At 52.8% G+C, this 103486-nt stretch overlaps 7 protein-coding genes and 2 long non-coding RNA genes across 23 annotated transcripts; 2 read left to right on the top strand and 7 right to left on the bottom strand.

Annotated features, from left to right (window-relative positions):
- Window positions 1–7041: 7041 nt before the first annotated feature.
- On the bottom strand, window positions 7042–13056 carry IDO2 (indoleamine 2,3-dioxygenase 2). Its single transcript, XM_015883069.2, has 10 exons — window positions 12715–13056; window positions 11880–11975; window positions 11356–11475; window positions 11154–11272; window positions 10852–10866; window positions 10239–10338; window positions 10028–10145; window positions 9777–9828; window positions 8681–8829; window positions 7042–7680 (listed from the first exon to the last, which is right to left on the bottom strand). Exons 1-10 carry the CDS (start codon window positions 12808–12810, stop codon window positions 7331–7333), a joined length of 1215 nt encoding a protein of 404 aa, XP_015738555.1. The 5' UTR covers window positions 12811–13056; the 3' UTR covers window positions 7042–7330.
- A 412-nt stretch (window positions 13057–13468) lies between these two features.
- On the bottom strand, window positions 13469–18446 carry LOC107323764 (disintegrin and metalloproteinase domain-containing protein 32-like). Of its 4 annotated transcripts, XM_015883150.2 has the most exons (18): window positions 18200–18445; window positions 18030–18108; window positions 17619–17695; window positions 17348–17522; window positions 17130–17195; window positions 16835–16906; window positions 16551–16717; window positions 16374–16455; window positions 16068–16204; window positions 15802–15982; window positions 15577–15666; window positions 15243–15441; window positions 15026–15131; window positions 14576–14759; window positions 14294–14374; window positions 14083–14167; window positions 13858–14002; window positions 13469–13728 (listed from the first exon to the last, which is right to left on the bottom strand). In XM_015883150.2, the coding sequence occupies exons 1-18, from the start codon at window positions 18328–18330 to the stop codon at window positions 13629–13631; spliced, it is 2157 nt and encodes a 718-aa protein (XP_015738636.1). In that variant the 5' UTR covers window positions 18331–18445; the 3' UTR covers window positions 13469–13628. The 4 variants fall into 4 exon arrangements, with proteins under 4 accessions (XP_015738636.1, XP_015738637.1, XP_015738638.1 ...); XM_015883151.1 differs by lacking the exon at window positions 18200–18445 and having other exon boundaries at window positions 17619–17733; XM_015883152.2 differs by lacking the exon at window positions 18200–18445 and having other exon boundaries at window positions 17619–17730; window positions 18030–18103.
- Window positions 18348–30061, bottom strand: LOC107323763 (disintegrin and metalloproteinase domain-containing protein 32-like). 5 transcript variants are annotated; one of them, XR_004309497.1, is made up of 21 exons: window positions 29943–30061; window positions 29792–29856; window positions 29557–29618; window positions 29291–29369; window positions 29134–29210; window positions 28911–29067; window positions 28579–28644; window positions 28285–28356; window positions 28025–28191; window positions 27844–27925; window positions 27583–27719; window positions 27187–27373; window positions 26878–26967; window positions 26514–26712; window positions 26263–26371; window positions 25881–26064; window positions 25658–25738; window positions 25418–25535; window positions 25191–25338; window positions 24869–25111; window positions 24189–24237 (listed from the first exon to the last, which is right to left on the bottom strand). XR_004309497.1 is itself a non-coding variant. In XM_032448868.1 (20 exons), the coding sequence occupies exons 1-20, from the start codon at window positions 29986–29988 to the stop codon at window positions 18363–18365; spliced, it is 2259 nt and encodes a 752-aa protein (XP_032304759.1). In that variant the 5' UTR covers window positions 29989–30061; the 3' UTR covers window positions 18348–18362. The 5 variants fall into 5 exon arrangements, 4 of the variants coding, with proteins under 4 accessions (XP_032304759.1, XP_032304760.1, XP_032304761.1 ...); XM_032448868.1 differs by lacking the exons at window positions 24189–24237; window positions 24869–25111; window positions 25191–25338; ... (3 more) ...; window positions 26263–26371; window positions 26514–26712 and adding exons at window positions 18348–18495; window positions 18968–19112; window positions 19203–19323; ... (2 more) ...; window positions 20145–20253; window positions 20383–20581; XM_032448869.1 differs by lacking the exons at window positions 24189–24237; window positions 24869–25111; window positions 25191–25338; ... (5 more) ...; window positions 26878–26967; window positions 27187–27373 and adding exons at window positions 18348–18495; window positions 18968–19112; window positions 19203–19323; ... (4 more) ...; window positions 20742–20831; window positions 20957–21137.
- Window positions 30062–30116: 55 nt separating this feature from the next.
- ADAM9 (ADAM metallopeptidase domain 9) lies at window positions 30117–49584 on the bottom strand. Its single transcript, XM_015883147.2, has 22 exons — window positions 49400–49584; window positions 44247–44344; window positions 43202–43266; window positions 42383–42461; window positions 41046–41122; window positions 40588–40780; window positions 39817–39882; window positions 39260–39331; window positions 38875–39044; window positions 38293–38374; window positions 37873–38006; window positions 37571–37742; window positions 37359–37451; window positions 36921–37116; window positions 36359–36464; window positions 35701–35884; window positions 35408–35488; window positions 35135–35240; window positions 33685–33823; window positions 33105–33207; window positions 32643–32770; window positions 30117–32222 (listed from the first exon to the last, which is right to left on the bottom strand). The coding sequence occupies exons 1-22, from the start codon at window positions 49479–49481 to the stop codon at window positions 32108–32110; spliced, it is 2541 nt and encodes an 846-aa protein (XP_015738633.1). The 5' UTR covers window positions 49482–49584; the 3' UTR covers window positions 30117–32107.
- LOC107323765 lies at window positions 31990–33685 on the top strand. The gene is made up of 3 exons (XR_004309498.1): window positions 31990–32072; window positions 33188–33232; window positions 33389–33685. It is a non-coding gene; the product is annotated as an uncharacterized LOC107323765 (long non-coding RNA).
- A 1041-nt stretch (window positions 49585–50625) lies between the features above and the next one.
- LOC116654328 lies at window positions 50626–52624 on the bottom strand. The gene is made up of 3 exons (XR_004309499.1): window positions 52585–52624; window positions 51869–51958; window positions 50626–51123 (listed from the first exon to the last, which is right to left on the bottom strand). It is a non-coding gene; the product is annotated as an uncharacterized LOC116654328 (long non-coding RNA).
- Window positions 52625–53073: 449 nt separating this feature from the next.
- Window positions 53074–54336, top strand: TM2D2 (TM2 domain containing 2). Its single transcript, XM_015883171.2, has 4 exons — window positions 53074–53309; window positions 53387–53474; window positions 53566–53681; window positions 53810–54336. Exons 1-4 carry the CDS (start codon window positions 53104–53106, stop codon window positions 54021–54023), a joined length of 624 nt encoding a protein of 207 aa, XP_015738657.1. The 5' UTR covers window positions 53074–53103; the 3' UTR covers window positions 54024–54336.
- Window positions 54337–56540: 2204 nt separating this feature from the next.
- PLEKHA2 (pleckstrin homology domain containing A2) lies at window positions 56541–67300 on the bottom strand. The gene is made up of 12 exons (XM_015883169.2): window positions 67173–67300; window positions 64380–64543; window positions 63726–63782; window positions 62992–63040; window positions 62809–62906; window positions 61492–61638; window positions 60063–60209; window positions 59865–59933; window positions 59686–59756; window positions 58923–58986; window positions 58736–58813; window positions 56541–58575 (listed from the first exon to the last, which is right to left on the bottom strand). The coding sequence occupies exons 2-12, from the start codon at window positions 64518–64520 to the stop codon at window positions 58264–58266; spliced, it is 1233 nt and encodes a 410-aa protein (XP_015738655.1). The 5' UTR covers window positions 64521–64543; window positions 67173–67300; the 3' UTR covers window positions 56541–58263.
- Window positions 67301–72029: 4729 nt separating this feature from the next.
- Window positions 72030–91097, bottom strand: TACC1 (transforming acidic coiled-coil containing protein 1). Of its 8 annotated transcripts, none has more exons than XM_015883140.2 (14): window positions 90845–91097; window positions 84483–84583; window positions 80494–81433; window positions 79306–79341; window positions 77578–77638; window positions 77268–77466; window positions 76388–76443; window positions 75366–75500; window positions 75192–75268; window positions 74811–74854; window positions 74574–74734; window positions 74329–74435; window positions 74014–74134; window positions 72030–73852 (listed from the first exon to the last, which is right to left on the bottom strand). In XM_015883140.2, the coding sequence occupies exons 3-14, from the start codon at window positions 81345–81347 to the stop codon at window positions 73784–73786; spliced, it is 1920 nt and encodes a 639-aa protein (XP_015738626.1). In that variant the 5' UTR covers window positions 81348–81433; window positions 84483–84583; window positions 90845–91097; the 3' UTR covers window positions 72030–73783. The 8 variants fall into 8 exon arrangements, with proteins under 8 accessions (XP_015738626.1, XP_015738623.1, XP_015738625.1 ...); XM_015883137.1 differs by lacking the exon at window positions 90845–91097 and adding an exon at window positions 89416–89642; XM_015883139.1 differs by lacking the exon at window positions 90845–91097 and adding an exon at window positions 85174–85584.
- Between the last annotated feature and the right edge of the window lie 12389 nt (window positions 91098–103486).

Raw genomic sequence — 103486 nt, 5'->3', positions numbered from 1 at the left:
AGTTTCCCAGCAGTCACTTTGCCTAATTACTGTAATCTAAGTGACTGATGCCTTGTTTACAAGGAAGCCTTGTCTTTGTTCTAGAGCTCTGCCCTTGAATCCTTGTCAAATGTCAGATCTGCTTTATGGATATTTTCATCTGTCTGCATTGGTTTATTTATGCACACAGTTCAAACACAAAAGAACAGCTTTAGCGCTGCAAGTTTATTTCAGCTCCGTGTCAGAGGGGAGAAAAAGGGACAAGGATGATGCCGCGTGCGTGGATACGGACATGGCCAAACGGGCTCTGCTCCCACAGCAGGCAGGGAAAGGTGAAAGCATAACATTGCTGGGGGTGTCACATCTGCAGGGCACCCTGAGTGAGCACAGGCACGTGGCAGTGGGAGCAGTCCTGGATGTCCCCATACTGCTCTGTCCCAGGAATGTGGGGGCTGCAGGGATGATCCAGGAGCTCCATGCGCCACTCTGACGCCAATCCCAAATGGAAGCTAAAAAAATCCTTCATCAGTAAACACTGATTGTGTCGCAGGGTTACCAAGACTGGTGAGCCCATCCATAAAAACCCCTTTCGTGCTGCAAGCTGAGTCAGTTCCGGCCGCAATGAGGAGAGTTTACTGAAGCTGTTTAGGGAAAGCTGATGGAGAAAGCAAACAAAATCTGGTGGCTGTCCTTTAGCACAGGGTTTGGTCCCCAATAGCAGAGCTGCTCCTGCATCTGCCAGCACCATCTGCATGCAGCGAGGTGCTGATACCCCCAGGCACTGTACTTTGCTGCATGCAGGCACACACCAAGGCTCTTGTTCAGCAAACTAATTGGGAAAAGAACTGCCATCCTTGCTGCCTGCTGCCGGCCTTGCAAGACTTGTGTCCTGGCTCACCCCCTCCATGCAACCCATTCCCCCTGCTCCTCGTTAGGGAAATAGTTTCCTCTGTGGTTTTCTCCTCGCGGGGCCCTGGGGCTTCTCTCTGTTGAGGAAAATTCTTTGATCAGTAGAAATTACACCAGGAAAATATTTTCCGTTTCTGTTAGGATAAAAATGGCTCAAGCAAAGCATGATTGATTGCTGAAAAACGGAGGAACCCCGGTGCCTTTTCGGAAGGCTTCCTACTGTTCCTGCAGACAGTAAACACAGAACAGATTTAGCAGCAGAGCCCAGCATGAGGCAGCCTCTGAATGCAGTAATAGCAGAGCCATTCGTTTTTTTTTTCCCCCCCCTTTTTTCTTTTTATTTAAGAAATCCATTTGACACTGCTGATGGAAGGCATGCTGCGGCTCACATTGCAGCATTGCTCTGCTGGAGATGTGGCTGTCACTATTTTGCTGCTGTTTATCCCAGTGTAGCAACCAGGGCTGCATGACGAACTGCAAACAGGCACAGAGCATTGGCAGAACGCTGAGGTGGTAAAGCTGGGAGAGGAATTGCATGTGCTCAGAGAACTGCACCCAGCACTGCCCATCCTGCACCCATCATGGGCTGAAATGGCACAGTACAGCCAAGCGTGGGCAGTGCTGGGGCTGCACCATTCCCAGCCATTGCTTGTGGTGGAACGTCCTCCATGAGGACATGCACGAAAAGGGCTTTGCCCAAGCAGCAGCACCCCACCATCCCTAAAATGAAACCTAGTGGAGCCACAGGGGAGCTGAAGGAGAGAGACGTTGGGTTATTGCTAATCGCCATGTCAGGCAGCACTGCAACTAGCAGCAACAGTCCCAGATGCCTCCTTTTAGTATTATATATGCAAATACAGCCATGATTTATTTATCGGAAAAATCTGTATTTCACAGTAATCTACTTTCTTCATAGTATTTACTATTCAAATTACCCCAGCTCCTCATCATAAAGAAGGAACCCGCTGTGCGCTGCTCTGAGTAAATACAGAAGGTGACAGCCCTGATATTGCAATGCTGCAATCAAAGCATATCCCTGCTCAGTGCCTGTGGTGAGGATACAGGTGGCTGTGTGCTCCTGGCTCCATTAAGGGACAGTACACACTGTGTCCCCATCCTGGGGTGTACACTGTCCCTGCACACCCCGGGTGTTCCTATGCTCCGCAGGGCTGTGTGTAGTTACTGCACTCTCAATCCTAGAAGGAGGTCGGAGACCTTTGCCAAGACCTGGCTTTGGCTCCAGCTGCTTTGCAAAGCTATTTTTATTCAAATGCTAATGTTTTAGTTGCTGGTTCTTTCTATTTATGAACGGTTTTAATGGTGCAAAAGTTTTGTAAACGCTGCTCCAATCCTTGGGGCTTGAAACAAGCCCTTTCCCTCAGGGCCCTCTGGGCAGCCTCCAGCTGGCTGCTCACTTTGCACTGCTTCTGGTTCCCAGCACAGAGTCCATGAGAACACAGGAACAACCTCCCACATTGGCTGCTCTGGGGTTTGGTGACAGGGCCAGGAAGACATTGGCAGGGACTCAAGGCAAGGAGTGTATGAGACAGAGCATGGTGTGTCAGGTACTCCAAGGGTGCATAAATGGTGGAAGCAATGCACGAGAGACAATGCGCGCTGGGCATTCCCAGCCCAGCCATTACCCTGGGACAGCCCCTGTTCATCATCTCTGCAGTGATGGCTCTTCAATCTGTTCCTTATTCCTCTCCCTTATTGGCATAATGTGGCAGTTCCTGTCTCCTCCTCCGTCTGAGCTGTAATTAGCACTTTTTGGCTTGAGTCATGTCCTTTCATCATATCTGGACTGCAGTCACTCTTGCCAAGGTGAGCAATCCCTCAGGCAGAGATAAAGCCCTGTGCACACCAACCAAGCCAGGTGCTCTGACGGACACAGTGCCCAGGGCATGCACCAGGCACAGCATCATGTCTAAGGTGAGCAACGGTGCCAAGGAGGTTATGGCAGTTATATCCCATGCCCTCCTGTTCATCCAAGGTGGAAAATTCAAAGCAAACTTGATGGTTACTGGTAAAATGCTATAAAACAAGAAGCTGAACCATGCAGGAGAAAGACCCAAACACTACCATAACCGAAACCCTAACCCTAACCATAACCTTAACTCTAACCCTAACCTAATCCTAAACTTAAACCTAACCCTAACCCTAACGCTAACCCTAACCCTAACCCTAACCCTAACACTAGCCCGAACCCTAACCCTACCCAAACCCAAACCCTAAGCATAAACCCTAACCCTAACCCTAACCCTAACCCGAACCCTAACCCTACCCAAACCCAAACCCTAAGCATAAAACCCTAACCCTAAACCCTAACCCTAACCCTAACCCAACCCTTAAAACCCAACCCTATATCTCTCTATATCTCTCTATATCTCTCTACCCTAACCCTAACCCTAACCCTACCCAAACCCTAACTCTGTCCCGGACCCTAACCCTAGCCCTAACCCTAACCATAAACCTACCCTAACCCTAACCCTAACCCTGACCCTAACCCTACCAAAACCTAATCCTGACCATAACCCTAACTGTAACCCTAAGCCTAACCCTAACTGTAACCCTAACCCTAACCCTAACCATAACCTTAACCCTAACCCTAACCTAACCCTAACCCTAACCATAACCCTAACCCTAACCATAACCTTAACCCTAACCCTAACCCTAGCCCGAACCCTAACCCTACCCAAACCCAAACCCTAAGCATAAACCCTAACCTTAACCCTAACCCTAACCCTAACCCTAACTTGTCTCTCAGTTTGTCCCCTCTGGCACAAATCACAGGGTGACTGTGGTGCAGGGGCAGCAGCAGGAGGTGGATGGACTCACTGCTTTTCCAGCAGGGCAGTTGTACATGGGACCTTCAGAATAATAGCAGCAGCCAAGGGAATCTGCGATGGTGCTACAGACCTCCTGGGCACTTAAGGAAAGTTGACCATGAAATGTTTTATAGCTCATAAGACAGCCAGGACCTGTGTAATGGTGGGTTTTAATTACTTAGATATTGATGGACATAATAACTGTGCAGCAAACCACAAAGGGAAACCTGTGGCTGGAGGGGAGAGCAAGATTGATCTACGTGCAGCATATTAAATAACTCAAAATGTTCGGAGCCTCTTCTGGCCCTGACTCCAGGAGCAGAGCCAAGTATGATAAATAAGGCGAGGGCTGAGAAGTGTCTGGAATCCAAATGTTTATATTCTTGTTCGATTTCAAATGTTCACAGGGACAAAAGCTGCAGCAAGAGACACAACCCTGGGCTCTGTGTGCCATGGAGCTGGGCTGGTTGTGGCTACTAAAGGGTAGGCAGCACAGGGGCTCTTTCACATGTTTTATGAAAGCTGGGAAACACCTGGAGCTGTGCTGTGCTGTGCCATGCTGTTCTGTGCCATATTATACTGTGCCATGCTGTGCTGAACCATGCTATGCTGTGCTGCTATTCTGTGCTGTGCTTTGCCATCCCGTGCTGCACCATGCTGTGCTGTGCCATGCTGCTATGCCATCCTGTGCCATGCCATGCTGTGCTGTGCCAAGCTGTGCTGTGTTACTATGCCATGTTGTGCTGTGTTGTGCTGAACCATGGTGCTGGGTGGCTCCTGTGCTGCAGACTCACAATGGAATTACGTGCAGCACCTCTGTTTGTACTGATAAGGCAGATTGCTGTGTGGGCAGCACTAATTTGGGTGTGAAGCCACTGCAGTGATTGTGGCCAAGCTCTATGGCAAGCTCCTATGCTGGGCTTGCCTCACCTGCCCGGCAGGAACTCCCCCAGCAATGGGGGGATACAGGAGCTGGCATGAAGCTGAGTGCAGCCCAACAAACAGCAACATCCTGTGCCAGTGCACCGTGCTTCTCTCACCCACATTTCCTATGCTCTTGTACAACAGTGTGAAGTGCTGCGCCGCTTTCAAATGCATCGCGACGTCTTTAGGCACAGAGCCCACTGAATTATTGAAATGCAGCCTGTTTCCCGTCGTAATGCACCTGAGGCCTCAGATGTCTGTGCCTTGTGATCAATAGTAGACAGCAACGGTTTGGAAACAGAGAGGAATCAAAGCTTTGGCACGGCAGCCGTCCCAGCTGCCAGGAGCAAGGAGGAAGGGCTGAGCATCGCAGGATCCACACGCACCCACTGTACAGAGCAGATGTGATCAGTGCCAGCGCTGTCACTGTGCTGCTCTCACACATAAACTGCAGGTGAGTGCTAGAGTGGCAATGCTAAGTCAGTGATGGAGCACCTGGTGGGAAGACAAGGCCAACCCAGAGGAGCTCAGGTGTAAGCAATGTACCTGAGTGACCAGAAGGGCTGGAGCCAGGAGCTGCCCCTTCACAGCCCTCATTCAAAGGCTGGCAGTGGAAGTGAGGGTTTCTCACTGGAGATCCTGGCCTGCCTGTAGCCTTCTGATGGTAAGCAGCTCATTTCTTCACCCATGGCTGCTGCATTTGGGGTTGTCCTCATCTACTGCAGCTGAAGGCTTTGTCACTCTGCTGTTACTGCTTTGCTTTCCATTGTGTTATAGTGTTAAATGGGCCCTTCCTCGGTTCACCTGAGAAAGCTGTGAGTTGCCTCTACCTTTTCTCATCCCCAAGCAGTATTGGCAGAGCTGTGGGGTCATGCAGAGGGGGTCCCATGTCCCCTCTGCCCCCCCTGGCCCATTTCACTGTGAGAGCCCTCACTATATTTTGCATTTAGAGTGACTTTTTCCCCCCCTCTAGTTTGCTGTTTGCCTGAAATGGTCTGAAATGTAATAGCCCAAGACAATCATCAGAATGAAATATCTCCTGTATAAAATATGCTGCAGCTATTCAGGAATGAAGATGGAGTGGAATGAGGGCTGCCAGATAAAGATTTAGAGGCGCTGCCATACTCCTATAGGTTGTTTACTGAAGATATTTTCTCCTAAGCCCCAGTTTTAAGACCGCCTTTCAAAAGAGGGCACCAAATAAAATTTAGCAAGGAGCTTTAACAATTCAAGCTACCGTGTGCTGAGCTTTTTGTTGCCCTTATGGGACTGAAACCTCATTTCCAAGGACCTTGACTTTCTTCTGATAGTGCAGGAGAAGTGGCATTGCCAGCGCTATTTTTGCACTGAGACACTGATTGGGTGTGAAATCTGTCTGTGGTGGCTGTGCCAGCAGAACCAGGCAGACAAAACATGGATGTGCATGGCCTGATTTTCCCTGGGATGCTGGGGAATCTGGGGGTACTTAATGAAACCAGGACAGTTGAACAGCAGGCATTGTAGGAAAAGCTTTCCCAGCCATCTTGGCACTGAGGTGGCTGTGTGTCCTCATCCCATAGCCTGGGTTGGGGAAGGGGTGAAGAATGTAGCTAAGAAGCCTTGCAGACATACAGGGCTGCAGCCCCAGGGGGCCCATTCTGCTCTCCCCATCTCAGCTGGCTCTGGGTGGTTGGAGCATTGCAGTGACAAGGCAGTCAGTGCCTGCCAGCAGACACCCTGTGAGTAATTGTGGTCCGGCTGTGGCTGCAATGTCTGTTTAGGATCTCTGCCTATTACTCAGCCTGGAAGCAGGCATTGCAGTAAGCAAAACTGTCTGACACAGAAGTAATAATGAAATGCAAGGCAATCAGAGCTCTATTTGTAGACTGGACAGCTTGCTGTTTCCAGCCCAGGCACTAGAAAGCCATGGAGTATCCTGGATTGGAAAGGGCCATAGGAATCACTGTATCTCACTCCTGGTGACCTGCAGCTGCAGGATGTGGGACCTGTGGGTGCTGGGTTCAGAATGGTGCCTTGTCCCAGTACTGCAATGCTGTGCTCCACTGCTGTGCAGGCAGGAGGGTCTGTGCCCAACAGATGCCAAGTCTGGGTGTCAAAAGCTTTAGGTTACCATGGGAAGTGCTGTCCTGCAATCTGCTCGTGCAGTCAGCACTCCCAAAGTGCAAACTAATGTTTTGTTTTATCTGCTTTCTTCCCACCCCCCACCTTTCCTGGGCTACCGGTGATGCTGTTGGCAGCTCGCACCCAGGCAGCTGCATAGCACAGGGATAAAAAGCAGCTTTCTGCTGCCACCTCGTGATGACAGCGGGCTCTCAGCCGGGGGAGCATGCTTGGATTTCTGGGGAGTTCTAGGGCAGATGAGCACCTTGGAACTGCCCCTGTAAAGAGCCCAGCAGCACGGTTCATTCCTAGGAGCTGCAGCTTTATTAGGCTGTGCTATTCCTGCAGCAGAGCCCCGGTCCCAGTGTCTCAGAGGCCATCGGGTGGCACAAGCCTGCTGGTGCCTTGGGATGGTGCTCCCTGTGTGCTTTGGGGTGATGGATGGCAGTGCTCTCCTCCCTTGGGCAGGCTTGTGTTCAATGCAGCAGGGAATAATGAAACCCTGGAGGGCAGGCAGGGATGCTGTGGGGCCAGAAGGATGAGCTGAGACCTGCACAAGCAGGAAGGTGCAGCAAGCACCATGCCAGGCATCAGGCACTGATCAACCCCTCTCTGGTGCTGTCCCTGACGCTCTTCAGGAAGACAAAGATGTGGGACCCTCCAGTCCCCTTGGCCTCCAACGCAGCTGGTGGCTTGCCAATGGAACCAGCCTCCTCCTGCCCTGCCTTGGACTTTGCCACAGTGATGTACTTGGTGACGATAGCGATGTGGTGGGACCTGAAGTCAGCCAGTGCTGTGATACAGTGGTTAAACGCCTCGTGGAGCCGCAGGTCTGCAGAGCTGAGGATGTGCTGCCGCAGGGAGGGGGCCAGGCTGATGTCTCTGATGAAGGCACGGTGGGGAGGGGGCATGTAGTCCCTCATCCTGTGCAGGAATGCAGCTGCAGAACATCAACAGAGACATTGGGAGAAATGAGAAGGTGGCATTTCTTTAGGTGGAAATATTAGATTGGTTTGCCCTTGGAAGGCCTGCCTGCACTCTTGGAAAGAAAAGTTAATGCTAAACTACTGGAGAACATGAAGGAGTTGGTGTGATGTAAATCCAAGGGAAGAGGAGATGCGGAAGGATAGGTCCTGGTCCACAATCCAATGCAAATGCTCTCCAAGCAGTTCCCAGTTGGCATTTGCTGGCACTGCTCTTGCCCCCTCCTCCCTCTCCTGAGTGCCTTATGGAAAAGCTTTCTCCCTTTGGGTCCCTGAGCACAGGAGCAAGCAGGGGCTGAGCCCCAAATCAATGCCATGCTGCAGGGTCTGTGGGGTACCCTAAAACCCCCAAACCAGTCTCCTGCTGGCTGTTCCCATCCAGCCCTGGCACCGAGTTCTGCTGTTCAGTACCAGCAAGGTCTCCCTGCACAGCCTCCTCTCCTCAGCTCTTCCCAAGTGCATTAAATTAATTGAGAAGCATACCCATATTAGGTCAGTGCTTCATTAGTGTTGGCTTTAACCCTAAAAGGCAGGTTTTAGCCTTTGCTCTCGGCATTTATGTATTATTTGCTATTAGGCTGGCTTTGCTAATTTCTGATAAACATTTTCTGTCTTGGGCAGAGTGATGTGAATGGATGAACTCAGTTACTGGCAGGGTGCTGGCGTGTTCCGCTCCTCAGCTCTGTACCCATATATAACCTCAGCAAAGAGCTGACATGCAAAAAACAAAGTCTGTTCCTCTGGGAATTTATAGCAGCACAGAAGTGTGCCAGAGCCTGGTTTATGGACTTCCTCATGTAATGTACTGCGGACAGCCAGAGGCAACAGAAGGATTTTGGAGGGTGAGGTGGGCTGCTGTACCTGCTGTAGGTGCAATGGGCACAGCGCTGTGGGCAATGCAGTGGGTTGGTTCTGTGCAGGGTCTGATTGGATAAAAGGGAGAAGTGTTGGACTTACTGCTCTCCTGGCTGTGTTGGATCCCCAGGAGCTCATCAAAGGTGTGGAGCACGGAGCTCTGTGCTGCGCTGCCTCCTGAGAACGCCATGGGCTGCTCGGAGATGCCCTCGTAAAGCAGCCCGTGGGGCATGGCTGCGTTGTCCCGCCAGCTGAACAGACAAGGGCAGGTCAGCACGGCTGGTGCTGGGCTGCAGGGAGTGACCTTGGGCTGGTAGATGGAGTGCTGCCCTCCTGCCCCCAGCCATGCATCACTGTGCCCTGAAAGCTGTCCTCAAATGCAAGATAAATTCGGGAATAAACAGCACATCAAGGTGCACTGCAAGGTCATGATGTGGGGAGAGAACCATCATGGTGTGTGTTGCTATGAGCCCTGGGGCTGCATCCTCATCCACTGCCTTTATTTCAACAGAGAACAAGCCCAGAATGTGATTTCCTCCCTCTCATGAAAGATGCTCATCCACAGCAAGGCTGAGAACTGGGCTGTGCCTCCCCCCCACCCCCGTACACCATTAACTCACAGCCATGTCACCCAGCTTGTGCAAAAATGGATAAATGCTCTCCTACAAATAGAAAGAGGAGTTATAATTTCAGAGCCGTAATGTGCCTGGCACAAAAATATCTCCTGACCTTCTGAAGAATGCACCGTTTCATGGAGCTTTCAGTGTTGGCTGCTGGAGCTGTTTGACTGCAGGAGCAGATTTTTGCTCAAATTGCAGAGAAAATAGATTCATTATTGAATGCCTTAATATTTTTAGTTCTCCCGGGGATGTATTTATAGTAACCTTTACTAGTGGGAAGTTCTTATAAGCAGAAGGGAATTCAAAGCCATGTTTTTCCAGGCTGATGACCATCAAGACAAGGTCAGCTCGGATAAAGAAAGAAAAGAAACATCATCAGGATGCATGGAGCCTTTTGACTTAGGAATGCTGAGATATGCCGAGCAGAAATAAAAATAGAAAGCTTCTGAGAAGGCCAAAAGCAAAGCAGATTGTGGTGCTGGCAGCCCTGCAGGGAGCTGAGGGACAGCAGATCCACAGTGCTGAGCTCTGCTGCCCTGACCAGGTAATGTGGGTGAAGGGAAATACTCCCTGCTTACCCTGAGAGGAAGATCCTGATCACGGTGTAAAATACTGCTGGATCCACGTAATCTAGGTGGAAATTAGACCAGTTACTGTGGGGAAATTGCAGGTGATGCTGCCTGCAACAATACTTCCAATGGGACCCCACTCTGCCATCAGAGCAGGGCTTGCTGTGGTACTGTAAGGGCCAGGCACAGTGCATTCACACTATGCATCTCATGAGCCCTGAGTGTGCAGGCTGCTGTTACCGTGCACCCATTCCTAATACCATGCATCTGCTGCAGGGCCTTGTCCATGGCTCCAATGGCTGCTGACAGCCCCTGCAGGGCTCGGTGCAGGAGCTCATCATCATGGTGCTGGAGGGCATGAATGGCCTGAATGGTGGCCTGCAAGGAGTGGAGAAGAGCATGAAGTGATGGGCTGAGATGTGCCCTGGATACTTGTGGGGTCAGGTGGCTGTGGGTCTTGCAGCACCATACCTTGATACCAGGCACAGCTGCCTTCTCCACCAGGAGTGTGACGAGGATGAATCCACGCAGGCTCTCTCCCCCAGGCAATGATATAATAGGCTCCAGGTTCCTGCAGAGTGGCCAGCAGTTGTTTCCCTGTGTCCCTGCCTGTCCCCAGCCCTGACACCACACATGTGGTGTGCTCAGAGGCTGAGCTCTGCTGCAGCAACTTGCACTGCTGCATCCCATAAACAAGCAAGTGGTTTGGAGGATCTGCACACAGGACTCAGCATGCAGCTGCCTGCCCCAGTGCTGGGTCAGAGCATAGCTCAGTCCTTGGGGAAAAACCTTCCAGGTGCAAAATGTCCCACTCCTCAAGCACAGGTAAGCAAGGAGTTGCTCTGCTCTGCCTCTTTAGGGATCTAAACCCTTCCCTGGCAGCACTGCCCTGCAAAGGCTGGAGCAGCAGCTGTTCTGCCATGGTGCTTTGCTGCTATTACAGTGGTATGTCTGTGCACCAAGGACTGAACTGTTTCTGTCGTGTACTGGGAGAGAGAGGTTTAACCCAGCAGTGTGGGAGCACTACGCCAATTCAAACAAAACTAACGCTGTTAGAAAATAAATAAGCATCTTAAATACTTACTCAATTTCCAGAGGCCTGGAGGCATTTTGAACATCAACAGCAAATGCACACGAAAAGGGGGAGAAGCAGAGAGATAAAGTGATGTTATAAACTGTTCTAGCAATGGGCTGTGGTGCACCATAGGGAGGTTGTGCACCATAGGGAGGTTCCTGCCCTTGGCCAATAGCTCCCACATGTGTGCCATGGGGCAGAACCCTTCCCTGGCCCTAAGCCATGGGTCAGCCCCAGGCTGTGGTGGCTTCAAATGGCTCTGGATGGGGTGGGAGCTCTGTGCTGGACAGGAGCCGCGCTCGCCTGGTTACCCGCTGGGATCCTTCCTCCTCCAGTTGGCCAAGACGAAATCTGCATGGGTGAGGATGGGGGGCAACCCCAGGGCCTGTGACACCTCCCAGAAGGGAACGGCCAGGTTATGGGGCAGCATCTGGGGGCACAGAGCACAGCACAGGGCTTTGGCATCAGCCCTGCAGGATGGCTGTGACCCCCCAGAGCAGGAGCTGATGTTACCTTCACGGTGCCTTTCTCGCCCTCCTGCCAGACGTAGCCCATGGTAAGGAAGCTGAGCACCAGGTGGGCCAGGTGCAGCTCCTCACGTCCTTGGAGCTGTTGAGTGTTCAGCTGTGGCATCTGACAGAGAGACCCTCATGAGCACATGTGACCTGCATGCTCCCAGCCCAGCAGGGCCCTCCTGGCACCTTGCCTTTTGCATCCCAGCCCTGTGCTCTCCCTATGGATATTCGTTCTTTCCTTCCCATCCCTTCAGGGTTTGCCATGGATGGAACTGGTTGGGTTGCATGTGATGAGTCCTGGTAACCCTTGGGAGCTCACTGCCCTGCACCACGAGGTGCCTCAGCAGTTGTGCAATGATTTAGCTCTGTGCCAAGTTAAGGCTTTGCTTTTGCAGGCCCAGAAGCGACTGGTGCAAACCTGAGCCAGTCAGAACATTATTGGCTTAGCTTTGCATTGACAGTCCCAGCTGTGTCAGATTGAAGTGTGAGAGCACTACCAAAGCCAGATGCAGTGACGTGTACCTGGTGGATGCGTGCACGGAGCTGGTGGCTGGCGATCAGCTGGGGCAACTCATGGGCAATATCCATCCAAGGGCTGTAGGAAGGTGGCAGCTCTGTCTGGGGAGATGGCAGGAGGGAGGGTGTCAGCACATCACACGCTGGGGACCAGCTAGATATACACAGATCCATTCTGAGGCTGGGTGCTTGATCCTACTCAGGGCTGGGAGATAAGCACAGCCCTGGGCAAAGACTTTGGTTATTGCAAGTCTACACCTGGACACAGCTGCTTCATACTGGCTGCAGTGCAAAGTAGCTGCAGGTCAGGGAAAGGGAGCACAGTGGCAGTGCTGGGTGTGCACAGGGCAGTGCTCTGCTGCATGGGAGAAGGTTCTGTGGCAAGGGACAGGAGCACCCTTCCAGCTCTCAAATTGCAACTAATGGCTCGTGTCTGGTTCCTCCACTTGTAATAGCAGCCTGTGTGATTGTGAACTAATGGCCGATAAACAACTGTCTGCCCGTCCCTGAGAGCTCCCACTGTAAAATGCGCCCGGTGACAAATGGCACCGCTTGTAGGATGGGAGATCTGCCATCTAAATTCCCTCCTTGTCCGCGTGGAGAACACTGTAAATCCACAGCCACTATCTGTATTGCAAAGCTCCTGCTCCTCTCCCCTGTGCCATTTGCTGCAGCCAGCATAATCATTTGTCCTATGAATCTGCCGAAGCCAAAGCCTCGCATGCATTCCTCATTGTTCTATCAACTACTGTAAAACACTGCTAAGAGGCAACCCAACCAGCACAACGCTCACCAACCCCAATATCTGCCACTCTCTTTAGCACGCACGGCCGTGTCCTACCAGAGGGTTGGGCAGAAGGAAGCCGTACTCCTCGGAGAGCTGGAAGCGGCCCATTGCAGTGGGCTGTGGGCTCTCCTCCTCGTCCCCAGCCTCCATCCTGTGCTGCCCTGCTCTGTGCTGAGCCAGCACCGTGCCCCAGCCCCGAACCTTGTCCTGGGGGGTGCCTGTGGCTGGAGGGGCTGAGCAAACATGACTAAAGGTTGCTGATAAGCAAACGCTGAGCTCCAGCCCCTGCAGCGGGTTTGGGGTGGGGGCTGCGAGCTGTGCCCTCAGTATGGGGACATGGGGATAAGCTCAAGCATGGCACCCCAATATTGTCTTCCCCACAGTGCTGTCCCTGTGAGAGTGGTGTGTGCACCGAGTCCTCAGCTCTAGGTTTGCTGATTTAAGTGCTCATAACAGCCTCAGTGCAGCCAAGGTAAATGAAGGGGAGGCACAGCTGAAGCTGCTGCCATGCAGTAAGTGCTGCATGGCAGAGAGCAAAGCTCCCAGAGTCACATTTCATGTCAGTTGAAGATTAATCTTCATTTCCAGCTAACTTGTTAATGGCTGAACACAAGTTGAGCTGTCATTAAATTCCCACTGTCAAAGCACAAGGCTGTAATGATGGATTAAATGTGCATTAGTGAATGGCATGATCTCCCCATGGCAACAGCTCCAGGTGGGGTGGGGGGGATGAGAGCAGAAGTAATACATGGAGGGAGCACCTACACCCTGCCCTGCTCCCAGCCCTGCCCTGCAGGGATGACAGACCTCAGGCACCAGAAATACCTTTTATTGAACAACACAAACAAGGACACAATACAAAGGACATAGCCTTTCAATGTCCCTCCAGCCTCCAGACCAGGGCTCCATGCTGCTGCAAACACCCATGAATTTGGCAATATCCTTTAAAGGCCTTTCCAGCTCTGCTGCTATGCATCCACTGTGATCTTTTCCTCATCAGCGATCTTTTCCTCATCTGTGATCTTTTCCTCATCAGAGATCTTTTCCTCATCAGTGCTTTCCTCAGACCTACAGCATGGGAACAGAAGGGGGTTCCTGTAAGTGCCAAACAGCACTGCCTTCCCCTCCCTATGTGGATGGCAAGGATGAGCTCTGCCTCTCCTGCCACCCACACCCCATGGAGGGTTGCAGGCTCACTCCTCTTCTTGTGGCTTCTCTCTGGACAGACACTGCCTCAGCTCGTTTATGTTTATTACCACGAAGACGAACCCAATGTAGAGGGGCACACTGAGACACCAGATGAGAATCTCCGATGTCTTCAGTGAGCTCTTCTTCCAGATGGCTGCAAGGGATGACTCCTTCAGAGGGGAACAGCAGCACCCTGGAGCAGCCCCCCCTGCACTCACAGCCCTCCCTGCTCACCACCACTCTCTCCCTCTACTTTCTCCTGGCAAAACGGGGCCTTCCAGCCAAGGTCACAATGGCAGCTCCCTCTGTTGTTACACACCTGCATGACAGAGGAAGAGAAATGATTTCTATCAGCTGACCATGAACGCATCCTCACTTTTGCGAGCTGCAACCTGGGAGAGTTGCAGTGATCTCAGAACCAAGGGCATGTAGCACTGTCACTTACACCGTGATTGTGGCATTTTTCCATTACGTCACAACTGTAGTTCAAGACCGAAGCAGGCACACACTTCTGTTTCAAGCAGACCTAAAGCACAGACACACAGTCAGCACACAATGGACACCAACACCTACCTCCTGCTTCACTCCATTCAGTGGCATTCATACTGTCCACGTATCAAGCTCAACTTGTTTGGGATACAACCAATAGAAAAGCCACTGCCCCTGGGGCTCCACTGCTGCAGAAATGCTTCCAGCAGCTCCTCCTTTTCACCCCAGCACTGCTCACCTTATGGTCATCACAAGCGCTGCCATCCCTCACCAGCATGGGGTCCTTCTCCGTGAGAGGCTGCATGTAGTCCAGTGTGACACACACCACGTTCTTCACCCGCACGTAAACCACCGCAGCCCTCTCCTTGGTGAAGGGCACAGTGCCTGGGTACTCACAGACCAGCTTCCCACAGCGGAGATCACTGCAGGCATGGAGAGCACAGTGCTTTGCAAACCACCCTCACCCTTCCACTCCTCTCCATGTCTGACATGGGAGGGCTGAGCACAGCCATAGGAGAGTGGCTACCTACCTACCTATCCTAAATAGGTTAGGGTTAGGGTTAGGGTTAGGGTTAGGGTTAGGGTTAGGGTTAGGGTTAGGGTTAGGGTTAGGGTTAGGGTTAGGGTTAGGGTTAGGGTTTGGGTTTGGGTTTGGGTAGGTAGGTAGCCTACCTTCCACAGCCCTCACCTCCAGGCACAGCTGTGGTAACCACTCTTATCAGAGCCACAGTGCCCCATTCTGTCCCTTTGGCCATTGACTTCCTCATAGCAAGCCCAGGGTGCGTTTTTGGCATCTGCAAACACACACCATCACTTAGGGACTGTCAGAAAGCCTCGCTGCTGTGCATCACCACTGGCTCCACGTGCTTTTGATTCTTGTCTCCCCCAGCATTAAGCTGCCTCACCTTTGCCAAAGATCTCCTGGCACTGAATGTCAGGAGACAGGCACTTCCCCTTATAGCAGTAGGCAGTGTTCTGCTTGCAGGGATGCCCGTCCATGACCCACAGGTTGGGTGTACACTCCCCAGAGGTGCCATTGCAATATTCCTCCAGCTCGCATTCATTATTAGAGCGAGATCTGCACAAGGTGCCTTTTTTCCTAAACTGGTGGAAAAAGACAGAACGAGAGGAGCTTTGCACAGCACACACTCACAAACAGCAGCACAGAGTCCTGTTATGATGCTCTCTGCACATGGGTCTTGCAAACAAGCAATGCAACAGCACTGCAGCACGGCTCACCCTGCACCTGTAGCAGCATGGTCCTGACAGGCACTGCACACCCGTTCTTAATTTGCAGCCCTCAGTGCAGCACGGATCATCCCGGCACTCCTGGAAGCAATGAGCACGGACAGTCAGGAGAGTTCATGCTGCTCCCATAGGGAAACAGGAACACAGCTCCAAGGGTTCCTGGCATGGCTCTTCCTCAGGCACAGCCCTGGGCTCCCACCAGGGCTCACCACCCACCTCTGGTAACCCACAGTCACAGGCCTCTCCCATCTCCACCAGTTTGTTGCCACACACAGGACTTTTGTAGGACACATCCGCAGACGGCCTGTTCAGGAAGCAGTGCCCTTCTCCAGAGGTGAGAAAACGCTCAAAGTCTCTTATGCTGCAGTTGCTGAAGGCTTTGGTGCCAGCTGAGTGCCTGTAAGCAGAGGGTGAGGTCTGTGTGCTGGGGCTCCATGGCTCTTCCCATCAGCAGAAGGACAGGAGCCTTGCACTGCACTTACACTGCATTGCTCTGCATGATGCAGGTGGCTCCTGCACAGCCACAGCTCCCAGGGTCATCATAGTCCATCCCCAGGCTGAGTCCCAGCAGCTGAGCCACAGCCAACGAGAACACCTCCAGCGTTGTGCCATGTGGGTACTGAGAGGGCACTGCAGCTGTGGGGTGCTGCCAGCCCTACCCCCCCACACCACAGCTCAGCACCCAGCAGAGCAATCCCTGCTGCCAGCAGCCCTAGCCCTCCAGGTGGACACAGCCCAATGCTGCACCCAGGCACAGAGCTACCCACATGGACAAGACAGCTCCATACCAAAGCCACTGCTCCAGCATGGTCCTTGGGACACAGCTTCCTTGCAGAGGATGCTCCTATGGGATGGGACTGATCCCTGTAGCTGAGGACAGCACAGAATGAGCCCTACATGTGCTGCTCTGCACCACACTGACACCCCTATTCCTGCCATTCCCACTCCAGCCACCCCCTCCTTACACAAACAGGAATGTTACGTCCTTCGGCTGCCGTGTACGATGTGTGTTTTTCCACTGCAGAAATCTCTGTAGTAATTCTTCTGGACCTCCTGTGGTCGGGATCTTGTTCATTTCTGTCCAGAGCTCCAGAGAACTCAGCACTACGGTCAGGTTGAGGCGAGTGAAGATCTGGGAAGAGGCAGAGAGCATGGCTGGTCGGGACCCCTTTGCTCCCCACTCACTTTTGGTGCAGGGCCTTTTCCATCCCAATGCAGCCCTTTTCCCCACCCAACTGAAAGCACTCACGCTGTTCACGTAGCTGAAAAGCTGCACCATCTTCGTGGTCACCACGTGTTTGTCTGCTCCCAGGTGGTCGTACTGAAAGATGACAGATTGCAGAGCACACGAGTGTCCCATGCAGGGACTGCACCATGCACTGCCCACACCCTGGGCAGCTCTTCTGCTGCAGTCCCTGCTATTGCACGTCACTTTCCACACCCAAGGGAGCTGCTTCCCACCTCATGAGGCCTTCCAAGCCCTGATGTTCCGTGAAGGTTTTTCCTAGGAAAAACAATTTATGATGGAGAAGATGAAGACTTACCAGAGCTTTGTCCAGGATGACGTGCATCTCCAGATGCCAACGGGACCTGGGAACAGCTTCCATCACCTTGAGAGAAACCGAACAAATTAAACAGCAACAAAAATCCCCATAGGCACATGAACAGGGTCAGCATTTGAGGTACTGAACAAACAACATCCAGCTGCAGATCTGGAGATCTTCCAGGTCTGTGGCACCACTGCAGCCCAAGCTGTACTCACTGCTCCATCCCACGGCTGCAGGGACACCTCTGCAGCCCAGGCCAAGGAGCTGCTTCCTTCCAGCAGCTGCGTGTCCACGTTCTCCCCTTCCATCTGATAAACGAGGTGCTGATACCCAGCCGCAGCCTCCAGCGGCCTGATCCCATAGCTGGCGTTGGCGAACTTCAGGACCCCACTGCAGGGTGAAAGCACAGGGCAGGAATGGCTCTGCTGCAGCACCGCCGGATCCCGTGCCTGTTCTCCTGCTGTCACAGCAGGGCGAGCAGCTCACCTGAGCCCGGAGCAGGTGCTGAGTGCCACGAGTGACTCTGGGAAACCCTCCACGTAGCCCACGTAGAAGCAGTCGCGCTGGAAGCAGTGAAGCCGCACCATCAGCGCGGTGCCTGCTGTGTGGAGAGCAGCAGGGAGCAGGGCAGCACCGGGCACCAGAGCTGAGCGCTACCGCCTGTGGCCCCATCCCATCCCCGTAGAATAAACCGAGCACCGAACCGACGGCTTTTGGCGTCCTCCCCCCCCCTCTGTTCCTCACCGCCCCCAGAGCGGCCGCAGCGCATCGGGGGATGGAACAGCATCCCAAGGAGAGCAAGAGCCGCAAGGAGTGTCCTTGCAGAAGAGAAGCTGCACCTCTGCCGCTCCGGGTGTCCCCTCCAGCCCTACCCGGAGCCGTCGGGCGCAGCGTTACCTCCAGACGCGCGAGTTCGTACTGCGTGTCCCCGCCGCTGCCGTCGGTGTAAATCCGGAGCTTCTCAGGCAGAAACACTCTGCGCACAGAACAAACGGACCCTCCGCTGTTCCGCTCCGCTCCGCTCCCCGTCGGAGCCGCCCCCTCTCGCTGCCGCCGCCCCCACTTACTGCTGCCGCAGCCGCACGGTGTGGGGTCGGCCCGCGATGGGGATGGTGACGGTTCGGGCGCGGGGCCGCCCCTGGGCCGCTCCTCCCCGCAGCACCGCAAGCAGCACCGCCAGCCCCAGAGCCGCCCGCATCGCCCCAACGGCCGCCGGTTGCTTCAACGTCTTTATTGCTCGCGCAATTCACCCGCGCTCTGCCTCGAGCGTCGCTCCGGCTCCGGCTCCATCCCCGAACCGCTGCTCTGTCTGCTACAGACGCTCAAGTTGCTCCTGAAGCTGCTGGTATCGTATTCTGTGGAGCTGCGGGGACAAAGCGGGGCTCAGTGCGGGGCTGAGCACAGCCCGGTCCCTGCTCTCACCCCCCCCCCTCCCCAGCCGGACAGGAGCCCGTCACATCTCTATTCCCAAAATGTGGTGTCCCATTGCTTTTGGTTGGGGACACTATCATGGAGCACATGGTAACGCCCCGAGGAGCATCAGAGATGCTTGCCATGTCCTGGCCCTGCTCTCTCATGTTGTCTCTCTCACTCTTCTCCTCCACAGCAGGACAGATGCGTTGCTTTCCAGTTGTGATACCTGCAGCTCCTCCTGCATCTTACTTTTCCTCTTCTATAGTTTCCCCAAGAACCAGCATTTTCCTGCTGGCCTTTTATACAAACAGCCAGAGGGGTGTCATGGATTATGTCCTCTGGATCTCAGCAGTTTTCCAGGAGCTATCACTGATCCCTGCCCACCTCTCACCCCCTTCAGGAACCACTCAATGTTAACTCACGCATAAGATGCCGCCTCACTCCCGGCACAGCGCCGCATCAGCTGGTTCCACTTCATGATCAGGATGATGATGCAGATGAGGATGGGGATGAGGAGGCAGAAGGTCAGCAGCAGCACATTTTTTATTGTATTCTCTGGGGCAAGGCCTGGGGACAGAACCACACAGCAGCCCCAGGTCAGCGCCAGGCAATGCTGAGAGCCCTGGGGCTGCTCGGGGCTCTGCTGTGTGCACTCACTGTTGATGTCCCGCCGCCACTGCCCGCTGTCAGTGCTGCCACCCACCGCAGATCCCTTTACCCTGCAGTAGGGTGGGCTCCAGCCTGGGTGGCAGTGGCAGTTCTTCTTGTTATTGCACACCTGCAAATACCAGAGTGGATAGAAAACTCTCTGCTTCCAGTTTTCTGCTCATCTAGATGAGCAAATACTCCACGTTCCCTCATCCCATTTGATTTTGCTCTTAGAACACTAAGAAGTCTCAGTTTCTCCCACACTGCTGCATGGTGATTCTGGAGGATGAGGACCTCCAGGTTTGGCCAAGTCTCAACACCTGGAAATAACCTCTTCAGCACTGAGCAGCACAGCACCACCTGCCCAGCAGCACTGCTGTCACTTACCCCGTGCCCACTGCATTTCTTCTGCACATTGCAGTCATAGTTCAGAATGGAGTGTGGCTGGCACGTGCCATTCATACAAACCTGCAAGTAGAATAGGAAGAAAAAAAACCCTGCTGGGCACATTTCTATCTTCCTTCATCAAGGAAGGCAGAGACCACCTCTAAAATACGCTGCAAAATAGCAGCCATTTCCAAAGCTGTTACACTTGTGATAATGATGCATCATTTCCACACTTGGGAAACATTTCTCACCTTTCCATCACCACATTTCGTTCCATCCTTAACCAGGAGAGGATCTTCCTCAGAGGGTGAGTACATTCCATCAAAAGACACGCAGAGATGTTCTTGCACTTGAGCATAAATGATGGAACCCTTGAATCTGGTGAAGGGAACTCGGTTTGGGTACGTGCAGACGAGCTTTCCACAGCCCAGGTTCCTAAAGAATTCAATAGTACAGCAAAGGAAGGAAAGTCAGCGTGCAGAACACAGCTACAGCACAGCAGGGTTTACGTGTTGCTTCGGAAGTAAAGGGAAGCACCAACCAAAGATGCTGGGTTACACCTACAGCCAGGAGCAGGGCTGGTATCCATTCAGCTGGTGATTACTGCAGTGCCCAAACCTGTCCTGATGGCTGTTGATTTCTTCATAACATGCCAAAGGGGCATTTTTTGCACCTGGAAGTTTGGAAGCAATAGAACAGAGGGTCACACAGATGTGCTGCTTTTGGTATATGTCAGTTCTTATGATTACAGGGACCCATTCCCTTGCCCTGACCCCAAAAGCAATGCGCCAAGTGCTTCTACCTCTCCCGTAGATCCGCCGGCACTGCAGCTCAGCAGACTGGCAGCGCCCATGATAGCAGTAGCCAGTGTCGTGCTCACAGCTGTGCCCGTCCTGCACGTAGACATCAGTGGGGCAGGAGGCAGAGGAGCCATTGCAGAACTCGGGCAGATCACACTGTGTGTCAGCAGCGGGACGGCACAGAGTGTTGGGAGCTTTGAACTGGGGGGGGAACACAAAGTGCTCACTGCAGCTCCGTGGGCACCACACACCGATCCCAGCCACCCCTCAGGTGTGGGGCTGAGCTCCCATCTGCCATTTAACTCTGCCATGTTCAGCGTGATGCTTTCCTTACCTCCCAGCAGGGACACACACATCTCACCTGACACTTTTCACAGCACAGTCCCAAGGAACACATGGAGCCTGGCTTCAGCTTGCACTGCCTAGTGCAGCAAGCATCCTTGGCACACACCTGCAAGCACACTACCAACTTTTGCTGCCTGCTCCCCACTACAGGAGGATTCCTGGCCCCATCCTGCTTTAGGGCAGGGAGCAGGGCAGGGATCCCAGCTCTGCAGCCCCCAACACCCCACTCACCACATCACCGCCGCAGTCACACTGCTCGCTGTGCTCCACCACCCCATTACCGCAGATGGCAACTTTGGGGTTGGGGTGCACCCACAGGGCCCTGAGGAAGGGGCAGTTTGGGTTTTGCTGCAGGAACTGCTCCAGGTCTGCAGCACTGCAGCTGCTGAAGGTCTTTGCCCCACTCCTGTGCCTGAAAGAAAAGGTGGACCTCAGCAGTTGTGTGCCATCACCGCCACTGCTGTGGCACTGAGCAGCATTCAGGAACACCTTGATTTTGGAAAGAAAAGGTATTGCTTTCACACACAGAATCAACAAGGTTGGAAAAGACCTACAAGATCATCCAGTCCAACCACCCACCCATCACCAATAGTTCACTAAACCATGTCCCTCAACACAGCGTCCAAATGTTCCTTGAACATCTCCAGCATCAGTGACTCCACCACCTCCCTGGGCAGCCCATTCCTCTGACTGACCACTCTTTCAGAGCAGCAATATTTCCTAACATCCAGCCTGAACCTCCCCTGGTGCAGCTTGAAGCCATTCCCTCTGGTCCTATCACCAGTTACATGAGAGAAGAGGCTGACCCCCAGCTCACAACAGCATCCCTTCAGGTAGTTATAGAGATCAAACCCTGAACCTCCTTTTCTCCCAACTGAACAATCCCAGCTCCCTCAGCTGCTCCTCATAAGCCCTGTGCTCCAGACCCCTCAAAAGCTTTGAACACACTTCAGGGCCTTGATGTCTTTCTTGCAGTGAGGGGCCCAAGGAAGGCTTTATCCTTCCCAAGCAGGTATCCCTGCACCACCACCATCACATCTGCAGCAGAACCCTGTAACCCAGGGACCCCCAGGCACTCACAGTGCTGCTGACTCCATGACACAGGTGTATGTGGGGCAGTGGCAGTCCCGGTTGTCATCAAATCTCATCCCCAGACTGCGCCCCATTAGCTGTGCCAGGAGGACAGAGAACGACTCCAGGGTCACGGAGTGTTGCAGCTGCAGGAGAGCAGTGCTGTTGGCTGTGGCACAGCCTGGCCACGTCCCCCCACTCACCACATCCCCATAACACAGCCCATACCATGGCCACAGCGCCGGTTGCATCACTGCGGCACAGCTCGCCCGGAGCGGTTGCGCCCACAAAGTCAGCCTGGTCCCGGTACCTGGAACACAATTCTGTGCAACACTCAATGTTCCAAAGCACAAAGGTTCAGCAAATCACTGCTCTTTGGTGGTGGCTTTCTTACATTAGCAGATAGGGCACTTCATAGGGACGCAGCAGAGTGCTGCTCTTCTTCCAATCCAAGAAGTTCAGCAGCACCGTTTCTCCAGCTCCCGTGGTCTTAATTTTGTTTGTGGACCTCCAGATGTCCATGGAGGACAATGTCACGGTCACGTTTATGGAATTGAACATCTGGAAGCGCAACGAGAGAGATGGACTCTTGTCGTGCAGGAATGAGCCTGTTCTGCGCACGGAGCACCACCGCCCCTCAGTGGAACATTTGCTTATAGGACAATACGGCACCGAGTAATTCCAGCACAGCACGGATTGAGAAGGCAAAGGTTGAAAGCAAACATGACACAAACCGGAGCAGCACTGAGCTGTGTGGCTGAACCCAACCAGCAGAACTGCCGCTGCAGCTCACAAAGCACAGGGGAAACTCACTCTGTCAACGAAGCCGATGAGGTGAACCACTCTCTGTGACACAATGTGTTGGTTGTCCCCCAGGTGCTTGTACTGAAACACAGGGATGCACCGTGGCTATCAGAGCGACCCGTGATGGGCTGATGGCCATGGGGTGGGTGCACAGCAATGTGAGACCACAGCAAAGCTCTGCAGAGGGCAACCAGAGCCTGGAGTTGGCTGCACAAGCCTTACCATGTTCCTATCCAGAATGACGTGGAGCAACACCTGTCTGTGGTGCCTTGACATTAGCTGGACGAGAAAAAAAGATCATTGTTGTTAATTAATCTACCCACGTAATTGAGATGCAATGAGTGCTGACCTCTGACAGACCCAGGGATGCTGGTGCTGGGTCAGCCTGTGATAGCACTCACTTTTGGAGCTGGTTGTGCTGTGTCAGAGCTGCTGTCAGCTGCCAGTGCATCACTGCTGCCCCCTAAGTGGCTGTGTGGGAGCAGAGCCCCAACTTCAGCCCCACTGCCCACGGGATAAACCACATGCTGGAAGGTGGGTGAGGAGCCCAGCGGCTCGATCCCATAGCTGGCATTGTGGAACTGCAGCAGGCCCCTGTGGAAGGCACAGGGTCAGTCTGTGGGCAGCGCTGGGCAGCACTGAGCACAGCAGCACTGTGCCCCATACCTGAGCCCTGTGCAAGTGCTGAGGGTCACTGCTGAGCCAGGAACGCCCTCGATGTAGCCATGGTAGTAGCAATCAGCCTATAGCAAAGCAAAGGGAACCCTCAGTAATTCCCAAACCTTCCCAACAATGGCTGTTGTGTATTTGCATGGACAGCTCTTTGTTCCAGCCCAGCACCTCCTGCCTGGTTTAGGATGCAAAAAGGTGGAGGAAGAAGAGAAACTGCTCTCCTGTAATAACGAGAGTTACACCTCTGAGAGCACTGGGCAGGAAGGCCACCCTGCAAACTGCCAGCAGAGAGAAGCTAACTGAGATTACCTTGATAGAGGGTGAATCAGAGCACAACTTTGTCTCATTGTATGTGTAAATGCTGAAGTTGGCGGATAAAAAGAATCTGGAACAGAAATGCAGCAAAAACTCTCTGAGAACATCCAAAGAAAAGCTTGTCTGGGATTTCCCCAGCTCAAACCAACTGCTACAGCCACACTGCACACAGATGGAGCCCACAGACCCTGCAGACCCCAAACTGCTTCCATTTGAGTTGCAGGCATGAGCACCCCCAGCACAGCCATGGGATGGTGGCAGCAGAATGGAATGACCAAAACAGGATGGAATGAACTCACTGCTTCTTGAGGTGAATGGTGTACGGCCGGCCTTCCACTTCAAGGATGTAGGACAGCGTGTCCTTGAACGTGCAGAAAAGCAGAGCAAATGAGAATTAGGGACAGGAAACAAAACACAGAGAGAAGGTACAGGAGCTCAGAAGATGCTGCCAAACCCACTGCACACAGCTCAGCATCACTTCCCAGAGCTGCACCATCACCACTCACACTGTAAGGGCTGCACACTGCATCCCTGCACTGGTACCTCCATTCACACACATACAGAATGATTTGATCACTTCAGTACCGTGTCTCCAGTTGTGTTTGAAGGTACCTTCTGGGGAATCGTGATGTGCAGAGGCACTTGTGAATCTAAAGAAACAAAGTGCATTTAGTGATGAACAGCACCTCCTGGGAGCATCTGTGAGCTGCAATTGGGTCCATGCACAGCATGAAAGGAGGCTTTGCATGGGCTGCGCCTGCAGACCTTCAGCCTCTGCCTTGAAGCCTCTTGTGAAGTTTAAACCAGAGTCCATGTACCACTGCTGGACCTAAGCCCAGCAATAGGAACGCTAAGCAATGGGAGCACGAGGGGAGGCTCCAGGTCAGCTCATCCAACCCAACCTCCTATAGAGCACAGCAGGGCTCACAGAGCCCACACTCACACAGTTTGTTGTACACAAACATCTGCTTCAGGAGGAGAGCAGAGCTGCCCCACGCTGCCTGATTGTCATGGTTCTGTAATGTTACTGTTCCTGAACCGACGGCACTGAACTTCCCACATTGGGCACAGCAGCACAACTCGTGCTCACTGATCTACCCGAGCAGCTCAGCCCCTTATAGCAGAGCTCAGAGAGAACCCAACCAGCACGGGGCCTTTCCAAGGGACTCCCCCTTCCAGAGCCCCAAATCCTCACCCCGCTGCCCATTGAGCAGCCGGCGGGTGGGATCCAAACCGGGACCCCCACCCTCCCATCCCAGTACAGCTCAGGGCCGGACTCACGCAGCGTAACCAGCATCTCCAGGAGCAGCGCCAGCAGCAGCCCCATACTGCGAGCCCCCCGATAACGGTCCCACCGTAACGGCCCCTCCGTGCCCCCTCCCCTCCTCATCCCCAGCACAGAGGCGCTGCCTCGCGGTGCTCCCAACGCTTTATTCGCTCCCTCCGCGCTCCGCCGCCTTCCCCTCGGCTTCATCCTCCTCCTGCTGCTCCTCCTCCGCTTTCTCGCTGCGCTCCTCGGCGATGCTGCGGGAGGAGATGGATGGAGCGGTGGATGTGAGCTCACGGAGCGGCTCCGCTCCGCCCCGCACAGCATCACCCTCACCGCTTTCCTCTCCGGAGCCGACGGATCCGCAGCTCCCGGCGCAGCAGCAGCAGCAGCACAACCAAAGGCACGGCGGGCAGCAGCACGCAGGAGGCCAACAGCGCAATATTCTGTGCCGCGTTCCGCTCCGTCCGACGCTGGGGGGACACTGAGACAAGAGAGAGCGGCTGGAACCGGGCGGGGGGGCGAAGGGCAGCTCCGCAGCGCCCACCCCGCCCCGCACTCACTGCGCTGCGGGACCTGCACGCCGCTGTCTATGCTGCCCCCGAGGCGCGATCCGCGCTGCAGGCAGTCGGGCGGGCTCCATCCCGGGTTGCAGTGGCAGTGTTGGCGGTTATTGCAAACCTAAAGGGGGATAATACGGGGGGCTGAAGGCCTTCAGGTCAGGCTCAGCTCTGCCCGGAGCCGCCCCCCGATGTGCGCTGCGGGCAGAGAATCCACCCGACAAATCGCAGCCCCCCACTCACTCCGTGTCCGTGGCAATGGGTTTCACTGCTGCAGTCGGAGCCCAGCACGGAGCGGGGGAAGCACGTGCTGTTTATGCACAGCTGGAACATCACAGCGCCAGGAATGGTAGTGAATATTTACAGCATTTATCAGTATGAAATATACCACTGCTGCAAAGGAGCAGGTATTTCCGAAGCCTTCTTTGTGTTTAGGGCTTATTTCTTACATAAAATGTTTCCCTACCATCCCGGAGCCGCATTTTGTGCCTGGTGGGACCAGCAGAGGATCCTGCGTTATTGGTGCATTCAGGAAATCCAGGGATACACACAGCTGCTCACGCACCCGGGCATAAACAACTGCAGCAGTCTCTGTCTCCAGCGGGTAGCTGGACGGGTACGAGCAGATCAGTTTGCCACAGCGAAGGTTCCTGTAACATCAGCCTGATTAGGATGGACATTCACTGCATGGTGAGGCTTCAGCATCATTCAGCCATGCAGCATGGAGAGGGGCAAGGAGAACACACACACACCACCGTGTTCATTGCTTAACACAGCTGCAGTATTGATGCTTGCCTGCTCTGAACAGCCCGAGTTAAAGCCAACAGTGCCCTTCCCTGGCTGCCTACCTCCATGAACAGGCCTTGTAGATGCGCCGTGGGTGGTACCCGCAGTGCCCAAATCTGTCCCTCTGGCTGTTCAGTTCCTCATAGCATGCCACAGAAGCGCTCCTAGAACCTGCATGTTGGCCAGTAATGTTGGTTATAACAGTCTCCAACAGCTTCCTAATTCCTCAGTCTGCACACAGCAGAACACAGATCCTCGTTGCTGCCACCACCCACCATCCCACTGTCCCCAGTGCTGTGCCAGGTGCTTCTACCTCTCCCGTAGAGCTGCTGGCACTGCAGATCAGCAGACTGGCAGTGCCCATGATAGCAGTAGCCAGTGTTGTGCTCACAGCTGTGCCCGTCCTGCACGTAGACATCAGCGGGGCAGGAGGCAGAGGAGCCGCTGCAGAACTCGGGCAGATCACACTGTGTGTCAGCAGCAGGACGGCACAGAGTGTTGGGAGCTTTGAACTGGGGGGGAACACAAAGTGCAGCCCATGGCTTCAGAACACTGAGCACCCCCAGCAGCCTCCCCCAGAAACTCCCCTCCAGACTTTTAGGGAGCTGAGCTGGAAATGCCCAGCCCAGGAACCACCTCAATTGCACAGCAGCAGTTTGTCTCCATCAGAGCCTTACCTGACATGTTTTACAACACGACCCAGAGGAACACTGCGCTCCTGGCTTAAGCACACATCCTCTAGCACAGCATGTATCCTTTGAGCATGCCTGGGGACACAGCAGAATCTCATTATACCACCTTATTCCCCCCCCCAGAACTTCTCAGCATCGGATGTTCTCCCCTTTTCACCCCCACAATGCAAATCTGCTGCACCCAGAGCGCACAAAGCTGCCATCAGACCGATGCCAGGATCCGACTGCAGCCCCACACTGCCGTTCTCACAGCTCCAAACACACCGCTCTGTATGGAGATGCTGCATTGCCCACCTCGGCGCTGCCGCAGTCGCACTGCTCGCCGCGCTCCACCACGCCATTACCGCAGTGGGGTGTACTGTGTGGGGAGGACCCCCGCAATGGGGGGCTGTGCAGGAGGCAGCGCCCTGCGTTACGCCGCAGGAAATGCTCCAGGTCTGCCGTGCTGCAGCTGCTGAAGGCCTTTGTCCCACTGATGTGTCTGAAAGAAAGGACGAGCCTTGTGCCGGCACCGCCACTGCTGGGGATTGGGCAACATTGGGGAATTTCTTACTTTCAGAAGTGAAGTTTTGCTTTGCAATAGCAAACCTGTATTTATCCTTCCTTCCCAAGCAGGTATCCCTGCACCACCACCTGCAGCAGAGCCCTCTGCTGGGGGTATCTGTAACCCAGAGACCCCCAGGCACTCACAGTGCTGCCGACTCCATGACACAGGTGTGTGTGGGGCAGTGGCAGCCCCGGTTGTCATCGAATCCCATCCCCAGACTGCGCCCAACCAGCTGCGCCAGGAGGACGGAGAACGACTCCAGTGTTACAGCGGGCTGTAGCTGCAGGAGAGCAGTGATGTTGGCTGTAGCATGGCCTGGCCACGTCCCCCCACTCACCACATCCCCATAACACATCCCCATACCACAGCCCCATACCACAGCCCCATAATAACACAGCCCATACCACAGCCACAGCTCCAGATGCATCACTGCGGCACAGCGTGCTCGGAGAGGTTGCAATTGCAAAGTCAGCCTGGTCCCGGTACCTGGAACACAGCAGCTCTTTGCACAGCCCTCCCCATGTTGCCCTGTAGCTGGGGGCTGAGTTTTGCATGTCTCCAGTTACTGCAATGCTTTGGTCTTACACAAACAGACAGGCCACGTCGTGTGGCTGCAGAGCCAGGTGCAACTGCTTCCACTGCAGGAATTGCTGCAAAAGCTCATCTGCTGCTCCATCTGTTGGAATTTTGTTCTGCTGCACCCAGAGCTCCAGGGAGGACAGCACCACGGTCATATTGAGGGGTTTAAAGATCTAAAATACAGTAGCAGCAGCTGTTCACACCTTGGTTTTGGAGCCGTTAAACCTTCATGTCAGCCTGAGGAGCTGCACCTCTGTTAAACTTACCTTGTTCACCAGATTGAAAACCTGGACCATCTTCTGTGTCACAGCACGTTGATTTGAGCCCAAATAGTTGTACTGAAAAACAATACAGGGCATGAAAGTGGGCAAGGCACGGCTTTGTAACAGCACAAACGACATTAAAATGTTCCCTATATCCATCACATTAGTGTGAGCTACCAACATCCATCTTACTCTTCCTGCAGAACCCACAGCACAAATACCACCCCATGAATTAGTGGAAGTTAGAAATAGCACAATCAAGCAAACACAAAGAGAAAATGGATGCTGCTGACTTACCAGAGCCTTGTCCAGAACTACATGCACCTCAATGTACTTGGGCAACTGTACTGCAACCAATGGTGGCTGAAAAGAGAACAGCTGGATGCTCTGTATTCCTGCATCCTAGGAACTGTGTCCCTGAGCTCTGCTGTGCTACGTAGATATCAATCATGTACAGAGCCGCTCCAGCTCAGCAGCTCCTCATTTGTTAGATGAGGCAGGAACATAATGACCGTATGACAGCTCATTGTAAGACATTGCCATCACTGCCCATCTGGGCTGCCCAGGCAGAGCCCTAAAAGGCACAGCCCCAAAAGGCAGAGCCCCAAAAGGCAGAGCCCCACACTCACCTCCTGCAGCCCCCATCCTGCTGCTCTGGAGTGGTTCTGAGTGAACAGGGACCCTGCTGCGTTCTCACTGTTCATCCGATACACTAAGTGCTCAAATGTGGGTGAGGAGCCCAGCGGCTCGATCCCATAGCTGACATTGTGGAACTGCAGCAGACCCCTGCAGAGAACAAGGTGCCATTGGCAGTGCCTGGTACCCCCTACCCGAGCAGGGCTGTGCCCATACCTGAGCCCTGCACAGATGCTGAGTGTCACTGCTGAACCAGGGACGCCCTCGATGGAGCCGTGGTAGTAGCAGTCGCCCTATGGCAAAGCAGAGGGAACCCCTTCTGCACTGGGGAGTCTCAAATGCAGGTCACCGAATAATACTAACCCAAACTTACCTTGATATAGCTTGAATCAGACACTGAGGATCCTGTCTCATCTGACATATAAATCCTAAAATCATCAGGTATAAAGAGACTGCAGAAGAAGAGCGTTAAGTCTAACACTGAAGCATTATCCCACACTCCCTCCAGACCCCAAACTGCTGCCATTGGGGCCACAGCCACAAGCATCCCCCACCCCTTCCATCCCAGTGGGGCAACAGCTTCAGTGCCTGCAGGTGGGAATTGCCCCGTGCCAGAACAGCAGGGCAGGTTCAACTCACTGCTTCTTGAGGTGGATGGTGTATGGCTTCCCCTCCACTGCAAGGACGTAGGACAGGGTATCCTTGGAGTGCAGGAAAGCAGAGAAAAGGGAGAATTATGGGCAGAACAGCAGGATCAGAGAGCAGATAAGACACTCCTTGAGGGGTAAGCAGAGCCCCACACCCACCATCACCCAGCCCACAATCACTGTGCCCACCCACCCCTGCACAGGTAGGAAAGGAACACTGTGAGTACCGACAGTCCTGTCTCATTTGGGGGCAGCTGCAGCGGGGTTGTGATTTGTGCCAATGCTCGTGGACCTGAGGAGGGAGAAGCAGAAAAGCATCACACAGCCAGCAGCCCCCATAGGGCCCCAGGGCTCTGCAGGGAGCATTGGGTGACTCACACAGCACAGCCAGCAGTGCAGCCCCCAGCACAAAGCACAGCCCCATGTTGCTGCCTGCTTAACAACCAGCAGCAAAGCTCCACCAGTAACAACCCCAACAGAACAGCCCCATAGCAACAGCCCCATGGAGCTGGTCCACACACAGCTCTGAGAAAGCAGCAGAGGACAAGAGGGTGTTTGTACAAAACCAGCGTGTTTATTGCTCACTGCTCTTACAAAGGGGTGGGGAACAGCCCATCCATCACACCTGAGTGCTACAAACACACACACTGTGGCCTGGAAGCGCATGGGAATGGAGGCTGCTGCTCCCAGGGCAGCACTGTAAGTGGGAACGCTCCCCCAGCTGAATGGGGGTAGGGATAATGTATGCTTTATAAAAGGAAATCAGTAGTCATCTGCAATATTCAACACATCTAAAACTGGAGCCGTTTCTTTTCCATAGAATCACATCTAAAAACTGCACGTTCGTTGCCCTACACCACCACCCTGTAAATATTGCTAACATGCACGATGAAGTATAAAAAACTTATTAGAAGGCACCGTTTTCAGCATAGTTTTAGTTCACACGTACAGCTTTAAGTACAATTAAGGACATCCTGGGTTACTTTGTGATGTGAGTTCCCCCCTCTGGAACCCGCATTGGCAAACACAAAGCAGAGCCAAGAAATGGCAGAGCCTGACCCGAGTGGGACACAATAGGAACAGGGAACATCTTGGGATGGACAGAAGACCCCCATGGACAATGGTGATAGCCTAGCTGACATCTGGAGTTTATTAGTGTTGTAAATCTTAGTCTATGTTTATGGGAAACCACAGGAGTTCAAGTATTTTATTACTGCAAATGCAAACTCTCTATATATATATTTATATATGTATATACAGAAGATAAGGGGTTTTTTTGGCAATACTATGGGGGGATCTTTGCAGAGCAAGTTTGTACTCAGTGGCCAGCACAAAGTGAAAAAGCCAAGCACACCTTCCAGGGTCGTTCTCCCCACTTTAATAAGTCTGTGCAAGAGACTATTTGTCTCCAGCATCAGTTTCTACCCACAGCACAGCCGTGACACCAAGTGCTGAGCACTCCTTTTGGGAGCTGGTTTAGCAGTGGCACAGAAACCGATGGCAGCCTGACCTGGTTTAGCAGTGGCACAGAAACCGATGGCAGCCTGACCTGCTGCAATAAGCCTATGTAAGCATCCTGACTGACACTAGCAAAGGTTGAAGATCAGGTGGCAACACTGCATTAGGCAACAGGCTCCTGCTTAAAGTGCTCTGAGAAGCTCAGCTGGTCTCAGCAGATTCACATTATTTGCTTCTCAGTGTTCTGCAAGGATTTCTTCAGAGTCTTTAGGTCCGAATTAAAACCTAGAGCTAAAAACTCCATTTGTTTTAACCAGAAAATGGCCACGTCTTCTCGTACCTTTGTTTTCCTTACACCTTTATGGCATTAGTGGAAGTTAGTACAAGATTCTCACTTAGCAACTCACGATAACTAATTTAAGATCATTAAATTAATGTTCACGTAGCTTAGTGTCAGTCAGCATGAAATTAAGAATTTAAGTGCATTATTACACATCAATAAACATATGTACATGCATAAACATGTTTAGAATATATTCATCTTTCTCTGATAGAGTACACCGATACCTTGATTCCACTTGTGCCATTTACGTGTAAATGGGTAATGGGTTCCAGTCCATGCAAACTAAGTTTAAATTAACTAGCCAGATTTCCTTGGTTTGAACTTGGTATGGACTACTTTAACTCTTCACCATACGTTTAGAAAGACAACAAATAACTTCATTTTTAGGGCTCATTGCAGAAAAGGGGAAACTTAAAGCAAGTCCTGAGCGCTGTACTTAAAAGGGTTATTCAACTGCAGACTGCTGCACTTCCAGCTGTGCAGCCCTGCTGCAGTGTAACAGAGCCACAACACTCAGATCTAACAACAGGTTTGATGTTTTCTGTTCCTGTAGCTTTGGTAGAGGTATTTGTTTGAAGGTTTACATTCCTCGTTTCAACATCTCTTTTGCCTTCTCCATGGCAGCAGAAGGAAGGCTTTCCGGGATTACCATGGGCCACTCGATGCAAGAAGGGCAAATGCAATTTCAGCTTTGCTTCAGTGAACAGGTCAGCTCATGTGAAGGTCCCAAAGAAGTCAAAAGCTATTTGGGGGGCAAAGGTGCTGGTCGAGAAGGAAAGTAATGTCCCTGAGGTACAGATTTCTGCTGTGATGGAGGAGGTCCCTGAGGTACAGATTTCTGCTGGGGAGGAGGCGGCCTATGGTAAAGACAGACAAGTTGCCGTGAGTCCACATGACATCATCTAAAATGCACTGACACTACCCAAAATGCACACAGCAAAGCAGCCCTCTCTTCCTCTTGCTTTGCACTAGCACAGACCAAACCCACTGTCACAGATTCTCCCCTTCCACAACGCTCAGCTGCCACTCAGGCTCACTTCCAACACCCCATGGTCAAATTCTGCTGCCCTCAGGGCCCACTATAGCATAAAACAAATCCTAAGGACAAATGTGCTTTTATTCCAAGCCTTGAATCAAAGGAGAAACTCCTTTCACTAAAAGGTCAGTTCTGCTCATAATATTTGATGAAATATCCCAATACTTACAAAGATAAAGGCAACAACAAGCCATATACATCACAACAATTGGTTCCTTTACTTGCAGCAACTCATACCAACCTTGCAGGCAGCTTCTGTGGCTGCATGGCCTGGTACTGTGGAGATGGATAGTAGGACTGGTGGTACGCCTGCTGATGATGCTGGTTAATAGGGTAGGATGGCACAGGATAGGTATTTGGCTCCATGGCCTATGGATAAAACACAACAAGAACACACACGCAGATTTGCACTTAAGAGAATTAAATTTGTTTCATTATTGAGGTGATATTTGAGATCACCTGCAAACAGACCTGGAAATGACAGTTGTTATTTCCTTCTAAGCACATCAGTAGAAAGAATACTGAGGAGCTTTTGAACCCATTTAGGAAATATTGCTTCTATTTCCCTCTTAACAAAGAGTAAGCCTGATTCACAGGAGTGAAAAAATAGCTTTGAGGCCTCTATTAGTACAGTAACAACGTAAACTGTACTCATCAGTTACTTTAGAGACAAATAGAAACAGATAGATCAAGTAATTCCTACCATGGGTACACCTCTGGAAGGGTAAGGCAGGCCATGTGGAACACCTCTGTGAGGGAAATCTCTTGGCTCTGCTTCTGTTCTAGGAGGTGGTGAGTGAAGTGACCTGAAACCCAAGAGATGTTACCTAGGTGAGCACATAACCTTGACAGGACGAACAAGTAGGCTACGAATCCAAGTGCTTCTTACATGCAAGATGGATTTAGAACACCCCAGCAAATATCAAATGTCAGGAGGATGGTATTTGCCACATATCTAAGAAACAACATAATCCTTTTCCTGTTTAGGGCTATGACAGCTTTATTTTTGCCTCTGCACCCAAAAAACATAAAACCCATCACCAAAGACATGACAACAAACATAAAGGTAAAAATAAAGTTTTCTGCTCCCACTATAATAAATTGATCTATTTTTTTCTGCCATTGCCCAGAGCAATTGACATGCATCATTTGGTGCAGCTGTCTTTGCTTGACAGCTTGGGAATGGAATATATCTCCATACTTTGGCAATGGCTTATGTAAAGAAATGTCTAAGGACTACTTCAAAAGGGCAGAAGAGAAGGTGAAGAGGAGACCATACTTACGAATGACAACGTGACATTAACCTTCTGAACCATCGTTTCAGTCGGTCTCTCCTTGCAAATGCCAAAGCAGCAGCTATAAGGAGCGGTAGGACCAGGAAAAAAAATACCAGCAGCCCATTTCTCAATGAGTTGTCTTTGTCTGTTAGGGACAAAAGGATGGAGAGAAAGAAAGTATTGAGTATATTGAATATTGAATATCTTGTTGTAGCATCTATTAGGATTGGTTCTATCACAAGCTTCCATTCTCTGTGGCAGAAATATCTAAAGAATCTATTAAGACTGCAAGATGTTGGCACAATTATCTAGTCTGTTCATCCCACTATAGTGGGACTCTCCCATCTGTTACTGCATTAACACAGTTTCTAGCTTCCCTCGAAATCCACACCACCTCATGAAAAAGGGTCTTCAGGTTCATTCTGCCACCCTATTCCTCTAAGAGACGACATCGGTCCCTTCTTTATATATTCCACAAACTCATTGCTGAAGTCTTCTCCAACATAAAGGTTCCTCTTTCGTCTTCAAACTATCAGTGAGAAAAGTGTCACAGCCTTTCACTTTGTTCTCCCTGCATGAATTGTGCTGCCCCAGGCACCACTCTCCCCATGTAAACCCACACATGTATCTTCTGCGTGCACAGATACAGCATCTTGCTGTGTCAAACACTGGCCTAGAACCTATTTCTTGGGAGGGGAAAAAATTCCATGAAGCAAAGACAAGATTTCCTCCCCCACCCCATCTCTTCCCTCCACCAAAAAAAAGCAAACCAAAAGCCTGCATAATGATGCAGTGTCACAAACCTCTGTCTCTCCCCGTTTCTTTATGGTGTATCTGTCTTCTATACCGTAAGATGTTTGGGGCAGGGGCTACACTTGTATTTACTACCAAACGAAGCGTGCTGTCTGCACTCAAACAATAAACATTAATAAAATAGTGACTTGGGCTAGAGCAATGCATGTCGACATGTTGGCCAGCTGACAGTGCTGCAGGTGCACATGCAGATATCAGAACAGGGTAGTACCCATCTCTGCCACCACTGCTAGGAGTCCATCCTTACAGAGATGCCTGTTGACATCCATGAATTTGAACCTGTATCCTCAGCCAAATTTCATGTTTTGTTTGGATCTAAGATTAGAAAGGACTTCAATGATCAGCTTAGATACAAAGAAGCCCAGTATGATCTTGGTCCAAAGTGGCAAAAATTACCTGAAGAAAGTTAAAACAGGCCAGTTTCTCTAAAGATCTCCAGCATCCCAGAAGAAAGAAGTGCAACACCTCGAGCTCAAAACCCTGGCTAGGATTGCTAGCAGGTGAAACCTGGTGAAGAGCCAACCACCAGCACCTCAGCCACCAGAACTGAGCTGCTTCAAAGCAATAGGCACTCTGCTCTCAGCCCAGCACCGCTCCTAGCAATACAGACCCACGGCCCCAGAGCTGCCTTTGTATTACTTGCCATTATAGGGAGGTCCACTGTCAATACTCCCTCCATAGCCTTTAGTATTGCAGAAAGGAGGGGCCCAGCCTGGCTCACAGTGACAGTTCCGGTTGTTGTTGCACACCTACATGTAAACAACACACACAAAAGTTAAAAGAACACGAGAACAGAACAAAATGTGGCACTCATAACTTTTAACAAAGATGTCAGGGGAATATGTCATACAGAAATAGGTTTTGTTACATAAAAACTTAGAGATTCAGCGTTCATTCCAAGTGGGTTATCACTTACCCCATGTCCATGACACTGCTTTTCGACATCACAGTCATAGTTCAGAACAGAAGCACTCACACACTGGAAGTGCCTGCAGACCTAGGGGATTTAAGAGATGCATTTTAACCAAATGAGATGACTTTGTAACCAAAATAGCCCTTCTTCTACCTGCTCACTGTTCCCACACTGATGGTTCTGAAGCTGCTCTGCCCTCACTGACCCCAAAACAAGTCACATACCCCTCCATGTTAAACCTCAGCTCCACAGGAACACAGCTCTTCTACAAAAATCACTTTTGTCTTGTTAATTACCTTTCCGTTATCACATTTGGTGCCTTCATTCACCATTCCTGGATCAGGGACATCAGAGCCCAGTTGGAAATCTACACCCCAACAAGTGGTGCCATCACTGGGAGTCTGGATAATGGCAGGCTTAATTCCAAAGACAGGCATAGTTTCCACGTTTTCACATTGCAGCTTCCCACACATGGCATTCCTACAACATCAACATACAAATTCTGATGCTTTTTCCTGTATGTGAAGAGGTGATCAGTGATGGGAAACGTAGTACAAATTCTCCCTGCCATAGCCCCAAATTTAAGGCAAGGATACCCTGAGGCAACAGCTTCAAACTCAGTTACAGAAGAACTTGTCTGAACATTCAAACTCATTTCAAATATTACAGGCAAGAGTTGAGCCCAGACAACCTGAAACAAAACCCACAAATGCAGAAGTGTGGAGGCTTTGTGTCACACACTAACAGCATCAGAATTTAGAGTAAAACAGGTCTTTTCTAAGCTATCTCATAGTGGTTTCTGAATGATGTAAGCACTGCCACTAAGGTTAGACTAAAGCACAATGCCACTCTCCCACTGATTCTGCTACAAAACCCCAACTTAATACTATGGCATCCAAATCAAATTGTCAGTCACACCGTTAGGGACTTTCCAATGCATCAGGTTCAACTCACCAGCTGGAACATTTCTTGTAGTCATGGCCATGGTAACCACAGTTGCCAAATCTGTCACCCTTGGAATTCACTCGAACAAAACAAATGTTGGGGGCAGCTTTGGCTTCTGAAAACAACAGCAAAGGAACCAGGTTAAACAGAGACAAACATCTCACATCATCACATTTCCGTTCTCCAGCCCAATTATCCTGTCTAACAATTTTCCATGCAAAACAGATAGCTCATGAGCTTGATCAAAATGATAAAGAGTGAAAATGCCAGCACTACAAAGTTCCAAGTAAAAAAAAGAGTCACTTATCAAGTGGTACAATAGACTGGATGTTATTTCTACAATCCCTATAAGCCAGAAGCCCAACTGTAATGCTCAGTGCAAGAAAACTACTACTTGAATCACCAGCACAGTGTTAATTGTAACAAAAGACATGCACAGGCAAAGCCATAAATACCACTGCTCCAAATTCTTTGTGTTGTTACAGGAAAACAACTGCATATTTTAAATAACCTTAGTGTTTTCTTTTAACTACATCTGCTAGGAAAACAGTAACACTGTGCTCTTCCTCACTTGAGCCAAATATATCCTGGCACTGTGCATCGTAGTACTGGCAGACGCCGTTGTAGCAGTATGCTTCCTCATTGTGGCAGGGGTGGCCATTCTGAACAGTGAAGTCAGGTTGGCAGAACTGGGATGTGCCATTGCAGTACTCTGGAAGGTCACACTCATTGTTACTCTCGCGACACTCAGTTCCACCAGGAAGAATCTAAAGAGGCAGTTGAGGGAGAAACTGTATCAGAAAATACAAACCTCAAAGCAGAGAGCAGTGCTCCCAACCCACAGTGTGCCCTCAACAAGAAAGGCTTGGACCTGCTGCCCTCTGTGGGTGCTGGATGATGCTCCCCAGCACAGTAAGAGCTGCTGCTCCCACATATGCACTGACAAGGCCAACGCTTTCCTTTCCTAAACCAGTGAAGCGCACTCCCAAATAATAAGTTTCAGTCTTACCCGACAGTTCTTACAGCAGTCTCCATAAGCACATTCAGCAGAGGATCGGAGCCGACAGGTACCTGGTTCACAGCAAGGATCACTTTCACATTCCTGAAAGCAGAAGTTCTATGAAGGTCAGGAAATCACACCTGCAGCTACACGGAGATTGCTCTCCAGCGAGCATGCAAGGAGACTCAGGCAGCATTTGTAAAACATGGCGAACTGCAAACCTTTGGTGACCCACAGTCACATTCCTCCCCCATGTCCACCAGCTTGTTTCCACAGTAGGGGATGCTATAGGTTTCATCAGGCCTGGGAACATTAAGCAGGCAGCTTCCCCCTTTGTTGAGGGTCAACTTCTCAAAGTCTTCTGCACTGCAGCTGCTGAAGTTCCTTGATCCTCTGTAACAGAGAACACGAGAAGATTTCTACATCAAATCAATCCCTCAGGTTATAGAACAAGCACAATGTTTGCTATCCCACTACTAAGCACATACAAAAGGAAAACCTTCCTGTGTCCTCAGTTACTTACGATGCTCCAGAGCTCATAATGCAACTGCTTGCTCCGCAATGACAGACCCTTTCATCATCATGGTTCATCCCCAGGTTATGTCCCAGCTCATGAGCCATAATTGAAGCAAACATCTGGATACTGATTTTTCCAAACTGCACAAAAGCAAAACAGAGAAAAATAGTGGGCAGTCTATACTGAGAATTCTTTCTAAATGCCAATTTAAGTAACTGTTTACTTAAATGCCAAAAAGATGATTCTGTTACTCTGTTACATTAATGTACAGCAGGGGTGTTTAAAACTTCAGCAGGGAAATCCTGTCACCTCCTCACGAGTGCCACTCCAGGTGTGTTTTATATTAAAGATTCTGCTCTTCCAGGAAGGCACTTTTTCTTTCTTTAAATCTTGTTCATACTCACAGTATTATTAAAGATATCTCACCACATTAATGCCTCCTGCATGGCTCTTGGAGCACACTGTTCCAACATAGGCCATTCCAGCTGTTCCACCAAACCCCTTCTTCCTACGGTCATTAAGAGAAAAAGAATCATTCCAACCACACAGACACACAATGTCATGTATCAGAGCTCACACCCTGTTGTTTGTTTCTAGATAGCAAATGCAGAAACAGCTTTTGCTCCACTCAGATGCAATGCTCAGCACGAGGCTTAAACTCTTTTCATGTGAAAAAGCCCAACATTACAAGTCTGAGCAGTGTACAATCCTTACAAAGGATTATCTGATTACAAGCTGTCCACAATACAAAACATAACATTGTAGGAAGTGTGGGCCAAGAAAACTAATTATTTAGGAATGCATCTGTCTGAAAAGGTGTTGAATTCACAGACCAGAGATACCTTCTTATAATGCTTAAGTTGGTATGGAAGGTTTTTATGTAAAACACGGCAGATTGCACTGGATTCTGTGCTGAAAGTGAGCAGCCATTCCTGACACTGAGGCAAGGCTAAGCAGACAGGAATAGAATAAGCTTCTTAAAATCAAAGGGAAGGAACCTCAACTCACAGAACAAACTGGGCACTGTCGTGCCTCCGGCGCAAAACAAGGTTCTTCTCTCGCCACTGCACAAAGTTTGCCAGCACATCACCAGCACCTCCATCTGTGCTAATGATGTTCTCATACTTCCAAATCTCGAGGCCAACCAGCACGACGTGGATGTTCAACATTATGTACATCTGGGGAATTAAAAATAAGGAGAAATATTTCTGAAGAGCTTCAAAGAAGGACAAGTGGTTTTGTGTTATGCATCTTACTGTGAAAACCTACTAATTTATTAAACAATTCAAATCATCAGGATGCATTTTCCCAGTGATTTTGATTAGCAAAAGGATCAGTGATTGAAAAGTCACACTGAGAATTAAATGGGAGTGATGGTGTATTTATAACTTACACTGTCAAGGTAGTTTGCTAATTGCACCATATGTTCCCTTACTTCTGTTTCACTTTTCCCAAAGTCTTCAAACTGCAAGACAAAGAAACTCAGTCATGAAAAGCAGATAAAGACAAGGCTTAGCAAAATGAATCAAGAATTTGCAGACTTGTAACTGAAGTCATTCTTGCCAGGCTCTGAATGTTCTGCTTAGAATACATGAGGTTGAATCCCTGCCTGGAAGACACTCATCAGGAAAACAGCATCTTCATTGCTATTACTCAGCTGCTCAATAATCCAAAAGAAAACACGAGAGGAAGCTTTTGCCATATGTTTTCCATCCATTACTAAACTCTTTGCTGATAGAACCTCTTCACGTCTGACAGCTTTTTGTTTTCCAGAGGCGTACCATATAGGACATGTTTGTTCAGTTACAGGCTAGTGTAATACATTTGCATAATCTTGGCTAAAGCGTGGCTGTCTTTCAACAATCCATTTGGAAGTAACGGAGACTGGCAGCTTTTCAACTCATCTCCTGGGGAGAAGGAAGAGAAAGCAACCCACAATCCAAGCCATACCTTTTCTTTATCCACAACTATGAATAGCTCCACATATCTTGTTTGATGTAGGATGGCTCTTTTATTCTGTGGAAAGAAGTTTTAGGCAATTTCATGTTTATTAATTCAGGTGTAAACAGCAACAAAAAAAATATACTGTCATATTTCACTTGATACAACAAGTGGCTTAAGGGACACACCCAAAGCATACTGCCAAGATCTAAACAAGCCAAAACCAAGAAGAGTAGTGCAAAGCAATGACAATTTCCCTATGAGCATTTTATTCTAAAACTGAGCTATACAAGGACTTCCAGTGTCAACCAAACACCAGCCGCCCTTCAGTTTGTTTTTGAATGTTTCTATAGTCCTGCTTTTCCTGTGACATTAAAGGCCAGCCTTTAAACAACAATGGAGATCTTCACATCAATCTGTTCTTCTGATTATTAGGAGAATGGAATAAACAACACAATATGCTGCTGGCTTCTGATGTCATACTTTGGTAACGAGCTTCTCCAATGAAGCTCCAATGTTCCTGCCCTTAAAAGCCCTCAAATGCTCTGCCAGTGAGAAATCTCATTGGCCACTGACCTCTCACTGCTGTGTGCAGAAGCAGAAATTGCAACCACGTTGTTGAGGCAACAGAGCTTTCCAGCAGCACAGAAAACCCAGTGGATCAGAAACCTTTAGGTATGTGTTAAGCCCCTAAGAAATCTGATAAGCTGCTGCCATATTCTTAGCTGAACATTCATGAAATCCATTATAGGGGACTGGAGAACACAGTGGTGCACTTACTCGTAGCAGCTGAGTCATACTAGGATGGTGATTTTCTCCTGTATGTTCCCCCTCTTCATAGCCTTCGGTGGTTACTCCACACATTGAGGGCTCTTTCTTCACATTATCCAATGAATACAGGATGTGCTCAGAGCCAGAGGATGAATCCATGGGCTCAATCCCATAGGTGACATTCCCTATTGTCACCAAACCCCTAAGACACGTTAGTGTGCAGAGAATTCTTGCATTAGACACAGGATAGTTATGCAGGTTTTTACAGTAAAACAAAACAGCAGTAAATCTTTGATAACTAAAGACACTGCAGTAAAACCACACAAAAGCATAAGCTATCACAGTTGGTCCCTGTCAGTGATTCCCATCTGGTTGAACAGTAGTTAAAAACAGAGCCAGAATTTTGTTTCACGTTCAGTGAGCTGTGAGACCCACGTGACAGCTACAACAAAGGGTAAGTTTGCTACCTGAGCCCCGAGCAAGTGCTGACAGCAACAACAGAGTCCGGGATCCCCTCCACATATCCCTGGTAATGGCAGTGATCCTACATAGGAAAACAAAGGCACATTACACACATGTTCCATACATATCTGTACATCCAGTGATCTCTGATCACATAACTGCTGTCTGCCACTGACCAGCAGTAGTTGCAACTCAAGTGCATATGTTTGTAGTTAAAGACACCAGACATCCTGTATCTGTCTGCAGCTTTTAACCTTCCCATGGCTCTAGCAAAATGTAACAGCATTTCCTCCTCTAGCACGCATCTAAGCTTCTTCACTAACAGGACTTCTACACGAGAAGTTAACCAAGAGGTCAGGCATACAGGGAGAGAGGGATTCAGTCTGAATCCTGGTCTGTATAACATCTACTCCTCACAACTTGATAGGACCGATTAGATTTGAACTAGAAATCCCCCTCACTGACTCATTCTACCTGAAGCTGGACTCAGAGCTGACCCTGCTGTAACACTGACAAGCAGGGCTCAGAAGCATTATCTAGCAACTGGATTTCTTAGCCTGACATTAAGCTATCCTGCTCTGAACTGCTGCCCTTCACCCCACCTCAAATATTCTCAGGCCAGCCCCTCCCTGCAGACTTGAGCCAAATTATCATTCAGACTTCAATAAAAACCATTGGGAGAGCATCTGGCTTGTCTGCAGCCTCCTGCTAACAAGGAGAAGGCCAACATCTGCTGTCCTCACCACAGCACTGTGCTGCCTGAACATCTCAGTCGCACAATAGGTCCCTCATCAGCCCTGAAAGGCACAATACTTCAATTCTGTCCTCTGCATTAGACACTCTGAGAACTAAACGAGATCATAATACACAGAAAAGGCATTCAATATTCTCTTGCAGCTGTGTTTTTAAGTGTTACCATAGGGGTCAGGTAAATTACATTGCCTGTGCTTTTGGCAGTTAATGCTAGGGCATATAATAACCCTTCAAGGTCACTGAGACTTCTGTGATCTTGTGCAGAAAAGGCTTTTTCTCTCTTATTTATTTTATTTTTTCAACAGGGAGGAAATAGTCGGCTCAGGTGCTCTGTTTTCAAACACAAGATCTTACAAATCATGTGACTAATGCTCCCCTTTCAAAGGCACAATGTTGATTTGTAAGAGCAGTGAAGCCATTAGAAATATTCTCATGCTTTTTGCAGCTCACAAGCTGCTATTAATTCTTACCCTACAGAAGCAATCACATTTTCAAAGGCAGCAAGCAGTCTGCTTGCACAGAAAAAGAGAGCTGCAAACATATTCAGTGGATTAACTGCAATGCTATGCAAGTAGGAAAGAAATCCTACCTGGACATCTGGGTATTCAGATTGCAACTTCCCCTCCTTATTATAGGTATAAACTGTAAAATCTTTGGGTAGCAAATCTCTGCAAGGTAAAGGACAGAGAAGAATAAATACCAGAGGAATCCCAGGAACTGACCATGATGCTATAGCAGGACAGTAGGACGATCCTAACCAAGACTCTCCTTAATGTATAAATCACAATTAAATGATGAAACCTTCAAATGAAAACACTCAAAAACTAACAGAGAAATTGTGGATTCCTGCAGCAAAATCCCAGATATGAGGATGGTGGAACTGTATTACAAGGGAAATAGCCTGATAGATGTTTACTTGCTGTTACTGCAAGTATCCCATTAAAAATTAAAAGCAAGATGGACAACGTATTCTCTGTAAGTTATAGATATTATGACCTGGGAGATAAAATCAGCTTCCTCGTTTGTCTTGTGCTACTGAGACTGAGATAAAAATGAAACAAACAAAACCCAGAGGAAAGCAAAAATATTTACTTGAAATATAGCTCAGTTTGTTTATTTTTAGATGTGGAAGGGAAGAATCGTTTCAACGATTCCCCAGGTCCCCTTTGAGCAAACTACTGCTTCCTTCTCTGAGAAGGATCACAGGGTTCAGTTCAACATTTCTGGTCAATAGCCAAGACTGTGTGACTGGATTCACTTTCACTGAGTTTCTCTGCAGATTTCTCACACTTAGGTTGTGACAGCCCTTCTCATAAAGAACCTCAGCCTCAAAACTAGCATGCTACCTGCCAGCTTCTTACTTAGACACGACAGATGGAGTTTAAAAATCAAGAAATTCATCACTTACTTGTTCTTTTTCAGATGGATCGTGTGTTCTTTTCCTTCTATCTTAATAGAATATGACACCTCGTCCTGAATGGGAAGATAAAAGACTGTTAAAGGTCCCTTCCAGCACAAAGCAAGCTAGGATTCTGCACATCACTTCCACACATGGAAGCTGCCTGACTTGAGTAGACTGACTTTCCCTGTTAGATCTTGGTGGTTTCACTTCAGCAGAACTAAGCATGTGTGTGTGAGCCTGAAGCCTATTTTATAACTGTCCCTACCTCCAGAATCTGGCATTTCTTGAGTAGTTGGGGAATAGTCCCATAAATGAAGCTATTTCAAAATAGTTTTGTGGTTTTCACATTCCTTGTTTATAAGACTTCCACAGATAAACTGTGAGTTACAGCTGGAAAGGACAATACTGTTTTATTACTAAATACAATGAGCTGGCTCCACATAACATGGAAGGATACCAGTTGCTAAGTGGGTAAGCTGAATTACCTGAGCTCTACATGAAATATCATGGCAAGAGCACTACTAATGCTACTAACGACTGCAATACACATTAAGATTTTTTTTAATATTAAATTCTGCCAAGATTTGTGACTAAAACAGTTGGCCTAATCCAAATACCTTGAGGTGTGCAGCCCTTGGTTTTGTGATTACAGCAAAACAACACAGGCTGGAAAGTACCTCTGAGGCATCCAACCACTGCTCAAAGCAGGACCAGGCAGCTCAGGGCTTCTTCCAGTCACTTCCTCAGCATCTCCCAGGTTAATAATTTCACTTGTGCTTAACACTAAATTAAGTACTTAACAGCTCTAATACCTGCCTTTTATACTCAGATGAAAGATCCTTTGTTGCAACTTGTAACCTCTGCAGCAAGGAAGTATCTCCCAGAACCTAGCTGGAAGAGGATGCTAGGTGGGGTGTCTTTTGTAAGGAGGGATACTTATTTGCTGCAAGATGACTTGGGTGATTTGTTTGATTGTGAGAACTTAAGGTTGATTTTTAATAGACTTAGTTAGGAAGAAGACACTGAACTGAAGGCATTTGTAACCCAGTACCTGTGTTGAGGAGACATTGGAGGTCTCTCGCCGCTCTCTTCCTAACTTCTGTGGGATTATAACTTCATAGGAAGACAATTGAGAAATCTCCTGGAAACCTAGAAGGCAAAAGAGAATTGTGACCACCAATTTAGTCTGGCCAAAGAAACAAACAACCAGAAGAATGAGGCGGAGGGGAGAAAATGCCATGGGCAAGTCCCATCTCATATTCCATCTCCTTTCATTAGCAGAAATCAGAGCACCTAAAGCAGGTCAGCACAGATAACTTGCTCAAGGGCACACAGAAGGACGGGTCCAAATCCAGGACTCTGAGCTGCAGAACACCAGCCCTGCCTGCAGCCTCCCCTGTCTCCCCTGGGGCTCCAGCAGTGCTCAGCTCCCAGCCAGCCCCACAGAGCTCTGTGCTGCACCCTCAGCTCTGCACATCTCGCCAAGCTGCTGACAGAGCCAGCGCTCCTTGTGTTCTTAGAGAGCACTTACAGACCTCATAAAAAGCACCGAGGCAGAACAAATGCAAGCAAGCAGCCTTTTGCAGATTCCTTCATAAATTATTTGCATGTGCAACAGACAGATCACTTGACTCAACAACAACAACAACAAAAGAGACACCACTTTCTGCAAGTTCTGCACAGGCATGTAAACAATAACAAATTGCACACGCTAATCACTTTCCCCATCAACATGCTGCTGCCTGGAGCTGCTCCCTGGGCCGCCCGGCACAGGATTAGCAGCAGCACTTCTCCTAGCTCATAGCAATGGAATCAGTGAGCTCATCAGGAGAGCTCGAGCTGCTGGGCCCAGGGGCAGGGAATAGCTGTGCTCCTTGGCACCGTCATGTGCCTGTCGTGGTTTTATTTTTGTGGAAGCAGAAGCAGGCAGATCGCTCAGAGAATGCAGAGGTATTGCAGTACAACCATCTGTAACACAGCAATCCTGTCACACAGGTGTAGGCTGGATTTCTTCTCAAGAAATGAAAACCATGGGACACATACTGCAGTAAAATTCTCATTAATTATTGTGGTTGCTGGAAGGGAAAGAAGCACACAAAATAATCAGAGAAACTTCCTGAAAATAGCCCTTACGTTCAGGGGCCACAGAAAGTACAGTGTCAGAACCTCCTTGGCCTAAGCACAACACAGGGAAGGGCCACTTCCTTCCCAGATGACCCATCACACCATGTGTTCTAGTATGGCACTGCTCTCCATTTCCAGGCACACATCTCAGCTCACGTCCTGCCCCAGACCATTGCACAGCGCTGCTCTGCAGTGCTCCAGCCCCACTGCATTTATCACAGGGTCAAAACCACTGGCCCCAGTCCCCTCTCACCGTCACCATCCCCCCCCCCCAGCAGCTGGGAGAGTGAATCATCCAGCAAAGCAGTGGGAGGGATTTCTGGGAACAGCAGCTCTCAGAGGCACAGCAGGATGGGCAAATCACTTCCAGCTCTCAGAGCATCCTGACACCTCTCCTCCAGCTTTCTGTCCTCCCCCACTTCACCACCACCACGCTACAGACCTTAACATGGGTACAATGCCTTCCTTGTGCAATAAACTCACCAGCAATGCCCGCAGGAAGATGCCACCCTCCAGGATGGATGGACGGACGCTGCCCATGAGAATCCATCCACACCTTTGTGTACAAAGACAACTCACTTCATAGCAATTTGTTCTCAATGCAGAAGTAACAGCAAAAAACAAACCCAGATATTCAGCTGGTTCGTATGTTTGAAGATTTCACATTGTGTTCTCCCAATATAAGCTTTTCTTTTTAAGTTTTTACCCCTTTGCCTGTTGAAAAATCTTACTGTAGTGTAATGAGCACGGCTCCTGTGCACGGTAGTTTGCAATAACCTTCATGCACTGCTCTTTGTGCCATATACCTGGGAGCCCATTGCTTATCATCTCATCCTATTTCCAAGAAGGAAGAAGTAACTATACCACTGTATTTATCTTGTCTCATTAAAGACTGCCTTAATTACCAGGCAACTGGGAAGAAATGAATCACCTTCCCTCCCCGCCCCAGACCTGCAGTGAGAACTTTGTGAGTGGGAGAAGGAAAACCCTCCAAACAAGCCATGTTAGGGTACTTCAGACACTGAGGTCAGACATCATGTCCTTACCCTGACAGGTAAGATCTGTATTCAGAGGTCAGGCAGCATCCCCACCTTCACAGACCATGACATGCCTGCTGGCTCACTTACAGCAATACAGCCACAGTCGCCTACACCAACACTTCACCCCATTCATCACCTTTCTATTAGTGTAACTCCTTCCCAGGCCTGTTACAGGGAGATCAGATAGACACCCCTCATCAGTAGGAAAAATAAACAAACAGAAGTTTCATCTGCCAGCTTTGGTACCACAGAACAGTCCCACTGCACAAACCCAAACTCCAGCACGCAGCTGCTCCAGTGCAGGCTGCAGGGAGCCTGCATGCACCCAGCTCACACCCACCTGCTGCTCTGAGGAAGAGCAGGAGGAAGGCTGAAGCTGTTTTAAAGGTTTGGTCAGACTTCCTAAGCTTCATGAAAGACGACTTTGTGTATTTATTTACCTCCACATGTTTATTTTTTTCCCACACCGAGGAGCAAGGCTGATTCACTGGCAGCTTAAGCTACTACTCTAAGGCTCATTTCCTCTCCTGCCCATACACTCCTGCACCCCATTCATAATGTGCAGACAATTACTTCCACCTCAGAAAGGCATTTTGCAGCTGTCCTTCCAAAGCTGCACCTTACTGCTGGACATTACCTGGACCATCAATCCTATCTGACTGCAAATTCAATAAGCATTCTCTGTATCCCATTATCAGGAACCACAAAGGACTTTGCCAGGCAGTTTCAGGAGAGACCTGTGTGATCAGGAACACAGATGTCCTTGCAGAATGACATTCAGTCATCGATCACTTGTGTGGTGCACTCCAGCCCATTATGTGCTGGGGAAGGCAGGTCTCCTTGTGTTCAGAAGGTAGGAAAAGATGACCAGATGTGACGGCAGGAGAAGCACATTCACCCACTTGATGAAATATTTGCTTAGCATTAAGCCAGACAAGAATAATTAACGTAACTTCTCCTCACATTTTACTGGGGGTGCTGGAAGTTAAAGAGGATATCGAGCACTTCTGTGGTAATATTTGCTGGAATGCTCTCATGTCCCTCATACTGATGCTGTAAGTGCTTCCTGTCTAGACTCCTACTACTCCTTCTGCCCTCTCCACAGCCAAACTGATCAGTCTGCAGGACAGCAGCTACTCTTGGTCTGCCAGAAGAACCACTGCTCTTGTTTCCTGGTATCACCACTAACACCCTCTGTCACAGCACTTCACTTTGCAGAGGAACAGAGCAAAGCCACACCACGGTGCCAGATGTCAGAACCCACCCAGACACCCTTTTTCTCAGGCTGGGGGCCCAGCAGATCCCTGCCCTCCCACCCATGCTGCTCCCAGGGCCCACTCACTTCCTCCAGATCTCCATCTCTCCCTCTGGATGTCAGCTCCCTTCACAGAAGTTCATGGGAATGCATCTTCTCAGAAATGTTTGGTCTCCAAAGGAAACCACACAGCACACATTCAATCACAGAACTCAGTAGAGTTGAGCTAATAAACTTCCTTCTTTTTACTTTATCTTAAGCAATGAGAACGTTCAAGACAGGCAATAACTACAAAGCTATGCTTCAGGCTTCCTTCTGCCAAAAACAAGAAGCAAAGCCGCTGTCTATGGCAATGCTGCTTTGGTTCTCTATGAATTTACAGAGCCGAAGGCTGAGGTCTTCCACAGACACAAAGAGGAGGGGAAAAGCTGCATGACACGCAACCCCTTACAGCTACCTGTCACTCTACCAATTACATTAATTCAGGAATTTTCAATTAGCAGTTTCCGGCAACACCCCATTAGTGCCTCATATCTCACCTCATTGGGGAGCACCCACAGCACTCACATCCCAACCCAAGAAGCTGGAGGTGTCCGGATGCGCTGAAGCAGGTGACTTGTTTCTCCCCTCCCATCCGAGGTCAGACGTGAGACAAAGGTCTATTATCCTTTGTCACAGACTGAAGATGAGTGGCTGGTATAGAGCTGTCGGAGCAGCACTGCCTACACACCACCAGTAACACTGCTGACCCACGGCTCCTCCTGTCCCAGCAGGGATGGAAGCACCAACCCAACAGCAGCCCATGGTACACGCAGGCACCCATGGGTGCAGCACCTGGGGCTGCAGGGCCAGCCAATAGCCACCTTCCAAGCCAGTTCAAAGCAGCGTGCAGGGTGCCAAGTGAGCACAGCTGAGCCACTCAGAGCATTATTTCTCAGCATGAAGCATCACTATTAGCTTCAGACAAGCTTCCTCCATTATGAAGTCCTGACAATAAAACTGTGCATTCATGACCAGCACGAGTTTAATATGCTGCAGGTATTCTTTCCATAGAAAGAGCACAACAGATATTTCAGCCTATCATCTATATGGACCATCAGGATCAGCATCCTTGAAGCCCACAGCAGAGCACCATCTGAATTCACTACAAGTCCATAAACAGAGCACAGTGTCAACTCACTAAAAGCCTATAAACAGAGCACGGTGTCAACACATTGCACCGTGTTGCACTTGAGATCCAGCACAGGGAGCAGCTGCCTGGAGGGACCTGATGCCCTCAACTGCACCTGTGCATGAAGAGCAGGGGCAGCCCAGCTCCCCATCACTCTAAATGCAGTGCAGACACCACAGCTGTACCATGCAGGACAGCACAAGCATCCTTCCAGCTGGGCACCAGTGCTGTTGTACCCCCTGCTCACCCAGTGCTTCTGGGAGAACTGTGACCATGCTGCCCATCCAGGTCCAGGATTCCTCACGGTCCAGCATTCACCTGCACAGTGGGAGCATAAACGTGCATCCCTCCCAAGCGGCACAAAGTGACGGCAGGCAGCCGTGCACACCCCACCAGCTCAGCCCCCTACTCCAGGCTTCCCACCACAAAGGCCCCGCCGTCCCTCGGGCCGCACCGCACGGCCCAATAACGACAGGACCCGCAGCGCTGTCACCTCCCGGCCATACCGGGGCCGGGCACGGAGAAAAGCGGGGTCAGCGCATCGCCCCGGCCCGCAGAGGCCGCCCCCGGCCCGCTCCGCTCCGCTCCACCCCAGGGCCGCGTCCCGCACTCACCCGCGGGGCCCGGCAGCGCGGGCACGGCTAAAAACAGCAGCAGGAGGAGAAGGCAGAGGCAGCTCCGCGCTGCCAACGCCATCGTGCCCCACGTCGGCCCCGCGCTGCCCGTTCGGCTCTCGGAGCGGGCAGAGCGCCGGGCTTATGCAGCCGGGCCGGGGCCTGCGCCGCACCGCCCCCGGGCGGGGCCGCTCCGCCCGCCGGCAGCACCACGGACAAGGGGCGGCCGCCGGGGGCACCGCCCGCTGCTCGGGATGCGGTTGGATCCCAATGAAACCCCCGGGTGAGGGTTTAGAGGCGGCCGGAGCAATGTGTGCGTGGAAGGAGCGGCCCAAAGGCTGCAGGACATCGGGGCAGGGGGATGTGAGAGGTGGGGGAGCTTTACAAAAGCACAACCCGATGGAGAGCTCCGAGCCTTTGGCATGGGGTCCCGCTAGGAACGGGAATGGTGAGGACACAGCTAGGCCCAAAACCAGCTTATGTGTGACATGACTGGGTAGTAAATCTGCAGGAGATGTAAATGTTCTATGCTTAGCTCAGCAGCACGAAGCCTTCAGCTGGCTGCGTGATGGCACCAATGTGTCTAAGGGCTGCCCCACAGCAGCACAGCTTGACCCATTTCTTAAGAGAAAAAACAATCACCTGCATTACAGCGTGAAGCACACGGAGATAAAGCTTCACATGAGCACACTCTGAACCCACATGATACAGGTGAGTAAGGGAAATAAGCTCCAGAATAAAACAACGTCAGAGTTTACTGCCATCCGCTCTTAGCATCACATCTGTGACCTGCCTCTTAATGCACAGCCATGCGTTAAACACGTCTCCAAAACACAGAGCACGGTGCCTTCCTCTGAGCGGAGGCAGCATAAACAACATGTGATAAATTAGTCACGTCACTGAGCAGGTTGTGGATATGCTGCAGTGTAGTAGACAGTGTATGGTGTAGTATAAACAGCGTATGCCCGCACACACCCACACTCTCACGGGTCTGGCTGCTATCTATGGTGCTTTAAAAGTGGCTTTTGAATGCAGCTGGTGCAAGCCTCCTTTGGCCTAATGATGAAGAAACAGGAGGAGGCTTAAACTGCTATTGCTGCAGTGAACAGTTAAGGCCTCAACTGTTAAGGAGTTAAGGAGCGGGGCCGCTTGGCCCTTCACATTCTAGAAATCTAAAGCCATTTTTTTTCCAGAGCTGTAAGGAAAACAACTTCTGACTCGGGGTTCTTTCCTTGGAGCCTCTATCAAGCAGATAACCTCCTGTTCCTGTAGGGCAGAGGAAACAACTCCGTTTCCTGAAGCCAGTTTTACTTACTCTAATGGACCACAGCACAAAGCTAGAGAGAAAGCCAGCACAATAAGTAACATAATTCTGTAAGGTAAGGTCATTTTATTCCAGCCTGATGTTAGGAAAAACACCATGTGAGATACAGGATGTACATCTTCAACCCTCACAGAAGTTGTGCATGACTTCTGAGTCAGGTAATACCCGATGCTGCTCATAAGCCAGGCTTATATATTACCTGAGGTACAGAAGGCTTCCCAGGGATTATGATCTTATCACAGATCACACAGCTATCACTGTGCATTGTACAAATAACACACAAACGTGAATCACACCGTGAAAAAGTGGTTCCTGCCTGAGGGGCATGAGATTCCCAGCCTTGCATTTAGCAAGAGCTGCACACATCTCCTTTGACTTGTTCACCACCACTGTCCCAGCCCTGCAATACAGAAACACACCTCAAAGCCCCAAACTGCATAAACAAACCAAAAAGGAGATGGAAAGGATTTTAACCACATGCTTTGGGTCAAATGTGAACCTGCCAGCTCTGGAATCAGTCTTGTCTATATGGATACCTGTGGGCCCACCGAGCCTTTGGGGGCTGGATAACAGATGCTGCAGTCCTGTGCTCAGAGAGCAAGGGAATGGGAGAGGACACAGATCAAACTCCCCAAATGAGCTGTGCCATTTGTCAGTTATTTCCATAATTCTTTGCAAGAACAGAAGCTTCCCAGAAACCCTCCTGCTAGGGCTGGGCATTGCAGTCTCTCTCTCTTTCACTGAAGGACAAACATTTATCTTTGCCTGACTGAAGGCTACAAGGACTCCAACTAAACAGGCTAAATATATAACAGTGCTTTTAAATAGCAAAGTCAGACGTGTCATGTTCTCTCTATAACCTCAGCCCCGCTGCTTCCACATCCTCTCCACATGCCATGTACGTGGCATTTGTTTATAAACACCGCATAGAAAACAGATTAAGGACTCTGGATGCAGTCAGGACTTCCTTGACATCACCAGCAACAATCCAGCTGGCTTAGGAAGCACACTCCTTAACACTGCTTGAGTGATCGCTGGCTGACTGGCACCTACAAACATTGGTAATGGCTCTGTTTCCCAAATACATTCTTATCCAATTACATGCTTTGCCCAGCTGCCAACTGGAGTTAATGAACACCACATACCTGCCTCAAAGCGTGCTTGGCATTTCCAATCTAAAGACCTCAAAGCACTGAGGAGTGAGGTCAAGTTTCGTATTCCTCTGCAGAAGGAAACTGAGTGAAAAAGAGAGCAGATTTAGAGGGTGAATAGCAGGATCTCCATTTCCAACTCTCTACCTTTATACTGCTGAGCACTCTTCAGTATATCCCCACATTTCATTCAGATAACCCTTAAGGAGTGATTTCTACACCTCTGAGTATAACGGACAAGGGCCAAAGGGGTCTCCCAATGGCAGCCTCTCTGTACAAGGAGCACCGGGAGCTGGGATACAGATTCCACCAGCTGACTGCCTCAGATGCTTTCCTATTAACAGGAAGCACACTGAAAGCAATGGGTCCCCATTTATCTTTGAGACAAAGCCACACCCCAATGAGTTCACAGGTGTCTTACACAACCCTTAACATATTGATAGAGCCACTTGGAAGCCTCTGTCTTGGCTGTGGCTAAGACAGTTATTTTTCCTCCAGTAGCTGCAACAGCACCATGTATTAGATAGGGAGAATAACATTGATAACACATTGATATTTTAGATGTTGCAGAGCAGAGCTTACACTCATTAAAGGGCATTTCAGCTCCCTGCACTGCCCTGCCAATGAGAGGGTGGGGGTATGCAAGGAGTTGGGAGGGGGCAGAACTGGAACAGGCCTTGCTTCTCCTCATAAACAGCTACAGCACGTACCTTGGGGAACACTCCTACCACAGCACACACCTCAGAACACACACCCACAACCAAGAAGGCCAGGCCCCACAGGCCCCACAGGCCCCACAGGCCCCACAGGCCCCACAGGCCCCACAGGCCCCACAGGCCCACAGGCCCCACAGGCCCCACAGGCCCCACAGGCCCCACAGGCCCCACAGGCCCCACAGGCCCCACAGGCCGCACAGGCCCCACAGACCCCATAAAAACCTCCCCAACCCTCACGCCGCCGTGGCCGCTTTAAAAGGAGCGGGCTCCTCCCTCGTCCCGCCCCTGTTCTTTTCCGATTGGCTGCCGCTCCGCCGGAAGCGATCAATCCCATCCGGGCCTTTTATACACTTCCTCATTGCTATACCTCCTTCCGATTGGTTACCGGCGACGTTCTCCCTCCTCCCGAGCTAAGAACGCGAGCTCCTATTGGTTGCCGGCAGCGAGACGGCGGTACCGGATGCGGAAGTGCTGTGTGAGCGGAAGCGGCGTTTCCTAGCAGCGGGCGCCGCCATGGCGCCGCGGCGCGGCGGGCCGCTGGGCTACGCGCTGCTGTGCGGGCAGGCGGTGCTGCTGCTCGGTAACCTGCTGCTGCTGCACGGCGCCTCCCGCGGCCTCCCGCACAACGGCAGCGAGCCCGAAGCGCCGGGCCCCGAGCCGCCCGCTGCCACTTGGGCCTACAGCGACCCGCAGGCGCCTCTCGTCCTCTGCACGTACCTGTGAGCGCCGGGCCGGGCCTTGAGGGGAGAGAGAGGGTCCCACGGCGCGGCCTTCACCGCTTCCTCCTCCCCCGCAGCCCCGAGGAGTTCGTGGAGTGCGATGAGCCCGTGGATCACGGAGGGAACGCGACGGCGCAGCAGGAGCTGGGCCACGGCTGCGTGAAGGTGAGGGCCGGGCCGGGCAGGGCAGGGCAGGGGGCGGCGGGGCCTGGTTGTGAGCTGAGGCTGAGCTCGGGGCTCCCCTCCCGCTCCCCAGTTCGGCGGACAGGCACACGGCGATGTGGACCACACGCGGGTGCAGTGCCGGGCATTGGACGGCATCGAGTGCGCCGAGCCGCGGAGCTTCCTGCGGGGCAGCCGGCCCTGCGTCAGGTAGGGGCACTGCGGCAGGTCGGGGCCATCTGGGGTGAGCCACAGCCGGGACTGGGCTCAGAGGGCCCCGGGGCAGCGGGGCAGAGGTTGGCTGCCCTTCTAACCCACCCCGTGGCCGCCTGCTGCAGGTACACTGGTCATTACTTCATCACTACTTTGCTCTACTCGTTTTTCCTGGGCTGCTTTGGAGTGGATCGCTTCTGCCTCGGCCACACGGGCACTGCTGTGGGGAAGCTGCTGACTCTGGGGGGGCTCGGGATCTGGTGGTTTGTGGATCTGATCCTCCTCATCACTGGGGGACTGATGCCCAGCGATGGCAGCAACTGGTGCACTGTGTACTGAGCAGAAACAGAGTGGATCCCCAGAGTGGATCCCCAGAGTTCACTGTGGCTTCAGGACTGGAGATGGACTCCTCCTCTTGCTTCAAAACATTAGAACAAACTCCACTTAAGGGCTTCTGCCTTGCACAAATACGGATTTATGAAGCTATAATTTAATCTGCAAAACAATTGTTCTTGTTAATTCTCCTGTACATACGTTGGACACAAAATTGGGTATATATTTTGCTTGTTTTAAACAATCTGATAAGTTTGACAACTCAGGCTTTGCAAACACACGTGGTCAAATGAATAAAGTTTGGAAAGAGCTGACTCCACTTATTCTTGATATTAGTACACTACAGACAGAGTTGCAGGCCTTCAGCCTGTGGTTTTGTGTGGTGGTTTAGCGAACATCTACAGCTGAAACCTAGCTGTTATAGAGGGGAAGTGACAAGCACAAGATCTAATTATTTGCTTATGTCCATATGCGTTTGCTACACATGAAGCTGAGTGAGATCTAGCAGAGAGTGACTTTATTCCTTCTGAAGAATGTCAGTTTCTTTCAGGCTGGAAGAGCCACAGTGCAGCAAAAAAGAAGAGTCAGGATGTAGAAGTAATATTGTCAACATATGAAAGAAATAGGTTTGGGAATCTTTTAGCTGAGGTTTGTGTGATCATAGCAGCTACTGCACAGGCAAAACTTAGAGTACCAGCAGGTACTGTTACTCTTTTCCAATAGCTACTTTAAAAACACATTTGAAACAAGATGAAGAAAAACTATAGATCAACTGTTTTGCTTTCGAAGTAAAAGAACCTGAGGACTTCAGCCATGGCACAGAGTGCGTGCAGTACTGAAATGAGCAGAGGCCACAAGCGACTGCATGCACACAAAAGAGGAAGCTCTGCCAGATGCAGTTTGAGAACTTACCAGGTTGAATAAAAACGGGAAAAGGAAGCTACAGCAAAATACAGGCAGCCAGAACCAGACACAAAATCCATATGTGCAAAAGTCCAGTAAGATCTGACATAAAATATAGCAGATGTATGCTTTCCATTCTCTCGGAGTTCTGCAAATTGAGCACCTTCCACTTGCTTGCAGTGTCTGTTTCTTCTACTTCTGTCCTCCTGTGGAACTGCAAAAGGTTTCAGTCTGGCAGGGAATTAATTGTGCCTGTTCTAGTTTTGCTTTGTGGTTTATTGCAACAACTCCTCCTCTCTGGGGAATGGGATTTATATCCCATTTAGGTCACAAGTAATCTGAGTTTGGCAGCTTTGAATGGGTCTCAGGGCAGTGGGGTGAAGTGGGGGGAGCCTTCATTATAAAACTACCACATTCTTCAGCCTAGTGGAACAACAGGGCTTGGAGAGCCCGTGGTGGGAAAAAGAAATTAATTTGTGAGCCAGAAAGAAAAATATAATAATCCTGTGTGTAAAAGCCCATCATCATTAACATCTCCCCGTGTTCTCAGCCCAGCAGCTGCCAGCTCACAGCAGGGACTCGCATTCCTTCTATGTGTGAGGCTGTCATTAAGTACAGTGAGGGGTACCCGGGGCACTGCTGATACCCTTCATTGTGCCCTTGTACTCAGCAAAGCAGAATTCAATGGAGCTTCCCTGGCTGCAGGGATTCAGCACATCCAGGCCAGGATCTGAACTTCTTTGCTCTGCAGTTCCCACATAAAATTGCCTCTCTAGGATTTGAATAATATTACGTGATAGTTACTCTTAATTTTTTTTAATTGCTCTGAAATTAAAAGGGCTTCTGAGCATTTGGAAAAAAAGGGCTCACTTATTATCTTCACTTAATAACAAACAGATACAGAGATTTACATTTGTTAGCTGCTACAGAGAGTTACATCGCATGAGGAGTTAGATTACACGAGCTTTAGGTCTGACTTTATTCTCACATCAAGTGAGCTTCCCTGCTTTTAACTCCCATTGTGAGCGGGGCTAATAGAAAACATTTCAAAGCAAATTTGGGTGGAGGAGTTCTCTCCTTGTCTGGCACCATAAACGAAGGAGTAAATTTACTTCCTGGCTGTGTCTGCCCGGTGCGCTGCTGTGGCTGAGCGCTGTGTGGCCACATGCAAAGAGCGGAGGCGCCCACGAAGCAGCAGCTGCTTCTTACAGCGCTGCTCTCACAGCCCGACTGGGTTGTTGTGGGGCAACGCTCACCCCGTGGATCCCACTGACCCTGAGCTCAGCGCTCTGCGGTCTCACAGCCTCCAGGGCACTGTCTGGCACTCGGTCTAACGCTGCCGATAGCATCTGTCTGAGCGCAGCCCACGTCCCGCCAAGCTCTTTGCACCTCCAAAATGAAACCCTCCACGCCTCCGAAGTGCGGGGGAATCGGTGGTGGAAGGAGGGGCTGCCTGCAGGGCTCCCTTTGCAGTGTTCAGAAAGCAAAGGCATCAGGAGAAGGCATCGGGAGAACGCATCAGGTGCATGTGCCTGCTATGTGCCAACAAACTGCCCCCAAATGCCTTCACTTCCTTCCACCGTTCCTCTTATCAAGCACAGCACAGAGAGCCTGGAAAAGCACTTGGGGTTTCCTTCTTTATTTACAAAGGGGCAAAAAAGAGAGTTCCATCTGCAGCCAAAACCCACCCGCAGGCTGAGGGACCCCCTGGCCCTAAGAGCACTTGGAGCACAGCTGGGAACCATTGTCATATAAAGGAACAAACCCACTCTCACATCACTCCCCATATAAACACCCCCCCCCCCCAGAGCCTGCACACATCTCCCACCAATGCATCATTGCTGTCCCAGAGATGAGGAGGGTGGGAATGGGAGAAGAGAGAGTGTTGCAACAAGCACTGCAGCCACAGGTAGTTAGTTACCTTCCTGGATAATTAACATTAATTGTGCAACGAGCTTCTTCTCCACCATCCCAGGCCTGAGGAAACTTTGCCAAGCAACACGGCTTGGTGCTGCGTTTGAAGCCTTGCACAAAGGAGCCATCATTTAATGGGTTCCCAAAATGAGGTCAGAGCGCCAACATCACCCAGTGCTGTGAGTGACAGCCCCAAACCTCCAGGGAACAGAACACCAAACCAGCAAGCAGAGGTCAGGCTGAAGGCAAAAACAAAGGAAAAAGGCCAAAAGTAACAGCGTAACCGAGGCTTCTACGATTGAATAACAAATATTAACATCCTCCCAGTACTATTTGCATTGCTTTCCACTCGTTTTCATTGTGTTCTCCACTGCACAAAGCTGCTCTTGCCCCCTGGTCTCTGGGGGGGTCCTATGCACCATCTCTCACTGTACAAAGTATACCTGCAGCTGCTTCTCCATAGATCACAACATGGGAAAGCAAAGTAATGCCATCTGACAACGCACTGCCGCGTTAGGCTGACTTTGCAAAGCAAAGAAGACATAATTACCAGAAGGAAAAAGGAGAACAACAACAAAAAAGATAACTACACAAAGCAAAGGGACACTTTGCTAACTGCAGAGCGCTCCAGCACTGCTGGGATTGCAGTGCAGCCCCACTCCTGCTGCCCTGATCCTTCAATGCAATGCACATTTGGGCAGCTCAGCTCCAGCACTGCTATGGTGCACTGGGAAGGAAAGCAGAGCCCCTGAGTGCACCCAGCTCTGCTTGCAGCACCCATGGCATCCCACATGTGCTGTTGGGGTGAAGGCATCAAACAATCGCTCCCTGGGGAAGACTTGCATTTTCCATGTGCTGTGTGTCACACCTCCCACAGGAGGATATTTGCTTATGGAAATGACCGGCTCACACTGCTAAGAAAGGTTCTTCTCATTTTCATTCTGAGTCAGTACGGGGTGGTTGGACGAGTCTCCCAGGGTTCATCTACATGCTCAGCTTTTGTTGCTTTGTGCTCACAGCGTTTCACTCAGACAGGTATTTTGGTGCATAACAAACCCCAGAACAACCTGAGAACACCTCAGCTCCGGTAACCACTGTTCCCCCAGGAGCAGCACACCTGGCTGGGGTGTAACAATGGCTATAGGTATGAAAGGAGGCAGGTAGATACCACTGGGTGTGCTGGTACCCCATCAGTCGGGCAACGCATGGAGCTGATCTCCAAGAAACATCATCCACACTGCAGGCTGCAGCGCAGCTCCTGCTCCGTGCTGGGGAAGACTGAGTGGCACAGAAAGGAGATGAGAGGGAAAAGGCCACCTCACCCCCCTTATGCTTCCAAGCCTTCCTGCACTGTCTTCCATGTTTGGTACTTGGGGAGAAATAATGCCACACACCCACACGGGGGGCAGACTGTGGGGCAGAGGCACCATCAGACGTCAGAGGTCCGGATGCTGTCGTCATCCAGGTCGAAAGGGAACGCTTTCTCCTTGGGGTGCTGTGGCTCCGAGCGGTGCCGTAGGCGCTGACCTGGCACAGGAGCTCCATCGCGCTCCGTCAGCGCCGTCACAAACACTGCATCCCTGCTGGGCACCTCGGGCTGCCTCCTGCTGTGTGGCACCGGTGTCCAGGGCTGCCAGGAGGTGGCAGGAGCCTTGCAAGGTGCTCTCCTCTCCTGTGGCTGCGATGGCACCGAGCTGCACCCAGGCTTGGTCATGGAGCAGGAGCGCATGAAGGAGATCTCCTGCAGGGAGCAAATGTTGGTTGATTTATTTTTGCTTCAAGAGCCACCTGAATAGCCTTGGGACCACAGCCAGGGCCACAGCTGCATGCTTTGCAGCTCATAAGTTGGCAGATAACATGCCAATAATATGCCAAACAGAACACAGATGGGTATGACCTACCCTCGGGCGCGTCTTCAGGGCCTGCACTGCCCCTGTGATAGCACGGATCCAGCTGTGCATGTCCTCCGGGCTGTCTGCCTGTGGGATGGGAGGAGCGATGCCCAGAGCTCACCCTGCTCCAATGCAGGAGGCTCCACCAGGAATGATTCCAGCAGAGCCCTGTACCCACTGCCACCCTACCCCATACCTGGATGTAGAAGGTCCTAGAGCTTGTGATGATCTCAAAGAGGTTGTCCCGCATCAGGAGGTCACTGAAACAGTGAGAAAGAGCCACTGGTACCCTGATGCTGTGGCGAGTAGCAAAAGGCCATGTACATTCTTATAACTGGAGAGTATGGGGACACATTAATGGTCTGGTCTCATCAGGAGAGATGAATCTACGTTAATATATTCTACTTGTACTTCAGCTAACAAGGTTTGTTTTCTCACTGTAACTCTTCCAGTTTGATTTAATCATCATCCGCTGAACAAATGGTTCCTAAGATTCTATGCAGCCACCTGTGATGGTGCAGGGAATACGCCTGTGTGTGGCTCCCAGATGCCTCAGGAACACCTCTGCTCTGCTGCCACACTGTGCTATGCACTGAGCAGCTCTGCTCATTGGGAGATAAGCACCGTGTGAGCACACCCTGCACACAGATGGCTATCAGTGGGGTGGAGAGCAGCTGCAATATCCTGCGTCCCAGCACCCCCGCCTTCACCTGGGGACTGATGGAACATGGGTTTCTTCAAAGCAAAACACAACCAAGGTGTCTGCAGGGTGTCAGGGAAAGCAAGGAGTGATGCCTGGCATATGAGGATAACACCAGAGAGCTGCAGATGGGATCCATGCAGCCTCCATGCATCAGCTGGAGTGTTCCCAAAGGGGAAAAATCAAGATTTGAAGGGGATTTGGGATGGGGCTGGCAGCCAGACCCCCACTCCCCACTGTGGCCCCATGGAAGCCTTACCCAGACTTGACCAGGCACTCATGGGTCTTGCATATGTCCTTCAGTAGGATGGAACGAAGCGGCTCTTTGTCCTGCGGGATGAGATGGGCTGCATTGGGATCACCATCCCATCGGGACACAGCAGTCCCAAGTGCTCAGCTCCAGCATGGCTGGCTGCAGGCAGGACAGGGGCTTCTCACCTGCTCACATTTGTAGTAACTGATGGAGAACTCATCGAGGACAAAGTAGCGGCGCTTCCAGCTCTTCCTCTAGAAAACAGAAGGGAACACTCAGTGTTGGGCTCCACACTATCTCCACTCAGTGTTGGGCTCCACACTATCTCCACACCAGGGGTGCCCTGGAGGCACCCAGAGCATCCCCAACCATCCAGCACTCACCACGTTGCCTTGCTTCACACAGAAGCCACTCTTGATGGCAGGCGGTCCAGCAGGCGGCTTGGTGGCTGATGTGGGGATGTAACTCTGTGAGCGGCGCAGCAGCGGGTGTACAGTCAGGTCGCTGCTCTCTGCTCCATCCCCACCGTTCTGCAAATAGAAGCATCATGGTTACAGGGGAGAGCAAGCCAAAGCATGCCCTGGGCACAGCACTGAATGCAAAGGTCTCATTGCTGCTCCCAGGCACAAACACCTTAACCTTCCAGTCCCACTCCATGCTCTTATGGCCAAGCTGCTACTCCCCTGTGGGAAACCGGATGCTTGTAGTCCAGTAGGAATACCATGATGTCCCCACCCAGCACAGATTATAGCTGAGCTCAAACATCGGTGCTCAGCTCCTTCCAGCCCCTTCCTCCTGCTCTCAGTTTGAGGTTTGCACATTGCCATAGCAGCCACTGCTGGCTCACACCCGCACCACCCTTATATGGCACCATGTGGTTAAACCAGCGACCGCCCTGCGTTCACACTGATCCTTCCAGCACCTTCAAGACAGTGCTTTGGTTTTCCCAGGTCAAGGACCAGCAGCAGTTCAGTCACCTCAGGCTGCAGCGGGCAGCATGGGGTGCTTGGTGGATCAGTGCAAACCCCCATTGAGCAGCTCCCCGTGCCCCAAACCACTTCCCCGTGCACCAAACCACCTCCTTGTGCACGTTGGGTACATCTGCAGCACCACCCCAGGAGCTGAGTGGGTGATGCTGCTGTGTGCTGGGGGAGGTGGGTGCAGGGCTCCCCAATGCAGCCACTGAACTGTGCAGGGATGGCTCCAGGAAACCATGAGCATACCCAGGAAGTGGCAATGGGAGTAGCAGCCATCTCCCCCCAGGGTAGACAGCATGCACTGAAAATAGCCCAGCAGCTGATGTACTGCCTCTAAAAACATCTCTGCAAAACAAAAGGGGTCAAAGAAAGCCAGGAAAGGGCTGAGGATAGGGGGATTTTAGTGGGAAGAGTGGCTGTCACCCCCCAGCACAAGCAGTGGAGGTCTGGAAGGAGGCAGTGCCACAGGGTGGGCAGGGAGAAGAGGGCACCCTCCTCCTCACACCGCCACATCTCATCACTCCTCAGTGTGAGACACAGCAGAGATGCTCGAGGTGCTGAGAGCAGCTATTTATATACCCTGAGTGGGAAGGCATTGCAGGCACAGCGCTGCTTTCCAGAACCAAAAGTGCAAAGCAGCCTCCAGCAGCACGGCCAGGAACAGCCTCCCCCAGAGCTTTGTGCTGTCCCAGGCAGGCACACACCAAGCACTCCTGAGCTGCTTCTCTTTCTCCCACACCTTCCCAGCTGGACACCAGCTGAAGCACAGCAGTACCCCATCCTTGGGGACACCATCATGGGATACCCCAGCAGTGCAGCAGCACCCACAGCTCACCTGGCTGATGGAGATGGGGGTGTGCACCACCACCCCACCTATGATTTCAGTCTTGTAGGCCACCGGGGGCTTCCTGTCCTGTGCCTGCAGCACCGCAGGGGGCTTTGCGACCTCAGTGGTGGGGGGTGCAGCACCACCCTTAGGGACCTGTGAGAGGAGGGAAGGGAGTGATAGCCACAGACCCACGGGCACCTCCACGTTGGTGCTCCCAGCCAAAATGGGGCCACGGCCCTTTAAAAAACATCAATGGGGCCGACAGCCCAATTAGGGAAGGTGTGGCTCCAACCCTGGTGGTTCACAGGAGGCACCCAGATGAGAGGTGGTGAATAATTCAGCATCACCCCACAGGAGTCTGCGATCAGCCCAGTGCATTTGTGGGACAATCGCGCCTTTAATTGTCCCCGCTCTACTTCCAGCCAAGGCTTAATGATGAGCGCTCATCTGCCTAATGAGGCCGGGCTTCAGCACGTCCGTGGGGATGCAGCAGATGGATGGGCACTTCTGCTGCCATGATGCCATTCACTGAGCACCAGCACACCGGGCACACTGCACCTGCACTGCAAGCAGCCCCTTGCCCAGCACCCACCTGCCCCAGCTCATTTCTGCACAGCTGTGCCGGGGAGCTGCAGGAAGCAGTTTCACAATGCACACATGGGGATATTGCATGTAGGCATCAGGCAGCAGCTGCAGCTCCTGTCAGCCTCCATTGCATGGCACAGTGCAACGGTGTGGCAGGAATGAGCTCCCCGTGCTCAATAGAGAGGAGCAGCACTCGGCTGCCTCTGTCACCATCACAGCAACCATCGTGAGCCGTGCGCTCTGCACCACATGCATGCACAGTGCAGAAACACAGGAACCGAGTGGTGCACACAGAGCAGAAGTCTCTGACAGAAGAGGAAGCTGAGCCTGGCACCGGGAGCAGCACCCAAACCGCTGCCCCTGCTCCTGTCCCAGCACAGCCTGCACTGGGCTGGAAGGACACAGGGGTGCCTTGGGTACACAGCACCCAAATGCTCCTTGCACATGGCTGCTGCTGATGGAGTGCTGCACACAGAGCACAGATGGTGCTTTGTGCTGCACATCCATCCCTCATCGCCCACAGCTCCAGGCTGCAGACACCACCGGCTGCTGGGTCAGCGCTCATCACTTCACGGCTGCATGAACAGCACAGAAAATGAGAGGAGACTGTGGGCAAAGCCCTGGAATCCAGGCACAGCCTGCCCTGCATGGCCCTGCAACAGCACAATGCACAGCGTTCCAGGAAGGATGGCAACTCAGCACAGCACAGAAGCACGAGAAAGGAGCCCTGTGACCCACCGTGATCTTGCTGGCACGGTTGAGAGCCTCCACCCAGTCCTGCAGGTCCTTCTGGTCGCTGGCTTGCAGGAAATAGCGCTGGGACAGAGCATTGATCACTGCCAGGGAAAGGGCTGAGAGTCAGGAACCCCCTCCATGAGTATTGGGACGCTCCGACCACAACTCCCGCATCTCCCCACTCACCAAAGCAGAATGGAGTTTTGGGTTTCTGTTTCGGGGTGGCAATGCTGACCTGCAGAGCAAATTAAAGGGAAAGGATCAGCACCAATGCTGTGGATATACTGGGAAGCTTTCAAGGTCCTGAACGTTCAGGTTTCTGCCAGACTAATGCAGTCACTCTTGTCAGCAATTAAGGAAATTGAAGGAAAATAGCAGCGGTTTCTCCCTGAAGTGGAGGAATCATTTATGTAAGAATCACATCCCCCAGGGCTCCAAGCACAGCACTCATGGGGTATTATACTGACAGACTTCCTCCTTCCCAGCCAGTCCGTAATGCTTCACGTATGTGTTCTCCAGCAAAGCCCTATTTTTTGGCACACACAGAATTGGGACTCAGAGCCCCCAGCACAAACTCAGCCCAACACTTTGTGCCCAAACTTTGTCCTACAGCAATTTCCACTCCGACTACCGTGTCTATAATTTAGACATGCGGCTCCTTCCTCCATTGGAAGGCTCAGCCCCACAGCATTGCTTCATCTGGGCTTAATTTATATATAATGACTCAGCAGAACAGAGGGATCTGCTCCCTTCCCTCCCAGCTCTCTGCCCCAGCCCACAGCATGCTCACATCATGCAGTCCCAGCTGCACAGTGGCTGTCACTTCGTGCACCATTTCTGCACAAAGAGAATGATGCCCAGGCAGGGCAATGGGACAGGGCAGGGCAGCACAGAGCAGCTGTGCTCCCTCCAGGCCTTACCTTGGAGATGTAGGTGAGCTGCAGAGAGCCAACGGCGCCCGCTCCCATCGCCAGGTTCTGCAAAGCACACAACAGAAGGGAGGTGAGGGCAGAAAGCAGAGGAGACCCAGGGTCAACATTGCTGCTGTGGGCTCAGGGTGCAGCCAAACACATGCAAATGATAACTCTGCTTTATTTGCTTTGGATGCAACTGTAAAGAGATGCAGAGTTCAGGACTGCTGGTGACCGGGCTGCTAACAGATACAATCCCACTGCTCTGCTGCTTCCTTGGAAAGCCCAGCGGAGTAACCAGGGCTACTTGGAGGGGATGAATTGCTTCCAGATGTGGCCATGCTCAGCACCACTATGTGGCTTTACCCCAAGCAGGCAAAGCCCAACACGTCCCCACAGACCTCACCAGGCTTTGGAAGGGGCTGCAGCAGTGGAAAATTCAACCCCAAGCTTGGAAAACAAAACGAGTCCAAGCTATAGATGGGATGAAAAGCCCTACCCACGTGCTTCATGCAGAAGTATTCCCACCCATTAAACCACAGTGGAATGGGCACAAGCGTGACACCGTGCTGTCCCCAGGACCTGGTTATGCCATACATCCCACATCCCATGGATAGCTCAGCCTCAAGGGGATCTGGGGGGGGGAGCAGCCCTTAGCCCTACCTGCGGGTTGTCCATATACCACAGCAGGCAGTTGGCCTGAGTGTCCAGGATGAAGTAGCGCCGCAGGAATTTGCCACAGGTCTCATTTTCCTCAATGTCCAGGAACCCACAGATACGGTTCTGTCGGTCCAAGTACGGCATGCCGGGCTCCTTCTGGCATCACCCTGCAGGAGGGACGGGCAGGAACAGTGAGTGCTGTGCTGCTAAATGCAGCCCCCAACTTCTGCTGCCTCTCCTGGGTCTCCACAGCACACAGCTGAACGCAGCAAGAGCAGAATGAAACTGCTCCCTCTGCACATTCGTGCTTTGGGGAAGCTGCCAGGCAAACACAGAAGTCATCCAGCGTGCTTGTGTGATGAGAAGGGAGAGCAGGGTGAGTGCATCACCAAAGTAAAGCTTCCCAGCCCATCTGCACCGCTCCAAGAACTCCGGCACTGCAGCCAGCAGGGATGGACTGTGCTGAGTGACAGCCCCACAGCCCAGTGCTGCCCCATAGGACAACAGAACAGCTGCAAGAGGCTGGAATGGGAAGCGTGAGGACCCTGGGGACCTGCTGACCAAAAGCAGCACTAGGGGCTACAGAGAGCCTGAGTACACTCCCAGGAAATGTCCAACAATGTGCAGCTCCAGCAGGAAGTGTGAGCTGTGCAATGCAGAGTCAGCAGGGACAGCTATGGGCAGTGCCCTATGGTGCTATAAGCACCAGCATGCCCATGGAGCAGAGCAAAGCCCCACTGCCAGACAGGAGCTGTGGGCACCACTCAGCCCAGCAGAGCCCCATGGTTGAGGGACAGAAGGTGGAGATCATGGTGATGAACTACGCAGGTTGGGGTTGGTGTGGTTTGGACAGCAGGAGGGAAGGTGACTCGTGCAGGTGCCAGAAGGAGGCCACACAAACAAAATATCTCATGCAGAAAAGGAGGAAATGCTATTTTTGAGCCCAATAGCTGCAGTGGAGTGGCAAGAGTTGTGCAAGAGCTGCGGTGCAGCTGCGTAGCAGAGGTGGGAGTAAAGGTGACAACCTGTCCTCAGGCCTCAGAGCCCCACGTCAGTGCACCAGAGATGGGTATCACAGCTCTGCTGGGGGAAACAGTGCTGCTTCAGTAGGAAGGGCTGCTTCAAACCAGCACATCTGCCCCGACACAAAGGGCATGTGGGCGCTTCACACTTCACTGCTTTTTTGTGGCTTTATTTTTGTGGGGTCGGGGAGTACACATGAAACAGATTCCCAAGTGACTTCAGCAGCACCCAAACGATCAGACAGAGCTTCCTTAATCACCTCCTGCAGCAAGCAAAAAAACAGAGATTCCCTCCTACAGAATGGAAGGGACTGGGCTCTCCTATGGCTTTTGGGGTTGGTTTGGGGATGATTACCCAGCTCCACATACTGCAGCTCCTCACCTCTCCCCTTTGCCGTCCCGCTTTAACAGAGCATACAAACAGCTCAGCTCTTCCATGAGCTGACCTCGAGTTGCACCTGGATATGCAAAACCCATCGAGCAGAGGAGATAACGATCGCTCCAAAGTGCCTTCGGGACAGCGCTGGATTCCGGCTTTGAAAGCAGGAGCCGTCCCCGCCCTCACTAGGAGCCCACCGCTCCCAGCCCTCAGCCCTCCACCACCCCCTGCTCACAGCCACCCCAATTTCACTTTTACATAGGAAAATGATGAAAGCAGCAACTCCGGCTCCGTCAGCCTGCGGGCATCTGGTTCTGCTGCTCAGGAAGAGGCTCACTTTACACTTAAACGTTTACTATTTACACAGCACTTTGTAAATCCAGAGTCTTAAATATCTTTACACGTTTGCTATAGGAAGGCCACAAGACTAAATCTGGAGGGTGAAGAATAAAAGGGACTGAGCACACGAAGGACCACGCAGAAAATCAGCATCCATGAGGACGTGTAACCCCTCCTGCATGGCATCCGATGGCTCCAGGACCTCATGCCTTTGCAGGACGCATCCCTGGGACACTGGCACTGTGCTGGGCCCCCTCCTGTTCTGCTGTCGGTGTTAATGAGCAGCCACAGTCACTGTGCTGCGGGGACCCCAGCAGCCCTGCACTCTGCACCATTGGCTGCATGCAGACCCTCAGCACCCCTCCCTGCAGCGCAGCCCATCGCGTCTGAATCACAGCATCCCCCCCTCGCTCCTGACCCGTCTTTGCTGTCCCGGTGCCACCCGGGACACGGGACGCTGTATGTCACGAGGGCCCCACGCGGCGCCCGCAGCGGTGACAGCGTTACTTCCTCCTACCTGGAGCAGAGCTCTCGCCCTACCAACACCTCTTTGGCAGCTGACACAGCGCAGACGGTACAGGAAGAGCCCAGCAACTCCTGCTAGGTGCAGGCATGTGCCTTAACGAAGCAATTAACCAGCTGCAAGCAGGCTGGGGTACGAGGATACGCAGATACGAAGCAACGAGGATACACTTCATCCCCATACCGAAAAACTCTGTCGGGAGAACTCACTCCCAACAGCAGCAGAGCGCAAATCCTCGCTGAGCTTTTGCTCCCAGTTCCGCCCAGCGCAGCCCGTCCCGTAGCGCCCCAAACTCCGCGCTGCCTCCATCCCACCCCTCGCTACAAACACTGACGTGCACCACCGCCTCAAAGCCCAGCGCGATGGGCACCGTTCGATGGGTACCGCTGCTCCCAACTGCTGCGAGGGGATTGCACGCCGCGCAGAGCCCGCAACGCAGCGCTGAGGGAGCGGAGGAAGGACGGGGACCCCCCCGCTCCGCTCGTGGGGTGGGAGCCCCGCGGACAAAGCGTGACCCTCCGCCCCGCACTCACCCCGCACCGCCGCTGAGCTGTCGGCCCCACGCATGGCCGGGTCGGGGCTGCGCACACACCGAGCGGAGCCGTGCAGAGCCGCGGAGGAGGGCCGGGCGAGGAGGGGGTGTGACCGCGGCTCCGTCGTCTCTTTTTTTCCGGGTTAATTACGTCTCCCATTAGCAAAGCCGGCCCCGGATGTGAGTGCGGGGACTCGGGCGCCCGGGGGTGCGGGTGAGATGGGGGACGGCAGCTCCTCCGCACCTGCGGCGGTGCCCGGGGTCGGACCTGGGGCTCCGAGCGCACGGAAAGGCTGCATGTAACTCAGCCGCCTCCACCTCCACGGGCTCTCCCGAAGCTGCCCCGGCCGCTGTACAGAGGAGCGAGGGGGTTCGGTGCGAGAGAAGCCGGCAGGTGCACGGCGTGGTCCTGTGTGACAATCAGCCCCAAATCATCCGGCACACCGTCACTGCTTTACCGACCCATTCTCATGGGAAGATGCTGCTGCTATGAGTAAATACAAGAATGGAGGAAAGCGTGCATCTCAGGTGGTGAATTTCCCAAACTCCTGCATCCGGGCTGCTCGTTATTTCTCATTAGATCCAGGTCCTGTCAGCCCAGAGAGGCAACTTTGGGAGTGCTCACACGTTTTCTCAGCAGTCTGGAGGCACACCCAGATTCTGCTTTGTATACACGGAGGGGAGAGGCTCAGCACTGCTCCCCTATAGATGTGGGGTGCATCAGGGTCAGGAATTAGCACAAACTCAGCACCAAAGGGAGGGTCTGTGGAGGTCCATAGGGTACAGCCAACCCTGTTCTGGGCGTCGGGGGGGGGGGGAAGGGGTTGCATTCTCATATTCTAAGGCAAGATTAGTCTGAGGATGAAGTATGAGGCATTAGATTCCCACCTCCCCATGTACTTATACACTTTAGGGCTTGTTTTCTGAAGTGTTGGTAAGTAAACTCATTGCCTCACCCCAAGCATTTCCTATGGCCAGGGTCACTCTTAGAACAAAGGGTTCCCCCCCTTCCCCCTCCACGTTACAGAAGATTGCCCAAATGCTGTTACTTAAACCATGCGTGTTCAGTTCTGTGTGGCTGCCTCAGGAGAGGGTTGAAACAACAGCATCAAAGCACAGTGCTGCCTGAAACCTGTGGCTGCAGCACAGAGCCCAGAGGTGCTGGACTTTAAGCACAGCCTTGGGCAGAGATGAGCTGCTCAGCTTGGATTCCAGCTCCTGCAATGCACGGTTCATAAGAGCTGCAGGTCAGGGCATCAGGGCTCCAGTTGCAGGCAGGTTGCATGCAGGAAGTCCTGCTTTCTCTGACCAGAGCTATGTTTGGCCCCAAAGCACTTTCTCCCCACATGTCGAAACCAACCATGGTGCAGTGCATGGGGTGCATTGCTCACACAGGCAGTGGTGCTCCCCTGGTGCTTTAAGGAGCTGTTTCTTCAAATATCCTCACACTGAGCTCTGCCAGGGCTGTTTTCCCACCCCATCTCCAAAGCCCAGCATCCAGCAATCACGTGCACCACACAGCTCCCCTCCCTGCTAACACTGGGGCTTCTCTTGTGCTCCCCCAATGGGGAGGGTCCATCCACCCGCCCTGCTGGGAGCTGCAGCCCCGAGTGCATCACTCATTACATCAGGAGCAAAGAACTGTGACCTCCCTGCACATCTGCTGTCGGCAGGGCCGTGGTTACAGCCTGGAACACCCAGATGGCCTTTTGCCGTTCCTACTCACGGGATGGGGATGGCATTTCTCCCCATCCTTGCCTGCCAACAACTGCATCTCCCCCATCCCTGCCTGCTCCACAAGGACTAAACTGTTCCATAGGGTATTTTTGTACAGGGGCACCTCTTGTCGACCTTGTGACTCATGGCAGGGCCTGGATCTGAGGCAGCTCAGTTTTCTATGGGCACAGTCACATGGCAGTTGGTCACACCAAGGCTCTTCCTTTATTTAGAGCTCTTGATGATTTTCACTGCTGCAGCCTGCCTGGGGGTACGAGCAATACTCTGACCTTGCATGAGACCCCCAATAGCATCAGGGCCTGGAGGTCCCATCATCCCCCATCCCTTTGTATGCAGGAAGGAGGGGAACCCACAGGCACTGAGCACCTGGCGAGCCACAGCCCAGCAATCACCCCACAGCCAGAGTGCATCCTTCTGCAAGCACTGACCCACATGGGACCCAACATTCCTGCTCTCCATAACATCCAACCCTGCAAAACTCACCCAGTCACCCTGGCAACATTAAGTTCCACTGCTGAATCTGCATACAGCAAATTATTTCTTTTGTTTGAACTTGCCCTCTTTTTTGTTTCAGTACCCGTTCCCTTTTTTTCTTGTGCTCTCACTGAGAGGAACTCCCAGCACACAGCAGTGCTCCCAGTCAGCACTTTGCTGTCTCACCCTGCACACACTTCTTGTAGTTGGGTTCTCATTGCCCTCTCTGTGCTCCCAGCTGTCTCACCTGCAGCTGTTCCTGCATCACAGCAGCCTGGAGGGGGGTCAGGCTGCAGAAGGAGCACTCCTGATAGCCACAACCTGGCAGGTCCTTACAGCAGCACCTGTGGGACACACCTACTCATTAGGGGTTCAAAGTGAAAGCGTGGTGGAAAGAGGAAAAGCGAGATCTCTTGGAGGTGGTGGTGACAGCCAGAGTGTGGGTTAGTCAGCAGAGAGATGTTTAATCTCCCTGAGAGTGGCTCACCAACCTGCATCCCAGGGTCAGGATGGGGACAGGGATGGGGACAGGTACTGCCAGGGGTACCCCAAGTTGGAGACCATATTTCAGCTGATATCCAGCACATCTATGGTCTGTCTATGGGACAGAATTGTAAGCAGCCCCAGCCCAGCCCTAAGGTGTGGGGTCATGGCAGAGTGCTGGGAGTGAGGCCCGGGGCTGCCATGCACTGCACTGACGCAGACTTCCCACAGCAGCCATGCTTCAATGAGCACACATTCAAATCAGAGCCCTAGGAAGCACCATTGCTTTTGCCGGATCCATTCTCTCTCTGATTGATGGCTTTCCTGTAAATGAAAAGCAGTGGCCAGGAATGTGGCTTTCAGCTGCAGCCTTTATTTGGGCAACATTACGTGCCACACTCCTGCTGAGCGATGCCTACACTACTGCACTGAGATGCTATGCCGAGCCACCCCCATGGCCGTGCCACCCCCTGGCCATGCTGTGCCCATCATGGCACACCCAGCAGCAGCGTCCCCACCAGCCCCACAGCCAGCAGACAGGACAGATGTGGCATCGTGGCTACCCCGGAGCTGCGTGAGCCCCGTGGCCCATTGCAGTCATCACTGAAGCAGCAATGCAGGGTGGCCCCCCCGGAGCCGCGCCGTGCCTGGTCACAGAAGGACTTGTAGGAGCAGGACTTGATGATGCTGTCTGCAAGGGAAGGCACAACACACAGGGTTAGGTGCTGCCGTGCAGCAGGAGCACATCCCTCCAGCACACAGCTGAGCTGCAGTAGGATGTGGTGGCAGCTTTGCAGCCCTGGCACGGACTTACTGGGTGCAGTGATGGTGGAGCAGGCGTCTGCGTACTGAGGGCAGCTGTGCGAGCCCTGCTTGTTGCAGTCGTTCTCGTTGGATGCGACGCATTTGTGGCATTTCAGTGCTGCACCTGCACAAGGGGAGGCAGTGCTGAGCCCTCTGTGTGCTGTGTGCATCGCGTGGGTGCAGCCCTGTCCCAGGTACAGCAGCGTAAAACCTTCAACCTCCGTCCTTTTTTGTGCCAGAGCAATGAGCGCCTGTGCAGGTGGGGTTTAGTGCACGCGTGTGCCATGCAGGCAGCTTCCCCCGTGCGTTGCACTGCACAGAACTGCACCCATTGGCACTGCACTGCAGAGGGGTGATGGATGCGTGTGTCACAGCAGTGCCCCCCCCTTATAGGAGCTCACATATAGAGCCCTCCTATAAGGGCTCTATGCGGGTGGAGGAGCCCCGACCCTGCGCGGCTGCGGAGATCCCACTCAGCTCAGGAGCTGCCTGAGCAAATCTGAAAGCACCGCTGTCTCTGCGTGATAATGAGAGCCCTGAAATAACAGCGCTGCTTTGAATACGTGCAGACGGAGCACCTCCGAAAAGCCCCGCTCTCACCCCATCAGGAGGAGCGCTTGGTTGTTACAGAGGTGGTTGAATTAATGCTTAACGTCGGGAGGAAAACGTCCACCCTCTTTGCTGGACGAGCAGAGCCCTCTCGCGGCGCTTTTTCCTCTCTTGGAAAGGAAAAAGTCCCCACGCGTGATGGGAACGGACCCACACCGAGCACGGGGTGCGTAGCGGTACCTCTCACTGCTCTGCCCACTACAAACGCGGCTGCATTTCATCATCCCCTCGGTGCGAAGATCCCAATATCAGCGTGAGATGAGTGCAGCCCCGGCCTCCCCCCGCAGCTCAGCGCCCCTGCGCCGCGCACCCATTGCCTGTCCTCAGTCCTACACCGGAGCAGGGACTGTTCCCTTCCATGGCAGCTGCAGTCACTTACCATCCAACGCCAGGGAGGTGACGATGGTCAGAGCCAGGAGGGTCTTCAGGGGCGACATTGTCAGCAGTGCTCGCCCGTGGCACATAGCCTCTCTTTTGTCCCGAGGTTTTATGGTAATCTGCTTGGGCGATTGGATCTATGGGCTGAGGATAACGCACTTAGCAGCCCGTCCTAATGCCACCTGAGCTGGGAGGGGACACAGCTCCAAGGGCAGGAGCTGCCCAGGGGCACGGCAATGGGCACAGCACAGCCCCGAGCCATCCCCAGGGTCCCTAACACAGCCCCAACCCCATCCACACACATGAGGCAGAATCAGGCCCAACCCAGGGGATTTATCCCCTCACCACCATTAAAAACAGCATGAAACCTTTCAAGAGTGATAAACACCATTTTTACTCAGGCAATGAAACATGGGGGGGGAAAAATATATATATATATTAGTAATCATCATAATAATCTCCTTTGTGTGAGTATAACTCTTACAAATATTTACCTGACATATAAAAGGGAAATTACATACAAAATCAAGGCTGATGGCAGCGATGGATGGTGTACAAAGTGAGCCTGGTAGTAGTCAGCACAAAGGGGGGGGGGGAGGATGGAGGGATGGAAGCAGGGAGCAGTCAGGGTGGGCACTCGTTGGCACTTCACTGCAGACATAAGATCTAGGGGCAAACTCACACACAGCAACACTGCGTTCATGGACACTGCTGCTGAAAGGGACACATCATTTCTGCTGCAGGAAAGGTGGCCACAGCTGCAACAGGGGATGCAGCAGTGTTGCCCACGTGAACTTAAAATACGCCTTCTGTTATAGGTAACTATGGCTGGTATGTATATATTTATATATATGCAACTATAACCATATTATAGTTAATAAATCATTCCTTAGGAATCTTTGCCCAGACTGGACGTGCACGCTGAGAGGCACAGAAATGCAACAGCACGCGGGTGGTGGAGGCAGCAGCATGTGGACAGCAGGAGCAGAGCAGTGTGAGGATGCTGCCACATCGTATCACTGCTGCGGGTACAGCTCTGCCTTCCACGCAGCTCCGTGCTGCAGGAAGCATCACAAAGATTTGATCTCGCTGTGCTGGCATCGCTCCTGGCTGCCACCAGTGCCCTGCAGCCACGCTGGGGCTGGGAGGGCTGCTGTGGAGCTCGATACATAGGAGAAGAAGGGAAGAGAGTGGTGCCAGGCTGCAGCCACCACGGTGCTGGTGAGGGGAGCTGTGCTGCAGCAGGTTGTGGTTGGCAGTGTGACAACCCAGCAAAGGAAAGAGGGGGAAAAAAGGGGGTTTTCTATTCTGTCAGCTGTGCAAAGAGGTGAACGTTCAACACAACACTGCAGGTGCACAGCATCAGCCATCAGCCCCTTTGCTGAGTCAGTGGGAGCCGGGTGGGGACCCTGCGTGTGCCCGAGCTTTGTGTCTATATAATAAATCCTTTCTAATAGATAACTAATAAAATATATCTCCGGTGTATGGCTCTGCTTTAACAGATGTCTGCACTGCATGCGGAACGCAGGGGTTAGAAAATAGAAGGAAAAACAGCTCAATTTCTTTTACAAAAAAAGGTAGCAGCAAAAAGGTTTGCTAAGGTTTTAGCTGGGCTAGGTAGGAAACAGTCCAACAGCATTTATTTCCCTTATCTGACACCTCAGGGCTGCCTGTGTGTGGTGAGGGAAGGAGCCTCAGCCCTTCTGCTGGGCTCACTAAGGAGTAACCACCTCCAAAAGCAGCAGGCAGCCTGCATGGAAATGCTGCCTGGATCTGCCTTTCCCTGTAAAGGGCAGCTTTGTTTGCTTCCCTCATTACGCAGTGCTGCAGGGGGACTGGAGAGAGCAGTGCAAGATCCAGAGAGTGACTGCTGCTCTGTGCCTCGCCGTGCTGAGTGGGGAAAGGAGCTCCAAGCAGAGCTCCTTCCCTGGTGCTCCAAACAACAGCCCTTGGTGCTGTGCCATGCAGCACGTGAGGACAGTGACAGCACATGGGGATGGCCACCTTCACACCTGGGGTGCAGCAGCCACACGTGTGCTTTCTGCAGGGTCGCTCTGGGGTAATAATAAGGCAAAGTGCTCGAAGGTAGGAGAAAAGCAGCCGGGTGTGGAGCTGGGGGTGGTGAGCTCAGTCTGCCCTGCCCAGCTTCGCGATCAGCTCGTCGCAGATCTTGGTCAGCTCCTCGATCTCCTGGTTCTGGAAAGGAAGCAGGACCCTGTGGTACATCCCTCCTCATCCCCTCATGACCCCACTCCCTTGATCCTCAAAAGCACTTTCTGACCCCAAAACAGAGAGAACAGCTCCAGCACCAAAGTGGAAGCACAGAGCATCCCCAGTGTGCTGGCAGTGGACGTTACCTTCTGCTGCAGGGCTCTCTCCAGGGACTCCACCTTCATCTGCTCCTTTCTCAGCCCTGCATGCAGAGCTGCGCTCTCTGCTTTGGCCTTGGTGCGCACCTGGGCGATCTCCTCGTTGGCTCTGCATGGGGAGAGATGGGGTTATGGGGTGGGAGTTCTGTGGTAAGGATGTTGGGTCATGATGTTCCAGCAGAGCCCAGCTCCTGCACGCTGCAATGCATCAGAGGTGGTTTTGCTACTGCTGCATGGAGGTGAATGCTCATTACTCAGGGCCAGGCATGTGCTGCCCATCCTCCTGCACCTCACAGCTCTTACTTGTCCAACTTCTCCTCCGCGTGGACCTTCAGGGCCTGGTATCGCTGCTCCTCTTGCTTGACACGGTTTAAATAGTCCTGAGCACACTTCTTCAGGGCTTCTTCATTCTGGAAAACAAAGTATATCCATCTGCACTGGGACCAAGCACAGCGTGCTTCTCTGATGACAGATCTGCATGGGACAGGGTGGGGGCAATGCACAGCCCCCATAGCTGCAGGGATGGGGGAGGACACCGAGATCAGGACCTTCTTAAAACCTTCCAGGACACCCTTCAGGTTTTCATATCTCCTGAACAGATCCGATAGGGACCTCTCCACAGAGTTGAGGTCTGCCAGCGCCTGGTCCTTCTCCATGGTGAGCTGTTGCAGGTTCTTTTGGGAGGTCATATTTGTCCTCTGCTCATCCTCTGTGAGGGGAACAAACAGGGATGTGGTGACTGAGCACAGACAGCATTGCCCTGCCCCGCAGCACTGGGACCTCACCTATCATCTGGGCAATGGTCTTTTCATACTCAGCCACAATTTTCCTGCAAAAGAAAAAGAAATAAAAGAACAAAAGTGAGTAGGAAGCAGCAGTTCCCGCAGACACACACCCACAGCTCTGCTCCAGCACGCTGCCCTGGGCCCCAGTGCTGCAACAGCCTGGGCACCCCCTGCTGCTGCTCCCAGATCCCCTCCATCCGCAGCTAATGGGATTTCATCCCCACAACAAACAAACTGCAGGCTCAACACAGCGCAGGCACAAAGCAGACATGCCTCGCGATGTGTCCCACCCCAGTGAAGCAGAACTGTGTCATCCCATTACGGCCCCACAGACAAGCAGGGGGAACATGAGCGCAGCATCCCACCGGGCAGGGGTCCCACCTCATCTCCAGGACCTCCTGACGACTCTCCTCGTACTTCTTCTTCCACTCATTGGCTTCGATCTCCTTTGTGATTATCTGGGGAGCAGCAGAAGGAGAGCTTGGCTGTGCTCCACCATCACGCCCACCCCCATCCCTCCATTGCAGAGCAGGACAGGGCAGCCCACACTGTTACCTCCTCCCGGATGAGTGTGAGCACGGCCGCCTTCTCGGAGGCGTTCAGGCAGATGCTGTCCAAGGGGCTGTCACTTCTGCTGCCACTGGTGATGGCTGTGGGGGGTTTGTCTGCCAGGCACAGCATGGGATGGCCCTGCATGGGAATCACCCAGCTGGGTGTTGTCTTTTGCTCATCTTTTCTCCTTGGTTCCCATGTTTGGGGTCACCCCCTCACTGCCCCTGGGCCTGCACCCCAAAGAAGAGGCAGAGCAGGGGCAGACCCAGCTGTAAGCTGAGCTGTGCTCCCATCCAATGTCACTTTGCTTTGCTCTGTGTTTGGCTCTAGAATAGCTAGGGCTGCACCATGGGGGTGGGTGCTGGGTATGGGTGGGGGGGTCCTGTGGGTGAATGTCCCCAGCAAAGCACTCCTGCACCACACAGCTCAGGCAGCTTCTTCCTCCCTCCACTGTCTCTGCAGCAGTGCAGCCCCTCACAGTTATCTCCTTGGAAACGGGCTGTGAGGCCATAAATAGCAAAGTGCTGGGAGAAGGCAGCCTGGTTCTGCAGTGTTTTGGAAACAAAAGCACTTCTCTCCCCTCTCCCTCTCCCTCTCCCTCTCCCTCTCCCTCTCCCTCTCCCCCTGCCTGGATCCACCCATGATGGAGCTGTGGGCAACCACTTTGGACACAGCCCCAGGTCCAGGCAGCCTCAGCAACCTCCTGCAGCACCATGCACAGCAGCTGCACAGCTCTGCCTTCCCCACAGCTTGGGCAGCCTCAGCAGCACCAAACACAAGGTTCACTTTGCCCAGTGTCCTTGTGGGGCTTAGTGCAGTTAAATCTGTCTCAGAGGTGCTGATGTTGCTGATGTTGCTAATCTCGTTGTCACCTGCTTGTCAGCTCTGGGTAGAGGCAGCTCTGCTGGCACAGACCCCCCCCCCCACACACACACATCACCATCAGCCCCACAACCATTCAGCAGCCCCAGCAGAGCCACCCCAAGGTGACTGTGGGCAAACAGGGGGAAGGAAGCATCACTCACAGGGAAGGCAACAGATCCATCCTTGTCCGTTTGCTTGGAGAGCTCCTTCTCAAAGCCTGGAGACAGAGAAATAAAATGTTTTAGCTACTAGGAAATGAGACCCTGGCAGCACATGCAGCTTCACTGGGATGTAGGTGTACAGTGCATGGCCTGAGTAAACCTGGGTAGGCTTTCTACCCTTCTCCTGCCCTTGAGGGGAGGATACATCCCACATCCCAGCTGCAGCTGCAGCCAACACTCCCCTCTGGTGGCAGCCCAGCTTCTGTTTGTTCCCACAGCTGTCATATCAGTGATGCTGAGGGAGCAGAGATGTGCAGTTATGGAATCCCTCCCCTATAAGACAAAGTGCTCTCTCAGAGCTCTGCAGCTCTGAGCAGCATTCAGGGGAGCTGATTAATGACCAGCTGCAAGCCCTCCATGCGGCCATTTCTGCTGCTTGCACCTATAACTCGCTATCGATTAAGTGCCACATTGCCTGGCTTTTAATTATTTCTTAATAGATTGGTCACAGCAGATAATCACATAGGAGACAGACAGCAGGAGCAGCAGTGTAGCCTTCAGCAGTGACCTGGAGCTCTCTATTAGCAGGCAGTGTGTGCCGGCAGCTGTGCTGGCACAGGGTGCACCAGGAGCAAAAGCAGAGCAGGATGGAAGCTTTCAGTAACAGCCCTGACTTTGCATTTGTGTTTTCATTACTGAGCTCAATGCATTTTGAGAGGAGCTGGGATGCTGGGCTCAGCAAGGCAGGGAATGGGCTGTGGGGCATTCTAAAGCCAGGATGCTCCAGATAAAGAGCACACTGATTTTTCCATAATGAAAGCAATGTAGACAAGCAATACATGGCACAAGCACTGCCAGGGGCAGTGGAGATGCTCCCTACCTGCCTCCATGCCAGGCTTCACCGCTGGTACAGGGACATTGGAGCACTCAAAGTACTCCAGGTCATCCTCAGGTTCTCCCTTCTTCTCCAGCCCGGCTGCTTTCTGTGTGCAGGAGGTGGATGCCAACTTCTCCTCATCAGTGGCACGTCCATCCCGAGTGGCAACGTCTGGGATTTCTGAGATCAACGTTCCCTCATCCTGTGGGATCAAGGCGTGCAGGTTAACAGGGCAGAGCTGAGCTGCAGGGATCAGAGCTGGGCTGTGTGGATGGGCAGTGGAGGCTCAGCATCCCCTGCTGCTCCCACCCACCTGAGCACAACCATCCAGCACCAGCGCCGGCGTCTCGTACTGCTTCACCTTGCAGCCGCTCCTGCAGACAGAAGGAAATGGACACATTAAGCTGGTGCTCATGAGGGCCAAGGAGGGGACAGCAGAGGTGCGTGCGGGACAGCCCAAGCGAGGGGAGGCAGCCCCAGCACCAGCATTGCACCCATAGCAAAACCACTCACCAGTGAGGTACTGGAGGGCCAGAGTGAGTTCTGGAAGGAGCAGAAGGAACAAGCAAACAAAACACACAGCTACAGAGAGATCGGGTTTGTCTTTGAGATGTTTATTGCTATTGGAGGGAAGGAGCACAGAAAGCACACGAGGTGCTGACGGCGAGAGAGGATGTGACGAAAGGTTCCCCTGCTGCATCTGGCCTCCATGTCCAGTGCAATGGTATCACATCTGAGTGCACACTGATTTCCTTGCAGGTGGTCCTGTGCCCAACAGAGACCTGTGCTGCCCCATCCCTACCCACATAGCAGCACCCACATCCCTGTGGGTCTGAGCAGCTGGGCAGAGCCCTGCTGTGCTCACAGGACAGCACTGCTGTGTGTTGCAAACACTGGAGTAGAAAGCCTTGAGGAGGGCTGAAGGCTGAGTTCAGGTCGCTCCTGCAGTGATACATGGCTGGTGCTTCTTCCACAGGCTTCACCCCACATTCCCAAATGCCCCGTTCCAGTGGCAGGGCTGCAGACTCAGCCCCAACCCAATGTGTGGTGCTGCTGTCCTGAATCAGCTGCAGGCAGAGCAGGGATGCTCACAGAGCCCCAAGAGGAGGGTGCACGCAGCACCAGGTCCGTGCCACCAAAACCAGCACTGACATGATGCATGGGGACACATTTCCAGCCCCACACCAGAGCTGCAGCCATGCAGAGGTCAGAGCAGATTTGCAGCAGGACAGCCCTTGGGTTGAGAAATTCCATCCCTGCCTGCTTCAACACACCCATGCTCCAGCAGAGCAATGTGGTATGGAACATCTGCAGGCTGCCATGCACGTCTGAATCAGATAAAGTCCACTCTTGGCTCTATTTTTTAATAGCACACCTAAATGCAACCAGTGAACCTGCAGCTCTCTGCCCTGCACGACCTCCTGGGGTGCTGTTACCACACTACTCAGTACCTTTGACCTCCCCCAGTGCCAAGACAGCAACTCTAACTCAAAAGGATGGAGCCAAGCAGCCACAGCTTAAAACCACGCTGCAAAAAGGCCCATCAGTCTGCAGCTGAGACACAGATGTCCGTGCTTGAGCCAAGCTCTCGTGCATATGGCAGCCAGCACTAAGCAGAACAAGAAGGGCATTCGGGCAGATGACATAAGATAAGGGATAAGCCCAGCGCGCTGTGGGTGCCCTCACACAAGACAGTGACAGCCCAGGGACCGTCTCCAGCTGCTGCTTCCCAACCTGCCCCTCTGCAGCAGCTGCTTCTATGGGGTTTGCTTCCCTTTCGGGGCTGCAATCTCCCTGTAAGGAGCTGGAAGCCTGGATCTCCCAGTGCTGCCATTACTTATACACAATCAGAATGCACGGCAGGTCGACATGCTGCTGCAGCAAGCAGGGGCACAGCCTGCAGTGCAGCTCATGGCTGCAGCACCCGCAGGGCAAAGCTGCACAGGATGGGGTCCATGCCATGGAGACAGGTGGGCCAACACACACCCAGAGAACAGAAGCAAAGGGAAAGAGGAAAGAAAGGCAAGAAGAGAGTACTTACAACAGAAAACAGAGAAATTTCACTTGTTCAGTAGTCCTGAGGCACCCAAGAATAGACAGGAAAGAAAGGCAGACAGATGGAGAGAAGAAAAGCGTGTGAAAAGACCTGAGTATTGCTCTCATCTGGAGAAACACACTGAGTCACACAGCTCAGGCTCTGGGGGAGCAGCACTCAGATAAGGGATTCTGCATTTGCTATTAGCAGAGGTGGGATGAGACCGAGCACTGCCCCAGCTCCTGGGATAATGCAGAAGGGCTGAGACCTTCCAGCTGCTTCCACCCAGGGTCACACAGCAAAGCCGACCCTGCAGGAGTCTGCATCATTCTTTGCTAAGAGGAAGATCCCCCCCCTACCCTTGGCTCTACACTCCAGCTGCTGTCTGCCATCTGTAAAGCCACCACAGCTCTCCTACTGGAGTTCCCATCTGCACAGTGACAGCTTGGTTTCTTCTTACTGTCAAAGCAGCCACAGCCTCAGTGCTTCTCAAATCTCCCCTTTTCAGCTGATTTCCTCTTTCTGCTTCCAACTGGTTCCAACCACCAGCACTGAGTGCAATGGTGCTGGAAGGACCCAATAGTGGCTGGGCAATTCCTCCCTCTCACAGTCATCCCTCTGCCCCACTCTGTGCCCACAGACCCACAGAGGGCACACAGAGCCAGCCCTGTCCCAGCTGCTGCTGCTTCACATCTGACAGTCTCAGGAGCTGAGATCCAGGCCGAGACAGCAATGCCCAGACATGGTTTGTAATAGGAAATAGGGAGGTTTGTGATTAAACCTGCCCCCTAAGGAGGAAGGCAATGCTGCCTGCAGCCCCAGCAGGCATTACAAAACATCCCCATTTACAGGAGGGTTTTAAATAGCACAATTCAGGAACTACAACTGCACAAATTCCCGCATGCCCTGGAATAAGTTTGGGAATGGACATGGTTCTACCACCTGTGCAATGCCATAGAAATAACAACCATCCACCTGTAAACCTCCATCCTCTCCCCTGCTGCACAAAGGGAAGCTCAACAGCAGTGCACAAATGTCCCAGCAATGTCTGAGCACTGCTCTGTGCATCCCAACCTGCTCATCCCATCCACTCCTGGCTGGGCAGCAGGATTGGGGTGGCACATTGCAATGGGCACAGAGGAACATGGAAGCCCCACACATGTGAGGAAGGGGCTGGCTGTGCTCCACACTCACGTTATCAGACGTGATTTGCCCTTCTGTGGGGAGCCTCTGCTCTTTCCCAGCTCATCCTCCAGCGTCTGGGACTCCAGGATCTCATTCAGGCTGTTGTTGGCTGCAGGGCAGCAGTCAGTGGTACTGCTGAGGGTCTTGGTGGGTTTAAAGGGATCCACAGAGTCAAAGTTATTGGGGTCAAACTGGTAAGAGCCTTTGGGGAGGGCAGGCGAGTGCTGCAGTGCTGAGTTACTGCCAAAGGGGCCAAGCTCAGGGTTGTCCCACGGTGCAGGGGAGGCCCTGGGGGAGCCCTGGGGTCCTTTCTCTGTGTTCTCTATGGGCCTCCTGTGCCTCTTCGGAGTCAGCTTGCTGGCTGGGATCCTGCTGGCCTTCCTTGGTGAGGCTCTCCGTGTATCCACTCCATCCCCACCTTCTGGGGCATCGACTTCAGCTTTTGGGAGCTGCCCTGTGGGCTGGGGACCTGGGTCCTCCCCGTGCTCATTCAGTGGGAGGCAATGGGGGGCTGGTGGGCAGCTCTGCAGCACGCAGTGCTCTGCCACGACAGAACTGTCTGCCTTGCATTGCTCAGGGTCTGATGCCAGGGGCACTGAGGGCTCCTCGCAGGGGGCAGGCTCTGTGCTTTCCCCTCCTTTGCTCTCTTGGGAAGGCAGCTTTCCATTCTGGAGCTGACAAGGTGAGCTCTCCTGTGCCGGAGCATCCCCTTCTGGCTCTGTCAGCCCCACACCGGTGTCAGCCTTGTCCCCTCCCGACATGACCCTCTCACACCCGGCTGTGCCCACATGGGGTGCCGGTGGCCGGGCTTCAGCCGGAGTCTGTGTTACAGCCGGGTCTTCAGGGCCACTTTGGGTCCCCATGTTGGATAGAGGGGCCCCGACCTCGGGCTGAGCCTCCTCTTCGGGGCGCTGCTCCCCTCCCTGCAGCTCCCCATGGCCACTGAGCCCTGCAAAGAGAAAGCAGCACATCAGAGCCTGCCCCCTGTGTCCCCCCTGCCCCATGACTGTGTTCTATGGGGGTGCCCTCCCATGCTGCCAGGATCCCTGCTGAACTCCGGCCTCAAGAGCTTTAAAACTCAAAGCTCGTGGATGCAGTGCAGGGAATTGTGTGTAAAGCAGAGGGTGTAAAGCAGGGGAGCCCCGTGGGAGGCACTGTGCAGAACAGCAGACATCATACCACCAACATCTCCATTTATGTCCTCCCCCTCGCCACCGCCTGCTCCCACCCAGAGTGCCATCAGCTCCAGAGGGGCTTTTTAATGCCAATGCCATTGAATGGTCAGGACCAACTGCAGAGCACAAACCAGAGCATCTCCACCACCAACAGAGACACACGGCTGTCATGGGGGTGAAACACTGACTGTGCACAGCAGCTGCACAAGGTTGGTGCTCCTGCTCACAAAATGTCGCTGCAGTGCATCAGTGTGATGGAGAGCACAAGCTGTGCATGCAGGAGGGAGCAGAGCAGAGCCTGGGAGCACGGGGTGGGATGGGAGGGAGGGAGCTGCCTGTATCCCCATAGAGATCCCACCCTGCACCGCTCTGCTGCCAGAGTTCCTTAATCACAAATCCCGCTCCATGACTTAATCACTATTTACTCCAATCCCTTCCTCTAAATCCTTTTACTGTTTAATCTTTTCGTTGCTGTCAGGGGATGGAGAAGCTCCTTATCCACCGGGGCATCCTGAAAGCTACACCCAGAGCCGGCACAGGAGAACAGCCAGCATCACCCCTACAGCTCAGGGGCATCCGAGCAAGGCATGGGCTGGCAGCAAAGGGAGAGCGAATGTGGGCGAGTCCAGAACATGCAGCCAGCAGCCCTGACTCAGCTGACGGCTGGTGGTTTGCACCATTGATCTCCGGGGATGCTAAAAGCCATGGGAATGAATCACGAGGGGCTGTGCGCTCCCTGAGACTGCAGACAGCTCCGTCCGGATGGACGCTGCCCCACAGAACGCATCGGTGAACACAAACCCAGCACAAATGTACTTGGAGTGCAGCCAGAAAGCGCTCTGAGAGCCCTGCCAGGCCCTCCCACCCTAAAACCTCCCCCACAGACCTGTAGGAACATTGCACCACTCTCGCTGCGCTGCTCCCCGATGTTTTAACCTCACCGAGACACCCCTGGGCAGAAGCTCAGACTTCAAAGCGGGGGCAGAAGGCGCCTTTTAAAGGCACTGCACGTTCCCATCAGGTTCTCACAGCCGGAGCTCATCCTGCTTTCCAGCCCTAACAGTAATTACGTCTTGAATAACAAGCGGCGGAGAAAACCACCTCTCCCCATTCCTGCGGGTGTCCTCAGGGCGGGGAGAGGAGGGACGCAGCCATCGCTCAGAGCTGTGGCCGTGAGCCCAAAGCAAAGCAGCTCCACGGAGCACTGCGCTGCCCTCCCAACCTCTGTGCGCTCGCACCGAGGGCTCTGCGTGCAGCACCGGGCACTGCTGGCTATGCAGCGCTATGCAGTGACCATGGAGATCTAACGCTCTCGGATGAAAAATGCACGGGGAGGGCAGTTACAGCTGCTTTGTGCACGGTGACATTTGGCCGCTTCTATCCGCAGCGCTGAGCAAAACAGCAAAAACCCAACGGCCCCCTCCATCCCACGCTGCGATCCGGCACAGCCCTGGGATCGCCCCTCGCTTTGTGCACGGATGAGTCACGCATCCCTCCCTCCGCTTGAGCACAGGATATCTGGGCTGTGCGTTACGTCGCTTAACGGCCTCTTTCCTCTTTCGGCTTTCCGCTTTTTCTTTTGCAGACATTGGGCTATTTTTAAATCCTTTCTGTTAAGAATTAGCATACCGGCAAACGAGCAGCAGCACACCGGATAACACGTGCCCTGCACCAGGGGAGCAGTCGCTCAGGCTGACAGCGCTGCTTTGCACTGACACTGCTCCATATTTGCTGCTTCTGCTCGTTTCCTTGCGCTGAAAATCCCCTCCTGGCAGATAACTGAAGAGAACTTCAGGACAGAATCGCGGCCTCCATCATGTGAGGCAACAGGAGAAGGGCTGTTCAGTGATCCTGAATGGGGGTAAAGCCAAATCTACCCCTCCCCAGGGTGATGAGGCCAGCTGAATATTGAATACTTGAATACTTGACTTTCTCTGCAAGGCAGAGCAGGTCTCCTCTGGGTTTGCAGCAGAGCATCACCCTCAGCCCCACAGCACTGCAGCCATTGTGCATGGAACAGGGACCAGCACAAACACAGTCAGCACAGCAGCACCCTGAGGTCCACAGCAACTCACAGCAGCTTCCACAGGAATAACCCAGACACCTGCAAGGGGAATTTCCTAAGGCAGCCTTCATCTTTCCTCCTTAGACATTATCCTCCAAACTAAAGATGCCTCGATCCCTTCTTAAAGGGAAGGATTACTCTGAGAGCTGAGATTACCAGGAGCACAAACCAGACGCTCTCTCCATCAAGGCAAAGGAATCTCTCCTTGGGGATGCACCCAGGACCAAGGGAGGAGTGGGCACATCTCTGCAGCCCAGCTGAGCAACCAACTCCAGCCTGCTGCTGCAAGCCCAGCAGTGCAAGCCACAGAGCAGCAGCAGGGGAGAGAGCAGAGAGTGCTTGGGATATCAATCCATCACCCCGAGGCACATCCTCAGTGCTCCCAAATGCAGAGCCATAGAACCCTGCTGCCTATCTCAGCATGGGGACACAGCAGGGTGTGATCGGCGGTTACAACACGGCCCAATGATAATTTTGCACTGCACAGACATGAGCCAAGGGAGGCTGAGCCAACTCCTCCAAGCCTGCAGTGTCACCCCTTCCCTACCAGCAGGATGCAGTAAATTCAGTGTTTAACCCACATTAGGGAACAGCAGAGCGCACACAGCCCCAAGTGCTGGCATTTGAACCATCCAGGCCATTAACCACAAAAAATGTGGCAGGCATTATTCAAACCAAGAGACTTCTCCTTGACCCCACCCTGCTTTTCTGCACCCGGAGCAGAAAGCCCATGAGCCAGAGGTGTGCTCTGTCCTTACCTCGGGTCCCGGCCTCAGGCTGCAGCTCGCTGGGCTCCTTTAGTGCTGAGCAGGTCGGTGTTTCTGCTTCGGGGGTCTCATAATTACCTTCGGAGTCCGAGCTGCCGAGGGGGGGGGAAAAGAGTGAGGAATTACCACTTTCAAGGCTAGCTGGGAATCGCTGCCTACACATCCAGCCAGACCGGCTCCTGCGGCTGCCACTCTCCTGTCCAGCAGGGCCACGCTAGCAAACGGAAAAGGGAGAGCAAGTAAAACAACATTGAGAGCATCCCCTGTGCACCCATGTGCCCCAGTATTGCCTTCATCGGGTCACCCCAAGCAGCCACCACTGACCTCTGAGAATACAGCAACACAGAGGCATCTTCCCTATGGCTTCGGGGCTGCTCTGGAGTGTATTTGGGAAGGCTTGATACACACACCAGCACCTCGACACACACAGCAATACCTCGACACACGCACCGGCACTTAGCTGGGAGCACGGCACACACCATTCTCGAGAAGCTCCGGCTCAGCCATGCGCCCCGTCCCCTCCTCCCACAACCCGCTCCCGAAGCAGCGGTGCCGGCTGCGGACCGAGATGATGCGAGGCAGCGAGCGGAGCTTGGGGACCGCAGGGGAGCGGGGGATCGGGAGCCCCGCATGCACACGCACACACCCGCGGCCGCCCGTCCCCGGGGCTCGGTGTACTTGCCTGAAACCCGGCGATTTGATCTCCTCCTCCGCTTCTCCCCCGACCCCTCCATCCTCCCCGTCGGGGCCGCCCCCTCCGCGCACCGCCGACCACGTCCACCTGGCCCACTGCACCGGCGAGAGCAGCTGCCAGGCGCTGAACGCCATCGCCGCTCCCCGCCGGGCTCAGTACGGCCGCGCCGGCCCGGCCCCCGCCGCCGCCTCCCGCATCTCCGCCGCCGCCCGGCTCGGGGCCCTCCCCGGACCGTACTACTGCCGCGGGGAGAGCGGCCGCCTCCGCCCCGCCGCCTCGCACCCTCCCCCCGGCAAAGCCGACCGAGGGAGCGGCCCTGGAGGGGGGAAGAACCGGAGCTCTGCCGCCGCCCGCCCCACTGGGGGAAGGAGGAAGCGGTTGGTTCCCTGCCGTGCTCCCACCCCAACCCCGACCCGCCCGTGGCTGCGGCGATGGGGGGAGGTGGGCATCGCTCGGTGTCCCCATTCTGCTTCCCCGGCACCCTGCGGGGTGCGGGCATCCGGGATGCGGGGATTCGGGGTGTTCCGCCCCATCCCACCCCGCGGAGGGCAGGGAGCCGTGAAACCGCTCCGTGTAACCGCTCCGTTCCCCGCTTTACCGGCGCTGCACCTGCCCTTAGCGCGGCGGCTCCGGCCGAGGGACCAAATTCCCCCCGGCCCCAGAGCGCTGCTCCCATCGGCAAAGGGGGTCGGGAGGGGGGGAACCGCTACCCAGGGTGCTGGGAACACGGGGATGGACGGCAAAGGGAGGGAAACACCTGCCCTCCTGTATTCTAAAGGAAACACCGAGCTGGCCAGCCCTGTCTGGAGGTATATCCTTTCATGGCGGAGAGTTTGTTTATATATTTATTTAACTCTTGTTTAAGAATAACAGCAAACAGTCCCTGCTGAAAGCAGCTCTGCCTCACGGGCCTCCCTTGGGAAGCTGCACCCTAAGCAGGGCTCTTACTTCCAAACCCGTTCCCTCCCACTCCCTTGGTAGAAAGAGGAGCACAGAGTTACTGCTGCGGCACCCAAAGTGCCTCGGGGAATGGCCGTGGTATGGCAGCAGGTCTGTTACAGGTGCTGACACTGCACAGCGGGGCTGTGTGACCCGGGCTGCACACCCTGCACCTCCCTGGGCTGAGCTAGTGAAGAGCAGAGCTGTCTGGCTGCACAACCAGCCCGGCCCATTGCAGAGATGCACAGCCAACCCTCTGTAACCACCCGAAGTGCCCACGGGCCAGGCCAAGACCTCCATTCTATCCTCTGTGAATCATCAGCTCTGAGTGCCAGAAGTGCCCCAGGTGGGCTCTGCAACAGGATGGACTGGTCTGGCTGCCTCTATGCCACCAGCCTCTGTCCAAGGGCCTCATTCCTCACCATGCAGCATTTCAAATAACCACCCCATGGGGAACCTTTCTTCAAGGCTTCAAAGAACAGCTCTTACCCCCTTACAAAACCTTTCCAAGGTTCCCCAAAGAGATGCAGAACTGCTAAAGCAAAGGTGCTGCCAACCCCACAGCAGCTCTGAGACAGAGCAGCCGCATCCCCAGCCACTGTCCTCCATATACAGCAACCTGGGGGCACTGAGCCCTGCAAACCTCTGCCCTGTGCAGAGTGGCCTGCAGCACTTATCAGAGCTTATCAGCAGAAAAACAAGAGGCTGAAGCAGCAGAACCTCAACATCCTCCTGCCTGCTTTTGTGCCGAGCAGAAACAAGCAGCCACTTCCCCCCCATCTGAAGCAGCAGGGCTGATTTCTGCGGATGAATTTTACATAACGAGCCTCTTCAGCCTGTGAACGGCAGCACGCAGCACATTGCAGCAGAGCTGGCTGCAGCCTCAGCTCCTCCTCCTCCCTCTCCCCTTCCCATCAGTCACTTCACAGATCGCTGCTGACCCAAAAGACTCCACTGGAGTGACAGCACTGCTGCGCCATAGAGCGGCTCACAGCTGCAGGGATGCCACGGAGCAAACTGAAATGCAAAGGGCAGAGGAGCAGCAGTGGGAGCACGATGCCTCTGCCACAGGGATCTGCATCAGCCATGGCACAGATGCTGCTGCTGCAGCAGCACCCACTTGTTGTACGGGGGATGTGGGAGGAAATCAGCAACATCCAATGGAGGAAATCAGCAGCATCCTTCCATTGTGCACCAACACACAGAGCGGGCCCCACTCCCAGCAGCCTCAGAGGAAGGAGCAGGAGTGGGGTCAGTGAGATGAATGCTCATTGGGAGCAGCTAACGAGCAGAGCCTGCTTCCACCTGCTGTCTGCAATGAGCAATACTGAAATCGCCTCCAGTGGCATTTTCCAGCTTGGCGCACAACCCAGCCTGGCAGCAGCACTGGCTGCAAATCATTTGCTGAGGAGATAACCTGACTGCATCAGTCACACTATGGCTCGGGCACAGCCTGCAGATGCATCTCTGCAGGGGATGCTGACCTGCTCCAAACAGAGCTGCCAGCAGCTCCAAGCAGAATGAAGGGCAGACTGAGCACACAGCCTGTGTCACTGCTGTCACCCCACCTGGGCTCAGCACAGGCCATTACCTTGTGAAAATGCCAACTTTGGGAATGAGGAAAACTACCCAAAGCTTTGTATAGCCCAGCAAGGACTGTCCTGCAAACGCTAGGGAGGATGTTGTTTTGTAATATGTTCCCTGACCTGTGCAGTGATGCTGAAGAGATCAATGCTGATGACTCTCATCTGCAGCTCACCTACCTGGGCTGGGAGACCAGCCAAGGAGAACTCTGCCTAAGTCAGAAAGGGCCCTGGGAAAACGCAGAGGGAGGGAAAAAGAGCAACCAGGGTGCAGCAGCCCCAGGTTTCCATCCCTGTGACAGTTCCCATCGTTCCACATTCCACCAAAATAGCTGTGTAAAAATAGCAGTGAAGGACACAACTGTCACATATGAGCCTGACAGCACCAGCAGCCCCCCAGCTCCAGCTGTCCTTCCCCACCACGCAGCTGTCAGGCCAATGAGTGCAAGCATTTATGGCTGCTTTCAAAAGGAGCGATGCGAAAAGGAGCACGCTGCTTGTCCTGCGCTTTGCAAACAATGTGCAGGGCTTCATCTCACTGATCCCAGTCGTGTGGACATGAGCTCATGCAAAACAATTCAATAGAAACAGCCCTGAAATGTGTGAGTTTCACTTGTGATTTCTGACCGATGCTGTATGAACACGAGCACCTTCCTTCACCTCCTGGCTTTGTCCTATCCACCCTATCCACTCCTTTGCTAAAAATATCCCTGCTATGTGGCAAGAATGCTCTTATCAGGGGGTTGTCAGGCTGCTGGATTTTAGTTCAGACTTGGAGATATTGTGAAACACGGGCAGCATCTCCACATTGCTGTCCATGCACGGAGCACAGCTGCCCTGCAGCATCCCAGCGCTGCTCCAGTGCAGCCCTGGAACAATGCCTTGGGTTTTTCTGCCTGGGAACACCTCTAACTTAGTAGAACTATACAAGGAAATAACAGGCAGGGCTGCGGAGCAGCAGAGGACAGAACATTCCTGTTTTTCCCTGTTGCAGTTGTTTTCCCTCTGTTCACAGAGGAATGTTTGCAAACATTCAGAGGAGCAGCAGAGGGCACCTGCTCCATACAGCCCAGCACAGCTCCGGAGCAAAGCAAAGCAGGGCAGGTGCTCCCCGCTCACCTGCAGCACTGCGGACCCTCCAGGTCCCCCAGAGCCTTCCAGCTGAGCAGAACAGCAGCAAACCTCCCGAGAGCAGTTATTTCTGCACCACGGGGCGGCTCAGTGGGAGCAAACATTCCTGTGTTCCATTAAGTGTTCGGGCTGATTTTAAGATAAGCCTCCCCGGTTTGCCTTTTGATCACAATTCAGCGTGCTTTTCTTTTGTTCCCAGCTCCCAAACTCCGTCGGTAATTCACAGCACTCCCGGTTACAGCCCAGCTTCCAGCTCCAAACCCCACACCTTGTTTTCTTAACTGCACTCCTGGCTCCTCGCGTTGTGATTTATGCCATGCAATGCAGGGGTGAGCTGCAGCCCGAGAAACTCAGTGTGCTGACAACAAACGGGAAACAGCCTGTTTTGTCAGGAACACTGAAAGCAGGGAGACAAGAGGGAAGGGAAAGGAAAGCTTTTCACTCACTCACTCCATTCTCACTTTCCTCCTGCTCTGCAGTTTCCAAACCAAACTCTACCCCTTAGCACTGCAGTGGCATCCCCAGCACCGGGATCAGCCCCGGTCTGGTTCTCTCTCTCCCCCGGTCCCGCACTCACCGGCGCTCGGCGGAGCCGTCCCGCTGTTTCTGGCTTTGAGCCGCCCCCATAGCGGGACCGCAGCTCCGGGTCGTGTGGGGCAGCACCGGGCCGGGCCGGACCGAGCTACCGCTGCGCTGTGCCGGCCCCGACGGCGTCCCCGCCTCCGCGGGGGAGTGGACGGCACGGCTCTGCTCGGCACCGCACCGCAGGCGGACCCGGAGCGGCGGCATCCGACCCGGCGCCGATGGGAATCTGCCCCACGAGTTTGTACCGAGAGGGAACGGCTCCTGCCTGTCTGTCTGACTCCTTTTTCTTTCCGTGCAGCCACGAGCTGCTTTTCCGATCTACCCTCGGCACTCAAAGCCGCGCTCCAAGCTGACAACCCAGGGCAGCACTGCTGGACCCGCAGCCTCAGCACAGCACCGTCAGGTCGCACCCACAACCTGAGCATCCAACGCCCACGGAGCCCTGAGAAAAACTCACATATTCAACCTTTCCTTTTTTTCCCTTAGTGCTCTGGTTTGGGTTGTGCTATTTTTCAGCTAGAAAAGTGTTGACACCGTTGCAAGATTTCACCTTCCTAAAAAAAGAAAGCTATAAAGAAAACCTTCCTTGGATGAAAACAAAGTCTCCTGACCAGCCTGATGCTGGCGTGCTTGGGTTGCAGGAAGGCACCAGGGCCCCGTGGGCCCATCGTGATGCACAGCACATCTTGTCCCCGTAGCGGGTGATGTGCCCCACACTGTGTGCTCGGCTCTGTTGGTTGGCTGCTGACTGAGGGGCAGCAGATGGGAATAATCAGCTTTAGGCCAATCCCATGGAAATTTCCATGTTCCTGGGAAGGAGGCACTGCAAGCCCTCGCTGCCACCCCAGGGCAGAATTCCATTGGGGTTTCCGAGGACGGTGACTCAAAGCTGTGGCTGTCACATGGCTGTGTTTAAATACTTCAATGGAGCCTTCCATCCAAACAGCACTGCCCCAAACCCACCCAGAGCTGCAGCACTGGGCTGTAAGTTGCCTGACTGGTGGGTTACCACTTCAGCAGCCCTGATGCAGGGACTCTGTGCCCAAACCCTCCTCCTGCTGCCGTTTTCTCAGGTCTGAGAGCACAGAGAGCATCAGTGAGGCTCCCACAGCAGCAACTCATCACCCAGTTTGACGTGCAACACGAAGCCCGATGTGCCCACGCCGGCACGCAGCATCCCAGGGTGCTCACACAGCTCCTCCTTAGCAACGTAAACAGAGCCACAACACTGAGCGCATGCAGAGAACGTGGGAGCACCACGAGAGCGGGCAGCAGGGCGAGCTGCCACAAGGGGCTGCTGGGGACCATCATTCTGTGACCATCTCCGCACCAAGGCTGCCCGGGGACACCTCGTTCCCTGCTTCCTCCTCCCTCCATCCTTCTGCCAAGCACTCAGCCCTCAGCTCCCTTCTTTTTCCTACCTTTCCAGCACAGATCCGTCCCAGCACCGTCACTCTCTGCCACCTGTCCCCGGAGTTCCTCGGAAAGCTGCTGCCTGGAAAAGGAGCACAGAGGAAGGAAGGGGATGGACGGGGCGGGGAGGGCCAGGCGTCGTCGTTAGGGGACCTCGGCGCACCCTGAGCAAAAGGAAAAAGGATGTTTTGTAATATCTGGCGTGTCTTCCCGGAGCAGGGAGAGGAAAACAGCAGGACAGGCAGTGCTGGGTGAACCATCCATGGCACTGCCGGCACCGCAGCCCTCCTGCATCCCACGCCGGGCCTCACTGCTGTCATGCTGTAAAAATGTGCTCTTGGCTGGAATTTGGCAGCCTGGCCCCTGGCGGGGAGGGAACCTCCCTGCTTACAGACAACGGGAGCTGCAGCTCTAGGGCTGCGGCTGGGAGGGAGCGTTGTCCTTGCTGAGCTCCGGTAGAAGAGGATCCCTGCATCCCGCACCCCATCCCGGTCAGCTCCTGCCCTCCGTGGGGCAAACCCCACCAGCCCCCGTTCTATGGGCCCCGGAGAGAGCATTACAGCCCCCAGCTGACCCAAGTTACGGTCTGGTCCCCAAAAGCCCCTAAAGCCGGTTCTCAGCGCTCCGCACACACGCACAGAAACCACTTCCACCGCACTCCGAACGCCGGTGCGTGGCTGCTGCCGACAGGAGCAAGATTCAGCCCCGCTGTCGCCGTGCTCCCTGCAGAGGGAGCGCCAGGAGCAGCAATGAGGGCTGCAGCGGCCATTTCAGCTCGAAAAGCGAAGCGAAGGGAGGGGAGAGTTCTGCTCAGCACGGAAACCTCCACAAACAAACCACGATCTGCTTCCCCAGCCCGGGGTTTGATCCCAACGACCAGCAACTGATGCGCAGACCCTGCGTGGCAATGAGGATGAAAGCAGCGCTCTGCATTCCCACCTGCTGCAAAAAGGAGGAGGAGGAGGTCGGGGAGCTGCACGAGCACAGCTGTGCCACGCACACGTATGGGAACCCAAAGAGCCGTCTGCCCTAATGGCAGCTCTGCCTGCACCAGCTGGATCTGAGCAGAGTGTGTGTACCTCGGTTAGAGGGAAGTTTTGCTCCTTCATCGCTCTGAAGGCTGCAGCATCCCACCCTATGGCCGAAAAATGTGCTTCCCAATGAGCTGGAGGCGAAACCTCAGCACGCCCCGCAGTCATCGGGGTGCACTAAGAGCAGCCCAACACCCGGCCAGTATCCATGGGTCTGGGAGCTTCCACCCACCCATCCTCGTGGGTTTGCTGTGGATGAGAGCGCTGAGGCTGCGGCAGAGGGCAGCAGTGCTCAGAGCCGTCACAGCTTCAAACTCGCATCTCCCAACTTGCTCCTTCTTTTCGGCTGAAGCTTCCTGTTATTTCTCATTTTAATGCTCTGCCTCTGCAGCAGTGCAGAAAATTGGCACTTAATTCCCTCTGCCAGGCGGTGCGGTGGGAGCTTAATTGACCCTTATTGTGCCCCCTCACCACATCGCGGTCAGTGAGCTCAGCTTTGTGCCGCAGTGATTTCCCCACCACTTTGTTCACGCTGCCCCATTTCAGCTTGGCTTAATTGCTCAACGCACTGAGCAATTCAGCCTTTTATTGCTGTCTGTCTGCGCCCTCCCAGCTCCGCACCCTCCTCAGCTGCTTTGCAGGTTGCTCCAAAACCCCTCACGTTTCTGAGCTGCACCTTTGATCCCGGCTGTTGCAGAGCGATGCAAATCTCAGCGCCTCCCCAAGCCTTGCAAATCAGTCGGAAACACAACCCTCCAGTTGCAAACCTGATGTTCCCAGTTGTTTTCTAAGAGTCAGCCCCAAGCACGAGTGGGAAGGACCACAGAGTGTCAGTCAAACCCAGAGCAGTAGGACTGAGTGGCACACTGACAGAAAAGCCTGTAATAAAAGCAGATTTATAGCAATCACCAAATATAATCCCTGCTTAGTTCCAGTTCTCCTATTGCGTCGCTTGGGGTAAAGATTGCTCCAGGAGTACCTGAAATAATTGGTATTCAGAGCGCAATAAAACTCCACATGTGGTTCGTGATCCAGGCAGAGCTGCATTGTGGCAGATGTCTATCAGGGGAATAAGGTTTTCCAGGTGAGCAGAGGAAATGCATGTCATTCCTGCTGCAGAGTACTCTGAGTACTCTACTATGTTTACTGAGCACTGATGTGAGAGCAGGACCAGCACTGCATGCACAGGGACCCACAGGCCAACAGGGTCATGTTGCCATGAGCACAGCCCAGTTGACCAACCTGGCACCCATGGGTGCAAGTTCTCAGGGCAGCATTAGGGGCAGCACCTTCAGCACTGTGCATCCCGGGTGCTCTATTAAGGAGGAGGGCTTCCTTATTATTCAGTATCTCAGCACTCCATTTGTGTCGGGCCATGGAGTTCTTCCAACAATGAATGAGTATCTGCTGCTCCAGGGTTTGTATCCAGGCTGAGCTTGCAGCCAGCTGGGAGCATGTTGGAACCAGACTGGAGTACAAAGCACAATGGAAGGCAGCATCCACTGCCCGGTGACAGCACTGCATCTGGGGCTGCTCAAAGAGCTCTGATTCTCCACCGAGAGAGGATCACAGCTTCCAGACCCTCCTTTCAACTCTGCGTCTCGTCCCCTCTCTCCCCTTCATCGTGCTTTCAGGCTGCAGGCTCTGCGTGCCAAATGATATCCCGGAGAAGGCGCTGCTGCCTGGATGGGCTCCAGATGCATCACTCAGTCAGCTTGTGTAGCCAGCAGCAGGTGTCCTTCTCCATTGGCCACCAATGAAATGCAATGGCAATGGCCACCAGCTGTGCCCACCAGCATGGTCGAGAGGGGGCAAACAGTGCCCAATAAAGAACCTGAGTGCAACCACAGGGGCTGCAGCAGCCCAGGAGTGTTGGAGCAGAGCTGTGCCCACAGCCCACACTGCTACCAGCCCCATAGTGCCGAGACACAAAGAGCCATTGCTGCCTTCAGCTGCCCTGGGTGTTTTTTTTCCCTCTTGGATGAATCACCTGCTAAAAATATGACAGATCAATGCAGTGCCCGGACCTTTCACTTCTATGGAAGCAAAAACATTTATTTAACTCAGGCCCTGCCTCCGTTTTAGCAGAGCTTTATGATCAATTTCTGAGGAATGTACCATGCTGTATATTCAAATTACAACTCCTTTTGGCTCACAGGGTAAATATAAAATGTCTTGTTTAAGACCCAACTGTTGTGCTGCCAGAAAAGCATGGTTTCAGCTGCTTTCATTCCCAATTCCGCCCATGGGGAGGTTATTTTCACCCCAGGTGCATTCCTGTTCCCTTGGCCTGAATGCTATCACAGCACCTCTGCTATACAGGGCAGCTCCTGCTGCTGTGGTTCGGCATCACCGATAGCACTGCTATGGAATGGGATGCTTCATGGTTCAACCATGGGCTGCCCAGACTGAGAGCTCAGTCCTGGGGCAGAGCAGAAGCAGAGCAGTGCAGGTTCTGCTCCTGTGCCCACACGCTGCTGTGTAAACCTCTCCCACCCTCCTTTGGCTTTAGGAAGGAAATGAGAGAATTTGCTTTTTCTCGCTTCAGGGCAGAGAGAATAATGGGATCTTTATTCCCTGATAATTAAGTTGGGTTTTTTTGCGTGGGTTTAATTTACGTTTCCTTCTGAGCAGTGACTCCTGTGGGAGCTGATGCTGGAGCAGAGCTGGGGGTGCTGTGCTCACTGGGGAAGGTGCAGGGAGCAGCAGGGAGCAGCAGGGCTGTGCTGTGTGCACTCAGTTGGGATGCTGCAAAGGGCTGCAGGTGATATCACGCATGCACAAAGGGTGCAAAGACCTAGTGCTGTTTCTGCAGCAGCAAGCAAAAAAATGGAAGAGTTGGGGTGCACCACTGGAAGTGATTAATCTGCAGCTTGGGAGTCTGTGTGCATTGATAAGGATGCACCCCAGGAACAGAGCAACAGGCTCCAGCTTGAGGAAGACTCAATGCCAAGCAGAACCAGGGCAGCCAAGCACAACCAGCTCCATCTGTCTGCAAAGGGAGCAGATTTACACACAGCTTAACACACCCACGTGAAATACCCAGCAAGGAGAAAAAAGGGAAAACTTGTTTTGATCACAGCTTTTTAACAACATAAATACGAGCAGCCACAGCCTGTAGGCAGCACTGGGAGGCACCTGGCTGCAGGCACAGTGCTCCATGTGCTGCAAAGGAAGGTGGCAGAGCAAAGATATGGTTGTGCATGGAAGGTGCTGTCCCAGCACAGCACGGGGACACAGAGCTGCAGCCCAAAGCACAGCCCTACAACCAGAGCTGCAGCCCCAAAGCACAGCCCTACAACCAAAGCTGCAGCTCAAAGCACAGCCCTACAACCAGAGCTGCAGCCCAAAGCACAGCCCTACAACCAGAGCTGCAGCCCAAAGCACAGCCCTACAACCATGAAGCTTGCAGCCCAACATTAGCTACAAACCAGAGCTGCAGCCAAAGGCACAGCCCTTACAACCAGAGCCTGGCAGCCAAAGCACAGCCCTTACAACCAAGCTGCAGCTCAAAGCCAGCCTACAACCAGAGCTGCAGCAAAGCACAGCCCCTACAACCAGAGCTGCAGCCCAAAAGCACAGCCCTACAACCAGAGCTGCAGCCCAAAGCACAGCCCTACAACCAAAGCTGCAGCCCAGCATTGCTCCCCTCTGTCTGCACACTCAGTGCAGGTTCAAAAGTCGCGGGCTATGGCCCTGCACTGCAGAACACGCTCAGGAAGTTCCTGTCCTCAGCTGAAAGCCTTTGGTGTGGGAGAACCTGGAACGTATTACAAATCGCTTAAGTAACTTTGGCTCACTTGATCTAATTAAGTTGGTTTCCCTGGCTATTCCAGAGGCTTGAAACCACCACCGAACTCCCAGGCTCGCTGTGCGAAATTAATTAAAGCAAATGATAGCTTGGCAAGGAGAAGAAAAGAAAGTCTCTGCAGTGGGGAGCAAACCCAGAGCGAGGGGAGTTTGTGGTGCTCTCAGTGCAGGGATGGACCTCAGCTCATGTGGAGCTGTGTTTGGGTTGAAATGCTTTGCCAAATCTGGGCATAAAAATAAACTGGGAAGTTCAGTGCAGAGGCACAGCGAAGGCAGGGATCTCTCGGTTTCCATAGGAAGCAGAATTAATAGCTTGGCAAAAGGGGTGCGTTTCCATTTTTATACAAGAATTTCCTCCTTCTCCTGCAGAAATACGGACTTGTGAGAAACACGGATTGGGGCAGCACTCCAGAACTTGGCACTGAGCTCTCAGCGAGGCCACGGGGCCGTCGGGACTTCGGCTTTCCAGCAAATCCAATGGCTCTGTGCAGCTCAGCTCTGTTCCTCGACAGCGCCGCATCCCTCCCGGCCACCGGGCGAACGCTGCTTCCAGCCCGGCGGCCACCGCTAACCCAGCCCGCCTCCCCACGACGAGACACAACGGGCTGCACAGCCGCTGGGTTCGTGTTTCCCCCCCCCCCGGCACCCTTCCCTCCCTGCAGGAGGGGGAGATGTGCTGCTCGGCTGTCTCTGCGTGGGAACGAAAGCACAATTGGCAGCAGGAAGGGGAAAGGCAAGCGGGGGGCTGGAGAGCAGGGCAAAACACGGGGTGGATGTGCTGCAGGCACCGAGCAGAGCTGGGGAGGGCACATGTCCCCTGTTTGCAGCAAGCAGAAAGAGGAGCGTGGTCTGAGTGTGTGGAGCTGCGTGGTTCCCGAGGTCCCGCACGCCCCGTGAGCTGCGGGGTGATTCATTCATGTGCCTTTCATTAAGGCAAAGCCCCAGCAGCAGAGCCGATAGGGTAAGGACAAGCTCAACCTTCTCCCTCCTTTCCCCAGTGCTATCTGAAACCATAACCTCAGCTGGCTGCAGTCCTCATCCATCTGCAAAAGCACATTAAGGAGGGGAGAGAAAGGTTGGCAGCTGACCACAAACCGATTCCCTGGAGTGGCCCTTACCTGACTCCAACCAGATGCTGTTTATCAGCCCGGCACACACTACATGCCCAATGTGACAGAGACAGAAAAAAAACCACACACAAGAAATGCTTGTTACGCTCTGGGCTTAGGGGGGGTTTTCATCCTAGGACCGGATATACAAGTTCCAGGAGAGGAATATGCGTCCCTGGAGTCCCAGGCTGAATCTGGAATTCATATACTCTGTAAATGTACTTTATTTAATACAGGAATCAAGAGAGGGCTTGGAATTATTGCACAGGAGAGCCTGATTGCGTAGCTACAGCCCAGAATCAGGGGATGGCTGCAGATATGTAATGCAACGTGTCAGCCCTGCGCAAAAAGCAGAGCAGGGCGTTTCGGCTGCTGCTGCCTCTAGGGGAGGTGGAGGAGCAGTGGGATGGGACGGGGATGGCAATGGGCACGTCCCAGGGACAGGGACAGCCCCGGGGGTGGGCAGCCAGGCCTGAGCCCTGGAGCAATGTGGAGCTGGAAGACGTGAGAGGAGGCGTTGTGAAATCCAGGGCAGGAGGAACGTGGTAATGCTCCAGCCCAAGTGAAGACAGATGTCTTTCCTGCTAAAACGATGATCAGGCAGTCTTTAAACAAAGTGCTGTGCAAATATATATGCACATGCACACACACACAAGCACATCTGTATGTTTACATGCATCTACTTTTTAAAGCATTTAGCTAACCAGCTGTGCTATGCCACACACTGTTTGCATCCTTCCCTGCACACCCAGAGGGGTTCATGGCACCGTGCACTTCCCACTACAGTCCCCCAGCTCCCACTGCTCCATCCTTCACCAGCTCCTGCTCATGCACAGAACAGCACAATCTCCCTCTGTTCCTCCAGGAGCAGAACACGTTTTTGGGCTGTTCCAGCAGGGCAGGGCTGTGCAGCCTTAATAGGGCCTCTGGGCACTTCATGGTGCTCTGCCTGCAGAAAGCTTGGTTGCTTTTGGAAAGCAGCCCAGACCCTTTGGCTGAAAGCATTTAGGCAGAGACCACTGGAAAAAGTGATGCTCTCTCCACGCATGTGTGCCACCAGCAGCCATGGTGCAGCAGCGTTAATCACCCTGTCAGAGTGCCAGCAGTTACACAGAGCCAGGGGGAACGTCTTGCTGGAGCACCCTGGTTGTAATGGGGCTCTGCCAGCTCCCAGGCCACATCTCCATCTCTCCTCCTCCACCCACTGCTGGGAGCTGGCAGTGCTCTCCAGGCACCATATCTGCCTTGCATGCAGCCATCATCCCAAATACTCTATGGCTGCATTGCCCTGCTGCTCTGATTGCATTAAGTCCTTATGTTCCCTCTGTGTTTTCCCATTTCCCCCAACAGAGCAGAAAGAAGAGAAGAAAAGCTGCACAAAGCACTCCTGAGCCCTCTAGCTGGGCTTCCTCCTTCACCAGGGGCTTTTATAATCTGGAGTTAACTGATTGCTAATTAATTCAGAGTAATTACGGCTAATCTGGTCACTCCCTGAGCATGTGTTCCTGGCTATGGGGCTGGTAGTGGGAATAGAGCTGGTGACAAATGCCATTTATATGTCCTTGCCTCCCAGCACCGTGGTAGGAAATTATGTTAGAGTTAAAAGTGTGCTGGCAAGGCACAAAGCAGCCTCCACTCTCCAGCCACCGCAGGGGCATTAATCATCCTGAGCACTTAAAACAATGCAAAAACCACCATTTATGGGACACATGGCATTGGACGCTTGTGCTGGGAGTGTGGCCAACTGCCCATACCTTGACTCCTCCAGAAATACACTGCTAGAAAATGCTTTATTTCTGGAGGGCTTTTCTTTCATGGCGTGACAACCCAAGGCACCTGCTGCATGGTAATGGTTCCTTCCTTATGGGGTGCTGCCCAGGGCACTGCCAAGGGTGAGCATTGCAATGCAGGATTGGGTCACATGGAGCCCAGCATCTCAATGGAGAAAAGATGCCCTTCACTGTGCTGTTCCCTCCCCATAAAGCTGTGAACTCCTTTCAAAAGCTCCATCTTCCTAACTTTTGGATGCCATTAAACTCTGTATTAATTTACTCCAAATGTCTTTGCTCATATTCCAGTGCAGCTAACCCCATCAAAAGGATAAGAGCACAGTGCTTAGACAGCACTTCTCCTCTTCAAAGCCTGTTACTGAGATTAATTGCTTCTCTCAAGTCCTCTGTGAAGGAGGTACATGGGGATAATTGTTATTGGTGCTGGGAGCAAGGTATGGAGCAGGGGTCGGGGTGGAAGCAGGGAGTTGTGTTGGAGAAGGGGTTTGCTGAGGGCTGTGGGGATGCATAAGGGTTAGGGTTAAGGTTAGGTTTAGGGTTAGGGTAGGATTAGGGTTTGGATGCTCCTGCAGCTGCTCGCAGTGTGGTGCAGGGCAGAGCTGAGTGCTGGGTGTCAGCCCCCAGCCTCCCTGCAGCCACTTCCCTTTGAAGCACTATTTGGGCTCCTGCTGCTCTTCTCCCACTGCCACCTCCTGCCAAGAGCAGCACTCCCTCCTCTTTCCTGATATATCCCATGATGTCACCAGTGCCGGTCCTTCCTGACATCACCATCGATGTCAGGGTCTCAGGAGTGGGTCTGTCCTGTATCTGTGCTGCAAAGGGACAGCACAGTGCTGAAGCTGCTTGTTCCCATGCTGTACCCTGCAGCAGCAGCCCCAGCTCTGTGCTACGAGGGGGGGCTCTGCAAACCCTATGCAGGAGGAGCTCCTGGCTGTAGCCATGCCCGCGCATCACAGCCAGATGTGCACGATACCACCACTGACACAGTGCATCTGCTCCGAGTTTTGGTTTCCATCGCAGTGTTTACCACATCCACCCCAGCCGGCTGGGAGAAGAGGAATAACGCATATGGAAGCAATTGCAGCTGTCACGCTTCAAGGAGATGCTTGCACCGCAGAGAAGTGAGCACGGTGCCGTTCCTCAGCAGCTCCACGAAGCCGGCGCTGCTGCCCCATCCCAACCAGATGAGCAGCGCCGGGTCCCGCTGTGCTTTGAGCTCCTCCCCGGATGGCAGCGTGCCCCGGTGTCGCCCATGGACGGCACGGGGAGGGGACACGGGGAAGGGCAGTCCCTCTTCCAAAATGGGGGGTGGGATGTGTCCTTACCATCAGTCAGAACGGCCGCAAAAGCTGCACACCCATACAGATGCACACCCCAGAGCCCACAGGTGATGCTCAGTCCTGGCTGCTGGTGGAACAGGGACAGAAGGATGCAGGGGAACCAAATGGAGCACAGGAGCGTGCAAACAGCACCCACCGTGCTGGGACTCTGCAGCAATGTGCTGCCGAGCATGTGATGCAAGTCTGGCTCAGCAGCAGCAGCCACCACCCATCGCCTGGCAGTGGGAGTGCTTGGAAGAAGAAGACAAATGGACATGGCACATATAAATAACAAGTGCTCTGGAAACCATGAAGAAATAAAGACCGGATTAAAATAGAAGCTCTATTTTCGGAAGGTCTGGCACAGGACCTGATCCAGATAGTCACCTATGAGCCCAGCCAGCACCACTGCACGTGCTGAGCCCCAGGCAGCTCTGCTCAAGATGTCTGTGCATGGATGGTTGGGTTGCTGGGACCCATTTGGTGCCACCCTGTGTGTCCCAGGGCAGGGCAAGGCACAGTGTCAGACCCACGGCCATGCAGCAGCTTCCCTCCACATCCCAGTCCTGCTCTCCCTTCTCCCACTGCAGCAGCAATGCTTTTCTCCTGAAACCCTTTATTTGTCTTGAAATGTTCTGCAACTGGGAAGTGCTTGGGGTTGGGACAGCCAAGTCTCCTTGCAGCTCCTGCACTGCATTTGTTTGGCTCCTTGTGCCAGAGCTCAGCATGGAGCAGCTGCATGACATTGCTCGGCGCTCAGGACAGCACTGCCAGCCCCACTGCCTCTCTCTGGCACCACGTGGGCTTTGGGCTGCTCACATATGGAATGGGTTAAGTTTTTATAACCATCTTTTTGCAACCCTTTCCTTCTTTCCTTCAGTCCCAATTCTGTTCTGTACCACTCACTCCTCCCTTCTCCTCCAACCTGGGAGCCCACAGAGCGCTGTTCCTCTCCAGGGCAGAGCCCACATCACCCCCTGCAAAGAGGTTCTTTTGCTGATCTATGCAAGTTACTGCATGGAGCAGTGCAAAGAGACCAAGTGACAACTGCTGGAGCCAGCTGCAGGTCCCTTCCTTTGCTTGGATGCACCTTTAGGGCTGTTTGCTGCAAATACAGCCCTCTGCTTTGTTCCTTTGGGCTCTGCACTGCAACACCATTGCATTACAACCACATTACATTACACTACAACCACAGCATTGCAAAGCAGTGCTGGGGCTGAGAGCAGCTTGGTGCAGGTCCCACACAGCAGTGCTGTGGCCTGGAGATGTGGATCTGTGGATGCTGTGAGCTCAGACTGTGCTGCCATAAAAGCAGATAGAGCTTGTGGTGCAGGCAGGGCAAAGGCAGAGTGCGTGTTCTCATTGTAAATAAAATGAAATGATTAATTAAAGTGCAAGCATGCTGCCAGGAGGAAGAATAGGGCTCAGGTGGCTGATTAAACTCAGGCTTCAGCTCTAGCCAGAGAATTCCTGCCCTATGGTCGTGCACACAACATCTGCTCCATTAAGATTGCAAGAGATAAAGGCTGGAGAGCTGTGAGAATTCAGCATTCCAGGAGAGCTACCACCACGGCCGGGGTGCTCAGAGCTCATCAGGGACCACACTGGAATCGCCTCCTCCCATTGGAAGCAGTGATGCAACCTGGTTCCATGGGCCACTGGGTCACACAGGTGGCACCATGTGGGTCCACAGGAGAGCTGTGACCTCAATGAACTGCAGTGCATGGGGACGGTGCTCCCAGGAGCCCAACCTGTGTTACCCCTGGGCTCATTGGAGCTCCCCAGGAGAGGCTCAACCACTGGAGCCAATTGCACTCAGGTGGTTGTTATTATCAGTAGTTTTCATCATAATTCAGAACTGCTGCCACTTGCCAAGCGCTTTCTGCAGCAGCCCATTATTAATAGCACATTGAAGTACAGCCCTGCGTTGCTTTTCCTGTCAGACAAGTACTTCTGCTGTCAACTGCTCCTTCAGCCCGACATGACTTCGGGGATCTCATGGGGATGGTTGGCAATGGGTGTCCCAGAGTTAAATCCTGGTGGTCAGATCCTGGTGCCCATGTCTTGGTGCCCATATCCTGGTGGCCATATCACCATGGAGGCATCTTGGTGCACTCATGGCTCCTCTTTCACAGTGCCCAGGGTGAGGATTTTCACTCCCTGCTTCCACCAACTTCAATGAAGCTGCAGTTTTCACACAGAAAGAAAGAAAGAACTCGAAAAAAGCAAACATTTGGCATGTTCTTGAGGCAAAAATCCCCTTTACTCTTGGAAAGCAGGCCAAAGCCAAGCCCATATTTGCTTGGAAATGGGCCTTGTTTGAAAACAGCTCAAATTTTCAATGGAAAATTGGAAAATGGACCCAGATGGGCTCGAAAAGAATGCATGCATTGCAGCAAGACTTTCCATGAAAATGACCTGGTTTTGGAGGTAGCAGGAAAGCACGAGCCCTCGAAAGTGGAATTTGGCTGTGCAGCTGCAGGGGGGGGAATGGCACTGAGTGGGGCTGTTGTGTTTCCCAGGTAGGCAGCCCCATAGAAGTTAACTCCTCCTACAACATTTGCTGTGTTAATGGGATTTTGGTATGACACGTTGCCTGATAGGATTTCTATTAAATGTGATCTCCTTCTGCTTATAATTTCATTATCGGAGGCATCTGTGTGATACATGGACCAACAGGTAATATATGGGGAGGGCTGCTGAATTAGGCAATTGCACGTTTTTTAATGGAGGGTTGCAAATAGACATGAAATAATCAAGACTGGATACAGCTGCCATCATTTACGGGTGTCTGACATGGAGAAATACTTCATCAAGGGGTTATTGCCATTTAACATCTCTCACTTCTCCCATCTCTCCTGAACAAAGTGCCCTCCTGTCCCATCCATCATCACACGGCTCTGTCAGTGCTGTGCTCTGCAGCCTTCCGGCAGCGCCGTAATTCTGATGGATGCTGCAAACATATGCAGGAAGCACATTGCTCTTATTTATCAGCACTGGAGGTGTTCCATGAGAATCCAGAGGGAGGTACCAGTAGGGAGGAAACAGTCTGGTTCTTCTCCTGCCACATCCATCTCAGTCCAGGTCTTCCAAACCTTAACTCCAGTTTTCCTCCCACCTGTGTAGAAAGTGTGGGGTGTGTGGGGAGGGGAGGCAGCTCAGCCCCCTCCCTGCTGCTCTAAACTCATCTGAGGAAAGCTTCAAAATATTCTGCTCCATCCCATCCCATCCCATCCCATCCCATCCCATCCCATCCTATCCTATCCTATCCTATCCTATCCTATCCTATCCTATCCTATCCTATCCTATCCTATCATATCCCTGGATAGGGAGCTAGAAGATATGGTTTAGGGGTTTTTCTGTAGGTATGGTAAAGGGGGGACAGTTGGACTAGATGATCCTATAGGTCCTTTCCAACCTTGTGATCCTATGATCCTATCCTATCCTATCCTATCCTACTCTATTCCATTGCATTCCATTCTATCCCATAGCATCCCATCTCGCTCTATCGCATCTCGCTCCATCCCATCTCATCCCATCTTGCTCCATCCCATCCCATCTTGCTCCATCCCATCTTGCTCCATCCCATCT

The sequence above is a fragment of the Coturnix japonica genome, chromosome 22 (genome assembly GCF_001577835.2).
Source record: "Coturnix japonica isolate 7356 chromosome 22, Coturnix japonica 2.1, whole genome shotgun sequence".
Lineage (NCBI taxonomy): Eukaryota > Metazoa > Chordata > Aves > Galliformes > Phasianidae > Coturnix > Coturnix japonica.
The sequence above is the reverse complement of the archived record's forward strand: the minus strand, read 5'-3'. Positions and strand labels throughout refer to the sequence as shown.

Excerpts from the sequence above, each read along its gene's own strand:
- TACC1 (XM_015883137.1), bottom strand. The coding sequence starts at position 89,627 with ATGCCGCCGCTCCGGGTCCGCCTGCGGTGCGGTGCCGAGCAGAGCCGT. Across the intron at positions 74,135-74,328 it reads GCGGAGGAGAAGTTGGACAA|AGCCAACGAGGAGATCGCCC; the intron begins GTAAGAGCTGTG and ends CTCCCCATGCAG. Across the intron at positions 73,853-74,013 it reads AGAGAGCCCTGCAGCAGAAG|AACCAGGAGATCGAGGAGCT; the intron begins GTAACGTCCACT and ends CTTCCTTTCCAG.
- TM2D2 (XM_015883171.2), top strand. The coding sequence starts at position 53,104 with ATGGCGCCGCGGCGCGGCGGGCCGCTGGGCTACGCGCTGCTGTGCGGG. Across the intron at positions 53,310-53,386 it reads CTCGTCCTCTGCACGTACCT|CCCCGAGGAGTTCGTGGAGT; the intron begins GTGAGCGCCGGG and ends CCTCCCCCGCAG. Across the intron at positions 53,475-53,565 it reads TGGGCCACGGCTGCGTGAAG|TTCGGCGGACAGGCACACGG; the intron begins GTGAGGGCCGGG and ends CCCGCTCCCCAG.
- IDO2 (XM_015883069.2), bottom strand. The coding sequence starts at position 12,810 with ATGGAGGCTGGGGACGAGGAGGAGAGCCCACAGCCCACTGCAATGGGC. Across the intron at positions 11,476-11,879 it reads TCCGTGCACGCATCCACCAG|ATGCCACAGCTGAACACTCA; the intron begins GTACACGTCACT and ends TCTCTCTGTCAG. Across the intron at positions 10,146-10,238 it reads CAGCTGTGCCTGGTATCAAG|GCCACCATTCAGGCCATTCA; the intron begins GTATGGTGCTGC and ends CACTCCTTGCAG.
- LOC107323764 (XM_015883150.2), bottom strand. The coding sequence starts at position 18,330 with ATGCGGGCGGCTCTGGGGCTGGCGGTGCTGCTTGCGGTGCTGCGGGGA. Across the intron at positions 17,523-17,618 it reads AGCACCTGCTCCGGGCTCAG|TGGGGTCCTGAAGTTCGCCA; the intron begins GTGAGCTGCTCG and ends TTCACCCTGCAG. Across the intron at positions 14,375-14,575 it reads GCGCTTGTGATGACCATAAG|GTCTGCTTGAAACAGAAGTG; the intron begins GTGAGCAGTGCT and ends TCTGTGCTTTAG.
- LOC107323763 (XM_015883148.2), bottom strand. The coding sequence starts at position 24,914 with ATGGGGCTGCTGCTGGCGCTGCTCCTGGAGATGCTGGTTACGCTGC. Across the intron at positions 21,943-22,024 it reads CAACCGGCGCTGTGGCCATG|CTGCAACACTCCGTGACCCT; the intron begins GTATGGGCTGTG and ends GCTCTCCTGCAG. Across the intron at positions 20,254-20,382 it reads CCGGCGGATCTACGGGAGAG|GTGCAAAAAATGCCCCTTTG; the intron begins GTAGAAGCACTT and ends CCAAACTTCCAG.
- PLEKHA2 (XM_015883169.2), bottom strand. The coding sequence starts at position 64,520 with ATGCCGTACTTGGACCGACAGAACCGTATCTGTGGGTTCCTGGACATT. Across the intron at positions 59,934-60,062 it reads GTGTGAAGCAAGGCAACGTG|AGGAAGAGCTGGAAGCGCCG; the intron begins GTGAGTGCTGGA and ends TCTGTTTTCTAG. Across the intron at positions 58,576-58,735 it reads CCCTGAAGACGCGCCCGAGG|GAGATCTCCTTCATGCGCTC; the intron begins GTAGGTCATACC and ends TGCTCCCTGCAG.
- ADAM9 (XM_015883147.2), bottom strand. The coding sequence starts at position 49,481 with ATGGCGTTGGCAGCGCGGAGCTGCCTCTGCCTTCTCCTCCTGCTGCTG. Across the intron at positions 36,465-36,920 it reads CCAGGATATATTTGGCTCAA|AAGCCAAAGCTGCCCCCAAC; the intron begins GTGAGGAAGAGC and ends TGTTGTTTTCAG. Across the intron at positions 32,771-33,104 it reads CTTCCAGAGGTGTACCCATG|GCCATGGAGCCAAATACCTA; the intron begins GTAGGAATTACT and ends TTTTATCCATAG.